At 45.4% G+C, this 144,179-nt stretch overlaps 2 protein-coding genes across 2 annotated transcripts; one reads left to right on the top strand and one right to left on the bottom strand.

The window, feature by feature from the left end:
• Positions 1-65,600: 65,600 nt before the first annotated feature.
• LOXL4 (lysyl oxidase like 4) lies at positions 65,601-80,192 on the top strand (the record flags this gene model as incomplete). The annotated part of the gene is made up of 14 exons (XM_079700066.1): positions 65,601-65,880; positions 66,463-66,641; positions 67,564-67,769; positions 69,201-69,239; positions 69,412-69,631; positions 70,517-70,700; positions 70,876-71,030; positions 71,762-71,929; positions 72,974-73,136; positions 75,299-75,542; positions 76,646-76,761; positions 77,444-77,580; positions 77,962-78,073; positions 80,122-80,192. The coding sequence occupies 14 exons, from the start codon at positions 65,601-65,603 to the stop codon at positions 80,190-80,192; spliced, it is 2,274 nt and encodes a 757-aa protein (XP_079556192.1).
• Positions 80,193-84,509: 4,317 nt separating this feature from the next.
• Positions 84,510-135,835, bottom strand: R3HCC1L (R3H domain and coiled-coil containing 1 like). Its single transcript, XM_079706520.1, has 7 exons — positions 135,726-135,835; positions 117,499-119,306; positions 99,015-99,190; positions 94,344-94,414; positions 93,335-93,430; positions 92,693-92,833; positions 84,510-84,962 (listed from the first exon to the last, which is right to left on the bottom strand). Exons 2-7 carry the CDS (start codon positions 119,290-119,292, stop codon positions 84,895-84,897), a joined length of 2,346 nt encoding a protein of 781 aa, XP_079562646.1. The 5' UTR covers positions 119,293-119,306; positions 135,726-135,835; the 3' UTR covers positions 84,510-84,894.
• Between the last annotated feature and the right edge of the window lie 8,344 nt (positions 135,836-144,179).

The following is a 144,179-nucleotide window of genomic DNA, read 5'->3' as shown; positions in this document are numbered from 1 at the left end:
ATCTTACTTGCAGCGCTATGCTTTTAAAGGGTGGTGATTACTTGTGCCAGGGCAGCCCAGCCACTCAGTGGGAGCCCCTGAGGGGCACGTTTCTGGGGCAGCTGAGGTAGGCCATCTGTGGGTTGACACTGCTGATGCTGGCCTTCTGAGCTCCACAGACAGAAGGGCTGCTCCTCTCCTCACCAGAGGAGAAAGTACCAGAATCTTAGAGCCCTTCAGCCCTTCTCCAAACCCCCATGCTCCAACCTGCTGGAGAAAGGATTTGAAAGTTTTCTTCATCTCTTATCAGAACTTGGGCTTATTTTGCCCACCACTCATAAGACTTCAGTGTCCTCCATGTCTCAGCTTTCCCCCTTTATTGGGAAAAGAACCTGATGCTTGGGCTTCCCTGGTGGCGCAGTGGTTGAGAGTCCACCTGCCAATGCAGGGGACATGGGTTCATGCCCCGGTCCGGGAAGATCCCACATGCCGCGGAGCGGCTAGGCCCGTGAGCCATGGCCGCTGAGCCTGTGCTCCGCAGCGGGAGAGACCACAGCAGTGAGAAGCCCACGTACCGAAAAAAAAGAAAAAAAAGAACCTGCTGCTAATTTCCCCTTGAAACTAAAGAGCTATCCCTTCATCAGACTAATGCCGTGACCTTGAGCAAGTCACTTCAGTCTTTTCTGAACCAGTGTCTTTGAATGTAATAAAAATAACAACTTATCAGTTAAATGACCTTGGGCAAATCATCTAGCCTCTCTGTGCCTTAGTTTCCTCATTTGTAAAATGGGAATAATAATACTTGTATGTCATATGGTTAGACATGTGATTGTTGTAAAGATTAAATGAAATAATGTAAGCGCTCAGAACAGAGCCTGATGCATACATAATACATAACTGTTAGCGGTGGTTGAATTATTGTTGTTTACTTTGCTATTTACAAAGAGCTTTTGGTGTTGATTTTACACCCATTTTATAGAAGAGGGACCCCAATGTTCAGGAAAGTTAGTGAGTGAGTACAGTTAGAACTTGAGCCAGGAATGGCCTAGAGAGTGAGAAAGCTTCCTCCTGTTCTAGCACTGGGTGATTTTTCTTCTTTTTGACATCAGCGATGTTAACTTTGCAATATCCTTCCTAAACGGTCCCCCAAATCACTAACAATTCTTGGATTGTATGGGAGAAGAATGGGGTGGAGGAAGAGGGGAGGGGGCTGGAGGGACCCCTCCCCCACTCCCCTGCTCCCTGTTGGCAAGTCAGCTAACCCTGGGGAGCTTCCCTAATTAGCAGTCTGCTTCTGCTCACCTGGGGCCCACTGCCTCCTGTAAGGGGGGTTAATTTTTACTTCTAAAACTTATCTCCTGCTAGCGAGTCTGTAAACTTTTTCTGACATGAACTCTGAAGTTATTTGGAATTGGATTTAAAGCATGTCCAGTAATCTTGAATCAACAGTAATCCTGAAGGACACTCAGACACTTGATTTAGAGGGCGTTTTCGTGAACCAGACTAAAAATCTGGGGTAGTGATGCCAAAACTATAACTTCTGATTCTTCTTTGTTTACTGCTGCAAAATCCCAAACCTTATCTGGCAATTCAGTGGTCTAGTTAAGAGGAACATTTTTCAGGGACAAAAATGTTGAGCTGAGTTGGCCTTCAAAATCGAAAGAAAAAAAATAGCTAGTGTCTGCTCGTTGTCAACGCTTGAATACTCAGAGTTCTGGCTTCTTGGTGCAAGAATCAGAAAGCCATTTGGACTCATTTAATTAAAACAGTAATGGAAAGAGCAAGGAATATCTAAAACCTACAAGTTTATATACTCGTATCCATAATCTTTTTCTTAAAGCGGACCCCCAAGTTGTAAGAGCGTCATGCTCCACGCAAGCTGGACCCGTGCCTATGATCCTCAGCTCCCTCTGCAGACTGGCCACCCACCTGTGTGCAGTGGCTGCCACATCATTCAGCACAAGCCCCAGCTTTGCTGACTAGAGTCCACCAGCTTTGGCTCAAGTCCTTGACAGAAAGGACTCAACCATCTCACCGATTGTTGGCCAACCAATGCCTTGACTCTCCCCCATCCAATCACCTGGAAGAGTGGGAGTCCTTTAGTATAAAAATAGGTCCATCCCTTTAGCATAGCCTAGGAGTGAGGGTGATTCCCAGACTGGAATAAGTACAGAGGGAGGCAAGACAGAACGATCCTGAAGAAAATGACCAAGTTCACAAAATCCTCCTCCTCCTCTTCTTCATCTTCCTTTCTCTTTCATTCCCTTGGAGATACCAGTATGGCTGGGGGCTGAGAGGCAGCAGGACCAAAGAGATGATGCAAGGCCCTGGACCCAGGAAGTTGCTGTGGGCTGAGATGGTGGTGACAGGGCTGGAAACTCTGCAGGGTACAGAAAGGGGAGTGAGTGAAAAAGTAAGTATTTTGGGGCTAATTGGAGCCAAGTTTTTCACTGTGGGAGAAGGAATTTACAAATATGGAAGAGGGAAAGATTAGAAAGAATCCTAAGGTGACAGACTGTAGCTGGAAGTGTTGATGTAAGCTTGTGGTTAGATAGATAGATAGATGATAGATAGATAGATGATAGATGATTAGATGGATGGATAGATAGATATAGATGATAGATAGATGGACAGATAGATGACTAGATAGATAGATAGATAGATAGATGGTTAGATAGATGGATAGATAGATATAGATGATAGATAGACAGATAGATAGATGGATAGATAGTTAGATAGACAGAAATAGACAGACAAGTAAACCTGAAGAGGTAACTCTTCTTTACCACAAGATGTCAACAAACAAATGTAGAAGGAATGATGGAAATCAATTGTCACTCTTTGGCAACCATCTTAGAGGTCGTTGGTACAGGCATGCACAGATGCTAAGTCTGGGTAGAGGTTTGATGAGGAATAAGATATGGCATAGACTTAGACTATCTCCCCACAAAATACTTGTCAACCACAAAGGGGAACTGGTGAGCTTACAGTAGAGAAGTCTGGCAGACACCTCCTTGACCAGATGACAGAGGGTCTATCCCAGTGGGGTGAAAGGTTGACATCGTGAGCCTCTGATGAGATGCACTGAGAAGACCTCAGCCTCGTTTCTGTGGTTTTCCTGTCAAAATGCATGGCTTGAGTCTACACGTGAAGAAGCGTTGGAAAAACCCAGTGAGAGATCTGTACTCTTTTTAAACTGCCAAGGTCAAGAAAGATAGGGAAAGACTGAGGAACTGATCCATATTGAATGGAAATAAAGGAACATGACAGCCAAAAGCAACATGAGCTCTTGGACTGTTCTTGAACCAGAAAAGAAAAGCAAACAGTGTTGGGACATTTGGCAAATTCTGAGTGAGATCTGTGAATTGGATGGTCCTATTGTAGCAACGTCATCTCCTGATTTGGAGGATTTGTGGTTGTTACCTAAGATAGTGTCATTGATTTGGGGAAGTTACACACTGAAGTATTTAGGGGTGTGAGGGATCACGTCTGCAACTTGTTCTCAAATACTTCAGAAAAAGAATAATGATAATGGGTAGATACACACACACACACACACAGAGAGAGAGAGAGAGAGAGAAAAGAATGGAGGAAATGAAGTAACATGTTAACAAATGGAGAATCGGGGTGAGGGGGTGATGGGAATTCTTGGTACTCTTCTTGCAATGTCCTTGTTCGTTTGAACATATTTCAAAATCAATTATAAAAATCTGTTTCTTAAATAACCAAGCCCTGCAATTGCTATCCATGGCCCCCAAACCTTTGATAAAGGGAAGGGAGATCTTCACTGTGATGAGCAGAGCCTCTTGAAAAGGTCTAGCCATTATCCTCTCCAGTGAAGCAAGTCCAGCCCCCTCTTCTGCTGACCAGTGCAAAATTCCAAAGCAAAATAAAATAAATTTAAAAATCTCTCACAAGAGTAAATAGGAAATCAGTCCTGCTTTGGGAAGACACTATGTACTGACCCTTTATTTACAATCTCAAAAGCAAAGAACTGATCTATGGCAGAAATAGAAAGCCTTTAAAGTTTTCAAAACAAGTGCTTCTGACAGATAGTTGGAGCTGACCGTGCCAAGACAAGAGCACTGTCCTAAATATTCTCATCTACTTTTGTCATATTATAAATATTGACACCGAAGGAAATTGCGTGGCAGAGTCAGACCCGTGTGGGTTCAAATTCAGACTCTTCTGCTTTCTAGCTGTGTGTTCTCAGGCAAGTTACTCAACCCTTCTGAACCTTAATCTCTGCACCTATTGGGTGTGGGTAACAACAGCTCCTTCTTCTGGCTGTGGTGAGGCTTGATGAGATATCATATGCAAAGCATCCTGCATTTGGGGGACCCTCAATAAATACCTGTTTCCTTGTTTTCTGTGAAACACATGGGAAACCTTCACGGCCCACCCAGATCCCTGGGCCATACTTTAAGAACCATCTCAACAGACTATGAGGCACTTGGCCAGCTTCATTTGTGTCTTGCCAAGCCCAGGACTCCTGCAGTCTGTGATTTCTTGCCTTCTCCCTAATGACATTTTTCCTGCCTGTCTTTATTTCGACCAGACATCCCTTTCCTCTCATGGCCCCAAGTCCAGACAACACTTCTGACATGGCCAAATTTATTCTTTTCCCTTGAAGACATTTTCCTTCACTCCTCATGGCTTATAAGCTAGGGAAAGCAAGTGGAAAAATGTTCGTCTGTCTTAGCCTGTCTGCAAAGAGGAGAAACATGGTAAGAAACTGGACTGAGATGAATTTTTCCAAGGGCTGAACTTAATAGCAAAAAGCCAAATAAATCTCAAGGAGTGTATACACAAGACACAGGGGCACTGCTTTTGAGTCCTTGTCTCTGAGAAGCTGGTTTATCCTGAGAAGAACATGCCGTCTTTTAAAAGCCAGCCTGAGGGCTTCCCTGGTGGCGCAGTGGTTGGGAGTCCTCCTGCCGATGTGGGGGATGCGGGTTCGTGCCCCGGTCCGGGAGGATCCCACATGCCGCAGAGCAGCTGGGCCCGTGAGCCATGGCCGCTGAGCCTGCGCGTCTGGAGCCTGTGCTCCGCAACGGGAGAGGCCACAACAGTGAGAGGCCCGCATACCGCAAAAAATAAATAAATAAATAAATAAATAAATAAAAGCCAGCCTGATGTCAGGGTCAGCAATTGTTCTTGGTCTTTCCTCCTGTCACTTCTCACGCACACTACAGTACGATGCTTCACCCAGAAGCCGCTGTTTCAGGACAAGCCTCATAATCATCTCCTACCTAATCCTTTACCATCATGTCCGTTGGGATGGGAAGGGAGGAGAGAAGGATGGACCCGCTGGGCTTTCAGGCTCTTACATTAATTTCTTCAAGCCAAGGGAGGACAAAAAGGAAGAAGCAGAGGAGATAAATTGCCTAGAGATGCTGTGATTCTATTCAGCTCCAACTTCCTGTCCTGAAGCCAGCAAGCCTGTTCCAAACATGCGTCTTACAGAGCATCACAACACGAGAGATGTTCCTCTCGCTTTCCTCCAGAAAACAGAACAACTATGAGATAGTACTGCTTTGGAAAAAAAAAGCTTTCTTCTCCTTTTTTCTTCTTACCAAAGAAATACATAGTCGTACTAGAAATTTTAGCAAATACAGATAGGCCAAAAATAGGGGGAGGGGGAAAAAAGGAAAATCGTCTATAATCCTTCTGATATATACATTTTTCCTTTTTCCAAAAATAGAATGGTCCCTGCAGTTTTCATTTAACAGAAAACTACAAAGCATCATCCCTTGCCATTAAGAAACCTTCCAAGCTCTTCTTTGTGATGGTTGTATTGTGTTCCTTAGGACCACAGTTTATTTAACTAAATCTCTAATGGTGAATACTTAGGTTGTTCCCCACATTTTACTATTTTGATAATGCTGTCAGGGATAATTTTACTGTGCAGTCTTCACAGGTAGCCATGATTATTTCCTTAGAATAAGTACCCACAGGTAAACAACAGTATGCACATTTTTGACACTTTTGTCATGTATTGTCAGCTTTCCTGCCAGAGAACTTGTACCAATGAAACAACACATTCTTATTTTCAGGAGATCACAGCTGCCGAATTCTTCCATTATTTTCTTTACCCCACTGTGAAACTAACACATGTGATTTATTTACACAATTTGGAAAGATGGGTTAGGTTTAGTAGCTTGTGGAGAATCAGAAAAAGAAAGAAGAGAGTACTTTAAGCATCTGTTCAAGAAAACACGGGTTGGGCTTCCCTGGTGGTGCAGTGGTTGGGAGTCCGCCTGCCGATGCAGGGGGCACGGGTTCATGCCCCGGTCTGGGAAGATCCCACATACTGCGGAGCGGCTGGGACCGTGAGCCATGGCCACTGAGCCTGCGCGTCCGGACCGCAATGGGAGAGGCCACGACAGTGAGAGGCCCGCCTACCACAAAAAAAACAAAAGAAAAAAGAAAAGAAAACATGGGTTGTTGCTGGTGATACCTCTCCACCACTTAGAGTACCTCAAAAACCAAGATTTAGAAAATAAATCTTTTCTTTTTTCATTCTTATTGTAAAAGTTACACAAGGTCAATCTAGAAGTTTGAAAAGTAAAGAAAATCATTAGACATCCTCCAAATGTCCACAACCCAAAAGTTAGCACTATGAACATTTTGGCAGATTTCCTTTCAGTCTTTTTTCTTTACATATATGTTTTGTTTTTGTAAATGAATAATATATTCCATTTTGTAATCTGGTTTGTCTTCTTTTGTCCAAGGGCTTTCATGACCTTCCCCTGCCTTGCTTATCTCTAATGCCTTTGGGGGAATGGGCAAAGTGGTGTCCCAGACAAGGTGGTGTCCCAGGCAAGGGGAGTGCATTCTCAGTCTGGCCTGCAGGAGGAAAGCCACACATCTCTCCAAGCATTTGACCTCTGTCTCCAGACTTTTAAGCACTCCTAACTGGACCTGCCTCTACAACAATCCATTAGCCATTAGCTGGGGCTATATTAAATCCAGAAGGGCTCATCCCTAAGACCTCAGCTTTTATTCAGGGTCGATATAATAAACGACCATCTGAAGGATGTTTCTGCTTCTTCTGCAGAAGTCTTTGGAAGAAGTGTCTATTATGTGCCTCACTGTCCTTATATTGAGATTCTCATGATAAATTTGTGCTTACATTGAATGTCAGGGAAAAGTTTGCCTCTCCTGACAAATGGCTATGCTTCCTTTTATCCAATAACTCATCACATTTCCCCGTTCGCTTTAGCTCAGTTTAATGAACAATTGCAGTAACTATCTTCTGCTGGGTTTCTGGTTTAATCATTTCCTCCCTTCACCCATATGACTTTGGAGATTTCATCTTTAATTTCACTGTCCTGGGGCCTCTATATTTAAGTGTCAATCATCTCAAATTTGTTTGGAAGTTAGCAGCAACACAAATCATAAATAAATAACTGACAATCTTGACCCCTAGGCCATGTCTTTAAAGTCATAGGTGCCTTAGTAATTAATAATTCCTTTCATTAATTCCGAGTTCCTTCCTGGTATTTCAAGGCAACTGTGCCCAGAGAGCTATTATAAGATGCAGTTGAAGATATTAGGCCTGACTGAGAAGAATGGGATTTTTTAGTAATGAATTGCTATATGCTGGTGTCACTTAGTCCTTTTCCTATATAACTAAAGTCCTGGTAAGCCTCTCTGATCGAACACGGCCTCTTACTGATATAACAGTAGGTTATTTCCCGGCAAGGATGATAGCCACGCCACTTCCATGCCGGCCCACTTGGCAACTGATGCAGTGGAATGGAGAGAGGGGCTTCTTGGCGGTGTCCACGGACCCATGCGAGGTGGTGTTCGCTGCCTAAGAGACTTACTCCTTGCAGTGGAGACCAAAGGTAGGCTCTGTTTCTGGTTGAGAACGCTTCATCTATCTTTTATCAATTTCCTGGGAGCAAGGAGAAGAGAAGTTCCCTCTATTCACATCTTTACCCCCCACACCCCCATCCACCCCTCCACACTGATGACCTACCCCAGGTCCCTCTCAGAGAGGGAGGCCGAGATCAGCCCAGGAAAGTCCCCAGAGGTCACCACCCAGCTGTCTCTCGGCAGAGACGTGTGTTCTCACTGCCTTTCGGCAGGTCTGGGCGCGTGACAGCCTCGCAGTCTTCTGTCTTTCGGAGCTGCCCTGTGTCTCTCTCACCTCTTCTCTGAGGGCTGTAAATTGGTTCACAAATCCTGCAATTCCTTTAGCTCATGCTCTGCTGAGTTTCCTCGGTGATTTTCTGGTTTATTTCCCATTGCCTGGTTGCTAAGATTCCTTGTAAATTGCATTGCCCTCTGCTTGGCTCCGCTCTGCCATTTATCCAGGCTTGTGACGTGGAAGCTCTTGTCCCGGCATTTGCCATGTACCAGTCATGAATCGATCTAAAGCAACGGCTCTGCTGCAGGCAGTTCCCCCACCTGCACGGCAAGGAGGCCGCACAGCAAGGGGGCGGCACAGCGGACAAAACCCCAAGGGCACAGAGCTAATTTATGCCACCAGGCAGAACTCATCTTTCATGTCTGTCTCATTCCGGAGGAGAAATCAATATATTGAGGTAGTGGGATTGCTCAGCGCTCTTGAAATGTTTCTTGACACCACCCCATCACACCCTGGGGACTGCAGGTGACTGAAAGACAAACAGACAGCCCTCCTCTAGCGCTACAAAGACAGATAGAGAAGATGTGAATGGGAAGAGGAGAAGAGTGCAGGCTCTAGTCAGAAGATCTAGGTTCAAATGCAAACTCTGCCACTTCCTGGCTGTGTGACCTTGGAGAATTTCCTTAAGCTCTCTGTGCTTTAATTGCTTTTCTATAAAATAGAAATAACAAGCGCACCTACTACATTGGATCGTCGTGAGGTTTACCATGAGATATTTGTAAAGCATAGTCCCTGGCAAAAAGTAAGTGCTCAATAAATGTTAACTATTATTACTATTATCATCAACATCATCATCCCAGAGCAGCAAGCCTGCAGCCAGTGAACACTGCACCCTCCACAGCCCTTTGCCCGGCCGATCCGTCTCCGTGCAGCAGCCCTGTTATTCTGACCACACCTTTGGCTTGGTGTTTCTTGTTAGTTCCCTCCCTTGTCTGTCTTCCTCTCCAGTTCCCTCTGGTTAACACGGTGGCTTTATATTTTCTTGCACCCTTTAATTGGGAGAGACGAGCCACTCATCATGATGAAAAGAGGGGCCCAGGCTTTCTCAGCAGCCACCAGTGGCCAATGTGCTGATGGAAGCATCATTCCACGTTGACCTTCCTCTTAGCTATCTTTACAAAAGAGAGTTGCAGACCTTGGGGGCTTAGAAGCCTCTACTTTTGCAGAGCCCTTCATGGAAACTCAGAGGTGGAAGGAACCTTAGTGGTCATTGAATCCAAACTCCTACCATACCTAGGAATGCTTTTCCAGCAACCATTAGTCGATGGAGACTGCAGATCTGCAGAGGAAGAGCCTGTTCCGTTGATGGGAGGGCAGGTCAAGATGTTAGACAGTTATTTTTCAAGTTGAACTGAAATGTGTCCCTTTACCATTCCTCACCCTGCACCTCTTGGACAACACTGGAAAAGACCAGACCTTTTAAACACAGCAGGCTTTTCAACCATTTGAATCTGCCCTCCCATCTTTCCTTAGCCTACTCTTCTCCAGGCTAAATAGCCCATATTCGCTCAAACATTCCAGGCGTGGTTTCCTGCTTCTTCTCCATCTCGGTCATTTCCCTTGAACCACACCCTGGTGTATTAATATGCTCCTTAGAATGTAGAGCCCAGCCTGGGATGCCTTCTTCTACCTGTGGTCTGAGCAGCCCAGCAGCTCTCCCTGTCCCCCACCATCATGAATTTAGATTGCTTCTGTAATCTAGCATTTGAATTGGCTTTCCAGTTGTAGCTTTGACAACTAAAGCCTCTTCACAGCTTCCTCTCCGGGACTTGATGGTAAGCCATGACTCCCCTGACCTGTGCTTGCAACACTGATTGTTTTTTAATGTAAAAGTGGAGCTTTACATTTGTTCCTTGTGATCTTTGGCTCAGCATTTCCGTTTCCTCAACCAAGCCCGGATGCATGCGAAAAGGGGGTGGACTCAACCACACCAAACACTTCGAGAAATATGAATCTTTACAGTGATCTTGGGCCATTTGTTTCTCTTTCACCAGCATCTCTCATGGCACTGTGTACACAGTAGGCACTCAGTAATAGCTGAATCGGCATCTAGCCTGCTGTGTCACCCCCCAAAGTGTAAGCTCACATATGTGCTGTGTGTGAAGGCGCTTTGAATACCCTCAGGAACTGTGCAGATATCAGTTATTTGAATATTGCTATTCTTACAGCTGCTAGAAGCTTATCAAAGGCAAGAGTCGTAGGTTGTTTTTCTCTATCTCCATAGGAGCTGGAAGGATGTCTTTTATACAGTGGGCACTCCATGAAAGCTGTTGGTTGAACTGAATTGAAAGAGCTTGCCCAGCATCTCAGACACAGAAGTCCAAACATGGGATAGAAGTTTCTGGCTAACACACCAGAAGTTTCTGGCTAGGGTGTGACAGGAGATAAGGGCACAGCACAAAAGGGGAAAGAAAGATGGGAGGTGGCAGCTATGCTGAACCTAAAAGGCATCATTTCCTGAGTATCTACACTGCATCAGCTATGCCTACATAACTAGCCACTCCACGGCTAAATGGCTTAAAGCAACAAGCATTTATTACTGCTCGCGAGACCACGGGTCAGCTGGGCAGATCTAAACCAGGCTTGGCTGACCTCGACTGGCTCAGTCTTGCATCTGCAATCAGCTGGTGTGTCAGCTGGAGGCTCTTCACACACATGCTGGTGGTTGGCTGGCTGTAGGCTGAGGTGATGGGGTGACTGGGCCATGTGTCTCTTATCACCCGGAAAGCCAGCTCATGCTTATTCGCTCAGCCGCTTAACAGAGTTCCAAGAGAAAAAGCAGAAATGCACAAGGTGTCTTGAAGTCTTGGCTTATCACTTCCACTGCATTCCATTGGCCAAAGCCAGTCACAAGGCCAGCCCAGATTCAAGGGATGGGGGAGGAAAAACCTCCGCCTCTTCATGTGAGGAGCTGAAAGTCACATTGTGAAAGGTGTGGATACAGAAGAGTATGAAGAATTGGGGACATTTAAATCGTCAGTTTATCCCGTCCTCACTTCCTTTCCTGCTTCAGTCTATTCTTCCCTCCTTCCCTCCCTCCCTCCTCCCTCCATCCATCCAATACACATTGACTGGACACCTACTACATGACAGGACCATGCCAGGTGTTGGACGTGTGGCTGGAGAATGTATAGGTTGGTGACATGGACCCTAGACTTTGGAAGAAAACCACCACAGAGGCAGATTAGGAGGAGGACTCCTGGTAGCCACAGAATTGCTTTTACAGGCGTGAGTAACCTCTGTCTCGCGGTGGCCACAACAAGATGGTCCTCTGGCAGCTGATTCGTCCATGTGCATTTGCCTTTGTGACCACGCTGAACCCAGATGCCTGCCCAGGATTGCTGCTGCTGCTGCTGCCAGAATCCTGAACAATTTATGAATTCAGCCTGTCACCGTGCACCCTGCCACGCCACATGTCAATCCAGCCCCAGTGAAGACATAAACAACCTGATGGGCCTCTTGAGGACTCAAGAAGCCTGGCAGCTTTCATCGGCCACAGAACTCTCCCAGGGTGACTTGGGACAAGGCTGGGACCACTGGGTCAGGTGCAGCCCAGGCTAGAGAGCCCCGTGCAGAGCTGTTGGCAGGGCACTGTCACAGCTCAGTTTTATGAGCTCTTAAATCTCAACATTTACTAAAATGATGGAGTCCGGCAGGAAGATTAAGCACTGCTGGGCCCTTTAAATCATCAGCACCAGCCATCCTGGGAGCTAGATTTGTTTTAGGCCCTGACATGATTTCTGTGTCCAAGACCGAGGGAAATGAGCAGTGGTTAAGAGCTTGGGTTCCTCGCCAAGTTTGGTCACTTACTAGCTGTGTGACCTTTAGCAGGTGACAGAACTTCTCTCTGCCTCAATTTCCTGTTCTGTAAATGGGGCTGTAAGCACTTGGAAGAGAATGCCTCTCGAGGTTCAAGCACACTGTTATAGAATCCAGTGACTCTGGGGGCTCGTGGTGGCTTCCAGTTCCAGGAAGAGCCCCTCCACTCCCAGCTCACCCTGCAATGACTTGGAACTACCGGAGGCCTGGGACTCAGGTTTCTGTAGGAGCCAGAGTCTTAACTCTTAATCAGCCAGAGTCAGAAGAGGTGCCCTGCTCCCCGCCTCTGGAATACTCTATAGTCACTCAGAATTGCCTTGGGGCCGCTTCATGCTGCTAGCTTGCCAGGTAACTCTGGACAAGTCATTTAACCTCTCTGAGCCTCTACGAGGTACCATAATGCTCCCAGGGGCTTTGGTGGAACAAATAGTGCATCAGGGATGAAAATCCTTTAGCCATTGTGAATCTCTGTGTAATTTATCCATTTGTTCAACACACTTTTACTCAGCACCACCAACCAAGCCAGGCCCTGGAGAGAGAAAGGTGAGTGAGCCTCATCCTAGCCAGACGCTCACAGCCACGTGGACAAGCAGGCAGTCGACAAGCTTCTCAGGGGCACAGGGCCTACAGGAGCCGAAGGAGAGGCAGCAGGTGCGCCTGCATGTCAGGGAGGCTTTGGCTTCATGGAGAAGGCAGGAGCAGTTAAAACATGGTGACCCGAAGGGGCCAGCCAGGCCGGAGACGCCTGGAGGCAAGCGTACCCCCAGTCAGAGCAGTAGGGCAAGTGACAGTGTGGCCTGTGTGGCCATGATGGGCAATTGCAAGCTGTCTGGCTGGGACCTTATCAGCAGTGACGAAGGAGGTCAGGATGGGAGAGGAAGGAGGTCAGGATGGGAGAGGAGAGGGCAAGCTCGCGAAGGGCCTTGTGGGCCAGGCCGAGGGGGCTGGAGTCTAACCTGAAGGTCACAGGTGTCCATTAGCAGCCGCAGCAGCTGCTCTTGTGGGATCTAACTTGGGCTCACCAGGCGGGAGCAGCAGCGCTGTCGGCCAGGCCCTCCTGAGCGCTTACTCCGTGCAGGACACTGTGCTACGGGCACACCTTCCCTGGCAAGTTCACCTAGAAGGTAGGGTGGCGATTATCTGCATTGTGCTCACGAAGCAACCTTGTATTTTGCCTGAGGCCATCCAGCGAATCAGAAGCAGCTCTGGCTCTGCCGAAATGCTTTACCTCCTCTCTGGGAGCCTGGATGAAATGCAGCCTCCTCCACTTTCCTGGGACCCCCAGGACAGGTCTCTGTCTCCTAGGGCCCCCAGCACGGGCTTCTACATCTACACCTGCAGTTTCACACTCCCAGCCTGCCCATCTCCCTCACCGAGAGCAGGCACCTCCTGATCTGAATTTAACCTCCCCCCCCAGGGCCTAGACTGGACCTGCCAGGAAACCCTGTCCCCGGAGAGCACACTTTGAAATCCTCTTCATTAACTCCTAGTGCAGGAAATTAAAACTGTGAGCTTGGGAGGAGATATGGAGTTGTATGTATATGTATAGGTGATTCACTTTGTTACACAGTAGAAACCAACACACCATTGTAAAGCAATTATACTCCAATAAAGATGTTAAAAAAAAAAAAACTGTGAGCTTGAAGCTTTTCAGGGCAGCAACTATTATTTACGGTAATACCATTTTAGAAGCTCAAATATTTATAATAGAGCAGACTCCATCATGCTACCTGTTGTCTAAGCTTCTGGGGCTTCTGGAGCTGCATTATGAATGGGCCCAGTCATTAAAATGCTTTCAAAACCATTTGTGCTTCTGGTAGCTCCTCTGCGAGGGGCATGGTGTGGCCCAGTGTGAGAAATGTCACCAAGGGCCATGTAAGGCAGGATTCCGTCTGTACCAGTGACCATGGAGACGTGTACCCCTATGCCTATCCACCCTGCCTAGGGGAGATGCCCCTCCTTTGTTCAGACGCTGGGTTTCCCATCATGACCCTTGCCATCATTACACCTGATGTTGTAATTATCACCTTTCTTCCTGGATTCCCATCAGGGAGTTCAGTGTCTGCCTTCTGCACGGCTGTTTCCCCAGGGCCCAGCACAGGACCTGATACATGGTAGGGACTGAATACATTATAACTGAATGAACAACATGCCCTAAACTCATAATTTTCTGTAAGAGCCAATTGTGAATCCATTGAAGAGGGATTTTCCTGAATCTTTTGTTTTTTTTTTTTAGCTGTTTTCTGTGTATGCTTTCTTGTAATCTACTCCAGGTTACAAAGGAATATTTTTTGTCTGCTTGATTTCAAGTCACCCTTTCTAAGTCAAAAGTGTATCACTTGCTTACTTGCTTTTACTAAACCATCTTCTTCTTTCTCATCCTCATCTAATATTAATAAAACAAGAATTTTATTATTTGCATGGTCTAATTTGCATGGTCTAATTTGCATGGTCTAATTGTTCTGTTGATTTTTCTGTTCTTTGCAGTCCAAATCACTACCCCGTTGGTCTTCCAGAAACTTCCTGTTTGAACTGACTCTGATGTGGGCGTGGCCAGGGACCAAGACACATGCCACACTGCCCTGTGGCTAGTCCACTTCTGGGTTCAGAGGGAGAGCAGTGCTTTCTGGCAAGAGGTCAGTCAACGTCCAGGCTTCTTGGCCTTTACAGAATGTCTTCTTAACAATAACTGCTGGGCCTCCAGGTCCCTTTTCTGGGTTTTATCTGATAGCTCAGTAGAATACAATGCAGGTCAAGGAGACAATGGCCTTAATCCCAGGAGATTCCCTTCTCTGGAGGGTGCTTTCTAAATCAAGAATGAGAGGTGGGGTGTGTGGACTGTGAGGTTGGGGACCAGTGCCTGTGATGTGGATTCTACACATACAGCATCTATCTGCATGGACTGGCTGGGACCGACAAATCAAAGTGTGGCCAGGAAGTCATGAGGCTATGTTTGGCTTTTGAAATAATGAGACTGATTTTCTGTGGCTCTGAAGGCCAAAAGAGGTCTTTGAAAGGGTTTCGTATCAATTCTATTAGACATGAAGTCTAATCAAATACTCTTTGAAAAATTTAAATAACTTACATTTGTCAGTTTGCCTGTACCCGTATTCAGTTTCCACCTCCCAGAATGCTGATGGGTTAGTGACAAATGGCTTCCTTCAAGCATCCTGCTTACTGTGTGTTCAATGATTTTACCCTTTATTATAGAGCAGTTGTTCTCAGACTTGTCCCTGTGGCTGAGCACCTGGAAGTCATGGGGCTCTTTGCGGAACACCATGAAATACTGACATATTTAATCCCATTATATGAGCCAGCAGCAATTTTACTAGCAGAAAATATGACTATATTAATGTGTGCAGTATAATATGTAACCACAAACACACATGTCCTAGAAGGAAAAAAAAAAAGCTACCAAGCTGAGATGGACTGTGTGTGCGATTTCTCTTTCATATTTGTTTGCTGCTTGTTCATTCATGCTGTTGTTTCCTGAGGCTGCCCAGCAGTCAAGGAGCAGTAGGTACCAAAGTTTTAAGAAAAAAATCAAGAATTGGGATGAGAATACTGAGCAGGGGTGAGCAGGAATCTGGGCCGTGAAGGTCAGAAAACCCCTTCCAGATGCCCAGACGTGGGGCTCTGATCTCAGAAGTGTCCCAGGGACTTGGGCAGCCCCCAGCACTGTCCCAAAGCCCTATAGCTGCTGACACATCTGGTTGAAGCACTAGATTCCAGGGAGAGTCGGCTGCTGCTGAGTTGATATTGCTGTTACTTTACGTTCTCAGCATCCTTAAGTCACCCGGGCAAATCTCTTCCTTGTGACCACGACAAGCCAGGTAGACACAACTGAAAGGATGGAGAAGCAGGAATCAACAGAAGTCACCACCTGACCATCCAGGTCACCCAGGAGAGGCCCTGTCCATTTAATACAGGATATCTCACCCCTGGCCTAAGCTTGTGCAGCCTGAGGAAGAGGATAAGAGGCTCTTGATCTCTATTCCCTTCTTTCCCTCGACAACCCTGCCTGGGCCCATTGCCTCTAAAGGTCCTACCTATTTGAGAGCCATGGTCTTCATGGGTTCCGGTCTTCAACCAATGTTTCCACCACTTCGTTCTGTACCCACTGTATCAGTTTCCTAGGGCTGCCATAACAAATTACCACACACTTGGAGTCTTAAAACAACAGAAATTTATTCTCTCCCAGTTCTGGAGACGAGAATCCCAACATCAGTATCCCTGGGTCAAAATCAAGGTATCAGCAGGGTTGCACTCCCTCCAAAGGCTCTAGGGGAGAATGCTTGCCTCTTCCAGCTTCTGGTGCTTCCCAGCGTTCCACCAGAACACGGGTAATCAGGTTACATGATTGTGATATCTGGCCTTCTCGCTCTTATAAGGATTTAGGACCCACCCAGAAGACCCAGGATGATCCTTAATTTGCTCACATCTGCAAAGACTCTTTTTCCACATAAGGTCACATTCATAGGTTCTGGGGATTCAGACGTGGACATATCTTGGAGGGGATGGGCCCATTCAACCCACACCCCCCAAGACAAGATCACCCTAGTGGGAAATCTCAAACCAGGCACGATGCTAGTTCACTTAAATATCCCTCCTGGATTCCCTTTCCTCCAATCTGCTTCTTCATCCTCCTCTTGCCCATAGGGTCTCGGCTAAACCGTACTGTCGTGTCTAGATCATGCCTGGACACAACAGCAGCCACTTCAGGGAACCAACAGTCCTGCCAGCAGGCAAACCTAAGAGTTACATTTACCTTCATTCCCATCTCATCCTAAGACCAGCACACCTGACCTCTTAAAAGGAAGTAGCTTTTCCATACAGAGTGTGATTTATCCCCAAATGATAATTTTTTAATAATTAAAAATGTAAAGCTAGCTCCTAAAGATATGATCTTTTGGGTATAGGTTGACAATACAAAAGAGAAAAATTAGAATTGTTTATTTTCTACCATTAGGATCAGAGAGTGAGATTCTCACAAGTTTAATTAAAGCTGAGAATTTCTGGGGGCCACTGGAAAGTCTTGTCCCCTCTGCCCCTGGAGAAATATTGGCCTTAAGATCATGAATATAATAAAGCAGGTGATACTTGAGAACAGAGTTCCACCGCTGGGTGATTCTTCCAGGTGCATCAAAATGGAAAGACAAGCCCCCTACCAAGCCCAGCCGGCTGACCCGACCCCCATGCTCAGAGGAATTCCGCTAGGTCCGGGAGTGAGGGTCCCCAACTTTACCCCACTAACCCCTTTCTGCTTTATCACTTCTGAAATGCTTATCATCTGCCAGAGGATTATCATTTCATGTGCTGCTTGTCATCAGGCTGTTAAACTTCGTGCTATTATATATTCATTTTGGCCATTTGGATTTTCCATCTCATTGTCTCTTGTCTGCAGTGCAGAATTGTAAAGAATCCTCTGCAACTGTTTCCAATTTCAACGCGTTTTTTCCTCTCCTTTCAGAAGGTGAAACTGAACAGGAGTAAAGGGGCGAGGCTCCCTGTCCTGGATCCTCCCCACGCACCCCACGGGCTCAGGGTGGCGGCAGTGTTTGCAGATGGGTGCACCTCCGGAGCGAAGCACAGAATAGGACCTCAGGGCATTTCGTAGAGAGCAGGGAAGCAGGAAACTCTGACACGGCTACTTGGTGAAACTCAGCTCACTTCCTGGCCCCGAGTCATTAGGAAATTATCTGTTTCTTTTCATGTCTGTGTCTCACCAGACTGTGAACTCCCAAGGACAGAGATAATAATAGCACTGATAGCCACCATTTATTCAGCTCTTAACTATGTGCCATGCACTGTTCTAAGAATTTAATGTCCCTAATCTCGTCTAATCCTCCATTGCATCTTGGTGAGCTGAGCGCTGCCACTGTCCTCAATTTGGAGAGGAGGATGCTGATACACAGAGAGGTTAAATGACTGGCTCAGGGACGGAGCTGGAATTTGAATTCAGTCCGACGTGCTCCAGAGCCTCTGTCTCTTAACCCTGGCACCGGCCATGGTGCCTGCCACGCAGCAGGCATTCCATACAGTGTGGTGAGAGGAGCGAGTGGGTGAGTGAATGAATGCCTGCTCCTGGCTTCCCGCTTTGCCCAGGCTCAGCCTGGACGAGCATCCCCCACCGCCCGGTCCCACCCCATCAGCTCTGCCCAGAGGGGCGACTGCAGCCTGGCTCTTCCAACCACGCCCCTGATCTCTGCTGCAAAAACCTGGGCCTGGTGCCTTCTGTATTGCTATGAGGTACCAGTGTGAGCGTGCGATTCCGGAGAAGAGGATTGGTCATGACTCTGTCCCATGAAATGCCCAAGAGGATGCAGGAAAAAGAAACCTAAATTCTCTGCTGACACTCTGGTGCGTGTGACATCACAGGTGGAAGGCAGATGATTTGGTTCACCCCACCACGGCTTTTCTCCCTTTCATGGATACGCGTTTTTTCCCCAACCATCTACCCTTGGGTCTGGGCTGCGAGGAAAGAGGTGGAAAGTAGACGTGAGCAAAGCCCTGGTCCCCCGAGTGTCCCACTGAGAAGGACACAGTGCCCCTGGGTCTTCCGTGGACTCAGAGCCTCAGAGAGCAGAGGGCTCCTAAGGGTGACCAAGGTGTAGAGGGACAAGGTGGGCTTTGGAGCCAGGCGGGCCTGGCGCCCCCTCCTCGCTGGGTGGCCTTGGACAAGCCTCTAAACTCCCTCATCTGTAAAAGCAGGACAGTAAGACCTACCTTCACCCTGCGGATTAATAAAATGTCAATACGTAAAGGGTCCACCCGGTTCTCTCCAAGCCTGGTTAGGATCTGGCTGTGTTTCCCCCTTTGGCCCTTCAGTGGGTGTGAAACAGCAGCATTATGCAGAGTGGTGGTGAGAGGCACAGGCCCTGGAGCGGGCATCCTGGCGTGGGTCTCAGCTCTGAAGCTCACTAGCTGGGTGACGTCACAGGTTTCCCCTGTACCTCAGCGTTCCCAGCTATATATAAACGAGGAGTCAGTTGCCCTTCCTCACAGTTATTGTGAGGACTGAACAAGACAAAGGGGTCAATCAACGTTCCTGTAACCAGTAACCTCCCAGCAGAGTAAGCGGCAGTGCCTTTATTACACCCCACCACCACCTCCTCACCAGGAGATGAGGACTGTCACCTGCAGGGCCAGAGTGAGAAGAAAACTCCTCCCTCCCCACTCCTCGCCTTGGGACACCTGACCAAGAAACCTCAGGAAACAATATGAAGCCCTTAGAACCCTGTGCCCTCCTAGAACGTTCAGATCCCTGACCCCCACCCCCAAAGAGATGCCCCAACAAAGATTCAGAAACTGAGGTCTGGGGCTCTGCACAGACACACCTGGGTGGGAATCCCAGCTCCATTATATGTAACCTTAAGCTAGTGACATAACCTCTCTGGATCTCAGTTTCCTCATCTGTAAAATGGAGAGAATCTTAGAATCTCCTAAGGGAGATCGCATAGGGTTTTGAGGCTTAAATGAGATAATACATGTAACTCAATTAGAACAGACCTTGGCAAAGAGTGAGCACTCAGCAAAGTTTAGCTATAACCCTTTCTACTGTACAGCACTTTACAGTTTATGAAACTTTCTCACATACATTCTCTTCTTGACAATCCAATCATAATGGCAGACCCGGGGAAGGGGGGCCTTCAAATTCATCAAGCGCTAGACATGCCAAGGCAGGAATTATCCCTGTTTGATAGAAGAATGCCAGGCTCAGAAAGGCCACATGACAGTCCCAAGGTAGGGCCAAACCTACATGACACGGAAGAGTATCCTTTTAATCACAGCACCATGGTATTTCCCCACCAAGGAAAAATGGCACCACACCCATGAAGGCATTTAATTTTGTTACAGCCCTAGGCATCTAGGTCACTTCTCTGCATGCACTGGCTCTGCTGGGTAAACAGCTCTGCTACGTGCCACCCCCAAGAAGAGGCCACTGTTACAAGGCCAAGGGTGGTGACATGCTGGAAACAGTGGCCCACCTACAGTTTCATCCTGCAAATAAATGCCTGGATTCTGACCAGGGACAAGGTGACTTCAGTATAGATGAGAGCAGAGCCCTGTTGACAAACCCCCCAAGCTGGAGGCAGAGGGCCCCTCCTCCGTTGTTTTCCAGTATGTTCTCCTTATTAAAATGCAGGCTGTGTCAATCCCCTGTTGGAAATTGTGCTCTTACATACGTTATGAAAGCCATGACCGTACTCATGTTCCCCAAACACTTGTTTCCAACCCAAGAGATCCCTTTAGCTAAAAGGCACAAAGGCTGAGTAATCCCTCAATTTCAAAAGACACACTTTTAAGAAAGCAGCCAAGTCTAAACCCAAGCAGCTGTAGACACATCTTCTCCCCAAGAGAGCAAAGAGTGAGAAAGACCAATAGCCCCCAAAGGTAGAACATTCTAGTTTATTTTAAAAGATGTGAATGTGTTCATCAGCCTCCCAGCCCCACCATGGAGCTGCCCCAGGCCACCCACTGTGTCCCAAAATGTGTTCCATGGAATATTCTGAGGATGTTAATAAATAATTTACTGGCGTCAAGAGAGCATGGGAGGAGGGGGCTCCATTGCCAAATAAGTTTGGGAACCTCTGGACTAAAGACAGTTAAAACAATGTCCTTCCTTCTCAAGCCTTTGAAAATGCTGATGTGGATGAGCTACAAGAGAAGGGTCCAGAACGCAATGCTCCCCAAACATGTTTGAAGACCATCACCCGAAGACTCCATTCAATACGGTGATGCCAGAATCGCCCCCCCTCCCCCTCCGCCACTCCATCCCCCTCCGGAGAACTCCAAACCTACCTAAGGGGACAAAAGACCTGTATGCAGAAAATAAGACACTGATGAAAGAAATTAAAGATGATACAAATAGATGAAGAGATATACCATGCTCCTGGATTGGAAGAATCAACATTGTGAAAATGACTCTACTACCCAAAGCAATCTACAGATTCAATGCAATCCCTATCAAACTACCAATGGCATTTTTCACAGAACTAGAACAAAAAATTTCACAATTTGTACGGAAACACAAAAGACCCCAAATAGCCAAAGCAATCTTGAGAACGAAAAACTGAGCTGGAGGAATCAGGCTCCCTGGCTTCAGACTATACTACAAAGCTGCAGTAATCAAGGCAGTATGGTACTGGCACAAAAACAGAAAGATAGATCAATGGAACAGGATAGAAAGCCCAGAGATAAACCCACGCACATATGGTCACCTTATCTTTGATAAAGGGGGCAGGAATGCACAGTGGAGAAAGGACAGCCTCTTCAATAAGTGGTGCTGGGGAAACTGGACAGGTACATGTAAAAGTATGAGATTAGAACACTCCCTAACACCATACACAAAAATAAGCTCAAAATAGATTAAAGACCTAAAGGTAAGGCCAGGAACTATCAGGCAGAGACCTGCCTTATTCATCTTTGCTTCTCCAAAGCACCAGGCCCAGCACCCCGCCCGGAGTAGCAGTAATAAAAGTTTGTTGAATTGAATAGAATTCTAAAGCCTCTTAATTCTAAAGCTGTTTGTCAGCAGCTTTTGAAGGGCTCTGTCCTTGGAATTCTTAACACAGATTTTAATGTTCTCAAGTGTCCCTGATTTCTTGGAAAAGTTTCTACTTTGCCTCAATTCAATTTTGCCTCAATTGCTTAGATTCCTGCCCAGGATGTTACTGGTTTCTGAGAACTCCTCTCTGGGATACCAGACCCTTACCCTTAGAGGCAGGAGAAAGGCAATCAGCCCCACACAAGTTCAAGACCCAGCTCCTCCCTTCTGTGGTGTAAGGCCCTGGGCAAGTCTCCATTTCTCATCTGAAACCTGGGCTTGATTACTTCTCAGGCTCACGCAGAGGACTTAATGAGAGAATGGAAGTGACATACGTGGCACATGGCAGTCCCTTCCTCAATATTAATTCCCTTCCCTGTCACACTTCCAAAGGCCTGAGTTACAGAGACAGGTTTAGCCTAAAGGCCGGGGAGGGCCCTTGCGGAGGGGAAAATGCAAACGTTTAACAGACAATTATTACCGATGCCAAGGAAGAGCTTAGGAACTTCGACTCCACAAACAGCAAAGTTATGCATATCTCAAGAACCCACAACTCAGACCTAGATTCCCAGCCAAGGAAGCCCAACTTGCAAAAGCCCTCTACTCGAGGGAAGGCGTTTATACTTTGTCAAAACCACAGAATGCCTAGTACTTAGCCTGAGGTTTTAGTGAATAATTCATAACCCCCATCACCAAACTCGGCTTCCCGTTCAGAGCACTTCTGCTTATGCTGTGCAGTCCTCAGCTCACAGCCAGCAAAGGATGATGGGACGGGTAGGGGGCATACCTGGCCCAGGGTCCCTACTCAGCCCCTGAGTAACTCTGTGATTTGGGACGAGCTAATGTCTTTGAGCCTCAGTTTCCTCACCTATAAAATGAGAATCTTAATATCTACCTCCTAAAAATGTTATTACAAAGATTAAACGAACTAGAGCAAAATGAAAGGATTTTACACACTGCATAGTGTTCAGCCGAGGCGGTCTTGGCCCTGCCCTGCTGACAAAGACTCGCACGGAGAACCTCTGCTCTTCCCTGACCCTGCTGAGCGATTCTGAAAGGGAACTTCTCGCCCATCCAACCTGGGCACATGGAGCAACCTTCCCTTTCACATTCAATTCCACAAGTGCTACATGAGCACCTACTGTGTGCAAGGTGCCTGGCCAGGCTTGGGGATGACCAGGACCCAGCCCCTGGCTCTCAGGAGCCCTGTTCCAAAGGCAGAGACAAGGCACATGCATTCTCCAGAGGACCACAGTGCCAAGGCAGAAGAAAAATGCCGAGGAAATAATTTTAAAAGAAAAAATGTCTACATGCACAAAATCATTCTTTGAAATGACGTGTTTGGTTAGATATATAGTCATTAATTTACCTCTGTAATTTTTAAGTGTTTTAAAGCACAAAATTTTTTTCCAAATAAAATCTGTCCCAGAGCTCCAATGTATTACAATGACAAAAAGAATGACAAAGAGGCTGTGAAAAAGATAAAAGCAGAGTTCCGGGGGTTGAATGAGAGGTCGGATGTCACCCCTTAGACACCCCTAAACCCAGATTGAGAAATCCCAGTCTATATGACAAGAAATCATGGAGCCATTACATTATTGTTACAGGGAATAGGTAGCAACCAAAGAAAATGATCCTATAATGATGAAAAATCAAGAACAAAATGCCAGGTGCACCTTGGCTCCTACTGAGGGGCTACCCATCTAGGTGTGAGTAGTGGGTTTTCAGGTTGATTTTAACAGTAATTAATTGTGTCTTGTCAGTGGGGACTCGCATCCACTGTTTGCGGTGCGCAGTGGAAGTAGGAAGTAGGATTTCCCAGGTGGGACTGGAGGTGCTTCAGGGCAGGAACCAGCATTTGCAAGTAAAGGGACTAACTGAGCAGAGATCTGAGGACTGCTGAGTCTGGCGGGTTTAATGGAGCACAAAGTAGGAGGAGGGAAATTGGGAGGAGTAAGAGGGAAGGAAGTGGAGTGTAGAAGTGCTCCCCCATCACTCGTGTTTTTCTTTGATTTCCAGGTAGCAGAGAGCTGTGCTGGGGGTTGGGAGGACGTGGAGCTGTCGCTGTTCCCTGGTAGAAAGAGGGTCCAAGGGTTGTCCCCAACATGGTCCCTCAGAGAAGGAGCTCTCCCAGCTCCCCTTTCTGAGGCTGGATTTGAGCCCTCTGTCTCTCCTAGGAGCCAGGGCCCTGGACATCCTTGCCAAGGTCATTCGTGAACCCCAGGGAGCCCTGTAGCAGAGACTGGCTCAGGGGTGGCCATAAGAGGGCAGGAGAGGGCTGGTAATGGGCCTGCATGCAGCCCCTCCTGGTGTGCTGGCCGGGCCTGCAGCTGGAGGCCCTGGGAACCTGCGCTGGCTTGCAGTCTGGGTATGGGTGGGGTGTGGGCAGGAGAGGGAGAGGGTAGGAGGAGCAAGGCTAACACTGCCCTCTGGGGACAAAGGCCATGACAAGAACTGGACAACGTCAGACAGACCTGGGCTGGATTCCCAGCTGAACCACTTCCTGGCTGTGTGAGATTGGATGAGTTAACTGACTTCTCTGTACCTCATTTCCTCTTTGGCAAATTGGGAGAGGTTAATAGCAAAGTTACGGAGGTGTTCACGTGAAAGAAGGCGAAGGACAGCCTGTAGTAATAATCCTAATGCACTGGCAGTGGTTGTCCTACATACATGTGCATAGACTGAGGGTTGAGTGTGGTCAGGGCTGGAGTTTCTCTCGCCTTTACTGAAAGAAGGTCCCCTGGGGGCCACTCGCCAGCACCTGCAGCCTCCCCAGAGTCTTTCTCTGCGGCTGGACCACAATCCTCTTGCCCTCTTTCTCTCTCTCCACCCCCATCACTATCCCAGTCAACACCAGGAAACAACTTGCCCACCCAGCCCCCTGACTGCTGGGAACCTAGCCTCCAACCTGCCGGAATGTGCTACCAGGTGTGGAGTCCCCTCCAGGGTTCCCTCCAGCCTTAGTGCCCCATCTGTGACCTAAGAACCCTGCATGGGTCGCTTCCCCAGAATAAGTTCAGAGTCCACGGAACCCACGTGTGCACGCACATACACACACACACACACACACACACACATACACACAGGGTCTCCAAGCACAGACCCCAGAAGGAGGTCTCTCCAGGGAGTTGCCTGAAACAATCAAGACCCCAATCTTATCTTCCTCTACCCCTACCCTTCCCCACTTTGTCCCTTCAGGACTTTGCTCCTTAAAAACTACAGGGTTAGGGAGATGGGCACTGGATCCCCCTTCACTGACTCCCCCAGGGCATGGAGGTGAGGACCACCCTGCGTCACTCTCCTTTGGGTTCCCAGCCCCTAACAGAGGGTCTATCTCTCAGTTCACACTTGATATATATTTGTGGGCCAGAGGTCATCGGATTATGCTCCTATTACCTTGTGACAACTGGGGACCGCTAGCTTCCCTGAGTCTCACTCACACAGATGCACCAGCTGCTCAGGCCTCCTCCCCGGCCCTCACCCCAGATCATGCAAACAGTAGCAGCCAGCCCTGGGTCCTCTCTAGATCCTTACCATCGGGGTCATGGACCCCTTTGAGAATCTGACGAAAGCAATAGAACTTCTTCCCAGAAAAAGCCACCAGTCTTTTCTACATGCCTTTTTAGAGAATTTAATGGATGTCCCCACCCTCCTGCCCCTGCAAAGGCCACTCATGAGCCCTCCTGGGCAAGATTCCCTGCACCAGCTCCTAGGATACCTCCCCTCACACTGAGAATCAGATCAGGACTAGAACTGACTCTGCAACCTTAAGCAATCCAGCCTCATCAGTCCACATTCCCTAAGGCCCTGAGGCTCATGAATGCTTGCTGCTCTCTCTGGGCCCTGGACCTTTGCACATGCTGCTCTTCTTCCTAGTATGCTCATCCCCAGCCTTCCTCATCTCCTCCCCACTTTCTCCAGCCAGCTCCTAGGTGTCCATCACCTCTCCACTTAAACCTCACATGCTCTGGGAAGCCCTCCTGTCCTCTCTCCCCAGGGCTCAATTAGGAGCTTCTGCCCTGTGCCCCTCTGCTTCCTCTGTCCCCCTGCCAAAGTACCAACCACTATCGTTTTAGTCACCCATCAGCCCACTCAGTCACAAGCTCCACAAGGGCAGGGACCAAGTCAGTATTGTGGCAGCCTCAACCCACAGCAGTACGTGGCTTGTGGTCGATGTATGTTCCTGAAGAGGGTGCTGAATGAATGCATGAACAAATGTACACATGGGGTGAGAGAGATACACGGAACAGAAGCCATGGCCTTGGAGGACTACTCTCCACCCTGGAATGCTCAAGGACAGTGCAGTTGCCTGTCCCCTTCCCTGCTCCCTGTGGCATGTTCCTTGTCCTATAGAACACCCCTATCCCAGCACCGAGCTGCAAAGAATCTTGGAATCCAATTAACTGATGTACCAAAAATATCCAGAGCTAACATCTAGATACCCCAGGCATTGTGCTGAGCTCTCTACAGGGGGCACTCTACTTAATCCTCAACAAAAGCTGCATGAGGCTGCTGTCCCATTTCACGGATTAAGAAGCCAAGGCATGGAGGAGGTAATGGGTTTTGCAGGAACACCCAGCTGGCTCCCACAGCCTGGCTGTCTGAGAGCCCAGTGCTTATCCCTCCATTCACTCCCTGTTCTTATCCGACCATGTGTTTCAGATAAGGAAACTGAGAGCCAACCCCTCCAGGGCCACACAGCGGATTTACAGAGATCTGGTATTTGCAGCTCAGACGTCCACACTCTGGGTCCAGGACTCTCACCTTCACCACCCTGCCCCCTCTAGGCAGCCCCCAAGCCCAGAGGATGCCAGCAATTTCCTTCTACTAGCCTACCACCTGGACACCCTGAGGTGCTCCCTGAAAGCTGTGCTCCTCTCCAGACCCTGCGAACACCACAGGCACGCGCGTGCACACGAGGTCCCGCACGGCATCCCAGGTTCCTGCCCCTGTCCTTGAGCTGCAACTCACGACGTAATGAGCTCAGTTCTTCAGGTGGCTTGATTGGGACTGTTTCACAGCCACCAGGATCTCATCCCAAACCCCTCTCCATCCGGTGGCCCTGTTTTGAGCTGCTTCCCCTTCCCGTGTCTTTGTGCGTGCCCCCTCCCCAGCTCCTGCCGGCACACTGTCACTCCCGAGCATGGGCTAGAGGTTTACCAACTAAGCCCTAGGAGCCTGGGAAGGTGCCTGCAGGGGTGGGGGCAGAGAGGGACCCTGTGCCCCTCCTCCACTTCACTCAGGAGGCTCCGCTGTGGATCTGTTCACGGACTAGAATTCCCTGGATGCTTTTGTTTAAACAAAGGATTCCTTCCGACTGTGAGAAAAAGCTTTCAAGCCCTCAGCAGGTTCTGTACTCCCTCCAAGCCTCCAGTCTTCACATTAGTGCCCAGTGAGACAGATTCCACACTCTCTCCCTTGTTGTCACCTTGCACATATTTATAGCATTGCCCTGTCTACCAGAGAGCGTAATGGGCCTTTTAGGCTAAACCAATTAAACTCTCCTCCCGTAAGTCATGTCTCCTGGATTGCTTCTGCTGCCCTTCTCTGAACTTGCTCTGTCTTCATTATCTAGGCTCTTCACGATGGGGGAGGGCAGGGCCTGGGAGTTCACACACTGGTTACTGGAGAATGTCTGCCTCTCTTTCTAGCCCCGCCGGCATCTTTCTGCCCCAACTGCCACTTCTCATTCCCTGGTGGTGTGGACATGCTCCAGACCTGGGCAATGCTGTCAACCCCCTTGTAAACTGGGAAGCAGAATATACTCAAAGAGGGGTCATTGATCTTTCCCTCCTTTTTATCTTTGCTAGCTCCAATCCACAGCTATTCAGCATCTAAGCCTACAGCAAATGCACTGAGCTGGCACCACAAAGGGTGAAACGTGCACAGATGATTGAGTTCTGGGATGTGCCCCAGGCCCCGCAGTCTGATGGAAGCTGCTGCAAAGCATTTCCCAATGGTTGGTTGTGATCCCAAGGGCTCATGTATATAGTGCAAGGGATCCACGAGCTTAAAGACAATGATACTATATTCCCCCTTTTTTTATTTGACTTTTATTTATTTATTTTTTATACGGCAGGTTCTTATTAGTTATCTATCTTATACATATTCGTGTATACATGTCAATCCCAATCTCCAGTTCATCCCACCACCACCCCACCCCCCATTTCCCCCCTTGGTGTCCATACATTTGTTCTCTACATTTGTGTCTCTATTTCTGCCTTGCAAACTGGTTCATCTGTACCATTTTTCTAGATTCCACATATATGAGTTAATATATGATATTTGTTTTTCTCTTTCTGACTTACTTCCCTCTGTATGACAGTCTCTAGGTCCATCCACATCTCTACAAATGACCCAATTTCATTCCTTCTTTTTTTTAATAAATTTATTTTATTTCTTTCTTTTTGGCTGTGTCGGGTCTTCGTTGCTATGCGCGGGTTTTCTCTAGTTGCCGCGAGCAGGGGCTACTCTTTGTTGCAGTGCGCGGGCTTCTCATTGCAGTGGCTTCTCTTGTTGCGGAGCATGGCTCTAGGCGCATGGGCTTCAGTAGTTGTGGCATGCAGGCTCAGTAGTTGTGGCGCACAGGCTCTAGAGCGCAGGCTCAGTAGTCGTGGCACACGGGCTGGTTGCCCCACGGCATGTGGGATCTTCCAGGACTAGGGCTCGAACCTGTGTCCCCTGCATTGGCAGGAGGATTCTTAACCACTGCAACACCAGGGAAGCCCAAATTTCATTCCTTTTTATTTTATTTTTATTTTTTATTTTTTAACATCTTTATTGGAGTATAATTGCTTTACAATGGTGTGTTAGTTTCTGCTTTATAACAAAGTGAATCAGCTATACATATACATATATCCCCATATCTCCTCCCTCTTGTCTCTGCCTCCCACCGTCCTTATCCCACCCCTCTAGGCGGTCACAAAGCACTGAGCTGATCTCCCTGTGCTATGTGGCTGCTTCCCACTAGCTATCTCTTTTACATTTGGTAGTGTATATATGTCCATGCCGCTCTCTCACTTCATCCCAGCTTACCCTTCCCCCTCGCCGTGTCCCCAAGTCCATTCTCTACATCTGCGTCTTTATTCCTGTCCTGCCCCCAGGTTCTTCAGAACCCATTTTTTTTTTTTTAGATTCCATATATATGTGTTAGCGTATGGTATTTGTTTTTCTCTTTCTGACTTACTTCACTCTGTATGACAGACTCTAGGTCCATCCACCTCACTACAAATAACTCAATTTCATTTCTTTTTATGGCTGAGTAATATTCCATTGTATATATGTGCCACATCTTCTCTATCCATTCATCTGTCGATGCACACTTAGGTTGCTTCCACGTCCTGGCTATTGTAAATAGAGCTGCAATCAACATTGTGGTACATGACTCTTTTTGAATTATGGTTTTCTCTGGGTATATGCCCAGTAGTGGGATTGCTGGGTCGTATTGTAGTTCTATTTTTAGTTTTTTAAGGAACCTCCATACTGTTCTCAATAGTGGCTGTATCAATTTACATTCCCACCAACAGTGCAAGAGGATTCCCTTTTCTCCACACCCTCTCCAGCATTTATTGTTTGTAGATTTTCTGATGATGCCCATTCTAACTGGTGTGAGGTGATACCTCATTGTAGTTTTGATTTGCATTTCTCTAATAATTAGTGATGTTGAGCAGCTTTTCATGTGCTTCTTGGCCATCTGTATGTCTTCTTTGGAGAAATGTCTATTTAGGTCTTCTGCCATTTTTGGAATGGGTTGTTTGTTTTTTTAATATTGAGCTACATGAGCTGTTTATATATATTGGAGATTAATCCTTTGTCCATTGATTCGTTTGCAAATATTTTCTCCCATTCTGAGGGTTGTCTTTTCGTCTTGTTTATAGTTTCCTTTGTTGTGCAAAAGCTTTTAAGTTTTATTAGGTCCCATTTGTTTATGGTTGTTTTTATTTCCATTACTCTAGGAGGTGGGTCAAAAAAGATCTTGCTGTGATTTACGTCAAAGAGTATTCTTCCTATGTTTTCCTCTAAGTGTTTTATAGTGTCTGGTCTTACATTTAGGTCTTTAATCCATTTTGAGTTTATTTTTGTGTACAGTGTTAGGGAGTGTTCTAATTTCATTCTTTTACATGTAGCTGTCCAGTTTTCCCAGCACCACTTATTGAAGAGACTTCCTTTTCTCCATTGTATATCCTTGCTTCCTTTGTCATAGATTAGTTGACCATAGTTTCCCCTTTCTTTTCTAAGTCAATAAAATATTTACTTTTTAAAATGGGATGGTGTGAATGCTCTGAAGGCATGCCATGAGAGGGCACCCACCTCGAGTCCACTGAGATCAGATAAGTCTGCCCATGACTCAGTCTCCAGATCATTGGCTCATCACTCAGCCGATCGCCCGAAAACCATTCTGGTGGTTTTCACTATCATGCAGTATTAAATTCTTTTTATGTTTAGTCATACTCAGTTTAATTTACACCCAGTATGGACCATTGGTTTAAGACAAGAAGCATAAGGAACTCTGAGATGGAAATACAATATCAAGTTAATGAGGAACATAAAAAACAGAATAATTCTCAAAAATTTCCTAGGACTCCATAAACCAGTGCTAAAAAGGGAAAACACACAGTGGCAATTATAGTCAATTTGTTTTTTTTATTTATTAAGAATAAAGATGATCCACTTCTATAATGTGTTTTTGAAAAGCACTTACAAATAGCACTTTCTTTTTTTTTTTTTTTTTTTTGTGGTACGCGGGCCTCTCGCTGTTGTGGCCTCTCCCTTTGGGGAGCACAGGCTCCGGACACGCAGGCTCAGCAGCCATGGCTCATGGGCCCAGCCGCTCCGCGGCATGTGGGATCCTCCCGGACCGGGGCACGAACCCGTGTTCCCTGTATCGGCAGGCGGACTCTCAACCACTGCGCCACCAGGGAAGCCCACAAATAGCACTTTCAAACTTTCTCTTTCATCTCAATATCCAATGGAAGAAAACTCTTCACATTTAAAAAACTAGCTTATTTTTCAAAACACAAAAATTTCAGTAACTCCAAACAAGAGGTCCTAAGAACGGTTTTCTATACTGCAACTATATTTACAACCTGCATTTTAAAATATATTTGGTCCCCAAATGAAACATATATCAAATTAAAATTTGTCAATAAATCACCTTTTCACATAATTAAAGTAAATTAAACAACATTTATCACTTGTTCAATGGGGAAAGTGCCCAAACATGTCCAAGCTTTAAACATAATGGATATAATTAAAGAGTGATTAAAATAAACTTTATAATACAACCTTTAATAATACACTGAACTACAGTTACATTATTACATTTAAAAATCACTCTCTTACATATCACAGAAAAATTACAAAATGATCTTAAAATATTCATTAGTGTTGCTCTCTAAATCTTTCTGTTTTTCCTCTTCCTGATTCCCATGGGAGAGTTGCATTTTTCGGGCCCCTATGGTTGAATAAGGTTGTGTGCTTACTTCTGGCCAGTGAGGACAGAGTGGAAGGTTCTATACCTTCCAAAGCTCCTTTCCCTCTGGCACAGTGACTGGCAACATTTGAGTTGGTGGCTGTTCCATCAGCCCAGCTCCCTGAGCCAGAATGATGAGCATAACATCCTGTTGACCTGTAATGGACATGCTGACCCAGCAAGAAAGAAAACTCTTTTAAGCCACTGAGATTTTTGGGCTTGTTACTGTATCTTAACCAAGCCAATCCTGACTAATACAATTCCCACGTGGGAATATGTTAGGTTACCTATCACCTTATTCCTAGTGATAGATAATCTCTATCACTAGGAATAACAAGGCAATGGGTCAAGCTTGGGCCTTGGGGGAAATCATACCTATGTCTGAGTCCTGGACTAACTACTTACTAGCTACGTGGCTTGGATAAGTTACTTAACTTCTCTGAACTTAGTTTCCTCCTCTTTAAAAATAGGGTGCACCATACCCACCTTGATCGGCTATTAAAAGATTAGAAATAGCAAGTGGAAAAGGTCTTGTACCAAGTCTAACACATAGACACTATAGAACTAGAAGCCATTATAAGATATTTGAGTAAACTTCTTTTATCTGCCTAGCACCCCTTTTCCATGTCCCTTTCTTTGGCAAACTTCTCCTCCCCCTCTCTGATCATGTGATTCTAGTGAGGCTGCCAATAACAGTGGCCTGTGCCTGGCTGAAAGGATGTGTGTGTAACCAAGGCCTCATCAATTCCCTTCCCCATTCACAGTGACTGGTCAAAGGGCTGGGCATGTGACCCAAGAAGGGCCAATTAGGACACTCTGGGGGATTTGATATAAGGACAATGGGAGAGAGGTTCTTCCTCCATGGACAGTGACCAATGATGAAATAAGACTGGCAGTGACAGTGGTCATATTCCCTACCACATAGAGAAGACTCTTCAGTGAAGAAGAATGAGGTCCCTGTACAGAGAGAAGAGCCAAGAGATGCAGTAATGAGGAGAGAGGTGGAGAAGAAAAGAGAGATGTAGGAGAGGAGAATGAGAGAGACAGAGAGACAGGAGAGAGAGAGAAGAGCTCCCCTCATAGTTGCCCTGTATCCATCCAGCCAAGTCCAATGCTAGCACCTCCTCTTTATTCCTAGTTCCATGAGTCAATAAATTCCACTTGGGTTATGTTAGTTTGCATTGAGTTTCTGTTGTTTGCTATCAAAAGCTTCCTGATGAATTCAGAGATGCACACATAACACATAAGACATGTGCACACAAATATAGCACAATCCAGGCAGAATGTAGTAAGCACCACAGAAGACATACCAAAGGTGAGAAAAAGGTACAGGGGAACGAGCAGTCATGTCTGACTGGCTAAGGTAGATGGTGATCAAGGAGGGCTTCCTGAGAGAGGTAGATTTTCCAACAAAGCCTCGAAGAAGAGTAGCCTGTCAATAGATGTTGTATTTATTATTCTACCTTTTAAGGACCAGCAAGAGCATACCTCTTTTCCCCCACGTCATCTCTTTCCGATCCAGTCAATAAAACCAGAAGGCGATGTGAACTTTCCCTACTGTCCCATGACTGAAGATTGAACTCGTGTTAAAGAAAATGTTTCAGAAAAGTTCCCAGACAGGTTTTTCCTCAGTCTCGCGGCTTCCCCACATCCCCCACCTCCCTGAATACTGATCAGGTGCCAGCAAAATGGGAGGTGCTAAGGATATACAGGTAAACAAGACTGACTCACCCCCCCAGCCTCACGGAGCTGACAGTCCATTGGGAGTGGGCGGGGGCAAGACTTCACAAATACTGGTGAGAGCCATGAAAGAAAGCAACGAGGAGAGAGACGGAAAATGGCTGTGGGGTAGAGGGTGCAGGCAGCCACCTCAGGTAGGTGGTCCAAAGATTCGTTCAGGACTGGACAGAGGGAAGGAGACTGTCACTGGCTCATCAGGGCAAAGGACCCGCGTGTTCAGAGGCTCGGAGGTGGGGAGGAGCGTATAGTAGGGGAACTAAAAGAAGAGCAATATACAGGGCTTCCCTGGTGGCGCAGTGGTTGAGAGTCCGCCTGCCAATGCAGGGAACACGGGTTCGTGCCCCGGTCCGGGAAGATCCCACATGCCGCGGAGCGGCTGGGCCCATGAGCCATGGCCGCTGAGCCTGCGCGTCCAGAGCCTGTGCTCCACAGCGGGAGAGGCCACAGCAGTGAGAGGCCCGCGTACCGCAAAAAAAAAAAAAAAAAAAAAAAAAAAGCAATATGGATACAGCAGGACAAGGATGAGGAGTCTGAAGGGGGACGAGGCCCAAGAGACAGCCAAGGGCTCGACCACGCAGCGTCTTGATGGTCATGGAAGGTGACTAGGTTTATTCTGTAGGTATAGGGAGCCCCTACAAAGTTTTAAGTGGGGAGATGACACTTCTAGCCCAAATCCTAACTTTTGCCCCATCAGCCCCATGTGGCGGGATCTGAGGACCTCGCTCACCTGGCAGGAGGCACCTCTTGGAGGCCCAGTGCCACTGTCCTGGTGGCCGGCCTCTGGCTTGCATCCCGGTGCTCCAGCTCCAGCCTTTACTTGACCCAAAGCCCATTTTCTCCGAGATTCGGGCCCTCCCAGCTCTCATCACTTCTCCTGGACTGCAGCTGCCAGAAGAATTGCCATCCCCCGACCCCCCGCAAGCATCTGAATCAGAGTCACCCAAAGGCGCTTGTGCAAAACCAGCTGTAGAACCCTCTCCCCAGAGAGGCTGATTGGACAGGCCTGGGGTTCTAAGTTTATAGAAAATTTGAAGGCTTTAGAAGAATCCCCAAGTGTGAGGCGGGGCTCGCCCTCCTGGCATCCCTCCCCAGGGCTGACCTCTGCTTGCTGACTCACCTGTTTGCTGTCCTGCTAGACGTCCAAGCATGGACGACCTTCCCAGAGTTCCCCCGCCTCTCCAGACTCCAGATAGCCGAGGCCATCTGCCAGCCCTGTAACCTGGTTATTTCCTACAGGACATCCCCCTGAGCGCTGGACATCTGTCTGAGCCACCAGCACCTGTCATCACTCTGTCCTCCGCTCCATGGCCCCTGGCTGCTCAACTTTCCCTCTTTGCAGCTCGGGATCCACAAGCCCCACAGGCAAGTCTGCTCCCCTCACCACCAGGTGGCTAAGCACGTGGGCTTTATGGCTGCACAGACATGACTTGGAATCCTGGCATCACTACGGACCAGCTGGGTGGCTGCAGTCAGTTACTCTCTTTGAGCTTCCATTTCTTGTCTGGGAAATGGAGCTAATAATAACAGCTTATACTTTTGCTATGAAGATTAAGTGAAAAATACATTTAACAGTTCCCAGCATATAGCCAGCACTCACTAAATTTTAGCTACTATTGCTACTATTACCATGATTACTATTATTATTCCCGGCCAGGGGTGATCTGCTTGACAACCATTCTCTTAAATAGTGATAGGAGCCTTCCTCCTGACAGAAGCTTCTTCTCCCTGTTGTCCCTCCCTGAGTGAGGATGCTGGTCCATGCACTGTCATATCTGGTTCAGGAGATGGGAGATGGCAGGAAACTATTGCTCCAGGAAACAGATGTTCCCTTCCCCTGGCTGGGGCGCATGCCCTGTGCTGAATTTTCAGGAAGGAGAGGATCTGAGCCCCTGTCCTCTCCTCCCATTTCTGCTGCTCTGGCTAAAGTCTATTTTTATCAGACTGTTCTGTAGTCCCCTGAGCTGAGATGTTTGGCTGCAGAGAACAGCTTCTCCAGGGAAAAAGAAAACACATGACCTCCAAGCTTCTCTCTAAAATCAATTGCTTGAGTGGTTCTGCTGCCCTGGCACCTCTGTGTGTTCCAGCTGGGGGACCAGCTGTCTAGGAGTGGGGGCCACCGAGCTGGGCTGAGGCATGCCTGGCCCTGGATGGGAGAGGAGTGCATTTTCTTCCAACCCAACTGCCTGAGGGTGGCCAGAGAGCTCCAGGGACAGGGCCAAGACAGACGCAAACCCACATGTAAGCCATCCCCTTACCTGGCACCTACAGGCCGTGTCAGGAAGAGAGCTGCCCAGAAGCACACCTATTAGAGTTGGCAAGGACAACAGAGATCCTCTCTTTCAACCCTTCCATTGACCAGCTGGGGAACTAACATCCAGAGGGGGAAGGCACTCCCTGCGTTCTCAGTGAGGCAAAGCCACAGCTCCTGGCCTTACAGCGATCTCCCTGGGGACTCGCTGGCTGGGCTGTTCAGCCAGGTCATCTGTTGCCTGGAGTAACAGCTCCACACTTGGCTTGACCGGCGCTCCTTTCCAGCCATATGGTTGGCCCCTGGTCCCACTCTGTTTACTGCCAGCATTGCCTTCCTGTTTGTTTTCTTACGGGAAGAGCCAGAGGGGCCAGGTAGGGCCACAGCTACTGAATGGCTCTTCTGAAAAGCAGACTGTTATTCCAGCAGCTCTGGAATGTCTAGAAGGATGAAATAGAACTGCTGTTTGCAGCGGTGGGGAGTGATCCGGCCCCTGCTTCAGCTCTGTGTATTATAGGGTCAGAGTTTTTAGACAATGCCAAACTCCAGATTCCAAAGCACATGAGTGTCATTTTCATGCCTGCGCCTCCCAGCAACCCTGGGAGGTCAAGGTCAATGGGCTTTAAAGCCACCACAATCTGTAGATGACCAGCTGAGTTTGGCCCAGTCAAGTGGGTAGCCCGGTCTACAGCTCCCATACTTCCTACACTGAATTGAGGGTTTGGAAACCAGTTTAGTACCACTTTCCCAAGGCCAGGCACAATTGGTGGAGTGAGATTTTCTCTATGCATCATGCAGCAAGTCCCTCAAAATTTATGCGGTTTCCAAATAGAGTACACTCCAGCCTACACAGCATCCTTGCGCAAAGTAGAAAATAGTTCTCCTTCCACGACCTGTTGAGAATTGTGGTAACATATTGATTTTGTTAGTACAAGACACCTGATTGCCAGAAAACTGTCATAACTCATTTACAAATCTGTAATGTATATGATATGAATGGGGCCTCCACAGCCGTGCGATGCATCACCTGCGCGGCGGTGTGAGGTGGCCTGGGCTGAAGGCTCTGCTCCGCCTCTTATCTCAGATCCTCCCAAACTGGCCCCGTCAAGACCTTTGACTGTCTCCTTCCATTCCCTGAACAGTTGGCTCAGCCTGGGATGGACAGCCTGCAGTGCCCCATAAATTCGGACAGTCTATTGATGGGGCCCTAAGTGCCTCCCCCACCTTCCCCAGCACAAAGAAATGGCCAGAGGCCCCAGGGCAGAGAAAGGAGCCCAGGCCAACATCTGCTTGGAACCAGAAAAGCTGGGCAGGAGGCTGAGAGCCGCCCCTGGCAGTGTAGACAGAGGATGCTGTTGGGGGTGATAGGTATGGGGAGGCAAGACAACGTGGGAGAGAAATAAATAGAAGCACAAAGCCAAATGCGTCCCAAATGCGTCCCTGACTCCAGGGTCTCTCTCTAAGCTGGGAAAGGAAAACTCTAGCTAACTTCCCCTCCAGAGGGAGAACGTGAGAGGGGAGGGCTGGGACAGCTGACTCCTGGGTCTCATTCTCCTACACAAGCTGGGGAAGAATAGCCTAAACTGTTGGATACTCTCCACCAAAATCTTTCCAAATCGGGGGAGAAGAGAAAAGTCAGACCCGGGCGGGGTGGTGCGGTGGTTAGTTAATTTTCCCCTTGCTTTAGGAGCCAGGAAGACAGCTTTGCTCCCACTTCCTCTCATTCACCCCATGCCCCCCCTTCCCTCCATCTGGGCCCTCACCCTGGTCACCGTCTCTGGGCTCATTATCTGCCCATTGATATTCAGAATGATTTCATTAACGTCATGGCAGATGCAGTCATGGAGAACTTATTGAGGAAGTTTGAACTGGCCAACGCTTCCCACAAAAAACCAATTTAAATACCAAGCAAAGGATCCATTCATGGTGTCAAAGAAAACTCCCAGTGCATAGGGTCAAAGAAATATTGTTGCTCTTGGTTGTTGCAGATGGTGCTGCCAGAAAGCTGCAGGAAAATTGTTAGTATGTATTTTGGGAAAACGTGGATTAAAAATAAACAGCCTTAGCTGAGGGCAGACATGTGACGATGGAGCAAATGTGAAAGGCAAGTGCAAGGATGCTCAGTCACAGATTTCGAGCCTGAATGATCAAGCTTTATTTGTTCCCTGTACGGTTCATAATTTTATTATACAAAGCAGCCAGTTTGGTTTTACACTGCCAAAGGAGGCTTGGCATGATTAACAGATCACATTTGCCAATCACTTCATCTATGAAAAGGTGGGTTAGCTTGAAAGAGATTAAGTTATTTTCAACTCTAAACATGGAGACCTGGGCAGCCTAAGTCATCATTCTCTCCCGAAAGCTGATGCAGAGAAACACTTACGGTGGGTATGGGAGTGCATGGGCTGACCCAGGATAATCCCTGGGGTCCTGAGGAATAAGCCCTCCCTGTGTATGCCAGTGAACAGCCTTCAGCATCCAGAGGTTCATGACAGAGGCTGAGCTACCAGGCAGAAAGGGTTAGGCTTTGTTGGTCCTTGGGAGCTCTCCAGGGTCCTGGACAGTTTCTGCTAAAACTCTTTCTGACCTAGTGGACCCTCAGGCCTTGAGCGGGGTCCACCGCCTCTGCCTTCCTGGTTTTGCCCTCCAGATACCAGCTACACCGAACATGAACAGCTTGCCAGTGTCTGCATCCTCCTTAGTCTCATACCACATGAAAAAGCTGCGAGGTGTCATTGAAAGAGGCTAGATTTTCAAGTCAGACAGACATGGGTTTGAATCTGTTCTACATTCATTGTGTGAGTTGGGAATGTTATCTCTTCTCCTTGAGCCTTGGCTCTCTTTACTGTAAAATGAGATAATAACATTTGTATTTTAGGGTCTTTGTAAATATTTTAAAAGTTGGTGAATATAAAACACTTATCTTGTGTCTGGCATACAGTAGATGCTCAATAACAAATGCCTAACATTATTATCCAGTTAGCTTCAATGCGGTGCTTAGGCTGCTTTAGCAGCCTGTCAATCCCTGGACCGGTGACCCTTTTCCCTGTTCATGAGTTGGGACTCAGTGGTGGCAAGGAACAGAAAATGGGCATTGGCTTATGTAAGAAAAAAAAAATCGAGGTTGCATTACAAGGACATGGTAGTGTCTGGTGGAAGCCAAGAGCCTGATGCACCAACCTCACCAGGATGCGCCGCCATCTCCCATCTCTGCTCCTCTCCTTATTCCATCTGTAGGCGGTTGTCTCTGTTATTCCATCCACCTGGCAGAATATGCCCTCCATTGTTTATTCACTTTGTAGGTCCAGAGTAGAGACTGGTCCAGACAGGCTCCATTCTCTCAGTCCCAATTCCAGTTTACTAGAGGGGGAAAAAAAAACTGGATCAGACCAGTGTGGAATGACCCTTGACCCAAACAAGCCAGACTAGGGGCAGGTCGCCCAACAGGAAGATGACTACTGGGCTGGGAGAGCCATTCCCAGGGGAGACAGGGTGAATGCATATCCAGTAGCATCATTTGGATTTCCAGTCCAAACCACTTTCAGATGCTGGTTGATGCATTAAAGCTGTTAAATTGTTGTACCATAGATACATAGATAATAGATGATGATAGATAGATGATAGATAGATAGATTAGATGATAGATAGATAGGGCTTTAGGAGTGATAGACACAAAGGTACTTTAGTCACATATATTTTACATGTGTTTTTCTTATCATCAGACTCATGCAGAATAAAAAGCTAATGGTCTTGTCAAAGTGGGACTTAGCAATGCCGTCTGATAACTCTCACTGTGTAGGGGCCTCAGTGGGAAACGTTGCAACCTTGTACTTTCACAGAAGACCTCAGAGTCATCCTGTGTCCCTGGCAGGGAGGATGTCAGAGTGACTGGGCCTCTGTCAGTGCTCCAGAGGCAGCATGACCCCAAACGAGATGCTCCTGATCAAGAAGGGCTGGTCATACCTAGAGAGACCCGAATCTAGCATCTGCCCCCATACAGCCTGTTCTAGGAGAAATGTTCAGCCTGAAAAGGCCTAACTGCACAGCTTCATCCTCCAGGTTCTTCAAAGCCTTCCCTGCATCCTTTTTTCCTACCAATGTGTCCTAACAGCCTTGCAGCAGCCTCTGTTATTTATCTAGGCAGTGCTTCTCAACTTGGCTGAACATCAGAATCATTCAGAGAGTCTTTAAGATACAGAGATCCTGGGACTTCCCTGGTGGCACAGTGGTTAAGAATCCGCCTGCCAATGCAGAGGACATGGGTTCAAGCCCTGGCCCGGAAAGATCCCACATGCCGCGGAGCAACTAAGCCCGTGCACCACAACTACTAAGCCTCTGCCCTAGGGCCCGAGAGCCACAACTCCTGAGCCTGAGTGCCACAACTACTGAAGCCCACACACCTGGAGCCCGTGCTCTGCAACAAGAGAAGCCACTGAAATAAGAAGCCCACGCACCGCAATGAAGAGTAGTCCCCACTCGCCACAACTAGAGAAAGCCCGCACGCAGCAACGAAGACCCAATGCAGCCAAAAAAATAAATAAAATAAAAAATTAAAAAAATGTAAAAATATATAGAGAGAGATCCTAAGACCACCCCCCTCCCCTTCCCAGGGACTGTTTTGAAAGCTCAGTGGTGCTGGGTCAGGGGGTAGAGGGACAGAAACTTATTTTTAAACAGCTTCCCCAGTGACTTGGATTTACTTCAGATTTGACAGCCCTGAACTAGGGTAAACAGTCTCACGGCACAAACATAAGTCGAGGCTCTATTGTGCTATGCCCGGGTGTAAAAGCTTTAGATGTGATTTCTAAGAACTGCCTCTGCTTCACTCCTCAAAGGAAATGATGGCTTTCCTTTTTCTGCACTGTCAAGCTCGCCAGAAAACAATGCCTTGGGGAGCACCCCAGGCTGATCCACAGGATGATGGCATCTGTACTCTTAAGGGTGTCATCCCATCTTCCCAAGAACCTTCAGAAGAATGGTACCCACAAGCCTGCAATTTGAGAAAAAAACAGTATTTGAGGAAAAGACAGCTAAATCAATGCCCATGGGGCAGCGGGGCAGGGACTTGCTGTGATTATAGGGTTATACTCTGCGTTGAGCCACTGTTTACATAACTCAGTAGCCAAGACTAATTGCTAAGAGTTCATTGGGAATGGGAAAGAGTGAGCTCCCAGCCCCCCAAGAGGGACAGAGAGGCCTGGGCCTGGGTGGGAGAGGACAGTTAGGACCATCAGAGAATCAGGAGAGCTGGACCAGAAGCAGAGAATAAGAGGAAGCTAGAGGGACAGGGAAGCTCAGAGGAAACTCAGGGCTAAATCAGGGGAAGGAGAGAACTAGAATGAAAAAGCTAATTCTCAGGAAGTCTAGGAGAGAAGGATACTGCGCAGAAACAAGCTAACCTCAGCTGACCTGCAAAGACTTGCAGGCTAAGTAATTTCAGTGCAGCTCATGGAGAGACCTTGGAACTCCCCCCCACAGACAGAGAATTTGGCCTTAGCCATGGGCATGTCTCTAACAAGCTGTGTGACCTTGGGCAAGCTGCCTAACCTCTCTGGGTCACGGTTTCCCCATCAGTAGAACGGCAGGGTGGGAGCGGTTGATCCCTATGATCTCTTCCAGCTCCAAGACTGTGGATGCTGTTGCCGCCGAGCTGGGAAAAACTCATCCCTGGCTGCCGTGTGTGCTGGAATCTCCCCCTCAGCCCCAGTCTGGGCCCTGGGAGGACCCTTCCACCACACCGAGGGGACCACCTGTAATGACTGAGTGGAAGGATGGAAGGTGGCAACCTGGAGGGAGCCATGGGAGTCTCAAGCCTGGAGGGCTGTCACAGCCATCTGGGGAGCAGAGAGGCCTGCAAGAATTAGGAGACCTGAGTCCAGATCGATGTTCCCATCACGGTCTTCCTCCCTCACCACTGAACCGCCCACCCCCAAGGATCTCAACAGACCCTGCAAAAAAGCCTAACTACTTCTAAAGGCAGAAAGGAACACACACTCTGCTCGTGATCAGGTTACACAGGCTGACCAAGGCATCGGGTTTTTTCGCTTTGGGCTGGAATGGCCTCATTGCAGCGTGGTAACTGGGTAAGTTGGCAGACACCTACGCCTTTGATGGATGAAAAATGACAGTGAATTACAACTTCCTCGCGTAGTCTGTTGGGAGCCGTGGGGTCTGTATCAGTCAGTGTCTGGTCGGGAAAACAGAAACCACAGCAGTTATTTTGAGGTACGCGGGCCTCTCACTGTTGTGGCCTCTCCCGCTGTGGAGCACAAGCTCCGGATGCACAGGCTCAGCGGCCATGGCTCACGGGCCCAGCCTGCGGCATGTGGGATCCTCCCGGACCGGGGCACAAACCCGCGTCCCCTGCATCGGCAGGCGGACTCTCAACCACTGTGCCACCAGGGAAGCCCCACAGCAGTTATTTTAACAGAGAGAATTTGATCTAGAGAATTGCTTAAACAGGTATTGGATGACTGAAAAGAAGGAGACAAAAGGGAGGGGAGACACACTGAGAAAACAGAGTGAATAAGTGCAAGAGCAGCTGCCACCCCAGGGCAGGAACAAGGAAGGTTTGGGGGTGTGGGGATGCTGAAGCTAAAAAGAGGGGTTCAGGGGGGAGGAGCTGGGCCCCAGGCTTCTGAGGAGGGCTGCTGTCCAGCTGGCCTGGCATATCTGAGTGGGCACAAGGAAGCTGATTCTAGAAGTGAGGCAGAAAAGCTGGAAACTGGAACTGACTTCTGCTGCCAGGATGGGAACCACCATTGGGGTGCGGGTGACCAGAACAAGAAGAAAATTCAGTCCAGGAGGAGCAAGTCCCAGCTCCCTCCTCCCCCTGCCTCTTGTTTCCCCCGGCCTCCCTCCCCATCAGCAGAACCTACCAGGGACCCGCTGGTGTGCAGGGTCCCAGCCTGGGTGCCCCAAAGCCCTATCTAGAAGAGTAGGGCTGGGCTGAGAGCCTACATTTGGCAGCCGTGGGGTCTGAGGCAGGTGGGGAGAGTTGAGAAGGCCCGGGGTGCAGTGTGAACACAAAGCTACAGTCTGCCGGGGGCCCATGGAACGCCATGGGCCCCCCAGTAGCTGGGTTTAGGGTGATGCTCAAGCTCGGCATGGCCATGGGCTGCTAACCGGCACCCCTGGCATTTGGGGCCAGACAACCCCGTTCTGGACACAGGAAACCAAGGCGAGGCCGGCTTGCAGGCTCATCGCCTCACTTCCGGCACCTCTCCTTCCTTCCTGTTGAGGACTCGATGCAGACGCGGGAAGAGAGGGGCGAGCCCCGCTCCAGGAAAATCTCGCCCTGAACAGCAGCCCCTCGGGAGTGGGGCACTGCCTCTGCCTCCACCAGCTGCTGGCCTTGCTGGGCCTAAGCCACTCGGCCCACTGGAAGGAGGAAGGACGGGAGCGCTCTTTCTTGTCACAGAGATGCCAGCAGCGTGTCGGGGGCGTCGGCCCGTTTTCAGGGCTGCAGCACTGTGGGAGCGTGGAGCCTGGGAAGCAGCTGCCTGCATGGGCCAGGCGCAGAAATGCAGCCCAGCAGAGCGGCCACACTGTGCCAGGCCGCTGTCCCCCAGCCTCTACTGACTCCGAGCTGGCAGCCCAGCCCCCATGGCTGCCAGCACCGCAGCCTGCTCTGCCGCGGATTGACGGAATCGCCCTAACCCATGCCTGATGGAGCATAAATACCCCAGTTCCCTTGCTCCCAGAGGGGCTAACTCTGAGTGGCCGGTCTGTACTGTTTCCCAGCAGAATTCAACCCCGGATGCCCACGGTAGTAACTCGCTTGGTCATCCTCTCCTCCCTGCCGTGCCCCCTTCCTGCTCCGGCAGCAGTGTTTCCTGGGACCACCTCCAGGTCTGCAGGAATGAAGAGGCCGGAAAATGGGAAAAAAGGAGAGGGGCCTCGTGTCCAGACAGAAGCCAGCCCCAGGAGAAGAGCCAGCCAGGGACAGTGAGGTGGGCTGAAGCCTCACCCTCTGCAGGCGGCCCCAGAGGACCCCTCAGGAAGTGTCCGCGGCCGGCCCGCCCTTTGGAGTCTGGCCTGACCCTCAGGCTTGACGTTTTTCTGAGCAAGGCTGCAGCTGTGTTTTCCCCAAGACTCTGTCGTGCCCGTATCTACATGACACCCAGGGCTTTGAGCTCTGAGTGTACTTTTGAAAAGGGAAAATCTGGGTCAGGCAGTCGCCATCCAAGTGAGGTTCCAAAGGACTTTCTATCCCCCAAGGCTTTCCCTTTGAACTTAGCCAAAAGTTTCCTCCCAGGCTGATATTTCTTCCACAGAATTGTAGCCCAAAGGTGAAAAATGCAGGGCCTCGTTCACCGCCAGCGGGTGGGGTTGTTTTTGAGACTGATGAGTAAGCAAGGAAAAGTACTGGCAGCTGAGAGGCTGGCGGCCCAGGCCTGCCTGGGGTTGCCCCACTCTGTGCCAAGGCCTTGCCTGTCATTCGTGACACGAGCTGCTACGCACGGAGCCCCCGTCTTGGGACCACAGCTGCTTAAAAGCACCGCCTCGGCCTTTTCTCCTCATGCTTCCAGTACGGCCCTGTGGTATGTGGGTCACCCCAAGAGCTCCAGCTCAGACAGGGCCAGAGGCCACTACCAGCGTCGGTGTCACCACCCTGGGGGCCCTGTCCTGCATCCTTGGGTCTTCGTGCCCACGTGCTCCGGGCTCCTGGCTCGGTTGGCCATTCCAGGCTGACTTGATTCTGGAAGGCTTTTCCTATTAGTAGGGTGGAGTGACTGGGAGTCGGTGGCCCTGTGTATGCGTGTGATTCGGGGGTAGGGAGTCGGATGGAGGATTGACTTCCTTTATCCGGGACCCCAGCAGGGCTCAGAGGGACAACAGTACGTCAGTCACACCTCAGTCCCCACAGCCACCCAGCTACTCCTCAGCACCCAGAGGAAAAAGGGCCTTGGAGCTTCTCGGCCAGTCCAGAGAAAGCTTTGGAGCCTGCTGCCCTCACACCACCCCAACTCCATGAGGGGGGAGGAGGTGGACACTCCTCCGAGAGCTGAGGGGAGTGCCACCCAATAGGTCAGAGCCCAAAGCAGAGTCAGAGCCGGAAGCAGGGCTCCGTCCTGCTGGTTTGGAGAGCAGAAAGGCAGCTTCCACGAGGATGCCCCCAGAACGACCCTCCTCCACGTGAAATCCCCCTTCCTGTTGCTGTCAGAGCTGGATGTGTTCCAGCAGTGGTGGATCTTCTTTTTTATTTTCATTTTGTTTTGTTTTGGGTGTAGAGTTCTATGAGTTTTAGCACACGTATAGATTCACATACCCTCACCACTATCAGGATACAGGACAGTTCCAGTTCCCCCCAAACTGGTGCTGCCCTTTGGAATCATACTCTCCCTGCCATATCCCCTGGCAACCAATGACCTCCTGCCAAGGTCAAGGTAGAGAGAGGGGAACCCAGTAAACGGAAATGAAAAGGAAGTCTAAGAAGGAGTAATTGATTGGTGGGCCGGATGCTTGTGATCCATCTGGGACTTTCCACTAAATCCCAGGTGCGCTTAAGGCTGAAAACACCTCAAGTTGAGGCTTCAGGCGGATGCAGGTGGACGTGAGCATCACGGGGAGAGGCTGGGCTTGGTCACAGGAGCACTGGGTCTCAGCCTGGCCTCGGCTGTGTGCCTGTTGTCAGGCTTCTTGGCTTCCCTGAACCTCAGTTTCCTGGATTGATTCTTGTAGGTTTGATAAGGGTGCTTCGATTTTGAAGTGGCCAGGCTTTGTGCTGAGCCTCAGAAGAAGGTCTAAATAAAGGCTTAGGCCCGGCAAGTAGCTGACCTCCAAACCATGCTGAGGCAAAGAACACCTCCTGGAATATTGAGTAAAAGTTACTTTGTAGCTACACGAAAACTGTGCTGCACAGCTTAGAAGTCTCTGGTGCTGTGGGAACTGTTCTCAGACTTAGGGGACAGGGAACCCTAAGGGGGACACATGTGATGCCCCCATCCTCCATGCCAGGATGGAGACCCATTCTGGCACAAGTAGCGAGTATATCTATGGTTGTGTCTGGACTTTCCCTCTGGACCATGCCATGCCTCTGCCCTTGCCTGTCTCCCTAGGTCTGGATCTCAAGAATCTAAGCCTCTGCCCCCCTTCCCAACTCAACAACAGAGGGCTGAGAGCTTGGGCTTGGCACCAGGGGGACCTCATTCAATGCTGAGCCACTCTCTGGCTGGGTGACCATGGATAAATCACTCACCTTCACTGGCCTCAATGTCCTTGGTTGTAAGTGGGGTAATAACTGTGCCTCCATTGTAGGGCTGTTCTGAGGGTCAAATGAGGCAAAGTCTGTTCTGTTTGTTGCCTGGTTTTGGTTACTGTTGTTTTTTAAACTTCAGAGATGGATGTTGGACCTCAGATCTCTAAACTCTCTCCCAGCTCTTGTGTTAATTAAAACAGACTGGGTCCTACTTCAACCATTCTAGAAATTTAAAGTTATGCAAAATTGATTTACCGGAAACGAGCTGCTCCGGAAGAAGGGCTAGTTCTGGCCCCGTTTTAACCACTGAACCCAAACTGACTCAGCATCAGTTTTGTTGACTGTAGAAGACCAGGAATTCCTCAGCTCCTCCTCCTCGCAGGTGGAAAGAGTCTCTCCTGAGAGGTCAGGGGCCCAGGGCAAGGGCTTCTGGAGGCTGAGCAAAAGAGCCAGAGGGGAGCTGCGTGTTCCTATCCCCTCCATCCCCCATCTGCACATGCATCTACCCCTCATAACCCCCTCCGCTCCTCAGTGACCCTCCAAACTCATGTTTTAAGTCACAGAAGTTTGCTTCTGGACTTTGTTTCGGCCACATGAGGTGAGGGGACATTCAACCACCCCCGACCTTGTAAATAGACACACAGACTCCATTTTGTCTCAACAGGTACCCGAAAACTGCATAATAAAATGGATTGTAGTAAAGCAGCCCACATTTTCCCAGAGGCCCAGGGTTGTAACTGGTGGTTACTGGTCTGATCAGTGGTGACTTAGCAGCAAATTTATACCACCACCAGCATCATAAAAGCAAATACTCTATGTCTCCATAATCACCTGCAGTACTTCAGTTATGCTCCAGGTCCTATAAAATGGGCATAAATATACCCAACCCTTTACTACATGAGAGGAACCAATGGCCTATATGCAATATATGTGTAGCTATAAAAAATACAACCATGTCATAAATTTGAACTAATATTATCAAATTAATATTATTTAAACTAATGTTATTGAACAAAACCAATATTCCAGCCTTAATGGGCATCAATTAAATATTTAGTTAATGCCAGTTTTCCCCCACTTGCTTTGGATTCCAAATGAATTTGGGAAGGATGATTTCGGTAGCTCAGATCTCTTTTAAAAACTGCCCAGGGAAGTTTGAGTGGTTACCTTTGTCCCTCAGTATATATGAAGGCCCCAGAGGCAGCAGCAGCATCCAGCTCAATGCAATCGGCTCGGAGCTGGGTGACTTTGGTTGTTAAGAATGGTGTTTATCCCACTGGAGAGTATGTGCCAAAGGAAGGGCTGCCCCACACAATACTCCCCTGGCCTCTCCACCTCTGAACTCCACCCAGTTCCCCAGCGAGGCTGGGGGCCGAGCGCCCAAGCTACGGGAGGGAGGGCAGTTTTACAGAGTTGCCCTGGGAGTGTTGCAAAGGACCATTGGCATGAGAATCATGGGAAGATGGGTAAAATGCAGATGTCCAGGCCTCACCCTCACATCCTACTCGGTATGGCTGTGATGGGGCCGAGGAACCCGCATTAAACCAGACCCTTGGTAACTCTGGTGCACAGCGGGGTTTAAGAATCCCTGAAACGGGGGTCATTCTCATCTCACCCCCTCCCGGCCATGCGTTGCAGGCCACCACTGTTCCCCAGCTCTACAAAAAAAAACGGGGCGTCAGGGCCCTCCTCACACCGTGCTGCAGCTACCCTCCCTTCCCTGGAGGGGACCCCATCAGTCATTGGCTGTGCATCTTTCTGGACCACTTTTTTTTAATTTATTTTTTTTGGCGGTACGCGGGCCTCTCACTGTTGTGGCCTCTCCCGTTGTGGAGCACAGGCTCTGGACGCGCAGGCTCAGCGGCCATGGCTCATGGGCCCAGCCGCTCTGCTGCATGTGGGATCTTCCTGGACCAGGGCACGAACCCGTGTCCCCTGCATCGGCAGGTGGACTCTCAACCACTGCGCCACCAAGGAAGCCCTGGACCACTTTTTAAAAATGTATCTGCACACTCACATATGACAAGAGGTTCTTACCATGTACACCAATGGCATCGTTCCACAGGCATTGGTATGGAACTTGCTTTTTTTCACTCTACAAAGTGCAGGGAAACCGCTCTGCATCAGTGCGTGGAGATCGGCCTCATTCTTTTTCTCCTGCATCATATTCCACACTAGGGCTGTGCCATGGGTTATTTCATCTTCCCCCCGTCCTTTCCTGGTAAACTACCATGTTTCTCTGCACAGGTCCTTGGGTTCATTCACAGTGTCGCACTTCCCAGGCCTGGGCCCTGGGCTGGGGGCAGGAGGAGGGAGCAATGACCCGAGCTGTCGATGCTCCACACGTCAATGAAAAACCTTTAAATAATCACCAGGCCATTAGCTCAGATGTTAGCTTCTCTCGCTAACTTGCCCCCACCTTAACTGAAGGTCCTCTTCGCTTCACACCTGGGGTAACCTCCCAGCTATTTCTCCACTCAGGGGTCTCAGCCTGCGCTGCCAAACTGCTCTTCCTGACCCACCACTTAATCGTTGAATCCCCACTAAGCCTGCAGCAGAGGGCAGGGGCCCGAATCCACTCCCGGGCTGTCATGCTCCCTCACCCCAGCACTGGACCCTCCTTTCTAGCCTTACCTCCCTTTGGTCCCCTGTACTGATCTGATGCTCCAGACAGGCCAGGAGTCTCTGTTTTCTCAGGCCTGTGTGGGAGTCTGTGCAGATGCCCGCCCGCCCAGTTTGTATCCGCATGGGAACCCCTCTGGAATTGCGAGTAGTGCAAGACTCCTTCCTTCCCAGACACTCCCCAGACGCTCACGTCCCCTCCTCCACTGAAGTTCTTCCCTCCAAACAGGGCTGCTCCCTGCGTGCAGGTCTCCTCTTCCCAGCTGGAGGCAGACCCTCAAGGGCAGCTAATTCAGCACAGTGCAGATGCTCTGGGCCCCGGTGAGGGGCCCTGAAGGACTCGGATGCTGCACTCAGCTCCTTCACCCCTTCCCACTTCCCCCGCAGGACCTAAACCTACTTGCTGACCAGTAAGTACATCTCCCGCCCTGCATCTCCCAAAGTAAAGACGACACTCCTTAGCTGGCTGCTAGAACTATCTATACGGAGGTCTCCGTGTGCCTGAAACAGGATATAGAACCTGCTGCACTCCCCAGCCTCCGTGGTCTCTGATGCAGCAAACGAGCATGGCCGCCCAACCCTCTTCTCACCCAGCACAGGCCTCTGAAGTATATTTACTCTCAGCCTCCACTGAGCCTGTCTCAGTGGGAGTAAGGAGGCTCTCAGCCTACTGGATCAGCCTTACCAGGACACTCAGCTGACCCAGAACAAATCCACCAACCAACGACGAGGGCTCACTCCCCACAGCAGTAGTTCTCCACTGTAGCGTGCCTGAGGTTCATCCAGGGGATTTGTTAGGATACAGATGGCTGGGCCTCGCCAGACTTTCTGATTCAGGAGGCCTAGGGTTGGGCCTCGTAATTGGCACTTCTACTAAGTGCTCAGGTGATGTTGAAGCTGTTGATCTGAGGACCACACTTTGAGAACCACTGCCTTTCAGGGTTTGGAACTGGTTCCTGCTGCCTTAATTTGGGGTCAGAGGAGCCTGAGGCAGATCCCTAGTTACTTCACATCTGCCTCCAAATCTTGTCTTTTTGCAGATGGTTTCAAGCAGCTGATAGAGAAGTTACCCGGTAGGGCTGGTGGCCAGGCTACCTGGCTGCTGAGCTAAGGGAGGAAGGGCCGTTTTGTGAGGTCGTGATAGAAGGGCTTCAAGGGACTCCTGGCATCAGAATCACCGTGGCTCGAATCCCCCCTCCTCTTCCCTGGCTTAGGCCCTCTATCCCCTTTATTTCAGTGCTCTGTGTCCTTTGAAAGGTCACAAGCCTGTGAGAATCTGATGAAAGCAATAAATTCCTCTCCCTAGAAAAGCTTATATGAAGATAAGTTTGCATCAGGGGACATCAGAGATACTCCCAAGGCCCACCAAAGATCTCAGGTTGAGGACCATGCTAACTCAGTGATTCTTAACCTTCGATACTCAATAAAATGTCACCTGGGAAGTTAGAAAATACAGATGCCCTGACACGCCCCCCTGCCCCCACCACTGCAGAGATTCTGTTACAGTGAGTCTGGGCTAGACTGAGGCATGGGTCTTTTTTAACGTGCAGCCAGGTTGAAACGCTACAACTTGCCTCCTTGCTTTGACCTAGCCCTTCCTCCCCTCTCTACACTGCCTGTACCTGTGGCATCTCCAGACCTTCTGCTCAGTGGGGCTCCTGGACAGGCCTGAGCCCCTGTTATTGCCATGATGATTATGGGTGGATGGGGTGACTCGGTGTCTGTCCAGGGTCACTGCTTCTCAATTGTCATCCTCACAAGGGTTCACGGCCAATCTCTAGGCTGCGTCCTGTCTCTTCTCTGTGAGGGCATCTGGAACAGCCAACCCCATCCTTCCCACCTGGGAACATCTGTATGCACCATTAACTGGGTCGCTCCTTCCCACTTAGATTCAGATTAACAAGAGGAGCTGCTATTTTGCCCTGTCGTCAGAAAAAATTAAGATGAAAAAGTATCTCAAGCAACCACATGGAAATGTTGGCTTCAGCACAGGGTGTTCACACACCTATGAGACCCCCAGTGTCTGTGGTAGCATCCCAGGAGGACGCTCTAAGATTTCCAGAAGGCAGGACTCTATAATCAATACCTGGAGACAGCATAGGCGATTGTCATTGATTAAGTGAAATGCTTAAATAGACCGATCACAGTCTAATTATCGCTCATCGCTGACTCGAGGTATCCTCTGAAGTTATAAAAAACAGTCTGTGGGGGCTTCCCTGGTGGCGCAGTGGTTGAGAGTCCGCCTGCCGATGCAGGGGACACGGGTTCGTGCCCCAGTCCGGGAAGATCCCACATGTCGCGGAGCGGCTGGGCCCGTGAGCCATGGCAGCTGAGCCTGCGCTTCCGGAGCCTGTGCTCCGCAACAGGAGAGGCCACAACAGTGAGAGGCCCGCATACCACAAAACAAAAACAAACAAACAAAAAACAGTCCGTGGCTTCTCCTTACTCCTTCTGAGGAACTGAGCAGAAAGGAGTAGAGATTGGGGAGGGGAATCAGGGTGGGAAGAGGAACAAGGGGCTGGCTCTTGCCCCTTGCCTGGGCAGCTGGGGTTTCTGCCTGCCTAGCGCCCTTTCCCCTTTGTGGTATCAGCACTCCAGTTTCCCTTTGAGGAACTACCTGCCCCTTCCATTCCATGATACCTTGGTAACACTGTCAAAGTGCTCCCTTCCCACCCCACCCCCTTGTGCCTGAGCAAGCTCTGGCACAGAACAGCATCAGCCCCAATCAGACTTTCTCCGGTTGAATTTAAACTTGAGTGAGATGACCTGAGGCCATTCTACGGGCAGCAACCGGAGTCAACCGCCCTTTAGCTCCTGCTAATAACCAGGTTCCCTGAAGCTGTCAGCCTGCCTTTTACCGGCCTGCGTTATTTAGCTTTTCCTGTTTCTTTCCAATACGTCCCTTTCTTGTTTAAGTTAGCGGAGGTTGGTGTCTATAGTCTGAAAAGTCAGAAGGATGACAGATAAGAGGCTGTATCCCATGCCTCTGTCAGGGCAGGGCCTGGGCAACTAAGCCACTTCAGGGTTACCAAAAGTGGGGTCACCATGCAGGTCAGGGCCATATTGCCTCTGAGTCCTTGTGGGATTTTTTTTTTTTTAATTCAAACAGAAAGTCACAAAAATTATAATCATCTTCATCAGTTCACTCAGTCCCATGTAGTTAATTTTTTTTTATCTTGATCTTTTGTTAGCACTTTTATGAATTCATCAGTTTTCCATTAGAGTTCTGAAAATGCTTATTCATTCAGTTCAGCAGTATAGTCAGTTACCAGAAACCTGTACTTGTCAGAGTCTTTTCCATGAATTCCTTGAAGATGAAACCCTTTTACAGGAACATTTTTGCAGGTCAAGGCCATATTGAGTGGGTACAAAAACCACAGATATGGCCAGCTGAGTCACATCAGGGATGAGGTCCATGAGGCCAGCAGACTACAGAGTGGCCACATCCCAGCAACCAGAGGTGACACAGCAATGGGGTAGCTGCTACATCTTTGGGGTACTTGGTCCTCTCACAGCAAAAGTTTCAGTCCGTGGCTGGTGTGCTAGCTTCCCATGGCTGCCGTAACAAATTACCACAAACTAGGTGGTTATAACAACAGAAATTTATTCTCTCACAGTCAGAGTCCAGATGTCTGAAATCAAGGTGTCGGCAGGGCTACACTCCCTCTCAAGGATTCTCAGGAATCCTTCCTCGGCTCTTCCGGTTTCTGGTAGCTCCGGTTCCTTGACTTGTGGCAGCCTAACTCCAATCTTTGACTTCGTTTTCACATGGCCTTCTTCCCTGTCTGTGTGTCTCAAATCTCCCTTTCCTTTCTCTTATAAAGACACCAGTCATTGGATTTAGGGCCCACCCTAAATCCAGGATGATCTCATCTCTAGGTTTTTAACTTAATTGCATCTGCAAAGGTTCTTTTTCCAAACAAGGTCACTTTCATAGATTCAGGGAGTCAGGACTTGGACATATCTTATTTGGGGCCAATTTCACAGGATACAAGGTCAATATGTAAAAATTGATTGTATTTTTATATGCCAGCAAGGATCAAGTGGAAATTTAAAAATTTTTAAGTGCCATTTACAATAGTACCCAAATGTGGAATACTTAGGCATAAATCTAACACATGTATGTTATATGTGGGATCTTTATGCCAAAAACTATAAATTACTGATTAAATAAATAAAAGGAGAAAAATAAATGGAGACCTATACCATGTTCATGGATTAGAAGGCCCAATTTTCTTAAAATACCACTTCTCCTTACCGACTTATAAATTCAGCACAATCCCAGTCAAAACTCTGGCAGGTTTTTTTGGTAGAAATTGACAAGCTGATGCTAAAATGTATATGGAAAGGCTAAGGAATTAGAATAACTAAAACAATTTTGAAAAAGAACAAAGTTGGAAGAGTCACTATCTGTTGTAAGACTTACTCTAAAGCGATGACAACACAGTGTGATATTGGTGAAAAAATAGGCCAGAGGCCAGGGAAACAGAGTACAGGGAACACAGCACAGCCCGGTCCGGGAGAGGCGTTTCCTCACTCTGAGGGCAGGTAGCACCATTCTGTGCCTTGAGAGGCGGCAGCTTTAGAAGCATCAACAAGTAGCCCCTCTGGCTTGGAGCTCAGCATTTTTGGCCCATGAGCACTAGCGACAAATACGTGAAAAGCTTTTCTAGAAGCTTCTTAGGTAATGGACATCAGTGGTGGTGGTGGGCAGGGTTGGGGGGTGTAAAGCTGGGTGGAAGATTATGGAAGATGCTGCAACCTAACTGTAGGTTACAGCCTGCTTTATGAGTGCATGTTGACCATGCCTTGAAAACTCCTAGATGTAAACTGAGTGAGATTGGTTTGGGGGGTCAGTGCTGAATGTGTTACCAGAATAATAGAGAGAAGAACCTGGAAAATATGGCCTTTACCGTTACTGTGACCCCAGTAGTACCCTGGAGCCTGGGAAATTGGGTTAAGTTTACTTTTCTAGATTTCCCAAAGTGGCTACATAAATAATAGGTGCTCAGCAAATATCACTGAACAAATAAGTAAATGAACCACCTGATCCACACAAACAGATTGCACTGGCTGATGTAATTCACATAACTCACATAAGGATATAAATATAATTCATGACATATTGAGGGCAGGAACTGGGTTTTTATGCCTTTGTGTCTGCCCCTTGCCTGTACCTAGTAATGTGTTCTCTGTGCAAATATGACAGATCCATGCCTAATATTTCATACAGGATAATGCTCCCATCTGAATGAAACATTCACCGATTAGCTCCGGTTTACAGATCCTTGCCCAAAGCATAAGGCGTTAACACCAAGTTCCCATCACACCACCTCACCACAGTGACAGTAATTCAAAGAGGGCTGGTGGGCAGAATCATATGCTCATTAATTGGTAATGAGGAGAGGAAATTATTTCCCCTAAGAAGTTAAGTTTCTGCTGATATCTTGGTGGAATTCCTTCTCTCCCACCTTGTTTACTAGCACTCAATGCTAAAAGGAGACATCATTTATTCTGGATAGTTCAGTCAACACTTTAGGGGTCAAGCTGTCCTAAAAAGAGTGCTTTTCAGTTAATGGGTAGGAAATGAAGCTTCTGTTGTACTTTCTGGGCAGTTTCCTTTGTGAACAAATCAACAACCTTGTAACTATTTAACTCCTCTCTGGCCACTGGTGTATCCAGAATGGTCCAGGACTAAGAATTGTTCCTGCAACTCAGGATTCACCGTGCATTATGAAAGCCAAGACCTACAAGGGGAAGGAGAGGGCATTTGGACGGGGCTCCAGGTCCCTCTGCCTGCCCAGAGCTGATGGGCATCAATGACACCTGTTGGCTAACCCCAGACATTCAGTCTTATGTTCACCATGGCGTAGATTTTTGTGGGGTTAGAGAGATGTTCAACTTCCTGTCATGGAGGAAGATTCTGCCAGAATCTAGATGCTGGCCTGACCTCCCACTCCTGGCCCAGCACACGTAGGGCCTCCTGAGGACAATAACGAGGAATCCACCACCACCACACCAGTGATGTTCTCCTCAGGGACACGGAGGTTGTAGCAGAACTCTACAAAGGACAGACGATATGGCCCTCCCACCCCACCATGAAGGGATTGAAATCCCTGTGGGAATAACTGCGATATAGAAGACTGTGATCTTCAAAAATCAGCCCAGCGTACAGGAGGGGGTCCTTCATGATGCAGGAGGGCCGCTGAGAGGGCTGACCCACCAGACAGGTCAGAGACTCCTAGGAAAATGGCATCCACAGGGCTCCAGACTCCATCAGGCGAACATTTTCTGAGGGTGTGGTCTAGAGGTGGTTCTCAAATGTTAGCAGGCATTAGAATTATCTGAAGGACTTGTTAAAACGCAGATGTTGGGCCGCATCCAGGGAGTTCTTCATGGAGTGGGTCTGGGGTGGGGCCTGATAACTGGCATTTCTAACAGGTACCCAGGTGATGCTGATATTGCTGGTCTGGGACCACACTCGGAGCACGGCTGGGCTGGAGCTGAGATTGCCAGCCTGCTTCCTGCCCTGTCTGGTGTTGTCTGAACAGGCCCATCAGATTAGCCCTGCCTTCTGGTGCGGCTTGTCTCTCACCCCTAGGCCCCCTAGACTCGCTGGTTTGGCCTTTGACTGCCCTGGTGCCAGTGGCTCCCCGGGTCACCTCTGGCTCTCTGCCCGGTCTTGGCTCAGCTCCTGCTTCATCCGGGGACTTCCCTTGACCTCTATCGTGGCAGGTCCCACCCTCTGCCCTGGGACAGGCCTGGTCAGGGAGATTCCCCACCGGACAGCTCCCTGCTGCCCCCTCCTGGCTCCTAGAAGCTGGACATTGGCTGGTTGCGTGGAAAATTAACCCTTCGTCGTAGTCTGTCAGTCCAAGCCTTGATCTTACATTCTAGCTGGGGAGATAAAACCAATTCTTCACAAAGAACCTTAAAAACGTGTGCAAAACTCCAGATCAATAGAGTCAAATGCAAGAGAATACAAAACCGTGTTTAGGTTGCATGTACCTCTCTCTGATCAATCGCTCTGTTCCAGAACTCATTCATATTTCTCACTGAGGGCCTCAATTAATTCCAGAGATAACTCACAAATGGTTGATCTGGGGCTGTGAGTGGCTCCTAATACTTTCGTGTTCAGTTTGGCTCAGCCCCCAAGTAGTCAACGATCTTCCCAAAGGGGCCAAGAAGAGGCAAGGCCCTGGGTGAGGGAGTGTTGCGCAAACTGCGAGGTTCCCGGTCTAGCCCACTAAGGCCAGCTGACCTCATCTGCCACAGGAAACCTGGAGAAGCAATGAGGTTACTGTATTAGTCATTTTAAGAGATCCAGGAAAACAGCACGGAATAAGAAATGGTTTTTAATTTAACTTGTCTGGAGTCACTTGAGGAAAAAGGGGGTTCAATTACTGGCGGGTGAGAAGGTCAGCGTAGTAGACTTGCGTGAGATTCTGAAGGGACCTCGGGGGCTTCGGGACTGTGGCACTGAGTCTTCACTGCATCTCATTTCCCCCGGAACTTATGATTTTCATTTACCTGAGTAGAAGCCCGTCCAGGCACTGTGCCCATGTTTAGCTGCTGAGACAGGGAAACCTGGGGTTTGCAGGTGGAACTGGGGGAAAGAAGGAGAACGGGAGGGGGGCATATTCTTAAGGGGCCTGGAGAAGACCCATCCCGGGCCCTCGGCAATGAGAGCATGAAGTCCTAACCATTGGACCTCCAGGGAATTCCCTGGGGGAGAGTTTAGAGAGGGGTGTGTGGCTGAAAGGGAAGAGGCAGGGAGAGAAAAGGAAAGGGGGCAGCAGGGCATGGGGAGGGGTCTAGAGGGAGAGGGAGGGAATGATGATGGGCGGGGAGGACGAGGACGACCAGGATGACAGCCTTCCTCAGCCTAGGACTTAAACCTGAGACACGAGGTAATGAGCTGAGAGCACGTATCTTCCTGGGGAGGGAGGTGGCAGAAAAAAGGCTACGGGGCAAAGATGAAGGAAAGCTATTGGTATCAAATCAGATGAAGAGCCAAACATCTGTGGGAACTCAGGGCCTTTGTGCTGGGGATGCAGAGGTGGAGGTGGAAATGGGGGAGTCTCAGTCGGGCTCTCTGCCTTTTAGCAGCTCACTGGTTACTAAGATCCTCCCTGTCCTCGCCCCAGCTCCCCGCCTTTCCCAGGCCCCACCCCCTCCCACCAAAAGATATGAATCCGTGAAGAGTTACACTATACTATAGCTCAAGATAAGGTTCCTACGGCCCAGCTCTAATCAAACCCACCCCCAGCCCTCCTGGGAAAGCTTCCACGGCCCCGTACCTGCTGAATAGGGCAGGGCCCACACCTGGCTCTGGGGCTGGATGGCCTGAGGCTTTCTTTTTATTTATTTATTTGTTTTGGCTGTGTCGGGTCTTCGTTTCTGTGCGTGGGCTTTTCTCTAGTTGCAGTGAGCAGGGGCCACTCTCCATCGCGGTACGCGGGCCTCTCACTGTTGTGGCCTCTCCCGTTGTGGAGCACAAGCTCCAGATGCTCAGGCTCAGTAGGTGTGGCTCACGGACCCAGTTGCTCCGCGGCATGTGGGATCTTCCCGGATCAGGGCTCGAACCCGTGTCCCCTGCATCGGCAGGCAGATTCTCAACCACTGCGCCACCAGGGAAGCCCGGCCCGAGGCTTTCTAAGCAGAACTTGAGTGACTTGATACCCCATCCGCAGCCCCAGAGCCCACCTCGAAGCCACATCCCCGCCTCCTCATGGCACCTCCTCCCCACCCCCCGCCCCCAAGACTGTCCTTAGACTGGGCAAGGACTCTCTGCTTCAGGAGGCATCACTGTGGTCTTTGTCCAATCATGGCCCCCCAGAGGACGTGGCGTTCACAGGGCCAAGGGAATGTGCCCACTGGAGCCCACACCCAATTTCTAAACCCAGGCTCGGGGAATTCTTGCCCAAGAGGCCCGAGCCAGCTCCCAGCCTTTCTTCCTGACGGTAGACTGCACCTCCAGGCTGTGCGCCCAGGCTCAGGGGGCCAAAGGGCCACTGTTGCAGAGGTCTGGACAGGGCCTGGTGTGCTCATGTTTCTGTCACAGCAGAAGGACCCTTGCCGTGTGGGATGGAGCAGAGGGTGGGAGAGGGAGGCAGGTGGGCCACGCCGGGGCTCAGGGCCAGGGGTAGATACTCCCTGTAATAACATGTTTGACACAGAACTCCAAGAAGTAGAAAGTTCTGGATTCACACCTGGCCTTTCCAGGGCTTTCCAATGGTGTACTTGTCAAGGCAGGAGGACAGACCATGTTTTATTTGACCGTCAGTGAGTTTGATTTTTAACTCTTAGACACGTGGACATACGGTATGAGGCCCCCTTTGACTCATGCCCAAGCCCTGCAAGTGTTATTGAGTAACAGAGATTTTTCAGAAGTTTTCAGAGGAACAGGGAGGAAGACGACATTCCGTATCACAAAGCAAAGCTTGCTAATGTTTCCACTGAGCCAGCTCTTCCCTCACATGTCCTCCCCTTACCCAGCAGACCGTTCGCTCCTGTCTCCCCAGGGCCCATCTCCTTGGCGAGCCTCTCCAGCCTGGCTAGATCCACCTCCTCGCTCCCCCATCCCCAAGATTTCTTAAGGTCCCCTCAGCTTCCACTCACCAAACCCCACTCTAAACACAAGCCTAATGAACAGCTCTCAGCAAAAGGAAAACCTGTCCTCTGTTGAAATGGTCTCTCCTCCCCCATCTGTCCTGCTTTGTGTCACCATGGTCTGCTCTCCACCACTGCTGTGTCTTCGAGCCATCTCGCCCACTAGGCGGTGAGCAGACATTGTGTCTGGTTCACCTCCATGACTCGGCCAGCACCTTATATTTTGAGGCCATTTATGCAAGGTTTCATGGACGAATTCGTGAAGGAGTTAGAATCGGAGTTAGGCCTGGAGAACAGGTAGAAGGTGGAAAATGAAGTCAGGAGGAGAAAGGAACAGAGGGGACAGGAGAGGCCACAGTGGAGTCACTGTATCCCGTGGGCAACAGCGGGCCACTGAGGATCCTTGATCTAGGGCATGACAACACGTTAGGAAGATCCATCCGCGCAGGAGTTACTGAGGTCAGGGTCAGCCGAGATGCAGGGAAGAGAGGAGAGCAGTTTGGCCCTGGGATGTCAGAGGGCAGGAGTGCAAAGGCAGGACAAATGGATGCTGGAGGCCGTACACTGGCCTCAGCAAAATGGCTTGCCTGACGCCACGTGGCTCAGTCAGTCAGAACTAGAATTCAGGTCCCCAATTCCCAAGATGTACAATTTCCTCCATACTGAGTCTCAAAGGAGGTGGGGCTGAGTCCCAAAAGCTGCTGAGGAGGAAGTTTTGCCCAGCGGGCATGGCACTGGGTACTCTAGCCAGGTTATCCCCGGGGGGCTGCTGGCAACGTGCGAGATCACAGCTTTGTGCAGGAGATTCGGGCCTTCCCACTTGGGAGGAAAGGCCAGGCTCTGAGTTGGGCAGGGGTGAGGAACACCCCATGGGGAAGGGATTCGTGTTAGCTACTGTTTAATCTCTCAGCTCCTGACTCAGAGGGGTGGGTAGGTGGCAATGCTTACACCTGGGGCCCTGGGGGACTGGGTGAGGGGTGAGGGGACATGGGAAATTCCTGACATCTGTAAAGTGCTCCATGACTGCCAAAGCTTTATTCATGACCACCCCACTTTCCCACCTCTCTAGCTAGTGAATCATAGCCATCCTTCAAGGCTCTTCTTCCATGAAGCCTTCAATCCTCAGACTTCCCTCCTCTGTAACCTCACAGGCCTGTGCTTAGGCTCCAATCTACCACTTGCTACACTCTGCCGATAGGAGCTGTGTGGCTTTGGCCAACTCACTTAACCTCTCTGTGCCCCAAGTTCATCATTAGTAAAAGGAGGGTAATGAAAGTATTGTCCACAGGGATTTTAAGATGAAATAAGATGATACATAGAACAACGGCTCCACACCTGCAAGCTGTTATGATGATGATGATGATGGCTCATCTGTTTGGTTGACTGTGGGTCTGTCTCCCCCACCACTCTGCAAATTCCTTAAGGACAGGGATCTCACACCCAGCTTGTCTGCTTCTCCACCAGGTCTGGCTCAAAGCACAAAGCAGCCCATTTATTCAATCCATCAGCACTTATTGAACACTTGCTATGGGTGCTAAGCCCTGTGATAGAAACTGCGTTTAGAGATATATAAGAAGCTCAAGGGGGGCCCCAGAGCCGAGGTGGACACAGACCTGTATATCAAGAGTGCAGCAGAGGGTCTCAGCGGCAGCTGAGGCTGTGAGCACAGTCAGGCACGAAGGAGGAAGCGGACAGTCTCCATCAAGTCAAAGCTTATTGAGATGAACTGAATTGTCCCATTTGACCCCCAGAGCAACAGCATTTAAGGATGAGGAGATGGCCACTCGGCTGAGAAAATCCCACTGCTAGAACGTCATGGAGCTGGGCCTGGGACCCGAGCCCCTCACTTCTGAAGCAGGGGGCTCACAGTGACCCCCTGGGAAGTCCCTCCTTCCACTGCTCCCCAGCCTCAGCCTCTGCCCAGAGACTTGCAGGTTAAAGGACTTCTGGGCAGCATCCGTTCATTCCCCGGGCTCTAGCCCAGGCCAGGCCCTGGCCTCCAGGGTATTTTTAGTTCTGGGCAGGCCTGGGAGGGTGATTGGCAGCAGATGGAGCCCATGTTTTTCGAGCCTCCCGTGTTGTTCCTGGCTCAGCATGAGAGGTGGCTGGGCATGGGGAGGGGGCCAAGGCATACCTGGCGCCCCAGCCCACAGCGGGCTCACTGGCCCTGGGGAGGGGCTGGGCCACTACTGCTGCCGCCACTGACCAAGGCTGGAAGCATTCTTTGCTGTTGATTCATCACAGGGTACTCTTTGGGCCCAGTTGGGGTGGGGCAGGGCACTGGGGGGACATCTGGGACATGGGCAGCCAGGGGTGAACACTAGTCCTCCAGTGACCAGGTCAGTGTGACCTGGCTGTCACCCTGGAATCAAAAAGGTCTACCTTGCCACCCTAGCCCTTATCACATTCTGCCTTATAGTGATGTTTGCTTACATTTGTCTGCCTCCGGGACCACACCGGGAAGCCCCTCCCACCCACCCCCTGCAATGTCTAGCACTCTAGCCCCCTGTCCAGCAAGTAGGAGAAAATCAAAGATGTGCTGAATGAAGGAGCCTTTGGAAGACGGTCAGGCAAGGTGGTGGGGAAGAAGGGGAATCAGATTGCACTGACCCGGGCCTAGGGAGGAAGCTGGGAGGCTGGAACTCTGACCCTTTTACAGACCGGGCCACTGAGGAACGGGGAGGAACACGGACTGGGGGAAAGAATCTGGAGGAACCAGGCTGGGATTCAGGGGTCTGGGTGCCCCCCAAAACTTATGGGACTCCCCTCTGTCAGCCCCTCCTACTTTTGTCTTATTCCACCATCTCCCCGCACCCCACCCTCCGCATACACTCTCCGCCTACGAGCCTGTCAAGGGCCAGGGCCGCCTCATTCAGCTCTGTAAGGGGTTGTAGTGGAGGATTTCAGCTTGCTCCATTACGGTCTATTACGTTAGGGAGCAAGTCGTGTCTCTTGCGGCTCAGTATTCCCAACTGTACAAGGGGCCTCATGCCCCCGCAGTACTCAATAAACTTCGAGGGACCAGGGCAATGGAGAGGACCGCCTGTTGCCCCAAAGACAGCACACCTACAGCCCACCAGCCCGACCTCATCTGGACAGAGCCCCCTCGCCCCCCTGCCCGCCCCCGCCGAAAGGAGCCTGCGTTGTCCGAAGTAGCCAAGCCGGTGGGACAGTGAGGCGCTGCCGCGTGAAGGGCGCTGCGCATCTTAGGGACGCACTGAATGTAATCCCCAGGACAACTCTGGGGGTGGCCATACCACCTGGCTTTGCCGAAGAGGAAGCTGCGCCTCCGACAGGCACTCACGAGGCCACAGCGGCACTCGGGCCAACGCAGCCCGCTGGCGCCGAGCCGCCGTCCTTTCCCGGGAACGCCGATCCTCCCACAGTCCCTCCCCCTGCAGCGCGCCAGTTCCCTCCATGGAAAAGAGCTGCCCCGACCCCCGCAGCCTAGCGACCCGAGGACTTCCCGGGCCGGTGGGCTGCGAGTGGGCGCCGGGCCGCCCCGGGCCGCGTCCGGGGGAGGGGGGCGCCGGGCCCTTGGAGGGGCGGACAGGGCGGGGCGCCCGCCGAGTCCAGGTCCGTCCGGGGGCGGGGCCTGCGGGCCTCCTCGGGGGCTGGCGGGCGGGGCGGGCCGCAGCTGGATAAAAGGGCCCCAGGGTGCCCCAGGAGGCCCGTTAGCGCTGCCCGGCCGCGGAGCCCCGGCCCCAGCCCCGCAACGTCGCACTCCAGCTGGTGAGCCCCTGCCTGGCCCCTGGCCAGGTCTGTCTCTCGCTGTCCTGTCTGTCTGTCCGACTTCTGTCTCTCTGGGGGTCAGCAAGTCTCTGAGAGTTCCTGAAGGCTGGGAATGGCAGGCCCAGGGGTCCCATGAACAGTTAGCCTAGACGCCTAGTCGCTCACCAACCTGCTGCCAATGGAAGTGACTGAGTTGGGGAGCTTGGCCCCATGGCCGCCCAGGGTGGTGCATCGTGGCCTCGGGGTGCCTGCGTGTACACGCTACGTGTAGTGTAGCCATTTCTCTGGCCTCTCCCGGGGGAGGGTAGGGGGAGGCAGGGGAAGGGACAGGTGGGTTCAGACGTCATTCCTGTGACAGGGGACAAAGAGGCAGGGTGGAGCCGGGCTCTCTGAAAAAAACAGACCAAAACTGAGTATGCTGGGGGTCGGGGGGAGACTGGGGACAGAGATGGAGGGTGGGCAGAGGGCTTCAAACTCTACATGTCCTATGCCTGGACAGGTGGACATTTGCTGGCACTGTGTCAAGTCACCACAATCAGTGGTCCCAGGGAGGCAATCAGGGCTGAGAGGGGAAACCCCACCCCCTCCTCAAAGAGCTAGAGAGAAGAGGCTTCCAGTGATTCCGGAGCCTGGTTCCCACCAGGACAGCACCCCAGCGCTCTCTCCTGAATACCCTTGGGCACTTGCAGCCTCTCTAGCAAGGCCAGGTGCCAGAGTCCCCTGGCAGCACCTGGATCAGGTGCATCTCTCCTCCAAGCTGGCAGGATCCTGGATCTGTCACTTGGTTGCACTCAGCGCTGGCATCCAGCCCAATGCCCTCGCACCACGGCTGGGTCATAAACCAACCGGCCACAGGGTGGAATTTCATTCATCTCCCTGCCTCCCTTCCTTCCTCCCCTCCTCCCGTGTCTATCTCTCTCCTGACTGGAAGCGTGGCGCTGGAGCCAGGCTGCCTGGGTTTGAACCCTGGCAGGGCAAGTTACTTAGCTTCTCTGGACCTCGTCTCCTCATCTATAAAGTGGAGATAAGTATTCAATAAATATTTTTAAATGTATAATAAACTTATTATTATTAACCTGCCCTCCTCCTCAGCCTCACTCTATCCCTTTCTCCTTCACTTTGGAAAAGATCCACTTTTGAGGCTGTTTCCTTCTCTGAGGGAGGCTTCTCAGCCTGGTTCTCTTTTCTGTGCTCAGCTCTGGGGGAGCAGTTATGGGAGACACTCCCCTGGGTTGTGGAGACAGGAAGCAAAGACACCAAGTGCTGGGAAGGTGGGGGTCTGGCCGGGGGACTTAATGGAGGGGGTGGCGTTTGAACTGGGTGTGGAAAGATGTGTAGGAATTTAACAATCTGAGATTGAGGGAAGGGGTACCCCAAGTAGAAGGAACAGTGAGAGCAAATGCTTGGAGGCTGGGAACTGAAGGATGCGTTTGGGGAATGTGAGAAGACAAGTGTGATGTGAGCGAAAGCTGCAGAGGGACCTGCAGTGGGCAGGAAGGCTGGGAAGTGGGCTCTCCCTGTATATGACTCGGTTCCTGCTACCACCCATCCACCTCCTGGGCGGCTTTCATAGAAGGGAGCTGATCTAGCACCAGGATCCTTCAGCAGAAGGCCGCCCCTGTCCCCACGGAGACCCCTTGGAGGGGAGGGAGCCTATAGGCCCAGGAGTGTCCACAGCCTCTAATAAGACCTCCACAGTACTCTGGGGATGTCAGCCACAGCTACACAACTGACCTGCCCAGCCCACCCCCTGGCCCGTATCATAGATGGGGGACCTCCAGTGCCACCCCCTCATTTTAGAGGTGTTGCACCTGAGTCTCAGAAGAAAGCATCTGAATCGTGTCACCTAATTTGGTGGCAGAATGAGGAGCATCCTGACTCCTGCTGACAGGGAACGGGGTCATCTCTCAGGCCAGACCCAATGTGACCCCTGGGTCCTAACAGCTGGTGGGCCCTGAGCCCAATCTTTCTATCCTCTCTTGTCATCTGGGGGAGGTCTCTATCCACAGTGACTTCAGTTTGGCTCAGTCCCTAGCTGTCCACCTCCTCCTTAGGGGTGCAGGGAGGAGGGAATGGGAACATCCCAAGCAGCAGAGAGCACTCTGCATGTGGTGACAGCCAGCAGGGAGCCTCCACCGGCTCCTGAGTGGGAAGGGACGTGAAGAAAACAGTGCTTAAGTCTGAGAAGGAAGTGTCACAAGGAAGGGTAGCAGTACTGGGGACTTGATGTTGAGATGGGAATGTGGCCTCCATTCCTTCTTTATCCAAAGAGAGGCTGGGACCAACCTAGACCAATGGTTCTGTAGCAGCTGTTTCAGGTGCTGTTAATAATAGCTGTCAGGTGAGAGCTTGCTCTCTAAGGGTTTAACGCGTATTCATTCATTTGATCTTCACAAGAATCTTAGCCCCATTTTATAGAGGGGATAAACTCTATGAGAAAACGAAATCACCTGAGAAACCAATTGGTGGAGGCGGGATGTGAACTCAGGCAGCCTGACTCCCAGTCTGTACGCTTAAGCGCAGTGCTATGCCACCTTGCATCCACGCATCTGCAGATATTTACGGGGTGCCACCTACCTACCTGGCACTACTCTGGGCACTGGGGGCACAATACAAAGTCCCTGTTCCCGCAGAGCTTCATGCCTGAGCTCATCATGTGTGCTTCTAGGAGCCTACTGCCCCCAGCCCTGGGCTCACTAAGGCAGGCGGATTGGTAGCTGAAGGGGGTGGGACTGGGTGCGGCCAGGAATAAGGACCAATTCTCAGCCAGAAACCAGCTTGTGGGGAAGGAATGGCAGGGGGTCCTGTAAGACACTCCCTCCTGAGACTGACCAGCTAAGGAATCCCCCCAAGAATAGCAGTGGCCATGGGAGAAAGAGGGAGTCTCCCCAGAATGAGCCCTTTTAAGACTCAAGTGCTGAAGAGGAAGCCAAGGACCTGAACTTTCTCCATCCACTCTTCCGGGCCAGCCTCAGCTTCCCATCAGCAGTAGAGCTGGCCGTGGAGGAGCTTCAGCACTGGTGGCTGCAGATACTCTAACAGCTCCAACCAGGGATGACCGTCCTCTGTGCTCTTCCCAACCCTGCTCCTAGGAGCAAGCCTGCTAATGTATGGGGGGGGAGCCCCCAACTCGTCCCCTGTAAGGACCCAGAGAGCATATGACGACAGCTTCCTGGAGATGGGAGCCCTCTCCTGTGTATGGTCACTGCCTAAAACCCTCCCAGGGCCCTTTACTTCCTACAGGATGAAGGGCAAACCCTCTGCATGGTGCACAAGGCCCTTGATCGTCTGGCCCCAGCCTGTCCCTCCACCTCAGTCCCCTCCAAGCCCCCAGTACTGCAGTACAGGGTTAAGGGCACTCCCTGCTCTGGCACAAACTCACCTCTTTCCATGTTTCCCTGTTTCCTCATCCTGTTCTCTCTACCTGGAATTCCCCTTCTCTGAAGGGGAAAAAGAGAACTCTTATTCATCCAACAAGGCCCTGGTTAAGTGGCCCTTCTCTGATTCCTCATCTCTGAGCTTCATGAGGGCAGAGTAGTGTCTGATGTGTTCACTTCTGTGTCCCAGCACCTGGCCTAATAGTTGGCCTGAAGCAAATTCCAAAAATGTTCGTTGACTCAACGTACAAATCATGCATGTAGGTGGACCTAGAGGTGGAGCTTGCTGTGTGGCTTGGGCAAGTCTCTTAAACCCCCTAGGTCCCAATTCCTTATTTCTAGAGTCAGGAAGTTGATGCAAATACCCTCTATCTCCTCCAGCTCGGACAGTCTAGCCCTTGGGGGCTCCCCATGACTCAAAGTGTAGGTACCCCCACCTTCTACATATAAGACGACATCAAAAACAGCTGTTCAGGGCTTCCCTGGTGGCGCAGTGGTTGGGAGTCCGCCTGCTGATGCAGGGGACACGGGTTCGTGTCCCAGTCCGGGAGGATCCCACATGCCGCGGAGCGGCTGGGCCCGTGAGCTATGGCCGCTGGGCCTGCGCGTCCGGAGCCTGTGCTCCGCAACGGGAGGCCACACCAGTGAGAGGCCCGCGTACAGCAAAAAAAAAAAACAAAAAACAAAAAAACAGCTGTTCATTGAGCACTTGCCATGTGGTAGGCTCGTGATAAGCCCTTTACGTAGGCGCTTTACATCCATACTTTATTCAACACTCACAACAACACTGGGAGATAAGGATTACTACCCCCACTTTACAGATGAGGAGACTGAGACTCAGGAAGGCTAAACTTAAACTTCCTCAAGGTCATATGGCCAAGGAATGGTGGGTTTGAACCAGATCGACTAATCTCAGAGCCCAGACTCAATCCATGCCACCACATACACACACACACACTCTCTCGGAGGGACCTGTGCTACCCTTTGTCTCTGCTAGCAGAAGACACCCGAGATCAGGGGTAGACGTGGTCATCATTGTCACATTTACTCGTTCCCAGGTGCCTTGACCCCAGCAGCCCTTGGAGTCACCACAATGTGGTCCCTACCAGCTGCCTTCCCCCCGCTCCTGCTGCTCCTGCTGCTGGGCCAGACCCCTCCCAGCAGGCTGCAGTCACTGAGCACCATGAAGCTACGGCTGGTGGGCCCAGGGAGCAGGCCGGAGGAGGGCCGCCTGGAGGTGCTGCACCAGGACCAGTGGGGCACCGTGTGTGATGACGACTTTGCGCTTCAGGAGGCCACAGTGGCCTGCCGCCAGCTGGGCTTTGAAGCCGCCTTGACCTGGGCCCACAGCGCCAAGTATGGCCCAGGGGAGGGTGAGTGACTGGTGCTGCCCTGCAGGATGACGAGGAGATGGTAGTGGGCTTCTCTCAGGGGCTGGGCTCCCTGAGGCTCCAATAGAACCTGTCACGTTCCCACCAGTCCTTTAATACCCAGCTCAAATGACCACCTCTGTGAGGTATTTCCTGAGTGCTCCAGCTGCAAATGACCTGTCCTACCCTCCCATTCTCACTTGCAGTGAGGCCACCACCATCGCCACCATCACTACCACTCAACTCTCAGTTCCTTGAATATAGCAATCACACACAATAGGTGCTCAGCAAATGCTGTTGAGTGAATGACTAGATGGATGGATGAGGGAACAGGTAGATCTAATTAACAGACCTACCTGGCATTTTCCAAAAGCAGATTCTATGGGACCTGAGGCCAAGAGGAGACACTAGGCAGGGATGTAGATACCAAGCTCCCAGGAGAACCAACTCCTCTCTCCACCCCCATTTTCTACTCAGGCTTTGGAAGAGGAAAGTTGATAACTGTGGGGTCCTATCCAGGAGGCAGAGCCCGTGACTTGCCTCTCTGTGCCTGTCCCTGAGCATCACTCGTCCCCTCCCACACAGGACCCATCTGGCTGGACAACGTTCAGTGTGTGGGCACAGAGGGCTCCCTGGACCAGTGCAGGTCTAATGGCTGGGGTGTCAGTGACTGCAGCCACTCGGAGGACGTCGGGGTGGTGTGCCACCCGCAGCGCCAGCGTGGCTCCCTTTCTGAGAGGGTCTCCAATGCCCTTGGGCCCCAGGTAAGGAGGCCATTCAGGCCCTGGCCTGAGCTGAGGAGGGGGTCAGGGGACAGAGGGCCTCCGGGTGGTGAGCCTGGAGGAGGAGGGAGGGGAAAGGGAGCAGAACGCGGGCTGAGAAGCATCCCTGGGGCCCTGAGGCCTGCTTGTGGCCTGGAGCAGGTGCGTGGTTAGAGGGCCCCAGCTTGAGAAAGGGCGGGCAGGGAACCAGAGGCCGGGCCTGCCGGGAAGCACGGAAGCTGCTCCCCACAAGGGAGGCAGCAGCAGGTAGGGGCTGCCTCACCCGCAAGGCCCGGCCACAGTTGCTGTCTCTTCCTGGCACAGACAGCTCCAAGCTAAAAACAGCCCAAGCCAAACAGCAGGAGCAGGCACGGCAGGTGTCTTGACTCTACCCTCTGCTGCCAGACAGCCTCAGCCTGAGGACAGCTGGCCGTGGCCCACTGAATGGGGCGGGCCGTGACAGGGGGCTTCGCACTGGTCTAAGTCATCCAGGGTTAGGGCGGGGTTCTCGTGGGCCAAAGGATCCTGCTGGTGGTCTCAGGCAGCTGGTGTGTGCCCATCCTCTGCCCTCCCCAGGGTGGCGTGAAGAAGGCCCCCTTGTGCCTGGTGGAAGCCTCCCAGACTCCAAGGGCTCCCATCCTGACCCCAGGAGAGCGTGGATCTGCTTGGTTCTCTCTGGAGTCGAGGAAAGGACCCTAAACAAACCGAGCTTCTGCCTCCTACCCACTGTGTGGCCTTCAGCAAATGCCTCCCCATCATCCCCAAGGACGGAGCCACATGGCCTCCGTTTCCTGGCCCGTCCCATGAGGGCACTGAGTGGGGTGATCTCTAAGTGCTCCGAGCCCCAGCTTTCCCACGTGAAGACCTGCAGCGGGCTCAGCGGGGGCAGGAATCCCGGGGCCCATGGTGACCACGCATCCCACAGGGCCGGCGGCTGGAGGAGGTGCGGCTCAAGCCCATTCTCGCCAGTGCCAAGAGGCAGAGCCTGGTGACCGAGGGGGCTGTGGAGGTGAAGTACGAGGGCCACTGGCGGCAGGTGTGTGACCAGGGCTGGACCAGGAACAACAGCAGGGTGGTGTGCGGGATGCTGGGCTTCCCCAGCGAGGCGCCTGTCATCAGCCACTACTACAGGTAGGAGGACGGCTGGCTGGAGGGCCGCGCGGAAGGCGGGGTTGTGGAAGCGGCTGAGTGTGTGTGCGCGCGCGCACGTGCATGTGTCTGTGTGTGACGTGGGACCTTGCAGACTTCGGTGAGATTGGCAGGAGTAGTGTCTGTGGGAGGACATTCAGTGGGTGTTGGGATTGGGAGGGAAACAGGCTCAGTGGAGCAATGTGCCTGGGTTTCCTGGGTTATGGATCCCTCAGTAATTAAGACAAGAGTGAGGATGAACTTGGAGACCCTGGGAAATTTCTGGAAACAATCAGAAAATAAAAATTGTACTTGCCAATCAGATAAAAAGAATTGACTATAGTACAGAGTACTCCCCAAATGAAATGTAAATAAATGTAAAATTGTGTCCCTGATTAAAAAATTAGACCTAACTAGTAAAGTAAAGATACAGTGCTGCCCACAAGTACAGATGGCCTGGGTTCTGGTCTAAGCTTTGCCAACAACGAGCTGTGGGCCTTGGTAGGGCATCTGGGCCTCAATTATCCAATCCGCAGGGAATTGTCTGAACTTTGTCTCAGTGAATTTCCTCAACTGCGATCCAAGCCAGGCTCTGACTGGGTTGCGTCCAAGCCAGGCGTGGGGTGGGGCGGCATTGGGGAGAGGAAACATAAAAATATTCTGTCAGAAACGTGACAGAACTGTCCCAAGATTGCATCAGGCTGTAAGTGATGACGAGTCATAGTTCTACCAGCTCTGTCAGTGAAAGCTTCATATGTTTCTCATCAAGGGATAAACCTCCCACAAAACATCTGAGTCATCTACCCTTGCCCATCCCCAATCACTTTTAGTTGGTCTGTCCCGTGTCTCTGACTTAGATGACCCTGGTTTCCAAGCCCAGCCACGTGGCCCCATCCTTGGAGATGACTGGGCTCTGGGTCCCTGACTCCCTGCTGCCCGGTAATTGCACATCTGGGCCTGGCTGGCTCGCCAACCTCCCCTGAGGAGGGCAGCCCTGATTATAGCCTCAGTATCTCTGCCTGGGCAGCTCCCACCAGAAAGGCCTTCAACTTCCACCTGTCCCCAGAGGACTCTCCCCAGGGCCCCTTTTCTCCGGTAGCTCCCTGAAGGCTGCCCTTCATCTGGACTGGGGGAAGGGCGAGCTTGGGGCTGCCTGCCCCAGGGCATCCCGGTGCAGAAGAGACACCCACTTTGGGCTTAGTCAAGGGAACTTGCTCGCCCTGCTTTCCCTCCCTGTAAAATGGAGATCATCGTTATCTGTGGGGTGGCCACTCTCTCAGGACTGTGGTGAAGCTCAGCACTGGAGTAAGATTAATGAACAAGTTTACAAACTGTAAGTCTAGTACAGACTCAAGGACAAGTATGAGGAGGCAGGGTGACAGCGGGTAGGACTTCTGCACCCACTCGACTCCCTGCCTGTTTGTTCCCATCCAGGAAAGTCTGGAATTCGAAGATGAAGGATCCCAAGTCTAGGTAAGGAGCAGCACCCTCAGGGGCGGGTGCAAAGGGGTGTGGCATGATGGGCCTGCTTCCCCCCCTTCTCCTCCCCTCCAGTCCCCTCTCCCCTCCCCAGTGCCTTGGCCTCCCTGAGTCCTGAGCACAACCCTCAACCCCTCCCCTGCCCTCAGTCTCCCTTGTCTTCCAGACTGCAGAGCCTGACAAAGAAGAATTCCTTCTGGATCCACCGGGTCAACTGCCTGGGAACAGAGCCCCACATGGCCAACTGCCAGGTGCAGGTGGCACCAGCCCAGGGCAAGCTGCGGCCGGCCTGCCCGGGGGGCATGCACGCTGTGGTCAGCTGTGTGGCAGGGCCCCGCTTCCGCCCTATGAAGGCGAAGCCCGGGCACAAGGAGTCCTCGGCAGAGGTGGGTCCCATGCAGGCCTGGAGGCACAGGCCCCACCCCACGGGGAGGCACTGACGGGGAGGCAGGGGAGGAGCGGCGAACCACCCCTATCAAGGGGGCATCAGTTCAGACCGGGAGGAGGAGAACAACTCACAGAACGAACCACCCCTATCAAGGGGGCATCAGTTCAGACCGGGAGGAGGAGAACAACTCACAGAACGTAGAACTTTGGGATTTACTTAAAAGGGACGTTTATAACCCTACCATAAATGGAAAGCTGACATCACTGGCCACTAATAGAAGGTAACCATAAAAACTGTAATTACATTGTAGCTACATCCCGTTGAGGGCTGAAGGTATGGAGCCCGAGCCTGGCCCTTCGTTATAAAAAGCAATGAGCAAGTGCTGGTGAGGCACTGGGGCAGGGCAGCACCACGTGAGATGGTCTCCTCGATGAAATCGGGGTGGGCGGGAGGGCATCAAAACGGAAGTGACTTGCCCACTGTGCGTTTCATTGACACAGGTCCCCACGGGTCTCTAAAATCGTTTCACAGATCTGCTGCGGAAGTGTTGCTCTGGGTTCAGTCCCAAAGGACAAAGCAGCAGTGAGGCTGGGCAAGAGGAGGGGACTCGCCTAGTGAGCAGGTGGCAGGTTGTGAAGCCCAGGGACCCCCAACTCCTAAGGCTCTTTTGTTAGGGCTGGAATTCGTTATTACTGTGATTACTGTGGCCGCTCATTGTCACTGAGGAAGGGGGAGGTCGAGAAAGACAGCTTGTTCAGGGCAATAGCTACAGAAGTCAGAACTCCAGGCCTTGGCTCTGCCTGTCCTGAAGGGACTCTGGCAGGGGTGTAGCCCCTACCCCTGCCTCCTCGGCCCTCCCTGAGGCCGGGTTTTCTCCCAGCAGGAGACGAGCGTGCGCCTCCGCTCGGGGGCCCAGGCGGGCGAGGGCCGGGTAGAAGTGCTCATGAACCGCCGGTGGGGCACGGTCTGCGACCACGGGTGGAACCTCATCTCCGCCAGCGTCGTGTGTCGTCAGCTCGGCTTTGGCTCTGCTCGGGAGGCCCTCTTTGGGGCCCAGCTGGGCCAAGGTGAGCGAGGAGGCCTGGGGTGGGGTGGGAGAGCCTGGATGTGCCACCGGTCCACCCTCTGGTGGTCCTGGGGTGCCAGGGCCCAGGCTGGTTCTCCGCTTCTGTGGAGGGGGAGCCGCAGGTGTGGGGCTGCAGAGATGGAGCCTCCCATGGCCTCTCTCCTTCCCTTCTGCAGCGCTGGGGCCCATCCACCTGAGTGAGGTGCGCTGCGGGGGATATGAGCGGACCCTCAGTGACTGCCCGTCCCTGGAAGGCTCCCAGAATGGTTGCCAGCATGACAATGATGCTGCCGTGAGATGCAACATCCCTAACTTGGGCTTCCAGGATCAGGTGAGCCCCGAGCTAGCCTGGGACACTGCTTGGAGCCAGTGGGGAGCGGTTCATGAGAGGCAGCTGGTGCTCTGGGCCCCAGAGCCTGCCTGGAGCCAGCCTGGAATGCCCTATCCTCTGGGAGTCTCCCCTGGCCTGGCCTACTTCCCCTCAGGGCCAGGTTCTAGCCTTCAGAGATGTCAGAATAGCAATCAATGGGGCTCTTCAGGTGCATGGGCTCTCCCACCCCACCCTCTCAGGTCCCCTGTGAAGCCGAGAGAGACGGCGCCTAGGGCAGAGGGCCACAGGATGCCAGCACCGGGGGGTGGCACTGGGAGGCTGAGTGGGGTGGTCAGAGTTCAAGGGTCACTCTAACATGGACTGTGGGCAAGGCTCTCGCCTCAGACCTTGGTTCCCTTCTGTAAAATGGGGTCAGCTGTCCCACAGGGTCATTGTGAATGGGACGATAGCTATGAAAGCCCTTGGCAATAGGCACATGGTCATCAGTGGTAGGATTTCAGGTAGCAGGAGGACGAGTACCAGAGTGGGAGCCCCGGGTGCAGGCACTCCGTCAGATTTCTCGAGCGGCAGGGACATTAGGGACTATCTGATGAAACGTCCTCACTTTACAGAGGAGACTAAGCCAGAGAAGGGGCGTGTCACGTCCAGGGCCGCAGGTTTCCAGGTCGGCAGCCCTGAGCTCTCCCTTCCTAAGGCGGCCCCGCCCCTCACACACCCCTGGACCATTGCAGGTGCGCTTGGCCGGCGGACGCAGCCCCGAGGAGGGGGTGGTGGAGGTGCAGGTGGACGTGAACGGGGTCCAGCGCTGGGGGGCCGTGTGCAGCGACCACTGGGGCCTCAGCGAAGCCATGGTGGCCTGCCGACAGCTTGGCCTGGGCTTTGCCAACCATGCCATCAAGGTAGGTCCTTGCTGTGCTCCAAAACTTCCTGTGCTAAAGCTGCTGACCCTTCATTCACTCAGCAGTTAATTATGAGTGAAACTATGCGCCAGTATAATGCTGGGTGCTGGGATACTGTGGTGAACAGGACACAGTTCCTGCCTAACGGAGCAGTCCGTCTCCAAATACAGTCAAGTGAGGGATGCAGTCATTCATAAAACGTTCACACAATAGGCACATAATTGTGTCTGTAGGAAAAATGAGTAGAAGTGAGCCAGACGAGGTGGGGGAGGAATAAAGAGCCCACGCAAAGACCTTGTGGCCAGAGAACGCTTGACTCTGTTGAGGAAATCGGGCCGGGGTGGAGCGCGGCTATCTAGAGGGAGTGGTGTGAAGCGCGAGGGTGAAGGAGGAGACGGGCCAGACCATTCAAAGCCCGCGATGCAGTTTTAAAAGATTTCTTCCTTGCTGTTTGGCAAACAGCTGGGGTGGAGATTAACATGAATACAGAGAAACACACTATTGCAGTAGCCCAGCTGAGAATGGTGCTGGCTTGGACCGGGGGAAACAAGTGGATAGATTCAAAAGATATCAAGGAAACAAAATCAAGAGGCCTGGGGCATGGCCGTCATGGAGAACCTCTTCAACTTCGCCCACACAGGCCTGCCGGGCAATACTGGGCATACTTCACCCGGGGGAACTGGGCTCAACCCTGAGCACAACCGACCATCTAGGGTTGTATGAAGAACAGCTGGGGAAATGGGACGGGCCCGAGTGAACAGGAAGGGAACAGGACCATCCTCTTCAAACAGCTGAGGGCTGCCGTCGGGGAGAGCGATGGGAACAGGACCAGCAGTGGAAGCCATAGCAGTGGATTTTTGCCTCAATACATGGAAGACGTTTCTAATACCATAGGGGTCCAAAGTAGCATCACTAAAGATTTCAAGCCAAGGCTGGGCACAGCCCGGTGTGGGTGGTCTGATGGGGTCCAAGCCTCAGATGGGAGTCAGGTGACTCTAAGAGCACATCTCAGCCCTGACTGGGTGATGCTGGCTGCTTTCGTAGGACACCTGGTACTGGCAGGGGACGCCGGGGGCCGGAGAAGTGGTGATGAGCGGGGTGCACTGCTCAGGCACAGAGCTGGCCTTGCAGCAGTGTCAAAGGCACGGGCCGGTGCACTGCTCCCACGGTGCAGGGCGCTTCTTAGCCGGAGTCTCCTGCACAAACAGTGAGTAATGGGAGTCCCCTAATTTTGCAAGCCCACACCTCCTGTCCTCAGGGAGGGCCCTGAGTGCTGGTCCCAGCTCCAAGGCCAGCAGGGTTAGGGAGTGGAAGGAGGGCTGGATGCAGAACACCAGCTCCGCCATTTACCACGTGCGTGGCCAAATCACCTGCCACACGCGGATACAAACCCTGCCCTGCCCATCTCATGGAGTTACTGTGAGAATTAAAACACAGAATACGTGAAAACGTAAGGATACACAACAGTGTTTTCCAATCTTTGCGTCACGACCAATAGTTTAAAAAAACAGGATAGAAAACAATGATGTGATACATTTAGTAAGGGTAATATTTTTCTCTTGGAATTATTTATGTGTGTCACAGCATTAAATATATTTCTTACTACAGTCTGTAGTAAGAAAAGAGTTTGAAAACTTGTAGAGGGTATGGAAATGTGAGGACACATGGGGCCTATGGTGAGCTGTGGGATTTACCCCAAAGACTTTAGGTCAAGACCATTTTGTGGCATCGGTCTGCCCCACACCCCCAGATTCTTGGGGTAGAAGCACCTGTTTGACATCTGCCAACCTGGTCTGGGCCAGGATAACCGTATCCAGTCCAAAGGCTGCAGGCTGCCACCAACCTGAGTGGCCACTTGACCTTCTTCCCAGCCAGGCTTCAATGCCAAAACATCCTTAACTCTTGTCAGTGAGCTTTAGGGCTTCCTCTCTGTCCAGCGCACACTGGAAGAGTGCCAGCCCTTACGGCACACCCTCCCCTGCAGGGTGATGGGGCTTCCTCCCAGCCCCCGTCTCTCCCCTCCCAGGAACCTGTACCCCTCTGTTCTACTGCCTGGAGTGGCAGCTCTTCTCCTGAATGCATTTGATGCTTCACAACGGCTGAGCACAGACAGCCGACCTGCCATCTCTGTGGTCGTCCCCATTCCTCCTCTGTAATTTTTCTCACTTGTTTCTTGCCTTTACCCTCTCTCTTCTTCTCTCTGAAAGCACTCTTTTCCCTCAGGAATTCTAGGGTCTGTCAGTGGGCATACCCTTAGCTCTCTCCAAAATATGCCTCAGGAATTCCAAGAGCATTTAGTGGTAGTACAGACACCATCCAGCAAACAAGCTCCCACCCTCGACGCCTGTCCCCTGAAATAAACCTGTGTTCCCATCTCGCCATCGTCAGCGCAAGGCTCACCCACATGATAGCTCTGCCCCAGATCTAAAGTGTAACCCAGTTTTTGCATGAACAAACATTGAGAATTGGCAAATTTCTCTCTTGACGTTACATGCAAAAGCTGTGCATCTCCTCATTTCTGTACTGACACAGTGAGGGACAACACGCTGGCTTCTGAGGAGGGTAAGAGCCCCTGTGACAGGAAGGGAACGGGAGAGGCACTGAGCAGCTTATGGAGACACAGGCTCTAGCATGTTGGATTTTTACGCACCAGAATGTCCACGATGCCTCAGAGGAGAATGCACAGGATGCCCTGGTATGAACACCCCTGATAGCAACCAGGGTAGAACAGGAACCTTGGAAGAAGCACAGGCTTAGGAACTGCAGCAGAATGCACCAGAACGGCAGAACCCAGGGGCAGGCTCGGCGCTTAACTCTTCCAGCCCTCCAGCCCTCTCCCTCTGCCCCTCGCATTGCTGGAACTGAGGCCCAGAGAAAGAGTGAGCCGAGGTAACAAGCTAGGGGTCAGCAGAGCTTACTGAGGGGTTATATGAGCTAGGCTACAGAGGCACTTAGGGGCTGAGACGCATTCTACAGAAGAAATACTAGCTTACATCACCCGCATGCTTACCATGGGCCAACCATGATCTAAGCACGTTACGGGTACTATCACACTAATCTTCTTCTTCTTCTCCCCATCATCCAGATTAGGAAAATGAAAGACAAAAGGTTGAGCAAGTCACAGAGCTAGTTAGTGGTGTAACTAAAAATCAAGCCAAGAGAGGAACCCAGGCAGTCTGGCCCCAAAGCCAGCAAGCTTAGGCTAAGGTGATGGATCGTTCCTGTTATTAGAACTCACATCTCCTGACTCCTAAACTGCCTTGCTCTTCCGGCACCTCCAAAAGAGCTTAGTCTGGAGGCAAGGCTGTCCCCTAGGCCAGGGAGCCAAACTGGCTGCCTTTCTAGCCTCTGGGTCTCCACCGTGCCCAGGTGCTGCAGACCTCGTGCTGAACGCCCAGCTAGTGCAGGAGACGGCCTACCTGGAGGACCGCCCGCTCAGCCAGCTGTACTGTGCCCATGAAGAGAACTGCCTCTCCCAGTCAGCTGACCGCATGGACTGGCCCTACGGACACCGGCGCCTCTTGCGCTTCTCCTCACAGATCCACAACCTGGGCCGGGCCGACTTTCGTCCCAAGACAGGACGCCACAGCTGGATTTGGCACCAGTGCCACAGGTTAGTGCCTGCTCAGGCCTCGGCTCTAGGGGGACAAAACCAGGGTCCAGGGAGTCAACCAGTCTGGTCATTTCTGGGCAAGCCTTCCTGGGAGGGGCGTGCGCTCTGGGAAAGAGCCTTCCTTCCTAGACGCCTCACTGGCCTTGCCTCCGGGCGGCAGTGAGGAATCCCAGGAGCATCAACCTGCCTTCTCCATCACTCCCTCGCCTGCCCAGGAGGTACCCACATGTCCATCTCCACCACAGTGTCCACAGAGCAGTCCTTGCCAGCAGAGCTGGTCTCCGTTAGAATGATAGTGGACAATTTTTGTGTTGGCCCTGAGGCCTTGTCTTTAAAAGCCAGGTGAAGTGGGGACTCGTAGAAACCTGGAGACCCAAAATAGCCATACCATCCAGGACGCTGGCTGTGCAGAAAAAGCTTGCTGGTTTCTGCAGCAGCAGAGCGAGGCCCGCAAGGAAGAGCTGCTGGCGCTGGAAGGAGACAATGAGCGTTCTTTCCTATCAGGGGCCTCCAGCCCAGACAGAAGGAGAGATGATGTCTGTGACAAAGGCAGAATGGAAAAGGGTGTTTTTCTTGTTCAGGACACAGCCGTGGGTGGGGAAAGCTGAGAGGAACGGGCAGTGACTTTGGGACTTGGCCTTGGTGAGATAATAAGTACCTTTCCCTGCAGCATGAAGAGCTGTCATTAGAACTGGATTGGAAACAATGGTAGCAATTTGGGCCCAGGCTGTCAGGGAGCAGAGGAAGCATCCCTCCTCACTCAGCAACTCCGCTCCTGGGCTGGTCCCTGGACGTGTCTCTTCTTTCCACCTGCAGGCCTCAGGCCTTGCAGCCAGGCAGTCTCCTGGAGCTCTTACCTCTCCTCACCCGGGTGAGACCCTAGGTGACGCAGGCAGCTATGTCTTGCTGCCTGGCAGGGGTGCCAGGAAAGTAGGCCATGGGTCACACTCATCTTGGGTTTGGCGGGGAGAAGCGCACTGCCCTGCTATTGTAGCGTTCCTCTCTGGGTAATGATGGGGCCTAGTGCCTCAGTCTTCCCACCAGCTCCTCTGTGAGGACCCTCTCCTGTTGCTGCCAGGCTGACAGCTCTGCCCCTTCCGCAGGCACTACCACAGCATTGAGGTCTTCACCCACTATGACCTGCTCACTCTCAATGGCTCCAAGGTGGCTGAGGGGCACAAGGCCAGCTTCTGTCTAGAGGACACAAATTGCCCTACAGGTATGTGGTTTCCTGTCGGCATATCCTCCTCTGTTATATTCCTCGGCCCCTTTGGGCTCAGGATCCCCTCTGCCCTGCTTAACAGCCCCAGGCAGCTGGAGACTCCAGCCTGGCAACAGTCAGCACTCCAGGCGATTCAAAAAGATACATTTCTTACCCTCTCTACTTCCTCTGCATTCCCAACTTACCGTGTACCACTTTTGAAATGCTTAACACTTTCTCTTTTGGATAATAGTTGCAGACCTGTTTCACTTCTGCTAAGTCCTTTGGGACTTAGCATGGATTGTCTGATTCCTATTCGCACACCCACAGTTCCTAGCCCTTAGAAATGGCATGGTAAAACACTGGCTCTTCTCAGGGTTGTATGGGCAAATGAATTAGCATAGTAGGGCTGGAATCTTCTAATCACATTTCCTAGGCCAACAGGAATTTCCACTAGTGCATCCAAAGAAATAATCTCTGTCACAGATGGGCTTTGCTATGGTGCTGGATTCATGCTTAGTAGGAATTCTGACTCCGACAGGCAACATATTTAGCTGAAGCTCAGGCCCCTAGTCTGATTGCATTTAATTGGCAAGGCTGTTGTGAGGATTAAATGGTAAAGGATGTGAAAGATCTAGCAGGTGCTTGGTGCCAAACATCTATTCAGGGCCTCAATAACTGTCAGCACCCTCCATTACAGGAATGCAGAAGCGCTACGCATGTGCCAACTTTGGGGAACAGGGCGTGACCGTTGGCTGTTGGGACACCTACCGACATGACATTGATTGCCAGTGGGTGGATATCACAGACGTGGGCCCTGGGGATTATATCTTCCAGGTAAGTGGGCTTAGGCATTCCCCACAGGAGCTCCATTTCTTCCAGATGTTCCAAAAGCTCCCTGAGGTCAAATGAAGAAAGAGAGCTTCATAAGTAGGATCTCTTGACAGGTCTGGCGCGTGAAAGAGCTACACCATAGGGGAAGGGATCAGAATCCAGGACCTAGATTTGAGTCCTGATTCAGTGAACAAGGGGCACGTCACAACTCAGTCCCCATCTATAAAATAAGGACCTTAATGCCTACTTCCTGGGGTGACTGTAAGGATTAATTAAGAAGAGGAGCACAGTTTGCAAGACTACATGAAATGTAAAGGATATCACAGCCACGGTCAACTCAGAAGCCAAGTCACCTGTTTTCAGCTGGCCCATCTCTCACTCCAGGTGGTCGTGAACCCCAAGCTCGAGGTGGCAGAGTCCGATTTCTCGAACAACGTGATGCGGTGCCGCTGCAAATATGACGGGCAACGGGTCTGGCTGCACGACTGCCACACAGGTGACTGCGGGCCACTATGAGACCAGCCCCGTGCGAGCTCGGGGAGCTGGAAGACCCTGTGTCCCTGTGTGTGACTTCAGTGTGTGTACAAGGCTGGGGAGGGGACAGAGATGAATTGCCTTTGACAACTTCATAGAAGTTCATAGATTTCTGGAACAAGCTGCATCAGCCCCACCCAATAACTATTTCTACATCCCTCTTTGTCCTTAAGGTTGTTTGGATTGTAACCTGTCTCCCATCTGGCCTGGAATCTTTCCTGTTCCTTCAGGCCATGTCAGGATTTCCCCTTTCCAGTCTGTTACTTTTCCCCTTCCTTTCATATGGTCTTTCTTAGTTGCCTCTATCCCAGGCTGACTGCCTCACAGGCCAACGTAGAAGTCCCCCAGATCCGTGTTGCTACCGCCAGCCCTGATCACTGCTTACAGGAAGCGGACCATGGAGAACAGGGCTCAGGACACTTGCAGGACTGGTAATTTCAGGCAAAGCAGCAACAATCCAGTGGGGAGCAGAGTAAGGAGGTGGCTGCCTCACCTGCCTGTACAGAAAGGGAGCAGGTTCCTCTACCTTAGAGTTTAAAGTGCTTGTATTTGCTGTGGGGTGTGTGCAGTCACTCCCACACTCTGCACACACAGGGTGGAGCAGGCGTGTTCATTTAGTCAACATTTATTAAGACCTACCTCTGTGTTGAGCACTGCCAGGCACTAGGAACATAAACAGGAGTAAAAGGCAGAGCTAAGTGTCAGGTAGGGTAAGCAGACATGCAAATGGGTAACCCCAATCCTACTGGGTACCCCAGACCGCTGTGAACTACTGCTGAGCAAGCAGAGCGCTCTCTGAGCAACCACCTGGAGGCCAGCTGAGGTTTCCCAGAGGAAGGGACATCTGAGCTGGTTGCAAAGGAGAGGCACGGGTCAGAGAGGGGACGAGGAGAAGGCACATAGGATTTGGCTTCAGAGGGCTTCACTGGGCACCAAATCCAGTTCCACCACCTTCTGGCTTTAAGACAGTGAGGAAATCTCCTCCTCAGAAGTCTTCTCTTTTGTAAAATAGGGCTATGCAGTCACACCCACTAGAGCTCTTTGCAGGGGGGCGGTTACGGTGGCTCCTGCCAAGAGAATGGACTTGATCCCGTGGGCTTCTGGGAACCACTAACAAATTTCAGCCAAGGAGGCAGGAAGATCAGATTTACGTTTTCAAAAGATAACTCTGGCAACAGATGGAAGACTGTGAGAAGAGGAATAAGGATTTGAAAATTGTGGGACTGAGTAGATTCTGCTGCCATTAAGTGAGACAGGAGCGTGAGCGAGATCAGGGGCTGGAACCTAAGGCTGCAGGTGTGGAGGCACAGCCTCCGTGATGCTGCTGGCAGGCTGCAAGGGGGCCAGGGCAGCAAGGAAGGAAAGAACACTACACAGCTCTGACCCCTCCAGGGTCCTTGCAGGAAACACAGGGCACACTCAGGTGAGAGTGGGAGGTTATTTAATGAGAGGACTATACTGAGGTGTGAGTAGGACTAAGGAGATGAGGAGTGTTGAGACGTCCGGGGATAAGCAAGAGTGGAATGTTGTTATCACTTTGGGCTTGAAGGGGCAAAGTGTGTCCCGGAGCCAGGCGAGCGCTAGCACTGAGGAGGAGGGAACAGCGGGCAGGAGACCATCACTGCACAAACAGGGGAAGAAATGCCCCGGCCTCCCTCCTTTCATCCTCTAATCTCGTGCTGTTTCTTCCCAGTGACCTACATCAGTCGGCAGTCTCTAGGGGTCAGGTCTCCAGGGCATGAGAGAACAAGAAGGGTAGAGAATGAACCTGGGGAGGGGGCAAGGGAGAGTGACCAGCACAACCCTTTCCACTCAACAGCCTATCTTCCCGATGTCCCTGCAACTACGCATCTGTTGGCATCTATTTCCATAGAACGGATTGTTTGTGCCCACGACTAACCTGATGGAAAGGCTGAGCTGGGCAGGATGTCTTGGTGTTTGTGAAGTTGTCAGGGAGGGGATGAGACTCCGGTCAGGTTGACTACTTACCTGCCCTCCTCTGGTCCGCAGGGGACGCACACCGAGCTAACACAGAGAGCTCCTTGGAACAGGAGCAGCGTCTCAGGAACAACCTCATCTGAAGGCACCCCTGCACACCCCCAGCTGCTGCCCACACACCAGATACCTCAGCTTATTGGAGCCATGCCCTTCACAGAGCCCTAACTCAGAGGGTACGGGGCCAGTGCCAAGGGGCACCAAGAACCTGCTCAGGAAGCCTTCTGATGGCAAGATAACCAAACCAGGACGGCACTGCTCCCTCGGATGGCACTGGGTCTGTCCCCTGGGGACCTTTGGTCTCTGGACTATGGCCTTCAGGCTTTGTTCAGCTGAGCTCCTCTTCCATAGGAGACCCAGTCTTTCCCGGATCTTGCCCCAGAGTTCCTGGTTCAGGAGCTATCAGTTCCTTAGGAATGGACTGTGGCCCAGTCCCCCATCTAAATGGTGCTTTGCAAATGTCTTGGAGGAGGACCAAAATACACAGGAGGACAGGTCAGCTCTCTGCTAGGAGCTCTGTGCAACACAACTTGTATCAAAGTCACAACTGGCAAAGAAGCTGGTGAATTCAGTCCCTTGCTTGATAGGTCATTTAGAATTCAGCTACCATACTCTCTAAGAGTCTGTTCTTTAGTGCCCTTACCTTTATCCTACTGCACATATGGGTGTTTCTAATATCCCTGGAAGCTTAGGCCTCAAGCATCCCCTTGTCTCCTGACGGGCCCAAACCACCAGTTACTGAGTGCTTGAGACGGGGCAAGATTCACAGGAGTGGCCAGATATGGTCTTCCCGCAGAGCAGCAAGAGGAGGCCGAACAGAAAGAGTCCCGGGGTGCTGTGGACCCCAGCTGCTGCCAGGCCCTCTGCCAAGGGAAGAACACTTGCCCTAACCCCAGCAGGCAAGGTCACTGTGCGCCTCAGGACCGGCCTAAAGGTCGGGTCCCCCAGGCTTCTGGAGTGAATTTTGCATTGAATAAAGTTTTGCAGTGGAAAGAAAATGGGTCAAACAGGCCGCTCATCTCTGCAGGAAAAAGAAGACACGTCTGGTAGAGTGGAGGACAGGAGACTACGGAGAGGTCAGAAGGGGGAACATTTAATTTAGTTAAGGACTAAACCTAGGAAAGGCCACCATCCCTGCTTGACGTGGCTGTGACAGGCCCTTGCTCAGGTGGTATAAAATCCCATGGTCTTCCTGGACATGATTCTTAATCCTGTCTCCACTAAGACACACTTGAGGGATGATCCTTACAGGTCTGATGCCCTAATGCCAATAAAGGTTGCTCACTATGGACTGCTACAAAGACAAGACTGGCTGTGATTCTTGGCAGTTCCCAGCACCCTAACTCTACCCCTTTTCACTCCTGGTGACCTGGTTACTAAGATGTGTGGAGCCCACATACTACTCACAACAGCCCCACTGCACTTCTCCGACATCAGCCTACAGTCTGCTTCGCAGTTCCCTCCCTAGGCTCTGTGGTGAAACGTGGGTTGGAAAGGTTAAGGGATGAAAAGTAGGTGGAAAGAAGGAAACGTCCAAAGACGGTAAACTTTTACAACCAAGGCTGCAAGGCCAGAGTGAATGGTGGTAGATGGGGCAAAGTTACAATAGTCCTCCCGTCCTCACATATGAGAGCTGCCCTTCCTTAGCCAGTAAAAAGGGACCCGCTCTGGGGTATCCTCTGTGAATACAAAGAAGTGCGCTTTTCCTTCTTCTCCTCTACCATCCCTCTTCTCAGCTCCCTCACCTCCTTCATTAGGGCAGAGGGAGCACTATACTTTGGCATGGCAATTTAGGTAAACAAGGGAAGGATTGATTTCCTGTTGGATCCAGCAAACATCTCCCAGACAGTAACAACATTATACTCGCACATGCACCCAATGGTCTGTGAAAGAATGTGTAGCTGGCGGGGGAGCGTGTGGTGACTGATGACTAGATTCAGGCAGGGAGGTTACCCACAGCTTCTGGCTGGATCCAAGTTTCCAAGAAGGCCAGAAAAAGCAGGCCAGGCAGCCAGCCGCCGGCTCTGGTCTCAGTCTTGCTGCCCACATCACACATTTGATAGGTGCAGCCAGTTCTAATTCTTGGAAAAAGCTATACAAGGGTTGTGCTGTTACACCTCTGATTTGAAAGGGAAGGATATGGGAAGATGCGGCTGGCATGACTTGTAACTAAATGAGGAATGTTAACAGAATACCAACCACCAAATTCCAGACAGAACCAAAAACGTCTGATGATTTTCGCCTCGGCAATTCTTGTCTCAGAGAAACTGAAGTACTAGGAACCTCAGCTTACCATTCAGATGCCTAATTTATTCCTATTCCACAAAGACTTCCACTCCGTGAGGAGTATACTGGAACTCAAGGGGAATGTATCTATCTACTATAAATTCCAGGTGATACTGGGATTCAGAAGTTCAACATACAGGAAGCAACATATAACACACAGCAGAGTGCGTTAGCTGTCTTCTCAAATATCTACCAAAGGAGCCAGTGGCAGCTACAGGGTGCTCTCCAGTTAGCTGAGTGTATAAAAGCATGGTGTAGGTATGACCAAGGATCTGGTTCCTGTCTGGACAAGCTCAAGTAGTCCGTGCTGGGTCAGGGAAGGTCCTCTTTCTTACCTCCAGCCAGTATACATCAATTCCAGCTACTGGAAAAATACAACTAAAAAGCACATTCTCTACTAAGGGCCGAAGCAGGAGCACTCCATAGCTTTCAGTTTTGGCTAAAAAAATCCTTTCTCTGGATCTACTTATAAGGATAAATCTGAAAGTTAGAGGTGGCTGACTGTTATCCGAAAAAAAGTGTAAGTTACTGACCACCAAGTACACAGCATTAGAATGAGGACAAACGTAACTTGTTGAAATTATGAGTACTACAAGAAAACTGGGGACTATGTGTTACCATTAACAATGCCCTTAGAAGCCAAAATGCTGCCAGAAAGGGGAAGCACCCTCAAAGGCAAGTGATAGGAACAATCACTTTTTTTTTTTACCGCCCAAGGCCATTCTCAGCCTCGAAGAATCAAAACAGAGCAAAGGTCTACCTCAGAGGTATACTGTTCAGTATGAAACCTGGCTAGTTTCCTGCATTTCCTTTCAAATGCAGCCATACTATTCAAACAGACTTCCCTCTGTTCTATGATGACAGCACAAGCTGTACCGCCAGAGCCAAAGAGAGGGGCCCTGCCCTAAGTAGTACTGGGGCAGAGGGTCAAGAGGACTTAATGACCCCTCCAAACTTGGAATGGAGGTATTGAACATGAACAAGGGACAGTTTCTGAACAGACAAAGGATGAGAAAAACAATGCTGAGGAACTGTAAGAGGGCTCTAAGACCGGAACAGCGGCAGGGATCAAGACCCAAGGCCAGTGTCATTTGAGGAACGTTTGGACGGAGCCCCACTACACCATCTTCTAGGCAATGCTAATAATCCATCATTGTCATGGGCACTGAATCATACAAAAATGAGGCTGCTGCCCTCACTGAAAGCACAATGAGACACCACTTCTTGCTCTCTCAGCACCCGGAGGTCTACCACTACGATTTCTTCAAAAACACCGAGGATGCAGATAAGAGAAGGATAAAGCCTGAGCTGACTGCTCTGACCTGTCCATGTCTTTTAGGAAATCTCTTACTGCCCAGAGGTGTGTGTTTGACTCTCGCTGCTCTTCACTATAATGGACGGTCTGGTGTGGCCTGCCAGATGCCTCTGGCAAAGGCAGAGAAGATCATACCAAGAACATGCTGTGTGCCAGATGCCTTCTGCAGGATGTCAGATTGGACAAAAATGGCAAAAGGCAAGAGGGTGGGGCAGGGATGTGCAAAGAGGACGAGAAGGGGAGGGGAGCCACCACACGCCAGTCCCAGGAGAGTATGTTTGTAGTGTGCTCTGGGGCACAGAGATGATCAGCAGTCTACTCAGCGGGCTTCAGTAAGCCCAGCAGACCCACCGAACCCGTGCACCGCACTCCAGGGGTGAAGGTAAGGGGAGAGCTGCTCTCCAGTTTCTTTAGGGGGATGACAAAGCTGACCAACAGCAGAGTGATGTATGTCATAAAATGGGCTTTAATGTCTTTCTCTCACAACGTGATAGTACTGCTTAAACTGGAACTGGCACACAGCTCCCAAGACCGGCTTCCTGTAAGGAATGAAGCGGGCATGCCCCAGGCTGCCATGTGGCTGGAGCAGCCCCAGGCACTCAGCTTAGTACAAGCTGTGGAGTCCAAATACCTACACCTGCTGCAGTTCACCAACTTGGGGGTTCTGGAACCGGCCGTGCAGATTCTGTGAACACCAAGTACACCAGATACCGTTCCATCTCCTTGTACTAACAGCTCCCTCCCCTCTGACCGCCCACCTCACCCACCCCCTGCAATACTGCTGTTCTCAGCTTTGTGAGGTACTAAGGAACACCCTGCCTTTGCGGTGCCTTAATCTCCCATCATCACAGGTTTGAATCCTCTGTTTTGCATTTGCTTAAAACATCTTGGAAGTGTGACTTGCCCTGTCCAGAGGACTCTTGGAAGTCACAGCTTCCAAGTTCCTTCCTAACTGATGGCTTCCTTCCACGTCCAACACAGTTAAGGCAGTTCCAAAGAACTGCTTTACGAGTGAAGACAAACAGGAGTCTATCTTCCTCCTATACCTAGTCAGCCCTTGTCTTGATTGCTTATCTCTTTCTTTCATTAACATGCACATCTGCATGTACACAGAGCTCTGGAAAAATCCTCTGAAGACTGGAAATATTTTCTGAATTCCTGGAATTATCCCTGTCATCAAGTGATGTTCAAACTGCAGACTGGTCTCTGCCTTCCCAGATGTCTTCCCGTTGCTTGGCTTCCAATTGTTTTCTCTCTGTAAATAAGGGCAGTGTTAAGATGGTAGTATAACTTCACATAACCAGTGACTTTTGCTTAAGCTGAATTACAAGGCAAACTTTAATCATAAGATAGCTGAATTCCCTGGTTTTCTCTTACCTGATTCCAAGAGTTAATATTTTTAACTTTCCAAGTGCTTTGTAAGTGGGAACAATGTTTCTATTACTATATAATAAAAAGAGAAAGATCTGTGGCTAATAGAAATAAAAAGCATATGGAATAAGTCAGAACCGAGCAGGATCCAGATTTTTGTCTTGCTGATAATATATTTAATTCTCTTTCTAAACTGTGTTAGTGCTTCAGTAAAAGTGCCCATTATTCCCAGTCTACTGATCTATATAAACATTTCAATAGGCATCAAGAATATGTTTCAATATTTTTCTTCTACTTTCTTGCTCAAATGGAAATAGCAGCCACTGGGCTTTAGTCATATCTCTCTACTACAATTCTACAAAAAAAAAAAAGAAAAAAAAATTTCACAGGAAAATCAAATTTCAATATTTTCAGAGCACTTTCAGGAGTCAGAAATCTTCTGGAACACCAATTCCAGCATGGAAAAATGACCATATATAATGGAGGGAAACTAAGAACTATTTCTAAAAACAAAAAATGCACAAATCTGGGCAATCCATCTTCAAATTTTAACACAGAAGCTTAGTTTCCATTTAACACGTTCACCAATACCTGAGACAATAAAGACCATACACGGTTTGGTGACCCAAGTACTTCACTAGGTGCCACAATACCAGTTCTAATTTCATGGCTAGTCAGTCATTGATCTTGACACCATAAAATGTAGATGATTAAGCCTAAGTGCTTCCTTCCAAGGGCAATTATTTCAGACTAAAAGAGTTTGCAAGTCATGAACCAGGGGGATTACAGAAATCAAGGTGAGTTTAGAGTTAATTCTTGCTATTCTGACATATCTTTCCAAATCAGCAGAATCCCATACGGAATTCCTATACTATATTTGACTCAACTTTAAGGGCAAAGAACTTGAAAAGGAAGCTAACTGGCACTTGGAAATGTGAGAAAGAGAAATTTGCTGCTATTTGGGCACCATCTTGTGGCATTATCTGAAAATAGCAGCAAAGTTACAAGAGGCAAAAAATGGGGGTCAGTAAATTCCAAACTGAAGGCTCAGTGTCATGTGACTCAGCTTTAAGGCAGGCTTAAATTGAGTTGGGATTCTCCAGCGAGATAGCACAAAGGATAACTGGCTTGTCTAAAGGATTCTGGGATTTCTTAGGAAGGCTGACTGTGGTTCTGATTCTTACAAACAGAGAAAAGTTAGGAGAGGATCTAAAGGCAAAGGCAACCTTGGATGAAAACAATCAAAAAGTGGTCCTGGGTTCCAAGAAAAAGTGAAGAAACTAGAAAAGTGAATTATTAGAACTCAGATTTTTCAATAAACTCAGAAACTTAAGCCAGAAAGGCAATATGGAAAGCTTTAGGAAAAGAAATCCAGGAGCAGTAGAAAAACGCATGACTGGTCCATAATCCACGATTTCAAAATCGAAGTAGCACTGAAAAAAAAGTTTTTTGTTTTTTAAAAAGTTTGGGGTCAAAACTCTTTTGGTGGTAAATATAACCTTAAAGGACATAAGGCCACAGAAATATTAATGTTAATGTGTTCGATTTTGGTGTTATGAAACGTATTAACGTATTATCTTTCTAAAATTGGAAAAGTTTAGAATTCTGAAACATTTCCTACACTAATGCTTTCCAACAAAAGACTGTAGATCTGTATTACCAAATATATGTAAATATAAGAGGAAATTCTGGTGGTAAACCATATGATAAAGTCAGCAAGAATAGGGAGACAAACTGAGAAGCACAAAGAAATAGTGAAAATGTGAGGCTTAAATTTATAAATATAGAACATGAACAGAATACAGAAATACAGGTTAGGATGAGACCTAAAAATATTTTCTTCATCTTAAAGGAAAAAATGGAAGCTTGGGGATGTTAAGTAACTTGCCTAAGATTACATAATCAGTGAAAACCTGAAGCTGGAACCCAAGTCCTTAATTCTTAAATCAGCATACTTTCTACTGTCCTGACCTCTGAAGAGAGGATCTGAAAATATTTACACAGAAAAGGAACAAATGTGGGGAAAAAATGTATTTTGCGAAAGATAAAGAATAAACATGTTGCCCCTTTATCAAAGAGAAAAGAAAGTAGGTAATAGCTGATAGACTGTATTTAAAAAGCTCCTATTAACTTTAACTCCACCAATTAAAAAAAGTAAACTAAGAGAAAGCCCAACAGCAGCCATGAGGGCAAGGAACTGAAGAAGAATATAGTGTTAGCATGAAATGATTAACCTAAAGCACTAACATAAGCTGGCCCTGAAGACTTTTATTTCTCAGTATAATAAATAAATTGGCAGAAATGATTACATTAAATGAGCTGACTTCTCACTGAGGGAACAGAAAGTGCTAAAGATGAAAAAGGGGCCAGTTTGGTGTCATGTTTACAAAAATAAAGAAAAGGGATGGAAATTAAAACCTTCAAAATTTACTTCTACACCTAAGAAAATAATGAAGAAAAATCATCACAAAATCCACTTGTAGCCACCTACAGAGTAATAATCAACCTGAAGACTTGAAGTAAAAGTCTGGTCAAACTAATCTAATTGCCTTCTTTTATGGACTGACAGACCTGGTAGATCAAGGAGAGGTAACATAAATAACCTCTTCGTTTTAGCAAGTTTTAGATTTCAGGCTTACCAAGTATGTATTAATCATTAATATACTGGGAAAAAATAGAGTCTGGCTCACATAAGTGTCAAGGGAGCATTTAACTCTAGAGGGTGGAATGATTATCAATGTATTAAGTATAACACGTGTTATTTACTTAGCAATAATTGGTGAAATGGTCAGTCAGTCCATAAACATTTTCATCTCTGATATAGGCCAGAGACGTAAGTTTACTCAACAGCAGGTGACACCAAAAATATGGATAAATACTGCATCCCACAGAAAAAGGTCAGATTAAAATGAAAGGAAATGTGGTTAGAAATGAAGGGAACTTCAAGTCCAGGGAGAAAAGACACCAAGAAAATGCTGTAAGACCTAGATCATGAGTCAGCAACGCAGCACTGTTCTGAAGGCAGAATAATGGAATTCCTAAAAAGGATTTCAGAAGGCAGCTGACTGTGATTGAATTTTTATTACAGTTGACTAAGTATCCTATAGAGATGATTTTACTTTTAAGTTCTCAGTGATTTCATTAATCAAACTAAGGGATCAAATTATTATTTACTTAACTCTGCCTCTCAGGCCTATGACCCAAAAGATGGTCTTTTAGAACCAGCCAATTAATCATATACCCCCCCAAGAATAAAACGGAACAAAGTTATGGAATAAAATTATGGCAGGCTTTGAAAATGAGAGTAGCTTATTCTGAAAACTTTGATTCCAAGTTTAGGTGGGAATCAAATGTTCTGATAAGTGGAACATGGGGAAATTTTACACATATTCCTGAGTCTGGTCTTTAAAATGTGGTTTTATCATTCAGTGTGAATCCTTGATTTAAAATGTGATTAAGTCAAATATAAAGTACTCAAGGACGATCTATGTTTTCATTTCCCACTCTTAGTATAGTTCTAATCTGTCATGTGCTCTGCAAGACTAAAAGATCTATCTGTTCCTCACACTCAGAGACTTGTGACTAAAGCTCTTATCTTCCAGATATATAAAATATGATTTGCTTAAAATGATTTGAGTACTTCCTTTTTCTCGATTCTCCCCAGAGTATCTTTAATTTCTTAATCTCCTTTTTAAGGATTAAGACAAAGACTTCTCAATAAAAGGGTAAGAAGACCAAAGTAGGGTAAAGGAAGTTATCAGGAAAGTATTTATACCTCAAAATCCCAAATCCCAAATTCATTAATTAGAAGGGTTCCATATGTAATGTTCAACTCTGAATTTTATAAAGAAAATCATGGAGGACTTGAAAGGGTTCAGAATAGAATCATGAGTGAAATAAGACTTATGAAGAAAAATTAGAGTAACAAATGTCATTCATGCATGCAGTCAATGAATATGCACACTGAGTATCTCTTTATGAACTAGGCACTGTGCCAGACAGCAGAACTCTTGAAGTGGGAAAAAGAAAGGCTAGGAAATTATTCTATAGTATTATTAATAAAAGTACCTATATCAGGATGGCACAAAGATTTCTATTTCTATTTCTATGCTAATTCTGATCTACTGGCTACGGTCAAGTCAAAACTCACCAAGAGTGTCATGACTGATTAGCACTGTCTGTCATGGATAATGAATGGGGAGCAACAGTACATAGTACACATTTGTCATTACTGGCTTATAGTATTATAATGAATACTAATTTCCCGAGAGTCACATAAATAATAGTATTCTAAATACGTAAAGCACCTTTTAAACATTTTTATACATGTTAACTTTTGTTGCTCAAAAAATTCTCCATGGTTAGGTAAGTCAGGCATTGCTTTCACTTTGTTGGAAACCGGGGCACAGAGAGGTATAAGAAACTTGCCCATGGCCACATAGCTAGTTAATGGCAAAAACTCTATTACAGCCCAGATCCTCTCACTCCTAAATGATCTGCCCTGATCTTTACAGTTAAAGGCTGTTAGAACAGAATGGTGTCCAGATGTTCCTGATTTCTACTAAATAAAAAAGAAGAGGAAACTTTTAAACTATTGTACAGATTTAAGTTAGACCTATGGAAGAATTTTCTGACAGTAAAAGCTCTAACCACTGGAATGGATAACTAAAAAGAAGCCTGTCATATTTTATTTTCTGAAGACCTTAAAAATTTTTAATTTTTTTTTTGGAAAAAAATGTTAATTACCCCAAAACTCCTTCAAAGGGGATTACAGTATTATAAAAGGAACATGGATTTTAATTAGAAAGGCCTAGGTTCAAATGTCTCCTTTCAATTTACCAGCTGGGTGACCTTAGGCCAGCTACTTCACCTCTCTGGGCCAGCTCTAAACTGGAGATACCATCCCCATCCAGAGTTATCATAACATGTTATATTGCCAGGAATTTCCTTCCAATCCTTTTAATTGCAAAAACCTCTATGTGGCTTTTAATCTTAAAATCTTCAGAACTGGAGAGAGAGGAGAAACAACTGCTTAAAATATCAGGTTCATATTTTCTTTCTTACTCAAGGCAGATATCCCCACCAGATTGCAAGTCTTAAGGAGAGGAACAACATCTTGCCGTTTCTCTAACTTTCCTAATTAGGGAGCACAATGCCTTGCACAGGGTAGGTACACAGTGAATTCCAAATGTAGTTGATAGTGTATCACAGGCAATTGAAAATAAAAAGAGTAATGACAAGAAAAAAATATGCACTGGAATCTGTGCTGGACTCACCATAAAATGATATTGCTACTATTACTAAAAACAGCAGCAGCTCATGTTTATCACACACTTATTATAGGCCTAGAGAAACAGGAAAGTGTTCCTATGGGTTTTTTGTTTTGTTTTGTTTTTTTGCTGTACGCGGGCCCCTCACTGTTGTGGCCTCTCCCGTTGTGCCCCGGACGCACAGGCTCAGCGGCCATGGCTCACAGACCCAGCCGCTCCACGGCATGTGGGATCTTCCCGGACCGGGGCACGAACCCGTGTCCCCCGCACCGGCAGGTGGGCTCTCAACCACTGCGCCACCAGGGAGGCCCCCTATGGGTCTTAAAGATGACTAAGTATCTTTTGTGGATTATCTCACTTGATTTACATTTTATGGATGAGGAAACAGAGGCCTCCAGAGAGTAAGTAATTTGCCTAAGGTGACATAGCCAGTAAATGGCAGAGCTTAGATGTAGACCCAGGCAGTCTGATTCCAGAGTCTATAATGTTATTTCATATGCTGTACTGACCCCTTTCCCTCCAGTGGAAGAAGAACTGGAACAGAAGTATCTGTTCTGTTTAATACCTAAACAGTACTTTTAATTTCCACAGAAAAAAGTCTTTAAGTGAGAAGTCTTGGGCTCCATGCAGGCAATTACAAGAGTATATGCTCAATGCATAAAGAAGCCAGAAAGCTGTATCAGGAATTTTCCATATGCATTTTCTCAGATATAAAGAATGGGAGAGTTCTGAGACATAATAAAGGAAGAGTCCTCTGTAACCTGTAAAGATTCAGGACCAATGGGTAGGAGAAACTTACCACCGTGGGTCTCTATTCACAACTAAATGCCTTCTTTAAAAAAGTAAGTAACAGGGTACCCACTTAGCCAACAGCCTCATTTTTAATTTCATCACTGAAATGTCCTTTGCATAGCTGAGCATTTAAAACAAATTCAAGTGGAACAGTATGCTGATGTGCCTACAGAGAAACAGAGGGGGATACTCAGGTGATAGCCATACAAAACTATTATTGCAGTACCTGTAGAAATACAGGTAATATTACCCACATAGGGAAGCAGGAAACATTGCAAAAAGAATCACATCTCCTTTTATAGATACCATTGTTATTACCCTCTATTGATTTTCTGAGATAACTGTAGTTATCACAGAGAAATCATTTTCCTCAGAGATAACCAATTAATAAAGGGTTAAGGACACTGCATTCTACTTTAATCTAGCTCTGACAGTGCCATATATAAAAACCAGAGGAATCCTCCCGTTTCTATAGTCTGTAGGAAGCCTTTGTGTTAAGAATGCATGGAAAAAATCAAAACTGCCTCATTATAATCATTAAGGTTTCAAAAATTAGTTGGGCTCAACTCTGAAACTCTAGCACCTGCCATGACACACTCTGTCACTGGTTATCTGGCCAGTGCAGCTGAGAGTCTGCAAGCTGCCTGCTATCACCAAAGCAGAGTGGACAGGAAGTATTAATGGCCTTGTTAGACCCGCAATAAACAAGGAGTTTGAAACTTCCATTCGTTTAATGGAAAAATGAAGTTACTTTTCGGTAAGTGGGATTTTCAGAATAAATTGCCTTCACAGATTCCACAGATCGAGGGCTAAGGCAATCAGACTGTCTAAAGCCTGAAGGTTGATAAAAAGCACTTAAGTGCTAACCAGAGTCCCAAGCCTTTATGTACAAGTCAACAGCCTATAAAGGGGAGAGAGACATTTAACCTCAACTACAAACTATAGGGAAAGAAAAACCCTGCTTGTGGATCAGTTGAAATATTCTGAGGACTCTTAAGTACTGGAAAATAATCAGAAGATTAGGCTAACCTAGATGTGCTCTAATGGAGCCACTCAGGACTGTCTTTAAAGAAAAAATTACCTTCTACAGTTATTATCATCAATGTCAGATGCTGGCTTCTCCTTAATTTGTCTTCTATCTAAGATCTAAACCATTTGATAATATCATGGCAATCATGGCCCAGTAAAACCACAGCAAATAATGTTTTCTGCCTGGGAGACTATTATGTCTTCATAGGAATATTTTTCTGAGAGTCGGGAGCAATAACTATAGAAATAGCCATGGATGAGCTAAAAGGACTGAACCTACTATCTCTTGGAAAACAACAGTAGGAACATGGATTAGGATGCCTTGGTGTGTGGAACAGGCAGACAAATTCTAAAATGTCTTCCTCCTAAATATAAGGCATGAAAACAATTTCGATATATGTAGGAGGCTTCTAGGAAATGGAAACGCCAAAATGGAATGGGCTTCATTTTTTTTTTTTTTAACGCATGCCTTATAAGTGAGCTCTAAAGGGACTAAAGAAGAACACCATCAACTTCAACTCACCGCGGGCTTCTTGCAGTTTCTTAAGTTCTGCTTCCCGTTCGGTTTTGCTCTGCTTACTTCGAACCCCAAGGGCACTGACGACTAACCTTCTGGCTAGGGCTGCTGAAGTCTCAGGACGCTCCTTTGCTGGCTGGAGAAACTCTGCATGGGAGAAAGGGAGGGAGTAGGAGGGAGTAAGGAAGAGAAAGCACTCTAGCTCCAAGTGATTTAACTCAGTAATTAACATACCAAATAGACTAACAAGGGCTGCATCACCAGTAATTAATACAAGCCTGATAGATGAAGAGCAGAGGAAGTTAACATGGCAAAGCACAAACAACCCTGCCTTCATTATCTGTATTAACACAATTTCTTACAGTGACCATCAAACAGCTAAACACAGAGGTAAACTAGATAAGGATGTCATCAGAAAATGGTTGCTGCATTGCTTGCAGTTAGTATCTCCCACTCTCCAAGTGGCTATATTCCAGTGCTATATTTCCAACACAGCCTTTTCTCTTTTCTTTTTTCCTTAAAATAATATTTCCTTTAACACTAAAAATAAAAGTGATATATCCTTAGAACTCTGGATGCTATACAAGTGCTGGAAGAAACAATATCACCACTATCAACAAGAAAAGGCTCCTGAGATTACAGGCTTACCAGCATAAGCTCTAGCTTTGGCCTTGGCTGCTCTCGTGGCCTGCGACAAGGGCCGGATCTTCACCATGGTATGTTTACTACCCAGAGCATCACGAGCTGTAAAGAGAATAAATATAAAGAAATAGAAGACATGAAGAAGAGTGATGCAAAAAAAAAATTTAAGGCTAGTTCTTAGAAAGTATTTCCTAGATGTTATGCTTTATTTTTCATCATGAGCAAAAGAAATGGTAAGCTCTCGAAAATCCGTAAGGAACAAAATGGCAGTGATTAAAAAAAAAAAATGGCAGTGATTATTTTAGAACAGGGATCAGTAAACTATGGCTTTGTGACCAAATCCAGCCAACCACCTGTTTTTGTAAAGTTTTACTGAAACAGAGCCATGCTCATTCATTTGCATACTGTCTAGGGATGCTTTCTGGCTACAACACAAGAGTCAAGTGGTGACAGAAACCTTATACCCTAAAATATCTATTATCTGGCTCTTTACAGAATAAGTTTGCAGACCCCTACTTTAGGTGATTCAGACAGGAATCGACATCTCTAATTTCTTTGAATGCCTCTGCATCAGATCTATCATGAGGCCAATGATATAAGTGAAAAGGCCAAATCATATATTCAGAAAGTAGGTATTACAAACGCTCACTGGACAGGTTAAAGGGCTACTGCAAATTCATTTGTCGGGGACAGGGGGTAGAATCAAAAATATTTTAAGATTTAGTCACACTGGCTTCTTAAATCTTTACCTATAATCTGTCTATGCACTAACATAACTGACAGCTATGCAGCAAATAACCTTGGAAGGAGCTCTCTCTGCAAATACCACTGGATTAGGATAAACAGGGAGAGCGGGAGCAAACGGGCACCAAAGTAACATATGCCCCAAACCCTCTACCTGCCAGTCATCTGTACCGACTGAAGAAAATGCCAGGTGGCTGGAACAGAAAGCAAAGAAGGCCAAGCAGTAGGAGAAAACGGACAACAAGCACACTGAAATCCACTGGGTGAATACCTGTAATCGGACTGGAGAATACTCCTAGGGCGTGTGTATCATCCACCCATTTAATATCAAATCCTTTCTTTCTGCAACAAAAGAACAGAATTTTATTCCTTAAAATAAAATTTACTTTTAAAAAACATCTTTCAAATAGAGTCTCATAAAGCATTTCATGATGAGATAGAAACACTCAACAAGCACACAGGTGGAAATGGGGATAATGACACACAAAACGGCTTGGGGTACAGAAGAAGCCACTGAATTTTAAAAGCAATAATACCATCATAAAGAACTACCTGGGAGCATTTTACATTGTAAGCCAGTTTATCGACATCAACTAATTAATCCTCACATGTTCCCTGGGGAGGTAAAGTATTTATCACACTATTTACAAGAGATGTTTTTAGGGGACTGGAACTAGAAGAGGTGGAACGAGGAAGCATAGGAGGGGTAGAAGAATATTAGAGGAGGAGGTAGGCAGGGAAGGTCACCTAGATTTAATGGAAATGTAGGCTCAAGGACAGAGACAAGAGACAGAGAGGAAGAGGGAGACAGGTCATTCAAAGCAAAATCAATCAATCGATCAATCAATCAAATAAGGGAGAAAAGGGACAACTCTAATCAGAGAGGCTGACCTATTCTTTCTTTCCAGTTGTAGGAGTGAAGTAAGAAAGGGAAACTCAGGTTCTGCCACCTTCAGATCATGGGCAGGTTTAACCTCTCTGTAAGCTAGGTCTGCTCATCTGTAGAAATGGGTACAGTTCCTTCATAACAGAGTTGCTGTGAAAACGGAAGTGAGATCATCCATGACAAGGCAAAGGGCATGGTGTTGAGCACTTAGTGGACATCTAATAAATGAATGATGCCCATTATTTTTTATTATTAATAGCAATATTCATCAGGAAGATGATTAATATTGATGAAGATGTGATTAAAATATGAAGTTGACTCTGGTGTTTGACTCAACAGGCATTATTATTATATGTTTTTGCACCATGACCTTTTCTTTTTTTTTATAAAGCACTATAAAGAAAAAAAAAGGCAACTGCTAAAATATCTTCCCTCTTTAACAACTAGTCAAGAAAAAATTTCCTTTGAAGGAAAAAGGAATAAAGAGGCTTTGAAGGTTAGTTAGACAATTTCCTGAATGTAAGGGTCAGTTTGACCATGGCGTAAAATGACCACAGGGGTTGAAGACTATGAGAAAGTTCAACAGTGGAAGTCTATATTATAAGACAGTTGACAAAAGATAGAGAAAATCTTAGATGGGCTCTGGAGGGCCTTTTAGACTTCAGAATTTCATAACCCTTTAAAATGCTTCCCCCTTTTGAGAATGTTTTCCTGTTTCATAGAAAAATGATCTGCAGGTAAGATTAGGAAGAAAAAAAGTAAGGGAAGTTAATAATTCTTAAGAAATAACTAATCTTCAGGAAATTCCAGACATCAACAAAATCAATCCTTGGTCTTAAAAGTCATCATTATTAATGACAACCTAAGGTAGTTCTAATTTTGGATTTAATCTCATTGACTGCTTTTTAAAACCTATTATGCACTTTATCTGGAACAGACCCTGATACCAGGTCTTAACATAATTGTAATGAATTAGACTGACTGATCTATACTATATGTTTAGTGTAAGATCTATGGCAGAGAGTGTTAACTGTCCTCCATGATCTAGTCACTCCTCCTCTCTTTTAGTTACATAACTGATAAGTGCTACCCCTGTCCCCTCAACCAACAAAATTTAAGTGAGATACCTGGCTGCTAGTTTTGCCTGTTCTAGAGCTTTACAGAAAAACAGGGTGCTTGTTTTTGTACATAAAGTTTCAATGAATACAGCCACACTCATTGTCTGTAGCCACACCTATTGTCTATGGCTACTTTTGTGCAACGATGGCAGAGTTGCCTAAAATAATTACTATCTAACCCTTAAGGAAAAGTTGGGAGCTATAGCCTAATTCAAGATGTACATGAATTGAATTTAAGTTTAAATTTGTATATCAGACAATAGACCTGGTTCATTGTTAGATCTGGTTCATTGTTAATGTCAGGATTGGAGCATTAAAGTATAATCCCTTCTGGGTAATGACTTTCTTCCAGACCCTGAAAATCTTTTTCTTAATAACTTATTTTCGGGATTATTTCTTTATTCCTGAAGCTTATTTTTTCTTATAAGCTAAAGATACAGAGGTATACTTCTGACTCTTTTACCTTGTCATACATATGTATGAATTATATACATATATAAGAGGGAGTGCAATTATTCTCAAACCCACTTATATCAGTTTTAATTTATATTTTCACTACATAATTTATTAAATAAAATTAAAACGATGAAATATGAGTGTGAAAAAGAAAAGTTGTGTCTATGGTTTGGAAGACTAGAGAAAGATAAAGTCACTAAAAAAACCAAAACAGCTATTATCAATTATGTTTGGGCAAAAGAGCTTAAAAAAAAAGAGAGAGAGAGAGAGAGAGAGAGGGAATTCTCTGGTGGTCCAGTGGTTAGGACCTGGCACTTTCACTGCTGTGGCCTGGGTTCAATCCCTGGTCAGGGAACTAAGACCCTGGAAGCCATGCGGCACAGCCAAAAAAATTTTTTTAAAGAGAGGAAGAGAGAGAAAACATTTTAACCTATAAGGAATTTGCACTCAGGTGACTCTGAAGGGACATTAAAGTTCTTGCTTGAAGACACAGGTGATATCATGGTGACATATAAGAACTCAATAGAAGATAGTCTGCCATCAACAGGCTAGTTACTTAAAAAAAAAAAAGGCCTTGGCACCACATCAAAGACTGGCAAGTAAATGGACATTTATATGTACTGTTAAAATAAACTGGTTGAGACATATAATAATCATTTTTTATCATTCCCTACTTGACTATTTCTATCTTGGTGGTAAGAATAACTTCAAATCAATAATTTAATTCACAGCTTTTTTGGACTGTTAGGGCCCTTGGTGCCTGGCAGAAGAAAACACATATCCTCTCAGGAGATATCCTCTTCTTTTACTGTAAGCCTCAATTCTCATAAGTAAAATTCCAAAGGAAATGGTCAGCTGTACAGTTTTTTAAAAAAGTAACTAAACCTCCAAAAAAGAAGCAAGGCACTATGAGTGAGAATTTGCAGAAAGAGAATTAAAAGGACTTCAGTTAAAGAAATTACCAGATATAGACTATAGAAGGTCTATGGTTCAATATACTTCTTGAAAATATTTGGAGAAAAAAAAAGAAACTAATGAACATGCAGATTTGAAAAATAGAGAACTGTGAAAAATGAGAAACATAAAATGAAATTTAAAAGTTCAACGGACAGATTTAACAGCAAATTAAACACAGCTGAAGAAATCAGAAAGTGGAAATTAGAGCTAAAAAAATTACTCAGCATGTAATGGGGACAAAGAAATGGAAAATATGACAGAGATAACATGGGGATTAAGTGAGAAGGTTTAATCTACTTTTAACTGGCATCTTCGAGAATATAAAAGAGACTAGTACAGAGGCAATATTTGAAGAGAGAATGTCTAGTGTTCTCCAAAACCAATGAAAAATACTAGCTCAATAATAATAATAATAACAAAAGAAACACAAAGCCACATCATACTGAAAATGCACAATACCAAAGACAAAGAGAAAACATTAAGAGCACCCAAAGAGAAAAGACAGATTACTCTCAGAAGCAATAGTTAGACTTTCAGCTGGCTTCTCATCCTACACTAAGAAAGCCAGGAGAAAGCAGAATAAAATTTTCAAGTTTCTGAGAAAAACAACTACCAACCTAGGATTCTCTACCCAGCAAAAATGTCTTTCAAGAATGAAGTTGAAATAAAGCCATTAAGAAACAACAACAACGACGATGACAACAAAACCCAACTGAGTGTGTTACCAGCAGACTGTTACTAAATTAAATGCTAAAGAACATGTTTCATGCAGGAGGAAAAAGATTTCAGATGAAAGATATAAGACGCAAGAAGGCATAAATGAAGAATACGGAAAGTGGATCAATCTGAATGCTGATAATATAAAACAATAATGTAACATCAAATGGAGTTTAAAAAGAAAAAAAGATTCAAAATACTAAATCACAATAGCATATTAGTTGGAGGTTCAGGAGACATTGGAATGGAATTGGGGAATGGAGTTTAAAACCCTTAGAATGTTTGGAAAGAGTGTAAAAATATTAATTTTAGCCATTGATAAATTAAGCAGGCATTTTATAATTTCTAAAGTAACCACCAAGTAATAGAAACAGGATCATTTCCCAAAAATATGGAAGGAGAAAAAAATACCTCATCAATCCAAAAGAAGGCAAGAGAAAAGAGAAAAAGATGGGACAAGTAAACACACAAAAAAAGATGGCAGGCATACATCCAAATATATCAATAATTACAATAAATATAAATGGACTAAATGTACCATGAAGACAGATTCCAAAGTCATTATTGATGACATTCTTCTTAAATGCTAAAATGGGGTCTAGAAAGACTATTTAGCATTTTCTAAAGGAACTGAGAAGAAGAGTGGTTTGATACGGATTTCTAATGGACTTGGAAAAGACAATAAACAAACTTGATGCTAAAGTAAATGCCGGGAATAGAAAAACAAAAAAGATGATCTTTCAGAAGACATTTTAAGAAAACTTCATTCCACCTTCCCTAACATCCCCAATCATTTGCAAGTACTTACTGATAAGGGCAGAAAATCCGTAGGAGATCTTCAGTACGAAATTCTTGGGGGAAGTCATAAATTTCAATGACATGTGGGAATTCACAATCACTGAGGTCAACATCAGGAACTTCATGGTTGTAATAATCAAATATAGGTTCTTGGATGCTTTCTCTATTCTTCACATTCCCTGATAACTAGAGAGTAGGAAGCGTATATGTGACTGTTGCATCAAGCCAGAGCATTGTAAAATATCCTCCCATATATAAACAATCCTTCTTTTTGTCTCCATGTTCATATTCCTTAACCTTTATCATTTGTCTCTGTTCGTGAACACAATAATGACTGGGCTCTATCACCCAGCTTATATTATACATGTGGAATACTTTGATTAATGTGGTGAGTTATAAACAACACATCTTAGAAAATGAATTTCAGAAAATAGCTGAAGAGATGAATTAATAACATTTGTTTTATTTGAGCTTATTGATCAGACCCATAGTTTCGTTTCTGAAAGTGAACAAAAACAAAACAAAATTTTTAAGAATAAAAACACTTTGTAAGTCTACCTTTCGTTGACAGTAGCTTACAAAGAAATTTGTTATGACAAATGTAAGTGGCACAAGTAATTATATTTAAGTTCCCTAGCATTAGAGCTACCTAAAGGAATTTCCACACAGCAAGTTAATACAGGAATTAACAGTAATGAAGAATACTTAAAATTCTACTATTCTATGAAAAAACTGAAGGCTATTAACTATTTCACACGAGAAGTGGGAGAATGGAAAAGGAAAAATGGAAAGTGGCAGCAAAGCCATGACGGTCATTTTGTCATTCACCTAGAGCCTAGTACTGACCACTCAGAGTCTTCAGACTCAAAATCAAAAGTGTGTTCTCTCTGTTAATCAAAAGTCCAACTAGAGCCCTTCAAACTTTCTCTCTTTCATACTGTGCCTCTTTTCCCATCAAATGAGAAAATGAGAATCTGTAATGCCAAGGATGTATCATCTCCTTTCCTTGGAGAAGTGAAAAATGGATTTAAGAATTTTATTCGGGAAGGAGTGAGGGAGGAAGGTGATTTAGGTAAAATCGACAAAAATGTTTATTTGTTGCTGGGCCTCTAGTTCCTTTTCTCCACTAAGCTTCAGTTTTACATCTTAAAAAATGGAATAATAACAGTACCGACACTTTATAGATAGGTGTGCAGATTAAATGAGATGATGCAGTAAGTGCTAGCACACTACGTGGCACCTAAGTAAGAATTCAATTTCAACCCAATTTAAACATATTTTAACTAGGTGCTAAATCTATTATAGGCCAAGCACCATGTTATTTCCCCTTTGCTTAGGATGTAGAAATCAGGAAGAGAATATTCCTCACACCGTAACAATGAAAAAAGACCAAATGACCTATAAAATCATAACTTTTCTTGAGTTTACCATACAGCTGAGTATGCAACACAGAGTACCCAAGGAAATTGAAATCCACAGGATGACATGTCCCTCCAAAGAGAAACAGAATAAATAAACTATTTTGCCTCTGGCAAATCATGGGAAGAAGTGGCCACCACATGAGTGGGCAAGAAGATATCAGCTAAATGTTTAACAAATTCTTAAAAGCCTAGAGTGGACTGGTGTATCAGTTTAGAATAACTCAGAGCCCCAGAAAGGAGGGTAATCTGCAATTACTTGCAAGTCCATCCTTATGCCAGTGTCACACTGTCTTGATTACTGTTGTTTTATAAGTTTTGAAATCAGGAAGTTTGAGTATTCCTACTTTGTTCTTCTTTTTCAAAATCATTTTGGCTATTCTGAGTCCCTTGCATTTCCATATGAATTAGAGGATCATTTTGTCAATTTCTGCAAAAAATACAGGACAGCTGGGATTGAGCTGGATGTGTTAATCACTTTGGGTAGTATCTTAACAATATTAAAGAAGATAAACATGGGATGTTTATTTAGGTCTTCTTTAATTTCTTCCAAAAATGTGTTGTAGTTTTCAGGGTACAAGTTTTACACTTCTTTTGTTAAATTAATTTCTAACTTTTTTATGCTACTGTCATTGGAACTATTTTCTTCATCTCATTTTTGAATTTCTGGCATGGACTTTTTGAGTTACTTTGCAAAAACCAAACCAAACAAACCACTGCATGTCCATGCATTTATAAATTGGGGCTAAATAATGCATTGTGAGAGGTAAACAATGCCTAACTACAAATACCTTGGAACTATAAGAACTGATTATAAAGAGGAAGAAAAAAAGAGAGGCAGGATAGTCTGGCAAGGAAATTTGATTATGGCCCTTTGCTCTAATCTGGTCAGCAAACTTAAACTTGTATACTTACATCCCATTTTTGAGGTAATTATTAAACACTTCAGCTTCTGGTACTGATTAAATGCAAAGTGTAAATAACAGCAAAACACACAATTCCTACTCTACATTTCATGGAAAAATAGATATAAAGCCTACAAGTAACATACTCCTGACTAGTTTTTCCTATAACACTCAAGACTCCACTGTTATCAGGGACTCCTAACTTTTCTTACGAGGAGAAGAACTTTGTTTCATACTCCCACGGTACTGATATTGTTGGAATCAGCTTACATGTCTACTGGCAACACATTTTTTGGGGAGGTAGGCTGATAGGTAGCAGGCCATACTATTAATGGTGTTTTCTCCTGAGACTTTCAACAAAACATTCAAGGGGGCCTTGACAGGGTAAAGGAGAAAGGAATATGTGGCACAGAAGGGGGAAATGTCTAAGAGAAGACAATATGGTGTAAAGTGAGGATCAGAGCTTGATTGTGAGAGGGGAGTGGGGTCGGGCAGCGTAGAGACCACTATCAGACAGGGGTTAGACACAGTAATACAGATGTATTTCAGGAAAGGCCCTAAGATTTGATGCAATGACTTTTTTGCAGTAGACCTGTACTGTCCAACACAGTAGCTGCCAGCCACATGTGGTTACTGAGTACTAGAAACATAGCTAGTCTTAATTGAGATGTGTTTTATGTATAAAATACACATCAAATTTCAAAGACTTAATACAAAAAATAAAAGATCTTACTAATAATTTCTTATATTGATTACATGTTGAAATGATATTTTGGATATATTAAAAATATGTTCTTGACTTTACCTGTTTATTTTTACCTTTCTAAATGTGGCTCATAGAAATTTTAAATATACATGGCTCACATTTGTAGTTTGCACCATATTTCTACTGTAGACAACTGAGACATTTACTGTTAAGAGTCACATGTATTGAGACAATACTTGTCACAACTGTCAATGTGAAACATTCATATTTTATGACCAACCTTCATATATTTTTCCTTCATATGGCTAATAAATGTTTGATAGAGCAACAATAGAGGGGAAAGGTTTACAATTTGATTCATTCTAATCTATTACAGTCCACGGGAAAGGAAAGTTTGCAAACAACTCAGCAAATAATTTTGAGTTATGAATCACAAATATTTTATGATTTTTACCAGGGGCCTGCTTGCTGTTCATAAAGCATAAGTGAAATCTGAGTATTCCTTCATATGTAGAAACAGCTTCCACAAAACCATTCAACTAAATTAAATTATCTTCCCAAAGTGAGGGTTTTAAGACTCTTATAAGCCTAGTAATCTGCTCTTGAAAACAAGTCTAAAAGATAGTACCGGTTCAGAGCTAGGGACACATACAGACTGAAAGTGAGGGGATGGAAAAAGATATTCCATGCGAATGGAAATCAAAAGAAAGTTGGAGTAGCAATCCTCATATCAGACAAAATAGACTTTAAAATAAAGACTATTACAGGAGACAAAGAAGGACACTACCTAATGATCAAGGGATCAATCCAAGAAGAAGATATTAACAATTGTAAATATTTATGCACCCAACATAGGAGCACCTCAATACATAAGGCAAATGCTAACAGCCATAAAAGGGGAAATTGACAGTAACACTATCATAGTAGGGGACTTTAACACCCCACTTTCACCAATGAACAGATCATCCAAAATGAAAATAAAAAAGGAAACACAAGCTTTAAATGACACATTAAACAAGATGGACTTAACTGATATTTATAGGACATTCCATCCAAAAACAACAGAATATACTTTCTTTTCAAGTGCTCATGGAACATTCTTCAGGATAGATCATATCTTGGGTCACAAATCAAGCCTTGGTAAATTTAAGAAAATTGAAATTGTATCAAGTATCTTTTCAGACCACAATGCTATAAGATTAGATATCAATTACAGAAAAAAATCTGTACAAAATACAAACACATGGAGGCTAAACAATATGCTACTAAATAACCAAGAGATCACTGAAGAAATCAGAGGAAACCAAAAAATACCTAGAAACAAATGACAATGAAAACACGATGACCCAAGTGACCTATGGGATGCAGCAAAAACAGTTATAAGAGGGAAGTTTACAGCAATACGATCCTACCTCAAGAAAGAAGAAAAATCTCAAATAAACAACCTAACCTTACACCTAAAACAATTAGAGAAAGAAGAACAAAAAAACCCCCAAAGTTAGCAGAAGGAAAGAAATCATGAAGATCAGATCAGAAAAAAATGAAAAAGAAATGAAGGAAACGACAGCAAAGATGAATAAAACTAAAAGCTGGTTCTTTGAGAAGATAAACAAAACTGATAAACCATTAGCCAGGCTCATCAAGAAAAATAGGGAGAAGACTCAAATTAACAGAATTGGAATGAAAAAGGAGAACTCACAACTGACACTGCAGAAATACAAAGGGTCATGAGAGATTACTACAAGCAACTATATGCCAATAAAATGGACAACCTGGAAGAAATGGACAAATTCTTAGAAAAGCACAATCTTCCGAGACTGAACCAGGAAGAAATAGAAAATATAAACAGACCAATCACAAGCACTGAAATTGAAACTGTGATTAAACATCTTCCAACAAACAAAAGCCCAGGACCAGATGGCTTCACAGGCAAATTCTATCAAACATTTAGAGAAGAGCTAACACCTATCCTTCTCAAACTCTTCCAAAATATAGCAGAGGGAGGAACACTCCCAAACTCAGTCTGTGAGGCCACCACAACCCTGATACCAAAAGCAGACAAAGATGTCACAAAAAAAGAAAACTACAGGCCAATATCACTGATGAACACAGATGCAAAAAATCCTTAACAAAATACTAGCAAACAGAATCCAGCAGCACATTAAAAGGATCATACACCATGATCAAGTGGGGTTTATTTCAGGAATGCAAGGATTCTTCAATATACACAAATCAATCAATGTGATAAACCATATTAACAAATTGAAGGAGAAAAACCATATGATCATCTCAATAGATGCAGAAAAAGCTTTCAACAAAATTCAACACCCATTTATGATAAAAAACCCTCCAGAAAGTAGGCATAGAGGGAACTTACCTCAACATAATAAAGGCCACATATGACAAACCCACAGCCAACATCGTTCTCAATGGTGAAAAACTGAAACCGTTTCCAGTAAGATCGGGAACAAGGCAAGGTTGCCCGCTCTCACCACTATTATTCAACATAGTTTTGGAAGTTTTAGCCACAGCAATCAGAGAAGAAAAAGAAATAAAAGGAATCTAAATCAGAAAAGAAGAAGTAAAACTGTCACTGTTTTCAGATGACAAGATACTATACACAGAGAATGCTAAGGATGCTACCAGAAAACTACTAGAGCTAATCAATGAATTTGGTAAAGTAGCAGGATACAAAATTAATGCACAGAAATCTTTGCATTCCTATACACTAATGAATAGGAATAGATGAAAAATCTGAAACACTCTCATTTACCATTGCAACAAAAAGAATAAAATACCTAGGAATAAACCTACCTAGGGAGACAAAAGACCTGTATGCAGAAAACTATAAGATACTGATGAAAGAAATTAAAGACGATACCAACAGACGGAGAGATATACCATGTTCTTGGATTGGAAGAATCAACATTGTGAAAATGACTCTACTACCCAAAGCAATCTACAGAGTCAATGCAATCCCTATCAAACTACTAATGGCATTTTTCACAGAACTAGAACAAAAAATTTCACAATTTGTACGGAAACACAAAAGACCCCAAATAGCCAAAGCAATCTTGAGAACGAAAAACTGAGCTGGAGCAATCAGGCTCCCTGACTTCAGACTATACTACAAAGCTACAGTAATCTAGATAGTATGGTACTGGCACAAAAACAGAAATATAGATCAATGGAATAGGATAGAAAGCCCAGAGATAAACCCACACTCATACACTCACCTTATCTTTGATAAAGGAGGCAAGAATATACAGTGGAGAAAAGACAGCCTCTTCAATAAGTGGTGCTGGGAAAACTGGACAGCTTCATGTAAAAGAATGAAATTAGAGGGCCTCCCTGGTGGCGCAGTGGTTGAGAGTCCGCCTGCCGATGCAGGGGATACGGGTTCGTGCCCCGGTCTGGGAGGATCCCATATGCCGCGGAGCGGCTGGGCCCGTGAGCCATGGCTGCTGAGCCTGCGCATCCGGAGCCTGTGCTCCGCAACGGGAGAGGCCACAACAGTGAGAGGCCCGCGTACCACAAAAAAAAAAAAAAAAAAAAAAAAAAAAAAAAGAATGAAATTAGAACACTCCCTAACACCATACACAAAAATAAACTCAAAATGGATTAAAGACCTAAATGTAAGGCCAGACACTATAAAACTCTAGAGGAAAACATAGGCAGAACACTCTTTGACATAAATCAGAGCAAGATCCTTTTTGACCCACCTCCTAGAGAAATAGAAATAAAACAAAAATACACAAATGGGACTTAATTAAACCTAAAAGCTTTTGCACAGCAAAGGAAACCATAAACAAGATGAAAAGATTGTGGCGCAGTGGTTAAGAATCCACCTGCCAATGCAGGGGATACGGGTTCGAGCCTTGGTCTGGGAAGATCCCACATGCTACGGAGCAACTAAGCCCCTGTGCCACAACGACTGAAGCCCGTGTGCCTAGAGCCAGTGCTCTCAAGAAGAGAAACCACAATGAGAAGCCTGCACACCACAACGAAGAGTAGCCCCCGCTCGCTGCAACTAGAGAAAGCCCACATGCAGCAACGAAGACCCAACACAGCAATAAATAAAATAAATAAAATAAATAAATTTATCCAAAAAAAAAGAATGGGAGAAAATATTTGCAAACAAAGCAACTGACAAAGGATTAATCTCCAAAATATACAAGCAGCTCATGCAGCTCAATATCAAAAAAACAAACCACCCAGTCAAAAAATGGGCGGAAGACCTAAATAGACATTTCTCCCAAGACACACAGGAGGAATAAGAGAAATGCACATCAAAACCACAATGAGGTATCACCTCACACCAGTGAGAATGGCCAGCATCAAAAAATCTACAAAGAATAAATGTTGGAGAGGGTGTGGAGAAAAGGGAACCCTCCTGCACTGTTGGTGGGAATGTAAATTGATACAGCCACTATGGAGAACAGTATGGAGGTTCCTTAAAAAACTAAAAATAGAACTACCATATGACCCAGCAATCCCACTACTAGGCATATACCCTGAGAAAACCATAGTTCAAAAAGAGACATGTACCAAAATGTTCATTGCAGCTCTATTCACAATAGCCCGGAGCTGGAAACAACCTAAGTGTCCATCATCGGATGAATGGATAAAGAAGATGTGGCACATATATACAATGGAATATTACTCAGCCATAAAAAGAAACGAAACTGAGCTATTTGTAATGAGGTGGATAGACCTAGAGTCTGTCATACAGAGTGAAGTAAGTCAGAAAGAGAAAGACAAATACCGTATGCTAACACATATATATGGAATTTAAAAAAAAAATGTCATGAAGAACCTAGGGGTAAAACGGGAATAAAGACACAGACCTACTTGAGAATGGACTTGAGGATATGGGGAGGGGGAAGGGTAAGCTGTGACAAAGCAAAAGAGAGGCATGGACATATATACACTACCAAACGTAAGGTAGATAGATAGTGGGAAGCAGCCGCAGAGCACAGGGAGATCAGCTCGGTGCTTTGTGACCGCCTGGAGGGGTGGGATGGGGAGGGTGGGAGGGAGGGAGATGCATGAGGGAAGGGATGTGGGAACAGATGTATATGTATGACTGATTCACTTTGTTATAAAGCAGAAACTAAAAAAAAAAAAAAAAAAAAAAGATACATGTACCACAACGTTCATTGCAGCACTATTTACAATAGCCAGGACATGGAAGCAACCTAAGTGTCCATCGACAGATGAATGGATAGAGAAGATGTGGCACATATATACAATGGAATATTACTCAGCCATAAAAAGAAACAAAATTGAGTTATTTGTACTGAGGTGGATGGACCTAGAGTCTGTCATACAGAGTGAAGTAAGTCAGAAAGAGAAAAACAAATACCATATGCTAACACATACATATGGAATCTAAAAACAAAAAACAAATGGTTCTGATGAACCTAGGGGCAGGATAGGAATAAAGATGCAGACCTAGAGAATGGACTTGAGGACATGGGGATGGGGAAGGGTAAGCTGGGACGAAGTCAGAGAGTGGCATGGACATATATACACTACCAAATGTAAAACAGATAGCTAGTGGGAAGCACCGCATAGCACAGGGAGATCAGCTCGGTGCTTTGTGACCGCCTAGGGGGTGGGATAGGGAGGGTGGGAGGGAGACGCAAGAAGGAGGGGATATGGGGACATATGTATACGTATAGCTGATTCACTTTGTGATAACAGCAGAAACTAATACACCAATTTAAAGCAATTATACTCCAATAAAGATGTTAAAAAAAATAGTACCTGACTTGCTATGACATAATTGCCTGATTCCTATTTGTAGAAGGGGACAAAAAGGGTGCAGAGAGCAGAAGGTCAACTAGGCATGGATCACTGAGCTTTTTATTTTTTGTTTGATCATAGGTTCTTCAAGATACAAAAGGAAAAACAAAAAGTTCTGAAGTCACAAGTTAGTCTCTACAAACAAAAAATAAATATATACTACATTATTTTGGGATAAAGTTATATTTATATCTGTCAGATGGGCATGTTGGATCAGCTGCTATTGTTATCCCAATTATAAGGATGGAAAATTGCATCACAGAGAGACTAAAGGACATCCCTAAGGTTACAAATCAAATTACTGATCAAGTTTGAATCATAACTCACTCAGGTCTCCTGACCGCTAGTCTAGTATTCCTTCCGTAACATGATGAAATGGCCTTACAGTGAACAGAATCAGAAACGGTGGCTATATCAATGTTCAGGACAACTAATTCCCTCTGATTAAGGGTTTAGGGATACAAGCAGTTCTAGGAGGAAAGGAGGGAGGGAGGGAGGATCAATGGCAAAGCTGAAAAGAACTCAGGGGTGCTGATTTCTTTCCAGTCCTATATTCGAGATACCATATAGCTTATAGATTAAACTTCCCAAAATACTGCTTTTATCATGTCATTCCTTTGATTAAAAATCTTCAATGGCTGTATTTAAAGCTCATAACCTGGACCCAACCTACCTGTGGTTGGCAGAATGACAGCCTCTCAAAGATGTCCATGTCCTAATTCCCTCAACTTATGAACATGATACATGGCAAAGGAGAATTAAGGTAGCAGGTGGAATTAAAGATGCTAATCAGATGACTTTAAAATAGAGAGATAATGCTGGATTATCTAGGTGGGCCCAATATAATCACAAGGGTCCTTAAAAGCAGAATTGTTTCAGAGACAGAAGAGTCAGTGTGTCAGAGTGAGGCAATATGAGAAAGACTTGGCTGGCCACTGCTGGCTTTGAAAACGGAAGGGGGCCATGAGCCAAGGAATGTGGGTGGCGTGTAAGAGAAGCTGAAAAAGGTAAGAAAATGGGTTCTCCCCTAGAGTCTTCAGAAAGGATCACAATCCTGCCAATACCCTAATTTTAGTCCAGTGAGACCCATTTTGGACTTCTGACCTACAGAACTGTAAAAGACAATAAATTTGTGTTGTTCTAAGACAGTAGTTTGTGGTAATTTATTACCTCATTAACAGTGTACTAAAATATATACTACCTTTCTAGCTTTATGTCATGTCATCTCTTAAAATATGCTACATTCCAACCAAAGAGTAATACTATGCCTAAACACATCTTGCTTCTTCCTGCCTATTGTTTCGATCACATTATTTTTGGTCACATGTATAATCTGACTCTTCCTCTAGACTTCTACAGCATTTACCTCATCTGCACTTTTACAGTACTCACTGTATAACACCCTATATTAATAAGACCTGTCTCTTCCTCCAACCTCAACCTGACCACCTAACCAACAAACATTTAATGTATGTTGAACATAACATGAGAGAAAGAACTTGAACAAAGAATTTTAATATGTAATAAAGTTATAAGAATGAATAAGGTATTACCAGTGGATAGAGGGGAATGAACTTTGTTTCGTTCACTGCCCAAGTAAAGAAATTATACAGAGAAAAGTACCATAGGCAGAAGTGTGCAAAGGTATGCAAGGAGTGTGGTATTCATTAAACAGTTCAGTGTGGTTACACTAAATAATGTGAGGGCTGGGGGGACTGCTATGGGCTTAATTGTGTCCTCTCAAAATTCATGAGTTAAAGCCATAAACCCCAGTACCTTAGAATATGACTGTATTTAGAGATAATGCCTTTAAACAGGTATTAAGTTAAAATAGGGTAGACCCTAATCTGAGTGGTATCTTTATAAAAAGAGGAAATTTGGACACAGACACAGAGGGAAGACCATGTAAAGACACAGGGAGAAGATGACCATCTACAAACCAAGGAGAGAGGCCTCAGAAGAATCTAACCCTTGCTGCCACCTTGATCTTGGACTTCTAGCCTCCAGAATTGTGAGAAAACAAATTTATGTGGTACTTTGCCATAGTCAGTCTAGGGTACTATGCTCTGGCAGCCTTAGCAAACTAATATAGGGAGTAAGGCTGGAAAGAAAGGCTGGAGTTTCAGTCTCCTCATCAATATTCTGATTCTATAATTCAACTACAAGGGACATGTCATATTTATCCCTATATTCCCCCCCTGCACAAATTACCTTGCACAAACTAGGCTTTCAAAAAATACTTGTGGAATGAATAAAATGCACATGCCCCAAGTTAATTACTTTGTCCAAATGCATGCTTATCAAGACTGATTCTACATAGAGCCCCCATCAATAAGAATTTGATTTATGCAATATATATATTTTTTAATGATTCTGGATGGCATTCTGAAATTTTGAGGGAAAAATGACACTTTTTTTATTTCCCTTTGCCAATAAACTTTAATTGTTCTGGCTATATAAATCATGCAGAAAATCCAACTTAATCAATTATAAAAGGAAAACAACAATAACAAAAACAAAAGTTCAAAACAGATCATCTAAACTTCTGATAGTGACAAATTCAGGACCTAAACCTGGGAACGTTCCATATTTTTTACAAGCTCTCACAGCCTGGAATGCCTTGCCTGCTCCTGATCCTTCTCTTTTAAGACCCAGCTTCAATCTTTATCTCCTCTTGAAGCGTTCCCTATTGACTCCATTTTGATGGTTTCTCCATTCCCTATACTACGGTATCATAACCCTTGGCAGTTGGATATATACCGTATTTCATCAATTCTAAGATGCACATTTTAACATCTCCAACATCAGTATGCATCTTAATCATGCATATTGTCACTGCTTGTCTGAATATGAATGAGCACCAAAAGCACCAGTACCAAAATTTGCAGCAAGGGTGGTCAGCAGGGTGGAAGAAAATCTGAATATAAGAATAGCCCTAGGGCTTCCCTGGTGGCGCAGTGGTTGAGAGTCTGCCTGCCGATGCAGGGGACACGGGTTCGTGCCCCGGTCTGGGAGGATCCCACATGCCGCGGAGCGGCTGGGCCTGTGAGCCATGGCCGCTGAGCCTGCGCGTCCGGAGCCTGTGCTCCGCAACGGGAGAGGCCACAACAGCGAGAGGCCCGCATACCGCAAAAAAAAAAAAAAAAAAAAAAGAATAGCCCTATATAAGTGCAAAGCTGCCTTAAGAATCCAGCAACAATGATTTTTCCTTCTTTTATGTGTTCTTTTAAGAAATGCTGTATCATCAAAGTTGTTGATGGCACAGAAGATGGTAACAGGATGGAAAGACATCAGTATCAATGACTGAGTCAAAAAATTATTAGGACTTCCCTGGCGTTCCAGTGGTAAAGAATCCACCTTCCAATGCAGGGGACATGGGTTCGATCCCTGGTCGGGGAACTAGGTTCCCACCTGCCATGGGGCAGCTAAGCCTGCACGCCACAACTACTGAGCTTGCATGTCTCAACTAGAGAGCCCAGGTGCCACAAACTACAGAGCCCACGTGCCCTGGAGCCTGTGTGCCACAAGTAGAGAAGAGAAAACCTGCACATCACAACTAAAGAGAAGCCCGTGCTCCACAACAAAAGATCCTGCATGCCTCAAATGGAGATCCCACGTGCTGCAACTAACACCTGACACAGCCAAAAAAACAAATAAATAAAATTAAATTTAAAAAAAAGGAAGAAAAAGGAACACTTGGGTTCTAAATCAAAAGAAAAAAAAGAAATCATTAGAAAGAGTTGGACTATAAACACAAAGTTTTAGGAAACGAGAACCAATTTATTTCACCTACATTTTCTTTATGTAAGAAATGACATGTGATCAAAATTTTATGTCTAATTAAGAGCTCTTTCAGTATGTATAAAATAAAAATTCTAAAGGGTAAGCATTGTGTAAAAGTTTAATTTCTTTCTTAGTGATACATAAAATAATGATATATTTCACAATCAACAGCATTTTCAATTCAATGAGATAGAATACTTTATTTTTTTCTAGACATTTCTGAGAATAAGTTTCATCAGCTCCACAAGACTATAAGCTCCTTAAACATTCTTATCCTTCTCTTTTATCCCTTATATCACCAATATCAGAGCTGGGCACAGTCCGTATAGCTGTACAATGTCTGTTGATTGGCTGAGAGCTTTAGGTAGAGGCAAAGGCTTACTGTCATGGAAAAAGCCCAGGGTTAGAAACCAGGAGACTGGGATTCTAGTGCCAACTCTGGCACTAACCTTAGCTAGGTCAGTAACAACCTTTCTGGGCCTTACTTGCCTTATCTATAAAGCAAGAGGTAAACATAAAACATTATGTTACAGGCCCCTTTCAATGCTAACATTCCACTCTTTAAAAAAAGACGTACAGTTTTCTCTCTTAGACAGGTTAAAGTTCCAGGTCCTAGTCCTTATCGTTCAAGGCCTATGTTATAATCCTGCCTCTGATCTTGGGAGGAATAAGAACACTTCTGTAGGTACTTTCAATTAAACGTAATAAACCGCTTTAAACTATAGTTGTGGCTATAACAAATTTAAATATTAGGGATATCAGGAGGTTGCAGGGACATGGACAACAGAGACTTGACCAGGAGTTAATGGTGTAACATTACTGCGGTGGCTTCAAATATCACCATGTCTATTTACATAATTGCTTACAGAATTAACCCATATAGCTAATTCTCAATTATGTAGGTTAGGTTATTCAAACCTTTTGTTTCTATTTTCTCTTCCACTATTATCCTGTAGCTACTTAACTGCTTACTAACTCAATTCCTACTCTTCAGTAGAAACTGAAGAAAATAAATTTTTCATGTTTGTCCATGGTAATGTGAATAAATCAAAAGCTAGAATTAAAATGTTTTACCCATTTAACTTCCTATCTTTGGCAAATAGGGAAATAACACTATTTATTTTAAAGTGTTTCAAGCCTTTTCAAATTTTTCATGACCTAAGTTCAAACACATCCAAAAAGAGTTCCCTTAAAAGATAATAAAACTACAGTGTGTAATACACAGCATAAGTTATAGCTTCCATCCCTTTTCTATACTGCTTTGGGCATAAATCCTTTACAACAGCAGAAGGATAAATTCAGACTTTTAAACTCTAACTTTTTTAAAATTAATTTTTATTGGAGTATAGTTGCTTTATATAACATTTTATACATTAAATATAAGAGTAGATAATGTCTTCAGTGGTGTTCCCTATCTGCAAATAAAATTATCTAATATATCTAGGCTATGCCTCCACTGACCTTATCAAGAAACCAAGGCCAGAAACGCAAACTTTGACTTCATAAAATTTATTAACACAGAATGAGTAGAATGCCATTCAAGGTGCCATCTAAATATTTCTCTAGGGACTTCCCTGGTGGTCCAGTGGTAAATAATCTGCCTTATAATGCAGGTTCGATGCGGGTTCAATCCCTGGTCAGGGAACTAAGATCCCACGTGCCGCCGGGCAACTAAGCCCGCGTGCCACAACTACTAAGCCCGTATGCCACAACTACTGAGCTCGTGCGCCTCAACTAGAGCCCACATGCCACAAAATTCAGAGCCCACTCGCTCTGGAATCTGCGTGCCACAAACTACAGAGCACATGCACCCTGGAGCCTGCGTGCCACAACTAGAGAAAAGAAAACCCACATGCCACAACTAGAAAGAAGCCCACGGCCCGCAACGAAGAGCCCATGCACCACAAGGAAAGATCCCGCATGCCTCAATGAATATCCCACATGCTGCAACTAAGACCTGATGCAGCCAAAAATAAATAAAATAAATAATAAATAAATCTTAAAAAAAAGATTTCTCTAGAATAGGTATCAGCAACATCTCAATATTGCTGATTATCATCAGTGAGAGAAATCCATGGCCATAGCTTTGGATTAAGGCACAGTAAAAGAGAAGAAAGGGCAAAAGTGAATAAGAATGCAGAAAAAGAGAACCAAAGGAAGTAAGAAAAAAGAAAGCTACAATAATGAAGCATGTCAGATGATCACTTACTGACCCCAGTGCCAGAGGACAAATTTGAGAGCTCTAGTTTCCTCTAATGAATAGTAATGTATGGTACATGAATATATGGGCAGGGACCAAGTGAATATCCTGAACCAACTTGGACCTGGCTCCTATTTAGACAGTACAGAAAGGTTAATATGGCAAACTGATGCTGGCATTCTTGGGAAGATGCTATCCAGACTGAACAGTGAAAACACTGTGGTAGATTAAATTTTAGTCAAGAGGAAGACTGAGAAAGCCAGGGAGACATATCTGGATTTCCTCGTCTTCCCAGCATGATTGGGAAGACTACATGGAAAGATACTACTGATGAAGTATGAACATGAGTAGGCACACACAGAAGGAAGATGGTTTGGGAATGAATGGTGTTCCTTTTCTCTTTTCCATGGTCATACCTTGTTAGCAACCTTCTATAACAAAAGGAAACTCCTACCTAAATATTTACCGCTATCTAAAAACACACATCAGGACCAGAAATGGCCAGTGAAGGGACCAGATGTCAGTGTCTATCAACATCAATGTTATGCTGCTGGTATCTTACTAACCCTCCTACCAATAGGTTTGCTGATCAGTACAGGAGGCAGCAGAGGAAGTTTTATCTAGACAACAATAATTCCTGTGTGCTGGTACCAAGATCTCAAAGGGTTAAAAGAAGTCATGCCAACATCTTTTTCTTTATCAATTATCAACTTCAATTTCTGGGCATCCCATACCATGGTTTTAGGAGATGTGTAATCTTTGGAGACTCATCAAGAGTTGCAGTTCTGGGAGCTCAACAATGACCTAACCCCTTCAGGCAGTTTCAAAAGTTCAAATGTCACAGGAAACTGCTTCATATGCCAATGGCTACCACACCCTGCTCTACAGCATACTTCCCTATTAGAAGTACTAGGCATACCTCTATGGCTATCCATTGTCAACAAAGAAATAGGCCAGCTGGGAAAAGAGCCAAAAATCTTTGGTTGGAAAGTTTTCAAGGTAGGCAGACACTCTGGTTTAGCCTTTAATAACGTACACTTGGAACAGTATAAATAATAAATTAGGAGTAATAGTCACCAAAGCTATTAATGTTCTTGGATTTGTGACATCTTTTAATAACATTATTATTATTACATCTTCTAAAACCCAGAGCACAGGAGGCAACAGCTTGGAGTTGGATCCACTACCTGCATTCTCAATCCAACTTCTTTCTTACTCTCATCTATCCTCATGCCTCAACACAGACTCCAATCTCTACCAAACACCTCAGAAGATATCCAAACGCAATACCCAGGCACTGGCTGTCTTCAGCTTAAAACACTACCTGCTCCGTTTTCCTGCCATTCCCAGCTTTAGGTCAGGCTAGTGTCCTCTTTGGCTATATTACTATGCTCCTCAAAAGACTCAGTTGCCTAAATTCTTTTGCACCTAAACAGTGTTAAGAGCTGAACAACAGAGTTGCACACCTAAACCTCCCTCCCGCCAATACAGAAGCCATATCCCTAAGCTACCACACAGAATCCAAGTTCCGGCAGCAATGCTGGTTTTTTTTTTTTTTTGCGGTACGTGGGCCTCTCACTGTTGTGGCCTCTCCCGCTGCGGAGCACAGGCTCCGGACGCGCAGGCTCAGCTGCCATGGCTCACGGGCCCAGCCGCTCCGCGGCATGTGGGATCTTCCCGGTCCGGGGCACGAACCCGTGTCCCCTGCATCGGCAGGCGGACTCTCAACCACTGCGCCACCAGGGAAGCCCCAGCAATGCTGGTTTGAAAGCTCCTGGAGGCTAACCTAAAAAGGCAGAAAGCAACTCTGCCCTACTGCCTACATCCATTCAGTAAATATTTACTAGGTCTACCATGTACAAAAGGCTCTGTGTCCCATGCCCTTCTTTTGTAGGAAGCTGTTTCTTCTCTCCCATGTATACCTGTGCTCTCCTACCCCTTTAAGCAGTCTCTTTGCCAACTCCTAAGAACACTGCTTCCTTGCCCAGACTAATGCCTTCTCCCAATGCTTGGATCCTTAATAACTTCTCTATATTCACCTAACTTACCATATTATTAGTACATCTTAGCCTGATTTGAGTCTAAACCTCTGCTGAACAGTGTTTTGCTTTCTAATTATGAGCTGACAGCCACTTCTGGTTACCACGCTCACATCTTGATATAATTTAAGTTTGTATGTTGTCTCTGAGCAGTGATTCTCACTTTATGTGCATCAGGATCACTTGAAAGTCTCGTAAACATTAAGACAGCCTGGCTGAAGAGTCTGCATTTCTAACAAGTTCCCAGGTGCTGCTTATGCTGCTGGTCCAGGGACCATACTTTGGGGAACTATCACCTTTGAGAATCCGATAAAAGTTATGAAAGACTGCACTTACATATAAAAGTTTGCACGCAATTTCAAAGGATTCATGAATGTTAATTTGTAGGTGCCTTCTGCTCTATATTCTTTTAAGAAATGTTTAAGACCTGCTGTTTCCTGACTTGCCCATAAGCAGCACTAACTGTGGTACAAATGTGCATGCAAACACCTCCTAAGAATAAGGAGGAAGTGCTTGGTACTGGAAAGTCAATTCTGTCCAATGGGCTGCCCTCTTCAGTCTCATGTGTCTCTTTTACACATGCTTGTGAACATTTTTCTGTACTTCTGATTCAACTCTCAGAATCAAAAGACTCATCACTTAGTATTTAAAAGGCTCTATGGAATCACTCAAACAAAACTATTTTACAGGGGAGGAAGTGGTCTGGTAGAAAGAACATAAATACTGGATTAAGACAAAAGTAGATTGAAATCCTGATTCCACTTGTCTTAAAGATACAACCATTAACCTTCAATTTCCCCATTTACAAAATTGGAGATTTTATAGGGAAAATCATTTTTTCCCCTTCTGGGCAAAGGTATAAGGAATAAAAGGGGGAATGATTCTACTATTCAAAACCAATGATTCTTATTTATGGTAAGGAATTTAAATGCCGGAAGAGGGAATGTCTAAACTAAGAAAATGAAAAAATTTAACTAAATAATTTCTAAGATGCCTTCAAATCCAACATTTTGTATTTATGAACTCTAACTAGCCAGCATATTCAACAATCATTTACTCTTCAACTCAGCACAAACTCCTTAAAAAACAATCATACCTTCATTACACCCTTCCCTTCCCTCTATAGTGCCTAACATCATTCCAACATCTGCTGGAAAAATAAAATAAATATGAATAATAAATTATTCTTCTCCCCTCAAATAGGCCAGTGTAAAATATATCTTGTCAACACAGAAAAGCCCTTTGGAAGAAGTTTCCCTCTGTATTTTCTCAACAGTTAGCCAGAATCCATTAAATTCATCTTTAACCTATTCAGTAAGATCTCTCAGGATTTGGTTATAATACATATAGTTCAACACCATATGCTTTGTTTCTTAAAGATCTATCAGATATTCTTTTCTCAATCTACAATCCTATTACTGGGTTGGCCAAAAAGTTCGTTCAGGTTTTTCCATAAGATATTATGGAAAGACCTGAACGAACTTTTTGGCCAACCTAACAGTTTGCTGCAGAACTGTTACATTGGATGTAATGTGTGTGAATGCACAAATATGTCTATCAAAATTACCCCCCAAATCCTAGTCCCTATGAACTGATGAACTACCTAAGAGCCAACCAATTTCCACTAAAACATACCTCTTGTAGAAGACGTGGGTCCAGGCAGTCACCATCATCATTAAACATAGACTCCCAGCTCTCCTCAGTAGCAGCACTTGCTTCTGTGTGAGACATATCAGTTGCTTTCGATTCCATGGATGTTTCCACAGATACTGATTCTATATCAGGAAAGGTTACCCCAAATTCTGTAGTCTCTGAGCCATCTTCTTCTTTTGTTTTCAACTCTTCAGCAGTTTTAAGTTCATGCAATGCCTCTGTTATATCACCAGTACAATCTTGATCACTGCCCAAAGCACTGTCTGAAAATACTTTTGTCCCATTTAACATACTGAGCTCAGAGTCCAAAAAAGTGTTACAATTACTACCAGCAATCTTCTTTACAGGTAAGGAGGAAGCACAATCTGACAAGCTCTCTATCAACTTTCCTGTCGACTCTGTGAAACTAGATGAAATACTCTCAGCATAAATATCTGAGCAAGCAGTCAGGTTGCTGAAATGTTCAGTGTCATTCCCCCTTTTAGCTACATGAAGAGGGGATGTATCTGCACTTATTTCTAAATAGTCTGAGAAACTACTTGTGTTGCTACAGGTCTCATGAGCTACTCTAACAGCAACTACACTTATTTGATCAGATATGATATCTGTAATGTCCATCATACATGTCTTATTGGTAATGTCACCTACACTCTTAGACCCATTATTTGTATATGTTTCATGAGCAAGGACAGGTGTATCAGAAGATTCACACTTTACACATAACTCATCAGCAGTGCTGTCACTCTCCTCACATTCTCTAATCATTGATGGATCAAAAATGCCATTTGTGCTCTCTAATTTGCTGACTATAGTCATCTGATGAGAGATGTGACCCATAGTCTCAGGAATGGAATCTATACCTTTCTGACCCAAGATGAAATCTGTACTGTTGGCTGTATCACCAACATTCTCAGCATCCAAGTCTATGCAAGTCTGATCAATGATACCAACTGGACTTCCAGGAACAGAATCAGTGGTGATGCCTCCATTGCTGCGCTTCAGCATTCCACCCGATGTCTGCATGCCTTGTTGTACAATTCCAGAATCAGAGCTTGGTTTTACTGGTGCAATCATACTCTCAGGTTTCACCACAGAACTAAAATCTCCAGGAAACTGGGATAGTATCTCTGCAACCCTGGCATCAGTTTCCATTCTGCTTTCCAAATTTCTATCTTCAAATGTTTCCCCATTTAGTTCATGCCTGTTGAAATCACAGAATTCCACATTTTGGAATGGTTTGTTTGGAACCTGAGCCTTACTGATTTCTGAACAAGACTGATATTGAAGCAACCCATCCTGTTCTGTCACATCTCTGGTTTCAACCTCCAAACACTCTACCTTCTTTGGTTTAAAATGTCTTTGTAAAGGTACTATAGGTATAATCTCAGGATTTGGGACTCTTTGCTGATGTCCTTGGGATAATACTTTTTTGGATTCTGTGGTTGCCCTCTTAGTACAAACACTATCTTTATTTCTTTCTTGAAGCCACGCATCTTTACTAAATTTTGTTGAAGCTTTCTTTCCTTCCCTATGATTGTGCTCCTTTTTATCAGGATTAATACTTAGTCTCTGAGCCTCACGCTTGTCTCTAATGATCTCCTTTTGAGAGAAAGAATCTTCCTTTTGTTCTTCTTTCACCATGGAGTTAGGTGGACCACAGCTTTTTCCCTCATCACCTGATTTGTGCACTACTATACCCCTTCGAGCTTTGGGTACATAAAGCGCCATGTCAGGCCTCCTGACTCGAACTCTGCATCTCTCTGCTTCTTGCTGCATGGCACCACCTCAATCTGCAAGAAAAAGGAGAGAATAATTCAATTACCAAAAACTAATTACAATGTATTGAGCCAAGAGATTTTTAAAAACTAGGTAGGGGGCCTACTAATCCATCCTACAGAAACCCTCAAGTTAAAAAAAAAGTAAAACCTGCCATAAAATAATTAATGCAATCAGGTGAGCAACTAAGGAGAGTAAATTCCAAAATAACTCATGAGCCCATGAATTTTATCCATATAGCCTCTTTCCTCTACCTTCCAAGTCCTCTCTACTTTTTTTTTTTTCTTTTTTCTACTTTTTTTTAACAAGTAGCCTTGTCTTCAGCTGAATTAAAACAGATGAGAAAAGTGATTACAGGCTATCAGGTACTCATAAAACACAACCATCTTAGGAGCTCAAAATTTACACTGAAGAATACATTCAAGGAGAACCCCTAAAAGCACATTTGTTCAACATAAATATATATACATAAATATGATTTTAAGAGTAACATATGAATGAGAGTAACTTGAATGTGGGCTAGAAAATGAGACAACTAATCATGGACTGCTTTCTAGAAGATACTGCTTGTGAACTATGATTTTTAGGAAAGAAACAAGTAGTGGGAAAGAGAAAGTCATCATTCTATTAACACTATTTAATCAAGTGACCTACTATAAATTTTTCTTCCTTCTAGTAGCAATAAAATGGGTCTGGGTAGGATAAAGGAGGGTGGAGGCCAAGGAATGTGATGGGACAACTCACTGGTAACTCCCTGACAACCTCTACCATGGTTGGTCGATGGAATTTAACAAGCAGAAAAAATTTAACAAAGGTTAAATAAAACTTTATTTACTATCTACAAAATATGAGGAAATGTACTAGACAATCTCACACTGAGTTATTCTTTTCATCTTCAAAATAATACTGTGAAGTACATACTAGTTTGCCCAGAGCAAAGAGAATAAGAAGGTCCTACACATAGCAAAGAAACATCCATACACACTCAGAAGCACCCAATGTTAATATTTCACCACATACCTTTCAAAGGAAAAAGACAGTAAGAGGGAAAGGCTAACAAATCCTGTCCACTCTATTACAGATCCCTAAAATTTCACCTGATCAGAATACTTCCTCAGTGAAGAAGCTCCACTTCCATGGCCAGGCGATTTTCTTTTCAGCCCAGGGATATACCATGGCCCTGGTCATCAAGTGTCTCCAGTGATCCACCTGTCCCTTTTCTCTTTTGATGTCTTAATTATTATCTAGCTCATCATTCTGCATGGATTTTCTATCTTTCCATTTGTGGAAGAATATGACTTCAACATTTAGCCATGCCAAATCTTTTTAAAACGTTTATTTTTCAAAATAGAAGTACTAAAGTATATTTCATTGGAGGGGATGCCATAGACACAGTGTATCTTGATCTCAGGTAGCAAAACATCTGACAAAATATATCATGATGAACTGTAAGATGGTAAAATATGGGCTACTAAGAACTGGTAGGTGGACTCACAATAAAAAGTAATGATACGGGGCTTCCCTGGTGGCGCAGTGGTTGCGAGTCCGCCTGCCGATGCAGGGGACGCAGGCTCGTGCCCCGGTCTGGGAGGATCCCACATGCCGCGGAGCGGCTGGGCCCGTGAGCCATGGCCGCTGAGCCTGCGCATCCGGAGCCTGTGCTCCGCAACGGGAGAGGCCACAGCAGTGAGAAGCCCGCGTACCACACACACACACAAAAAAAGTAATGATAATGGGTAGAAGCAAAATTAGAGAGGGTTATGTAATGGAGAACTATGTCCCCATTGCCCTTTAAAATTCAACATTTTAAACAATAATTTGGATGCAAACAATGAACACTGAGTATTTATCAAATGTGAACCGACACAAAATCGACAGGATTAATAAATAACAAAAATGATAAAATTACAATTTAATATCATTTATATAATCTGGAATGCTGTGCTGAGAGCAATATGAAGACTAAGAATGAATAAATACAAAGACCTGCTTTGGGTTAACAGAAAAAAAAAAGAATCAAGCAACACAGAATAAAATGTATAATTTGCACAGAAAAAAAAAAATCTGAAGGCTTTTACTTCATCTACAAAGTCAATAAAAGCCAAAGATAGTGATGTGGATGTTTAGAAAGGCAACAGTCTTAGATTACAAAGTCTAGAAAATATACAACACAAGGTATGGTTAAAGGAACTAAAGGTATACTCCTTACCCAAAAAGGTCTAAATGGAAACATCCCAGCTACCTTTATACCTGAAGATTGGTTGCTCTACAGGATTGGTTGCTTCCATATTTCTTCAGAAGTCAGTTACTAGAACCAACTGGTAGAAATTAAAAGAAAACAAAGTTCACCTCAATATAAAAAAGAACTCTACTTTTAGAGTTCTCCAACGCCATTATCAGGTATTCTGTCTCTAGAATAATTTAAATACAATCTAGACGATGGACTAATACTAGAGAAAGAATTTCTATCTGTAAGGCAGATTGGTCTGGATTAATTTTAAGTGTTCTTCAAACTCTAAATTATGATTCTATTTGTAATACACAACAGACATATATCAAAGGCTTCAAATTTAGAATTATTTTGTGCTATAGCAAATGGCTTTTAAAACTCAACCTTCTTGGGGCTTCCCTAGTGGCACAGTGGTTGAGAGTTCACCTGCCGATGCAGGGGACACGGGATCGTGCCCCGGTCCGGGAAGATCCCACATGCCGCGGAGCGACTAGGCCCGTGAGCCATGGCCGCTGAGCCTGCGCATCCGGAGCCTGCGCATCCGGAGCCTGTGCTCCGCAACGGGAGAGGCCACAGCAGTGAGAGGCCCGCGTACCGCAAAAAACAAAACAAACAAACAAAAAAAACTGGTCTCTGTTTAGCTTCCTGTCTGCTCATTCCTCACCTTGCATCTAGAATGACTCTTTTAAAACAATTAGCCACTCAGACATCCCCCTCCCTAAAACCTTTCACTACCTTCCCATCATTCTTATGAGAAAATCAACTTTTTAAACATGGCTTACAAGACTCTTTCTAACCTAGCTCCAATCAATTTCTCTTATCTTTTGTCACTTTTGTCCTTATATGCTATAAGATCACAGCGAACTTCTCTCAGATTCTTGAATTCTCCATGTTGTTTGCTTTGTGGATTTTTTTTTTCATTTTAGCTCCTACAGAGTCTCTTTCCTCTGCCTAGTCTACTCCCTTACAGCCTCCTAATCTCCTTCACCTAACTAATTTCAATATAACCTGTAAGTCTCCATCATAGCCCTTTCTCTGAGAGTGTTATCTAATCATTCTAGATTAGAGTAGGTGCCTCTGCCATATACTTCTTCTATTTCAGCTCTTATATTTTATTATAATTACTTCTTTAAATTATCTGGTCTTCCCCCACTGAACTATATGCTCATTAGAGGAGGGGCCATATCTTCATGCTTATCACTGTAACCCAACACTGGGCACATAGCATAGACTTATTTTTTTCTGAATGAATGAATGAACACATGAGCAAAAATAATTTGGGGATAGAAACTGAAAGGGACAAATTTAAATGGTATTCTTATCAACAAAAATACCATATCAAAATCATCAAAATCACATCCTCAAGTAAGTTAAGTGGGACTTCTGGATTCTGCCTAGGATGTAGAAAGCTGGAGAGTGTCTTTCCCACCTTTAAAACAAACAAAATAAAATGTGGACAATGTGCAAAATCGCATATTTTTCTGAACTCATCAGATAAATTAACAAGCTGATTCTAAAATGGATATAGAGAGGCAAAGGAATTAGAATAGCCAAAACAATTTTGAAAAAAAGAACAAGGCTAGAAAATTCATACTACCTGGTTTCAAACCTACTGTGAAGTACAGTAATCAAGCCAATGTAGTATTGGAGAAAGGGTAGAAACATAGATCAATAGAATGGGTGGGGGCGGGAGAAGAGTCCAGAAATACACGCAAACATATATGATCAATTGATTTTCAACAAAGGTACAGAGGTAATTCAATGGAAAAAGGATAGTCTTTCCAATAAATGGTGCTGAGGTTAATTACAAATTCATATGCAGCAAAAACAAAAGGATAAATTTTATCCATATGGCACACCATATACAATAACTAGCTCAAAATGAATTATAGACCTAAATATAAAACCTAAAACTAGGGCTTCCCTGGTGGCGCAGTGGTTGAGAGCCCGCCTGCCGATACAGGGGACACGGGTTCGTGCCCCGGTCGGGGAAGATCCCCCATGCCGCGGAGCGGCTAGGCCCGTGGCCGCTGAGCCTGCACTTCCAGAGCCTGTGCTCCACAACGGGAGAGGCCACAACAGTGAGAGGCCCGCGTACCGCAAAAAACAAAAACAAAAACAAAAAAACAAACAAACCTAAAACTATAACACTACTAGAAGAAAATATAGGAGAAAAAATCTCTGTGACTCTGGGTTCAGCAAAGATTTCTTAAATACAACACAACAAACATGATTCATAACATTAAAAAAAATTAATCAATAAACTGGACTTCAGCGAAATTAAGACCTTCTGCTCTTCAAAGACACTGTTAAAAGAGAATGAAAAGACAAATCACAAACGGAGAGAAAATATTTGCAAACTGCATATCCGATAAAGAACTTTTATCCAGAATACATACTGAACTCTTAAAACCTGATATCCAAAAACAAACAACAATTTGAACAATGCTTCACCAAAGAAGATATAAAGACCAAAAAATGCTCAACATCATATATCAGTAGGGAAGTACAATTCCATTTATATGACTTCTGGAAAAGGCAAAACTTTAAGGACAGAAAATGTATCTGTAGTTGCCAGAAGCTCAGGTTCAAGTAAGGGGTTGACTACAAAGTGGCACAAGGGAATTTTTTGGATCGATTAACTGTTCTGTATCTTAACTGTGTGGGAGTTATATGACTATGCTTTTGTCAAAATTCACAGAATGTACTCTAAGAAAAGTGAACTTTATATAAATTATATCTTAATTTTTTAAATGAAAAATAATCACATTCTCTAGAAATTCCTACCAAAACATAGCTGACCCCACTGACTCTTTAATTTCTGATTCTTGCCTTTAAAATATACCTACTTTATACAGTGAGTAAGCAGTGCAGCCTCAATGATGTTATATTAGCATGACTAAAGATCAATTTCTCTCTTAGGATTTCAGGCTATAGTCTTTCCTAATTTAATTGTGCAGTCATTACTTAAAACTTCCATTGTCTTCTCAACTTTGCATGAGTAAAAACTGTAAAACTTGGTCTCCTTTGACTGTCAACTCTATTATTTACTCCATATATAACCAAAACACAATTCTTTGCATTGCATTCAGGGAGATATATAAATCTGGATATTCTGATTCTGAACAACCTTAGAAAAGAAGGGAGTGTTCTAAGATACTCTGGCAATTCCAAATGACATTGGCACATGAATATATAATTTTTTCTAAAACACCTTTTTTCATAATTCCTTGCTCAAAAACCTTAGTGAGGGCTTCCCTGGTGGCGTAGTGGTTGAGGGTCCACCTGCCGATGCAGGGGACACGGGTTCGTGCCCCAGTCCGGGAGAATCCCACATGCCGCAGAGCGGCTGGGCCCATGAGCCATGGCCACTGAGCCTGTGCGTCCGGAGCCTGTGCTCCGCAACAGGAGAGGCCACAACAGTGAGAGGCCCGTGTACCGCAAAAAAAAAAAACAAAAACCTTAGTGATTCACTAGAGTCACTAAACTTAGCCGGCATTCAAGGTTCTCCATGATCTGGTGTCAATCTGCTGTTCCAATCATATTTCTACCACTCTCAGACACAAATCCTCCATTCTGTACCAAATGGCCTCATGATCTGTTCATTCCAAATTCTGAAATATCCTCCATGAATTATCTCAGCTTAAACACTCCTAGTTACTATTCATTCAAAAGACTTATATCTTTATTTGAAGACACACTGATTTCACCCTTCTGTGAATTCATGTACATTCATTACCTATGGTATCCATTTGTCATTATAAACAACCTTATATTCCTGTTTTACTTATGAATGTCATTCTCATACTCTATAATAGTTTCTTGAGGGCAGATACTGTTTCTCAAATAATTCTTGTATCCTCAGGAACACAAAAGGTACTCAACAAATATTTAGAGAAGAAAGTTAATGTGGAAGTTAATTTTAAATTAATTTTAAATCCCTTTAATTTCAGATTAACTTTAAATTAATTTAAAATACTTGCACAATGTTCTGGAAAAGCTTACTTTATAGCTTGAGAAACTAAAGCTAGGGGCACTAGACTTTGCTCCCTGAGATGTGCTGCTATATCACATTCATCTTCATATTTCCAGAGTTGAATACAATGTCTGACACATGAAAAATGCTCAAATATTTAAATATTTAACTAAATTTCACTTTCTAAGGCCACAGAGTAGGAAGTGGAACCCTGGAGTTCTATCCCAATCCCCCCAAGATTATATTAGTGCCTTGAAATGTTCTCTAATTTCTCATATTTCTTCAGATTCTCCCTGAACAGACTACAAACATCAAAAAGACAAAACTGTGCTTTCTCCCCTCTTTAAAGCTCACAGAGCAATTATCACAGGACATGCGCAGTAGGCAGGCAATATTTCCATCAGATTTCTTAAAAGTAACAGAAAGGCAGCTTACATATACTTCTCTGCCCCATGAAAAAACATACCAGTTACTACTCTTCCTACTAGGAAGATTTATTTTTCATCATCTTTAGCACAAATTCTAGAATGCTATCTGCCAGGTCCCATGCCCCAGTAAATATGCATCCACAAGCAATTATGGAGATAGATAGCTTATGGGGAGGGGGCACTCTTTGGTCAGGTCCCAATGCTGGCCTGTGGTTAGGCGGAAGGGTAAGTGGGGGTGGGGGTGGGGTGGCCCTGTGATAAATTACTGCCCACTCTGCTTAGGGGTATTTATCACAGCCCGCTGTCAGGTAAATCACTGGAAAAACACCTCTTCGGTAATTAATGTGAAGTGACGGATGGACAGCCCCTAGGCCCATTAATCAGGAACATCAGCAGCATACTGAGATTATGAATGTCAGGATGCATAAACTGCCGGTGGATCAATAGGCCCAGGAACTCATCCAAGGCTCTCATTTCCGAGGCATCTCCGGTACATTAGGCTCCCTCGACCCCTCCCCCAATCTAAAATGAAAAGCAAGGCTTCAGAACAAAGAGCAAGAGCTGAGGTCTAAAGTGACCACTGCAAGAAAACAGTCAAGGAACGTGGCCATGGCTAGGGAAGCCACCAGGATAGGTAACATGAGCACAGAGCTATACTGACCAAGAGGCTCTCAGAAGTCTCAGTGCACTGGAAAAGCAGGAAGATAACAGTTAACATTCAATACTCAAGAGTCTGATTGTCCATTTTAGGGGTAATCCAGCTTCTTGCTTCTGATCTTTTACCCTTTTTCCTGTCCACATTTTCCTTTCTTTCATATTGGCACCACTAATACAGAGTAGAGAGAAATAAGCAACTTCTGCTCTCTAACAACCTAGGTAAAAATTTCAATTTTAGAGGAAAAAGAATCTGTATAAAATAAGATCATTGAATTATCCCTGAATTTAATTTAGCCTCATCCCTCATTACCATGACGAACTGGGAATTGCCAGCAGGAGTACCCACAGTGTTTACAATTGAGAAAAAGGTGGTCTTCCTGATTCATTAGCATTTACAAAGCCACCTGCCAATATACAACATGGGTTAAAGGCTAAACTGTGTGGTAGGATTCCAGAGAAATTAAATCAGCTCTTAATTCTATTTCTTCTCCAAGTCAAACAAAACATTCTCCATCAAAAGAGTCTGCTCCACTTGTAAAACAGAATGGACCTGAAAGAGAATTACTGTTTGCTCGTCACCCAAAGTTTAGCCAAATTTGTATGGGAGATTCGGCTGTGCTTCAGCCTCGTACTGAACACACTCTAGGCTGGCAGTGGCGGGAATGTGACTGCACTTGCTGTCACATCCCACCAGACCCCAGCGCGGTGCTCTGTGGTCAGACTAAGGCCAGGGCTGCAAGCGTTGGTTAGAAAGTGTCTCACAGTTATGGCTGCCTGTTCCGCTAAATCTCATTTCATCCTACTGATGGATGGATGGACAGATGGCTGCTTGGTGAAAGCAGCATTATCAGGCAGCTTCTATGGAGCCTCTGAATGATGGATAGCCCTCTTTCTACTTTCTCCAAACCACCATCGATCCAAGCCATATTTCAACGGTCAGAAGCCCAGTAATATTAAGACATGCAATCAGGTTAAGTTACTTGCAGTGTAAACCTTTAGAAAAGAAATTCTAACACCTCTGCTTTGCTTCAGGAACTAGGCTGAAAATGTTACAGTCTATTCTTTCTAGCTGCTAACCCAATGAATTCCAACAGCTCAAAGCCCAAAGGGAACAGCTGGGCTCCATTCCTAGGAGCACTTGAAAAGCTAACTTGCCTGCCAAATTTTTTACTAGCCAGTTCTGTGAAATGAATTCTGCAGTTGTAGTGAGCAGATCTGTGACTATGCGTATCCAGTGGAGTGTGAAGCTATTAGAATCATACAAACCTTGCAGAGTTTGTCAGTGATATATAAACACTAGCCTCAAATGTGTGGCACCCTGGATATACCAAGTAGGCATGACTACCAACATCAAGGAGGGTGATTAAAACCAGGATAGATTAAAATTTTGTCTTTTGCACATAATCCTAAAATGCTGTTTCTATCTAGTTCGCCTGGCTGGCTTCTACTCTCTTGTGTACATATCAAATCATAAGTACTAATCCTTGCCTGTTTTCACAAGCACACTTTTGCATCCACTTGTCTGTCACCTTCTAGGCACTTATCTCAGCTTGTTTATTTGGACTACATGCCCTCTTTGTTCCTTCCATGTTATCCTGTGCCCTCAGACTCATACAACTAGACTGTATATCAAAGTTACTTCCATTCATGTGGTTAAAGAAATGGACTCTGAATCCAGCTTTGTGATATAGATTCCTAGACCCCACATGCCCTCTCTTTCTAAGCTCACGCATCCCCAGATGACTTCTCTAAATGCTTCACTATCAACTGTACCCAAAATCAGCTTGGCTTGGCTCCAGGTCCTGCCCTTCTTGACTGACTCGCTGCCACTCTGAGCCAATGTTCAGAGAATTTGTTTGTATTTGTTTTGGGGGTTAGAAAAATGTCTCAGTGGAGTGGCAATTGTTGTTCTTCTTGCCATAATGGTAGTTTACTTTAATACTTTAATATTTGTGCCTTAACAACACCTATAGTTCTATTCCTAGCAAAAAGAAAAAGAAAAAAAATCATGTGCTATTTTTATAAGATATTGCGTAATTATAATGTCTTATCAAGAAGAGCACTGTCCTTCACATAAACATTAAAGAATTTTTACAGAATCTTAAATTACATTATTGAAAAAGATTGTATGGGTCAGAATTCAAATAAGGAAATTGAGGATCTGAGCTTGTAATGTGCATGGTTAGATAGATACTAAGTAGCAAAGCAAGACTGGAACATAGATTTCAATTAAAAGTATTGTGCTTGTTTTATTATATTTCTCAGACATCCCACTTTCATCCTTGGGATTTCAGAGGGAGTGAGGGTAATAAGGACTGAATGTCATTTGTATGTGTGCCTGTGTGTTTGTGGGGAGGAAGGTGTCCACAAGTAATTTAAATTTAGCCACTCATACTATTGTGCTTCCCATCAAAGTTGCCAATGGGTCATCTGAGAGTCACTCTCTACCTTAGAGAACAAAATCAGATGAATCCCTGACAACTAGAAACCGCTACCTTTCTCTTCTCCCTTCTTTATCTAGAAGGTTGAAAAGAAAAAAAAGCAGAAAGATGTCTAATTCAAGTAGAATCAGAACAGCAAGAAGCTCTACAACTTAAATTAAATGGATAGAAGAGCAATGTGTCCTCTTCATTTCCAAGGTTGTCACATACTGGTCAAATACAGAGCACAGCTGACTGATTGGACTTCACCCTCCGTTGGTGAAAATGTGTCACTGCTGCATTTCCTGATTGTCAAGCTACCTCCATACAGATCTTTATACCTTACAGCTAGCTGAAAAAGACCCTGGAAAATCATGTCGTATAACCTCCTCATTTTAAAGATGAGGAAACTGTTTGAGGAATTTACTTAAGACTTGTAGCTGTTTGAGTGGTGAGACCAGAACCCAGATCTCCCATCAACTAAACTAAGTAGTTTTATCACCATCGTAGCTGCCTTAACCGGTTTTCCACCTAGTATATATACTCAGGATATACTAGCTGAGCAAAGTTTAATCAGGAAGTCAATTGTGCTGCAAAAATAATCACATAATACACATCAAAACCAAATATATTATTCACACTAATGCACATCTTCATTAGTAAATGATCAGGATGACTTTTCCCTCCCATTCCCACAAAAATGTCCTCAAACATCAGATAAGAACTCTACTACAACTATTCTTAGGACCAGACAAAACATTTCTCTTAGGAATTCAAAAAAAGGCACCTCCTCAGAAAAAATAACTGGTGCTTGGTGAATAATAAGGAATGACAATTCTTTAAACTCTTATTTTATTTCTATATACTCCCTAAGTTCATAGAAAAGTTGTTTTATTTGCATTAACCAAATACACTTTAGAATAATCAATTTTTTACAAGGCTATCTCAAGCCAACACAAAGATCCTTTCCTTTCATTAAAAAGTCTTTTTTATAGAGTTTCTATTTGGTTAAGAAAGATCTATTAAGCAATAGATTAAGCAAGAGAACAGTGACATATTTTTCAAAATCTGCTGCTGTGAATCACATCTAATTACGTTTTCTGTTCCACTAAGGTTTAGGCTCTACAAGCGAAAGTGAAGTAGTGGCAGAGTAGTACCAATAATAGTAGCAGAGGAAGAGAAAGAAAAATTAAACAGCTACCTACCATTCAATGAGGACTTAGATGTGACAGGGACCGTGCTACATATTTCATATATCTACTTTCTCATTTGATTCCAACTATAATACTATAAGGTAAATATTATTACCTCAATTTTACAAATGAGAAATCTGAAGCTTAAATAACTCAAGATCACACAGCTTCTAAGTGTTGGTTAGGATTTCAAAGTCCCTGCATTTAACTACTACACTAGACTGCCTGATATTCAGCAAGATGATCTCTTACAATCATCTATTAATTTCATAAATATCAACAATTTGCTTAGAATCTATATAAATGCATAGCAACCAAAGAGAGCTCAAAGACTGCTGCAGTAGAACAGGAAAATCAACTAGGATAAGAATGAAACATTAATGCTTTCATGGCATGACTACTCCCAATAACCTTCCAGACTTAAAAGTGCTGACAATAATAATCTACTACTATCTCTGAAACTTCCTCATTCACCTTGCCTCATCCTCAAAGCCATATGGTGAAGAACCTCACCAGGTGTCAGGAGAGGAACTCCCTCTCTTCTACTCCCAGTAAGAATAATCTCTGTACTTCTTCCTGTCAACTCCCCTGACCATTTGAAAACATTACCCTCCTCTACATACTTCCCTTTCTCCAGAGGCACATGGGAACATGGGAACAATGACCAGTGAGACTGATAACACAGTTCCTAGACTGCAGGAGCCTTCAAAGCAGAATATAGAGTGCACTTTCAAATCTGAATCTAAAAGGAAAAGAAACTTTTACATAAAATACCTGCTGCAGAAGGTATTTTCAGATGTCACCTTAAACAGACTATAACAGTTACAGTATTTTAATATTAGTCTGCTTCAGACATTTACAGCCTTCGCCTCTGTGCATGAAGTTGAACAAAGAATATAGCTTGCATAACTGGAAGAAACATTTCACAAAAAATCTGAGTATCAAGACAATGAAAGATGATTGTCTGGACAGATGATTCCAACGGGATCTTGAGGGCCCCAAAATATGTAAACAAACTATGGCATGAAAAGGTTTTTCTTACAACATAACACAATTCACGCTCCCAACTTATTTTACACTCCACTGGCCACAGTCGCCATGCATCGGCACCAACTGATTTCATGCTTTACAGGCTGGGGAACAGCTTAGTCTCTTTCACACTCCACTGATGTGGTAACCCCATGGTTCACCAACTTAACTGTTCCAAATTTAATGTTTGCACCTACTACTGACCACCTCAAAAGGTAGTCAGATCAAAGCTTTAATATAACTGAACAACAGCAATATAATATGTAACAGAAATGTAGAGAGAAAAGTCTGCTACCTGCTCTGTATATATACCTGGTGGTAGGGAGGAGAGAGGAAAACTCCCTCCTAAAATTTCTTTCCCTCACTATACATCTGGAGGTTGGTCTGTCCTTCTAGACTTATTTGAAATTAGTTCCTCTCCTGGGTCTATCCTGGGTTGCATTGATATCCTATACTTGACAATAAAAGAGTTGAAATGAATAAGGCTTTCACGGCTGTGCCTCAAACCTGACATACATTAAGCTTGATTTTTTTCCCCTTTAGGATTCACACACTAAAGCTAATAAACCACTAAGTAAATTCTGAAAGTAGAGACTACTAGGCTTAATCTGTGCTAAGTGTCTTATATATGTTATCTCATTTGACCCCAAGTACATACTAAGAGGTAGCTATTATTTTCTCAATTTTACAGATGAGAAATCTGAAACTTACTTAAGATCACACAGTTTCCAAGTGTTGGTTAGGATTTCGAAGTCCCTGCACTTAACTACTAGAGTAGACTAGAACACATGCCTTCTAAAAAATGGGGTAAAACAAAGCATAGCATAGTTTTAAAAAACAGAAATACCAAAGTGCAATAATAACGAAAGAGAATAAATGTAAAGGAGATGGAGTACTTATGTTAGAGATATAGTTGCAACAACTCTATGTCTCCTTCCTCTTTGTAGCTACAGTACCAAGTGTGAAAGCCAAATGTGGCTAAGAAACTGAGACACCAAAAGAAGCAAGCTTCATTTTAAAGCAGGCAAAGAAAACATCAGATAATTAATAAAAGCTTCTCTTATACACAGATTGAAAGTTTACTAATTAGAGTTTCAAGAATAACAAACAATTATCTTAGAGTACAGTGATATCTTCAGAGAACTGCCCCTTTAAGGATCAGGAAGACTGTACAGAGTGCTACAAAAGGCTTTCAAAGTAGAATAATCTACTGAACAAACATGGCTCAGGTACTAAATCGTATTCTAATCTATTATTTTTATGATACAAAAAGCAAGATAAATGTTAAAGGTTGGTAAAAGCTAACAACAGGTGATGGCATTTTCTTGCAGCAAACAAATATTTATTAAGTGCACATATTGTACTGAGACCTAAGCTGGGACAGTGGAAACTGTAAAGTTGGACCACAGGTAAGAACATGGTTTGAACCACATGAATAATGTAGCCTCCTCTTTAAGTTATCTCTACCTAATTGGGAAGATAAGAAATTTTAAAAAAACAAAAAAAGTTGTTTTAAGGTAGTATATAATTGCCAAACAAAGAGAAAAGTTGTAAATGATAAAAAGAGAGCTATCACTTAGGGCCTGGAACAGCTGAAGATGTCGTAAGGTAGGAGGAACTGGAAGCTGGTACGTAGACTGAGAATTGAAGGGAGATATTCCAAGTAAAAGGAAGAGCCTGAACAATTTGAAGGGGCAGTAAGCAAAAAGCATTATTTTGGGACTTCCCTGGTGGTGCAGTGGTTAAGAATCCACCTGCCAATGCAGGGCTTACGGGTTCGAGCCCTGGTCTGGGAAGATCCCACATGCCGCCGAGCAACTAAGCCCGTGCGCCACAACTACTGAGCCTGCATGCCACAACTACTGAAGCCCACACGCCTAGAGCCCATGCTCCGCAACAAGAGAAGCCACTGCAATGAGAAGCCCGCACACCGCAACAAAGAGTAGCCCCCACTCGCGGAAACTAGAGAAAGCCTACGTGCAGCAACGAAGACCCAACTCAGCCAAACATAAGTAAATAAAATAAATAAAATTTTTTTAAAAAAGCATTATTTTGGAGACAGCTATAGAAACTACTAGAGCCAAAGGTTCAATATAGGAAAGTGTGGAATATTCTGCCAGAAAGATTGTTTTCAGCCTGGAGGGCCTTCAACACTAGGTTTAGACATTCAGTACCCCAAGCAATGGAGAGTCAAGTCTAGACCCTACAGACAATTCCTGAGAAGTGATACTATTACTGTGTCTGTAGTTCTCCATACCTTCCCTTATACCATCTGCCCATTCATTTACCCTGTCATCTTTTTTAAAAGGTACCATCAGGTAAAGGTGATAAGATAGCACACAATGTTAACACTGACATCTCTCTTATGCTTGCTTAACCCGATGGTATCAATGAGCAAGTGTGACATTTAACCAAAACCCAGAAACATGATCAACAGGAGGGATGGGCTCCAAAACAATGTGCCCCAAGTCTAATCCCATACTCAGTAACAAACATTACATCTAGGGGAGCAATCAAATACACTTATTGTGTATAACCATTCTCACAACCAGAGAAAAGAATTGAACCAAAGCTTGCCCCACATTATTCTACTCCACAATCCAATTAATACCCAGAAACTCATGCCTTGATACCTGATGAAGACTCCTATAGTTGGCCAAGTGTTTCTGAAACAAACAGCTGGTGATACATGTATATGTGTATAAAATCTAATAAACAAATAAGTAACAGGATATACATTTGTCTGAGATAAAAGCCCAGTCATTTTGTATCTAGATATGGTAACTGGCCTTACTACCATTGCAACAGTTCCTAGAAAAGATAAGACCCATCCCCATTACACTGATTTTTATAGTTTCATTTTCTACCATGAAGTGATATTTCTAGTCTCTTCTAAACTTTTCAATCTATCCAATCCCTACTCTCATCAATAGAACATCTAACCTTACAGTTTTGAAGACAGAATGAAACAGTAACAGCTTGAAAGGAAAAGTGAAACACACTACTTCTACCCCACCAAAACCAACTCCAGCTGTTCGTTTCACAGTTGTATCAGCAGAGCTAACAAGGAGAACAGCTACCATTCTAATTGCCCACAGAACCTGAGTTGCTCTGCTCGTCTCTCATCTCTCCCCCTTCCCATCTCCTCTGTAACTTGCACACGACCACCTCACTCTGCTGTCCATCCTCCCCAACTGCTGCCCAACAACTCACAGGCTGCCACAGATTGTCAGCACTGTGTTTGGGGACTTGAGAACTACCCGTGGGACAGCGCAGTGTGTTAGGACAGCATTTGCCCAGATACAATGTCGCTCTTTATAGCCAGTTGCAAATTAGTTTCTTCTTAAAAAAAATAATACTCCCAATAAGACAGGTACAAGGAGATTTTAAATAACCAAGATTAAAACTCACTTGGTTTGCTCTGAGATCTGGGCCGTTTCAGAGTCAGGTACAATAAAATCCCATGCCTCTACTCACACGAGCCATGCACATCATCTAGGAACATCTGAAGTCAGCTTTCCAATGCTAACAGAAGCAAAGAGGCTACCAAAAAACATATCAAAGGAGAATCTTCCTTCCCCTTTTTTCTGTGCCTATGGCTCCTCATCCTTAAATTTTATTTGACAGTACTTTGTTTTAAGCTCAGCTCTCAATATCAACATTAAAAGGAAATTCTGGAAATCACCAGTATCATTTCATTATAGTTTCCATCCAATTCTTTGCCATGTGCTTCAGCAGCACACAAGTACAGTCATCTTCTGACGGATGCTGTGACTGACCCTCTGAAAAATCCTTCATCCTAGATATCAGCTTCCCGGTTGCCACTGGCTACACATGACAGTCAGAAGCTGGAACCAACTGAAAAGATCATCAGAGGATGTGGGGAAGAAAAACCTCTCACAAAACAGGTCATATCAACTTAAGTCTTCTTAGAAAGAAGAATTAATTAAAAATAAACATCTACAGAGTAATATTTTAAAAATTAAAATCAGTTTCACTAGTTATCTAATTAGTTTTCAATTCTAAGTTCTTTGATAGCATTACTCATTCTGCTTTATTATGCTTTACCGAGGATTTAATTGCCCATCTAGTCTTCCCGAATCAGTTCATCAAACCCCTACAATAAAACTGCATCTTTGCTGCTCCCTATCTGAACTACAGGGAAGCTAGAGCTGGACAGGAAGGATGTTAATTCTCAGTTCTTACAGTCAAAAGAGACTGAAAAGAGCAAAGATAGTAATTCACCTTTGAGAACTAATTCCAATATTTAACCAGCCCCTGTTCTCTCTACAAGAAAACCAAAATTTAAGAAAGACAGTAAATAGAAGCAAGAGAATCTTCAAAAGACCCTGAATGTCTTTCAGGATATTGCCACTTTCAAACTTGTTTTACATGAGAGTTACAAAATAAAATGACACTTAAAAAACAAAATATAAGCAAAAAAATAGAGTAAATAAACAATATTTCTAAAATATACATAAGTATAGTTAACTGACTTACCAAATAAGTGACATTTATTTTTTGAATAATAAAACTCTAGAACGTGCAGATAGACCGTGTCTGAGGCAAATGGTACAAAAAGTTCCCTTCTGACAGATAGCAGCCGCACCTGGAAAATAACAGTAATAAAAGTTATTTTTATAAAAATATGTAGTTATCACTTCTTTGACACCTGTCTGTGCATTTAACTTTCATGATCTCATTTCATGAATACTAACAGTTTAACACAATGTTTTACTATAGAATGTGCATTGAAAATAAACACACACTTTTTAGAAGCTCAACAACAAAACAGAATAAGGAAATGTCATCTTCTCTCATTCTCAGTCCTCTGAGAACTAGTCTGAGGGGGACAAAACATCTACTAACTGCCATCAAAAAAAGAGAGAGAGAGATAAGAAAATAATACAAATGATCAAAACACAAAAAGACGTTCAACTTCTAATCATTACTATAGTTCTAACTTTTAGGATGGCACATGGTGGATGTTCAATAAGAATATGCTCAGTGGGGCTTCCCTGGTGGCGCAGTGGTTGAGAGTCTGCCTGCCAATGCAGGGGACACGAGTTCGAGCCCCAGTCCAGGAAGATCCCACATGCCCCGGAGCGGCTGGGCCCGTGAGCCATGGCCACTGTGCCTGCACGTCTGGAGCCTGTGCTCCACAACGGGAGAGGCCACAACAGTGAGAGGCCTGCGTACCACAAAAAAAAGAAAAAAAAATAGAATATGCTGAGTGGATGGCTAGATGGATGAATAAAAAATAAACCTTATCAGTTAGCAAAGAAAAAATAAATCACATCAGTTAGCAAAGAAATCCAAAATAAATATATTTTTTTACCCATCAAACTGGCAAAGATGAAAGAAAGAGCAATAAGGTCCTGTTTTGGTAAGTACAGACTGAATAGGACTCCACACTGTTCATGGAGGTACACATTTTATTAATGTAGAAAGCATTTTAACATTATTTTAAAATCTTTTATATATCAAAGGACCTTTGGACCAGGCAATTCTCCTTCAAAGAATTTGTCATAAGGAAATAAATGGATTTCTACAGGATACTTATTCCAGAACTATTTATAATAGTGAAAAATTATAAATAACTTTAATGTCCATCTATATGGGCCAGGTTAAATTATGGTACATTTATACTATGGAAAACAATACAGACATTAAAAAGAATAATGTGGGGCTTCCCTGGTGGCACAGTGGTTAAGAATCTGCCTGCCAATGCAGGAGACACGGGTTCAAGCCCTGGTCTGGGAAGATCTCACATGCCGCTGAACAACTAAGCCTGTGCGCCACAACTATTGAAACCCGCGCGCCTAGAGCCTGTGCTCCCAACAAGAGAAGCCACCACAATGAGAAGCCTGCACACCACAATGAAGAGTAGCCCCCACTCGCCGCAACCAGAGAAAAGCCCGTGTGCAGCAACAAAGACCCAACACAGCCAAAAATAAAATAAGTAAAATAAATTTATTAAAAAAAAAAGAAGAATGTAGTTCTACAAATATTGGCATAAAAATCTACAAACCATATTAATAAGTTTTTAAGAAATGGAGAATTTAACAAGAAGTATTCAAAAACAATATAAAGAAAACTTTAAAACATTCCTGAAAGACAAAAAGTAGATTTGAACAAATGGAAAGATATTCCTCATTCTTGGATGGAAAACTCAACATTATAAAGATGTCAGTTCTTCCTAAATTAATTTATAACTTTAATGTAATCCCAATAAAAATCTGAATATGAGCAAGCTTTTTTACAGAGACAGACAGCTGATACTAAAATTCAACAGAAAAATAAACTTGTAAGAATAGCCAATAAAACATAAAAAATTTTAAAGCTAGCCCTTGATATACTATCAAGCCTCTATAATTAAAAGTGTGATAATGATGCAGGAATAGACAAACTGGTATAAAAGAACAGAAGTCCAGAAATAAACTCAATGGAAACTTAATATAGGATAAAGGTGGCATCTCAAGATATTGGGCAAGATTGTACTTTTTAAAGAAAATATGTTGAAACAACTAATTAGCATCTAGAAAAAGATTAGCAACTCATATATTATGCATTAAAATAATTCCAAATGAATCAGGGATCCAAATGTAACAACTAAAACCATACAAGTACTAGAAGAAAACGTGTGTGAATTCCTCTTTACCCTGGGTAAAGGGAAAGGTTTTCTAAGTACAACCCAAAATTCAGATGCAACAAAAGACTGAAAAATTGGACCACATAAAAGCTCAAACACATGCACAGACGCACAGACACACAGACACACACACACACACACACACACAGAGTAAAAGACAACTGACAAACTGGGAGAAAATATGTGCAACATATATCACTATAAACAGCTAATATACCTAATATACATATATTTATTTATATATATATATTTTTAAAGACACTTAAAAATTGAGGGAGAAAACATCAAAAACCTGATAGAAAAATCAATTTAAAAATACAAGACAATTCACACAAAAAGATATTAAAATGGCCTTTATATATTCTATGAAAAGATCATTAACTACTACTAAGTGAATATTAAAACTATGTCAAGATACTATCTTTCAAACCATAAACAGGTTAGCAAAAGTTTAAAAGCATACCAACATACTCTGACGATGAGGCTGTGGGAAAACTCATGCATTGCTGGTGGGAATTCAAATTCGTACAACCCCCACAGAAAGGGATTTAGCGATACTTAAGAAAACTATATTTGCTTTTAAACTTTTGACCCAACTCTCCTATTTTAGGGATTTACCCAAACATACATTTCCAACGTACAAAAATATATTTAAACAAGGTTAGTACTGCAGCAATGTTTATAAATTCAAAATACTGGAAATCGCCATAGAGAATGGCCTCACAGTAGAGTACTATGCAACCCTAAGAGGGAGGAAAGGACAAAGGGAGGGAGGGAGGGAGAGCGAGCTCTACAAATTGATATGTAATGGATTCCAAAATATATTTAAGTGAAATGTTAAATTAAAAAAGCAAAGTACAAAAGACTATCTATAGTATGCTAAATTTTGTGTAAAAAGTTAAGAAATAAGAAAATAAACGTGTATCTCCTCATTCCTGGGGGAAAAACACACAAGAAGGATAATTCAGAGAATGGTAAGATTGGTTACCTATAGAGGGTGGGTGGAAACAGGGTGAAAAGAAAGAAGAAATGGGTGACAATGCTTTGAGTATATATATATATTTTTAATACAATTCTGACTTTTGGAACCATATTAATGTTTCACATGCTCAAAAATAAATAAGATCAATTAGGATGGGGAGAAAAACTTAGAATACAATAGAAATGAACTGTATTTCAAATAACTAACATAACCACATTATAGGAAGAATGTTGGGGAGAGAAAACTAATCCAAATAACTTTTGAACATGGTTTCTTGCTCAGTGATGTCCAATAGAAAGACAATGGGTGCCACATATGAAATTTAATATTTTCTAGTAGCCACATTAATAAAAATAGGTAAAATTAATTTTATTAATTTATTTTACCTAATATATCTAAAATATTTCAACATATAACTACCATATTATTTAAAGATTAATGAGGTATTTCACATTTCTTATTTCATACTAAGTTTACAAACTGTGTACAGTTCACACTCACAACACACCTCAATTCATGTGGTTAGTGGCTACTTTATTGGCCAGTGGAGATTTAGACTATATGCCCATAGGCTACAGGAAAAAACTATAAACAAATATTGAACTCTACTTACTAGGTGTCTTTTAAGTAGTGGTATGAGTTAGCAATTCTTAAACTATTTTCTGGTATTCCAGTATTAGGCCAATAAGCAAAAACATGAATAATGGGGGCAGGTTTCTCACTTGGAACAGGGAGTTATAAATACAGAATGAATAAACCCTGTCGTGTTGGACTGGAATCAGAGGTATCAATATAAACTCATTGCTTTCAGTAGACAGATAAAGATGTATATGAGCATGTGTGGACACACACACATATCACATATTTCTATTTCCTAGATGCCTACTGAAAGGGCCTAAAAGCAATGATACTGACACCCAGCAGCACTGTCGATGGACATCTAGAGTCCAGATCCTGGCTTACAGAGCCATTCTCTACTAAAACAAACCAGGGCTTTTTGAGGAAATAACTTATTGCAGGACTCAGGCTGGGAGAGTGCAAGATAAGCCTAGAACATCTTGTGGTAAAAAGTGAGTAAGTGCTCCAAGAATGACAAGGGCAAGGCAAAAGGAGACAGGAATCAGCTTGAATGGGGCTCCTACTGGCCAAATCAGGAACAGCGTCAAAATAAATAATGAAATAAAGTATTATAAATAAGTGTAGAAGACATGATGGAATTAGAAAATCACCGTTTAGGAACCATCATGAAATCACCAATGGATACTAAAGTTAGTGAGTAAAAAGTTCAAGGAGTAACAGGATATTTATAAAATCTCAAAGTATTTTTGCAAAGATGCCTCAAAATTACAAACAAAATGTCAATGCACTTAATCCCACTGAACTGTACACTTAAAACTGGTTAAAGTGATACTTTCTGGCCTTACATTTAGGTCTTTAATCCATTTTGAGCTTATTTTTGTGTATGGTGTTAGGGAGTGTTCTAATCTCATACTTTTACATGTAGCTGTCCAGTTTTCCCAGCACCACTTATTGAAGAGGCTGTCTTTTCTCCACTGTATATTCTTGCCTCCTTTATCAAAGATAAGGTGACCATATGTGCGTGGGTTTATCTCTGGGTTTTCTATCCTGTTCCATTGATCTATATTTCTGTTTTTGTGCCAGTACCAAACTCTTAGAGGAAAACATTGGCAGAACACTCTATGACATAAATCACAGCAAGATCCTTTTTGACCCACCTCCTAGAGACATGGAAATAAAAACAAAAATAAACACATGGGACCTAATGAAACTTAAAAGTTTTTGCACAGCAAAGGACCAGAAACAAGACCAAAAGACAACCCTCAGAATAGGAGAAAATATTTGTAAATGAAGCAACTGACAAAGGATCAATCTCCAAAATTTACAAGAAGCTCATGCAGCTCAATATCAAAAAAACAAACAACCCAATCCAAAAATGGGCAGAAGACCTAAATAGACATTTCTCCAAAGAAGACATACAGATGGCCAAGAAGCACATGAAAAGCTGCTCAACATCATTAATCATTAGAGAAATGCAAATCAAAACTACAATGAGATATCATCTCACACCAGTCAGAATGGCCATCATCAAAAAATCTAGAAACAATAAATGCTGGAGAGGGTGTGGAGAAAAGGGAACCCTCTTGCACTGCTGGTGGGAATGTAAATTGATACAGCCACTACGGAAACAGTATGGAGGTTCCTTACAAAACTACAACTAGAACTACCATACGACCTAGCAATCCCACTACTGGGCATATACCCTGAGAAAACCATAATTCAAAAAGAGTCATGTACCAAAATGTTCATTGCAGTTCTATTACAATAGCCAGGAGATGGAAGCAACCTAAGTGTCCATCATCGGATGAATGGATAAAGAAGATGTGGCACATATATACAATAGAATATTACTCAACCATAAAAAGAAATGAAATTGAGTTATTTGTAGTGAGGTGGATGGACCTAGAGTCTGTCATACAGAGTGAAGTAAGTCAAAAAGAGAAAAACAAATACCGTATGCTAACACATATATATGGGATCTAAGAAAAAAAAAAAAAAGGTCATGAAGAACCTAGGGGTAAGACGGGAATAAAGACACAGACCTACTAGAGAATGGACTTGAGGATATGGGGAGGGGGAAGGGTAGGCTGTGACAAAGTGAGAGAGTGGCATGGACATATATACACTACCAAACGTAGAACAGATAGCTAGTGGGAAGCAGCCGCATAGCAGAGGGAGATCAGCTCGGTGCTTTGTGACCACCTAGAGGGGTGGGATAGGGAGGGTGGGAGGGAGGGAGACGCAAGAGGGAAGAGATATGGGAACATGTGTATATGTATAACTGATTCACTTTGTTATAAAGCAGAAACTAACACACCATTGTAAAGCAATTATACTCCAATAAAGATGTTAAAAATAATAATAAATTTTTTTAAATGGTTAAAGTGATAAAATTTTATGTTATGTATATTTTACCACAAAGAAAAATTATAAAAGGAAAAATAGTGGAAAACCTGGCAGATACTACCTTAATGAAGTGATCCAAGATCACATGACTAATATTTCAACATTCTGTGCCTCCTGACATGATGCCCTGAGAAGCATAACATTACTCCTGTGGTACTCGTGCCAGAAATGGATAACCTGAATCCAGTCATGAGAAAACAGCAGATATACCCAAATTACAAGCATTTTACAAATTAACTGGCCTGTACTCTTCAAAAATGTCAATCTCATGCAAAAACAAAGACTGAGGAAATGTTCCAGATTAAAGGAAACTAAAGAGACATGACAACTGAATACACTTCATAAGCCAGAATTTCCTTCTGCTATAAAGCAGGACATTATTGGGACAATGAGTGAAATGTGAAAAAGTCTGTGGACTACATAATAATATTAAATCAATGTTAATTTCCTGATATTGACAACTGTACTGTGCATTCATACAAGAATGTCCTTGTTTTTAGAAAATGCACTCTGAAGTATTTAAGTATACAGGGGAATAGGTCTGTACCTTACTCTCAAACAGTTCAAGAAACAAATATTGCAGGTTGCGGGGAAGAGACGGAGAAAGGAAATACAGTAAAGTGGCAACATTGGGGTATCTGGGTAAATTTTTTGTGCATTCTTGTAATTTTCTGTAGTGTGAAATAATGTCAACATAAATTAAACAGAAAAAAGATGTTAGCACAGTACGTGGCACATAAATCAAATACATAAATCAAAACAAAGAAAGACACGGGATATGGAAAACAGGATATCCAACACAAGAGAGAAGTGAAGGAATATTGGTGAATGGGAATTCCAGGATGCTAACTGTGAACTAGAAGTAGAATGCAACCATTTCAGATTAAAGCTTTATGACAGAGACAGGCATGTTGAAGGCAGTCATCCCCAGGCTCTCTGCCATAGTACCATCTTTTTGATACAACACAACTACTAGAGGATGTGCTCCACTCAAGCAAGGGGGTAAATGAAGAATGAAGAAGACAAGAGTTCCAATAATATTGGGAATCATACCCAAAACAGAGAAAAGTCTAAGGATGACAACAAATGAAAATCATCCCAGGAAAAGAGCTGTGCAGCAGGCCCAAACAGTAGGCTCAGACAGGAGGACAAAGAAAGTCTCCAGAAGAGAAATTTCCAAGAATTATTTTAAAAAAGAAAGAAAATCTGAAATGACAGATTACTGTCACTGACCTTGTGGAAAACTGCACTTAGAGGCCACTATTTAAGACACTATAAGCAAATAAAATTTGCCCAGACGTAATAATGTAAATGCAACATTAACTATTTGATTTAACCAAATATTGTAACAGAAACTGGGAGGCCAGGGGAAGAGTAGCAGTGGTGATTGTGGTTTAAGAACAATAAAACTGGGCTTCCCTGGTGGCACAGTGATTAAGAATCTGCCTGGCAAGGCAGGGGACACAGGCTCGAGCCCTGGTCTGGGAAGAACCCACATGTCACGGAGCAACTAAACCTGTGCGTCACAACTAAACCTGTGCGTCACAACCACTGTATCTGCGCTCTAGAGCCCGTGAGCCACAACTACTGAGCCTGCGTGCCACGACTACTGAAGCCCGCATGCCTAGAGCCCATGCTCCGCAACAAGAGAAGTCACCGCACCGCAACGAAGACCCAATGCAGCCATAAATAAATAAATAAATAAATTTATAAGAACAATAAAACTTTATCATAACAGAAATACAACATATAATGAATAAATTGGTGAATCAAAAGACAGCATTACACACATATTATTTTAAAATATGAAGATTTGTAAATGCCAGAAGGAACAGCTTAAGGAATTGAAAGTGGTTACCTTTAGGGAGAGGACTAGAGAGAGTGGGCAGGAATGACACAGTAACTATTCACTATATTTTGTTATAAACCCTTTTTTTTTTTTTTTTTTTTGTGGTACGCGGGCCTCTCACCGTTGTGGCCTCTCCCGTTGCGGAGCACAGGCTCCGGACGCACAGGCTCAGCGGCCACGGCTCACGGGCCCAGCCGCTCCGCGGCATGTGGGATCCTCCCGGACCGGGGCAAGAACCCGTGTCCCCTGCCTCGGCAGGCAGACTCCCAACCACTGCGCCACCAGGGAAGCCCTGTTATAAACCCTTTTTAAACTACATCTATTTTAAACTATATGTCTGTTGACAAAATATAAATAGCAACATATGAATTTCTTATCTTAAATATATTGTTCATCATTCAAAAATATATAAATAAAACATTTTCAACTGAAAGGGACAAAAATCCTAGGGAAAACATAGTCCCTTTTTTGTTAGAAGACCTTCAT

The sequence above is a fragment of the Hyperoodon ampullatus genome (genome assembly GCF_949752795.1).
Source record: "Hyperoodon ampullatus genome assembly, chromosome: 1".
NCBI classification, from domain to species: domain Eukaryota; kingdom Metazoa; phylum Chordata; class Mammalia; order Artiodactyla; family Ziphiidae; genus Hyperoodon; species Hyperoodon ampullatus.
This window is presented reverse-complemented; position numbering and strand designations above follow the sequence as displayed.

What these genes read in the sequence shown, in the direction of transcription:
- R3HCC1L (XM_079706520.1), bottom strand. Translation starts at nt 119,292, where the DNA reads ATGCAGCAAGAAGCAGAGAGATGCAGAGTTCGAGTCAGGAGGCCTGAC. An exon ending in CGGATTTTCTGCCCTTATCA is followed by an intron (nt 94,415 to 99,014) that starts GTAAGTACTTGC and finishes CTTTTGTTGCAG; the next exon opens with AAAGAAAGGATTTGATATTA. An exon ending in GAAACTGCAAGAAGCCCGCG is followed by an intron (nt 84,963 to 92,692) that starts GTGAGTTGAAGT and finishes CCTTATTTACAG; the next exon opens with AGAGAAAACAATTGGAAGCC.